The sequence below is a fragment of the Neoarius graeffei genome, chromosome 17 (assembly GCF_027579695.1).
Source record: "Neoarius graeffei isolate fNeoGra1 chromosome 17, fNeoGra1.pri, whole genome shotgun sequence".
Lineage (NCBI taxonomy): Eukaryota > Metazoa > Chordata > Actinopteri > Siluriformes > Ariidae > Neoarius > Neoarius graeffei.
In genome coordinates, this window is record NC_083585.1 from 477923 (window position 1) to 622101 (window position 144179).

General features: G+C 43.8%; 1 protein-coding gene and 8 non-coding genes across 9 annotated transcripts; 4 read left to right on the forward strand and 5 right to left on the reverse strand.

The window, feature by feature from the left end:
* The first annotated feature begins 26549 nt into the window (after positions 1-26549).
* Positions 26550-27791, forward strand: LOC132864539 (putative nuclease HARBI1). The gene has a single exon (XM_060897984.1). The coding sequence runs from the start codon at positions 26550-26552 to the stop codon at positions 27789-27791; it is 1242 nt and encodes a 413-aa protein (XP_060753967.1).
* A 15926-nt stretch (positions 27792-43717) lies between these two features.
* Positions 43718-43910, reverse strand: LOC132865121 (U2 spliceosomal RNA). The gene has a single exon (XR_009650294.1). It is a non-coding gene; the product is annotated as a U2 spliceosomal RNA (small nuclear RNA).
* Positions 43911-44098: 188 nt separating this feature from the next.
* LOC132865130 (U5 spliceosomal RNA) lies at positions 44099-44208 on the reverse strand. Its single transcript, XR_009650300.1, has one exon. It is a non-coding gene; the product is annotated as a U5 spliceosomal RNA (small nuclear RNA).
* Positions 44209-46478: 2270 nt separating this feature from the next.
* On the reverse strand, positions 46479-46566 carry trnay-gua (transfer RNA tyrosine (anticodon GUA)). Its single transcript is given in 2 exon segments — positions 46479-46514; positions 46530-46566. It is a non-coding gene; the product is annotated as a tRNA-Tyr (tRNA).
* A 650-nt stretch (positions 46567-47216) lies between these two features.
* trnai-aau (transfer RNA isoleucine (anticodon AAU)) lies at positions 47217-47290 on the forward strand. Its single transcript has one exon. It is a non-coding gene; the product is annotated as a tRNA-Ile (tRNA).
* Positions 47291-69681: 22391 nt separating this feature from the next.
* Positions 69682-69753, forward strand: trnae-uuc (transfer RNA glutamic acid (anticodon UUC)). The gene has a single exon. It is a non-coding gene; the product is annotated as a tRNA-Glu (tRNA).
* Positions 69754-90969: 21216 nt separating this feature from the next.
* On the forward strand, positions 90970-91043 carry trnai-aau (transfer RNA isoleucine (anticodon AAU)). Its single transcript has one exon. It is a non-coding gene; the product is annotated as a tRNA-Ile (tRNA).
* Positions 91044-92384: 1341 nt separating this feature from the next.
* On the reverse strand, positions 92385-92456 carry trnaq-uug (transfer RNA glutamine (anticodon UUG)). The gene has a single exon. It is a non-coding gene; the product is annotated as a tRNA-Gln (tRNA).
* Positions 92457-99538: 7082 nt separating this feature from the next.
* trnae-uuc (transfer RNA glutamic acid (anticodon UUC)) lies at positions 99539-99610 on the reverse strand. Its single transcript has one exon. It is a non-coding gene; the product is annotated as a tRNA-Glu (tRNA).
* Positions 99611-144179: the final 44569 nt, after the last annotated feature.

A 144179-nucleotide genomic window follows, 5' to 3' on the forward strand; every position in this document is an offset into this window, starting at 1 on the left:
TCGTTTCAGCCGTGCTTTTACAGTTAACATGACAAATATGATGAAAATGTGTCAAAAGCTCGAAAACATGAAAATCCATGCTTAGAAAGTTGTTACATGTCACATATGATCGTATGCACTTAAAATCAATGTTGCTTGTCAAACGTGTGCTTTATTCTCTGAAAAGGCGATAGAAACAGTTTGAAGGCGCTCCTGCGCTAGGAAAGCTGTTTTCATTCACTAGTTGACACAACGTGTGTTTTCCCACTCTGAACAAGTGCATATCACAATACTTTGTTGAAAACTCGCTTCAGACGTGCTTTTACAGTTAAAATGACAAATAGGATGAAAATGTGTTAAACGCCCGAAATCATGAAAATCCATGCTTAGAAAATTGTTACATGTCACATATGCTCGAATGCACTCATAATCAGTGTTCCTTGTCAAACGTGTGCTTTATGCTCTGAAAAGGCGTTAGAAACAGTTTGAAGGCGCTCCTGCGCTAGGAAAGCCGTTTTCATACACTCGTTGACGCAACGTGTGTTTTCCCACTCTGAACAAGTGCATATCACAATACTTTGTTGAAAACTCGCTTCAGACGTGCTTTTACAGTTAAAATGACAAATAGGATGAAAATGTGTTAAACGCCCGAAATCGTGAAAATCCATGCTTAGAAAATTGTTACATGTCACATATGCTCGAATGCACTCATAATCAGTGTTCCTTGTCAAACGTGTGCTTTATGCTCTGAAAAGGCGTTAGAAACAGTTTGAAGGCGCTCCTGCGCTAGGAAAGCTGGTTTCATACACTCGTTGACACAACGTGTTTTTTCCCACTCTGAACAAGTGCATATCACAATACTTTGTTGAAAACTCGTTTCAGCCGTGCTTTTACAGTTAAAATGACAAATAGGATGAAAATGTGTTAAAAGCCCGAAATCATGAAAATCCATGCTTAGAAAGTTGTTACATGTCACCTATGCTCGAATGCACTCATTTCGCTCAAAATCAATGTTCTTTGTCAAACGTTTGCTTTATGGTGTGAAAAGGCATTAGAAACAGGCTGAAGGCGCTCCTGCGCTAGGAAAGCTGTGTTCATGATCTTGGTGACACAAAGTGTGTTTTCCGGCTCTGAACAAGTGCATATCACAATACTATTTTGAAAACTCGTTTCAGCCGTGCTTTTACAGTTAACATGACAAATATGATGAAAATGTGTCATAAGCTCGAAAACATGAAAATCCATGCTTAGAAAGTTGTTACTTGTCACATATGCTCGAATGCACGCATTTCACTCAAAATCAGTGTTCCTTGTCAAACGTGTGCTTTATGCTCTGAAAAGGCGTTAGAAACAGTTTGAAGGCGCTCCTGCGCTAGGAAAGCCGTTTTCATACACTCGTTGACGCAACGTGTGTTTTCCCACTCTGAACAAGTGCATATCACAATACTTTGTTGAAAACTCGTTTCAGCCGTGCTTTTACAGTTAAAATGACAAATAGGATGAAAATGTGTCAAAAGCCCGAAAACATGAAAATCCACGCTTAGAAAGTTGTTACATGTCACCTATGCTCGAATGCACTCATTTCGCTCAAAATCAATGTTCCTTGTCAAACGTTTGCTTTATGCTCTGAAAAGGCGTTAGAACAGGCTGAAGGCGCTCCTGCGCTAGGAAAGCTGTGTTCATGATCTTGGTGACACAAAGTGTGTTTTCCGGCTCTGAACAAGTGCATATCACAATACTATTTTGAAAACTCGTTTCAGCCGTGCTTTTACAGTTAACATGACAAATATGATGAAAACGTGTCAAAAGCTCGAAAACATGAAAATCCATGCTTAGAAAGTTGTTACATGTCACATATGATCGTATGCACTCAAAATCAATGTTGCTTGTCAAACGTGTGCTTTATTCTCTGAATAGGCGATAGAAACAGTTTGAAGGCGCTCCTGCGCTAGGAAAGCTGTTTTCATTCACTAGTTGACACAACGTGTGTTTTCCCACTCTGAACAAGTGCATATCACAATACTTTGTTGAAAACTCGCTTCAGACGTGCTTTTACAGTTAAAATGACAAATAGGATGAAAATGTGTTAAAAGCCCGAAATCATGAAAATCCACGCTTAGAAAGTTGTTACATGTCACTTATGCTCGAATGCACGCATTTCACTCAAAATCAATGTTCCTTGTCAAACGTGTGCTTTATGCTCTGAAAAGGCGTTAGAAACAGGCTGAAGGCGCTCCTGCGCTAGGAAAGCCGTTTTCATACACTCGTTGACTCAACGTGTGTTTTCCCACTCTGAACAAGTGCATATGACAATACTTTGTTGAAAACTCGTTTCAGCCGTGCTTTTACAGTTAAAATGACAAATAGGATGAAAATGTGTTAAAAGCCCGAAATCATGAAAATCCATGCTTAGAAAGTTGTTACATGTCACATATGCTCGAATGCACTCATAATCAGTGTTCCTTGTCAAACATGTGCTTTATGCTCTGAAAAGGCGTTAGAAACAGTTTGAAGGCGCTCCTGCGCTAGGAAAGCCGTTTTCATACACTCGTTGACACAACGTGTGTTTTCCCACTCTGAACAAGTGCATATCACAATACTTTGTTGAAAACTCGTTTCAGCCGTGCTTTTACAGTTAAAATGACAAATAGGATGAAAATGTGTTAAAAGCCCGAAATCATGAAAATCCACGCTTAGAAAGTTGTTACATGTCACTTATGCTCGAATGCACGCATTTCACTCAAAATCAATGTTCCTTGTCAAACGTGTGCTTTATGCTCTGAAAAGGCGTTAGAAACAGTTTGAAGGCGCTCCTGCGCTAGGAAAGCCGTTTTCATACACTCGTTGACACAACGTGTGTTTTCCCACTCTGAACAAGTGCATATCACAATACTTTGTTGAAAACTCGCTTCAGACGTGCTTTTACAGTTAAAATGACAAATAGGATGAAAGTGTGTTAAAAGCCCGAAATCATGAAAATCCACGCTTAGAAAGTTGTTACATGTCACTTATGCTCGAATGCACGCATTTCACTCAAAATCAATGTTCCTTGTCAAACGTGTGCTTTATGCTCTGAAAAGGCGTTAGAAACAGGCTGAAGGCGCTCCTGCGCTAGGAAAGCCGTTTTCATACACTCGTTGACGCAACGTGTGTTTTCCCACTCTGAACAAGTGCATATCACAATACTTTGTTGAAAACTCGCTTCAGACGTGCTTTTACAGTTAAAATGACAAATAGGATGAAAATGTGTCAAAAGCCCGAAAACATGAAAATCCACGCTTAGAAAGTTGTTACATGTCACCTATGCTCGAATGCACTCATTTCGCTCAAAATCAGTGTTCCTTGTCAAACGTGTGCTTTATGCTCTGAAAAGGCGTTAGAAACAGTTTGAAGGCGCTCCTGCGCTAGGAAAGCCGTTTTCATACACTCGCTGACACAACGTGTGTTTTCCCAATCTGAACAAGTGCATATCACAATACTTTGTTGAAAACTCGCTTCAGACGTGCTTTTACAGTTAAAATGACAAATAGGATGAAAGTGTGTTAAAAGCCCGAAATCATGAAAATCCACGCTTAGAAAGTTGTTACATGTCACTTATGCTCGAATGCACGCATTTCACTCAAAATCAATGTTCCTTGTCAAACGTGTGCTTTATGCTCTGAAAAGGCATTAGAAACAGTTTGAAGGCGCTCCTGCGCTAGGAAAGCCGTTTTCATACACTCGTTGACGCAACGTGTGTTTTCCCACTCTGAACAAGTGCATATCACAATACTTTGTTGAAAACTCGCTTCAGACGTGCTTTTACAGTTAAAATGACAAATAGGATGAAAATGTGTCAAAAGCCCGAAAACATGAAAATCCACGCTTAGAAAGTTTTTACATGTCACCTATGCTCGAATGCACTCATTTCGCTCAAAATCAATGTTCCTTGTCAAACGTTTGCTTTATGCTCTGAAAAGGCGTTAGAACAGGCTGAAGGCGCTCCTGCGCTAGGAAAGCTGTGTTCATGATCTTGGTGACACAAAGTGTGTTTTCCGGCTCTGAACAAGTGCATATCACAATACTATTTTGAAAGCTCGTTTCAGCCGTGCTTTTACAGTTAACATGACAAATATGATGAAAATGTGTCAAAAGCTCGAAAACATGAAAATCCATGCTTAGAAAGTTGTTACATGTCAAATATGATCGTATGCACGAAAATCAGTGTTGCTTGTCAAACGTGTGCTTTATTCTCTGAAAAGGCGATAGAAACAGATTGAAGGCGCTCCTGCGCTAGGAAAGCTGTTTTCATTCACTAGTTGACACAACGTGTGTTTTCCCACTCTGAACAAGTGCATATCACAATACTTTGTTGAAAACTCGCTTCAGACGTGCTTTTACAGTTAAAATGACAAATAGGATGAAAATGTGTTAAAAGCCCGAAATCATGAAAATCCATGCTTAGAAAGTTGTTACATGTCACATATGCTCGAATGCACTCATAATCAGTGTTCCTTGTCAAACGTGTGCTTTATGCTCTGAAAAGGCGTTAGAAACAGTTTGAAGGCGCTCCTGCGCTAGGAAAGCCGTTTTCATACACTCGTTGACACAACGTGTGTTTTCCCACTCTGAACAAGTGCATATCACAATACTTTGTTGAAAACTCGTTTCAGCCGTGCTTTTACAGTTAAAATGACAAATAGGATGAAAATGTGTTAAAAGCCCGAAATCATGAAAATCCATGCTTAGAAAGTTGTTACATGTCACCTATGCTCGAATGCACTCATTTCGCTCAAAATCAATGTTCCTTGTCAAACGTTTGCTTTATGCTCTGAAAAGGCGTTAGAAACAGGCTGAAGGCGCTCCTGCGCTAGGAAAGCTGTGTTCATGATCTCGGTGACACAAAGTGTGTTTTCCGGCTCTGAACAAGTGCATATCACAATACTATTTTGAAAACTCGTTTCAGCCGTGCTTTTACAGTTAACATGACAAATATGATGAAAATGTGTCAAAAGCTCGAAAACATGAAAATCCATGCTTAGAAAGTTGTTACATGTCACATATGCTCGAATGCACGCATTTCACTCAAAATCAGTGTTCCTTGTCAAATGTGTGCTTTATGCTCTGAAAAGGCGTTAGAAACAGTTTGAAGGCGCTAGGAAAGCCGTTTTCATACACTCGTTGACGCAACGTGTGTTTTCCCACTCTGAACAACTGCATATCAGAATACTTTGTTGAAAACTCGCTTCAGACGTGCTTTTACAGTTAAAATGACAAATAGGATGAAAATGTGTTAAAAGCCCGAAATCATGAAAATCCACGCTTAGAAAGTTGTTACATGTCACATATGCTCGAATGCACGCATTTCACTCAAAATCAGTGTTCCTTGTCAAACGTGTGCTTTATGCTCTGAAAAGGCGTTAGAAACAGTTTGAAGGCGCTCCTGCGCTAGGAAAGCCGTTTTCATACACTCGTTGACGCAACGTGTGTTTTCCAACTCTGAAGAAGTGCATATCACAATACTTTGTTGAAAACTCGTTTCAGCCGTGCTTTTACAGTTAAAATGACAAATAGGATGAAAATGTGTTAAAAGCCCGAAATCATGAAAATCCATGCTTAGAAAGTTGTTACATGTCACCTATGCTCGAATGCACTCATTTCGCTCAAAATCAATGTTCCTTGTCAAACGTTTGCTTTATGCTCTGAAAAGGCGTTAGAAACAGGCTGAAGGCGCTCCTGCGCTAGGAAAGCTGTGTTCATGATCTTGGTGACACAAAGTGTGTTTTCCGGCTCTGAACAAGTGCATATCACAATACTATTTTGAAAACTCGTTTCAGCCGTGCTTTTACAGTTAACATGACAAATATGATGAAAATGTGCCAAAAGCTCGAAAACATGAAAATCCATGCTTAGAAAGTTGTTACATGTCACATATGCTCGAATGCACTCATAATCAGTGTTCCTTGTCAAACGTGTGCTTTTTGCTCTGAAAAGGCGTTAGAAACAGTTTGAAGGCGCTCCTGCGCTAGGAAAGCCGTTTTCATACACTCGTTGACGCAACGTGTGTTTTCCCACTCTGAACAAGTGCATATCACAATACTTTGTTGAAAACTCGCTTCAGACGTGCTTTTACAGTTAAAATGACAAATAGGATGAAAATGTGTCAAAAGCCCGAAAACATGAAAATCCATGCTTAGAAAGTTGTTACATGTCACCTATGCTCGAATGCACTCATTTCGCTCAAAATCAATGTTCCTTGTCAAACGTTTGCTTTATGCTCTGAAAAGGCGTTAGAAACAGGCTGAAGGCGCTCCTGCGCTAGGAAAGCTGTGTTCATGATCTTGGTGACACAAAGTGTGTTTTCCGGCTCTGAACAAGTGCATATCACAATACTATTTTCAAAGCTCGTTTCAGCCGTGCTTTTACAGTTAACATGACAACTATGATGAAAATGTGTCAAAAGCTCGAAAACATGAAAATCCATGCTTAGAAAGTTGTTACATGTCACATATGATCGTATGCACTCAAAATCAATGTTGCTTGTCAAACGTGTGCTTTATGCTCTGAAAAGGCGTTAGAAACAGTTTGAAGGTACTCCTGCGCTAGGAAAGCCGTTTTCATACACTCGTTGACACAACGTGTGTTTTCCCACTCTGAACAAGTGCATATCACAATACTTTGTTGAAAACTCGCTTCAGACGTGCTTTTACAGTTAAAATGACAAATAGGATGAAAATGTGTTAAAAGCCCGAAATCATGAAAATCCACGCTTAGAAAGTTGTTACATGCCACTTATGCTCGAATGCACGCATTTCACTCAAAATCAATGTTCCTTGTCAAACGTGTGCTTTATGCTCTGAAAAGGCGTTAGAAACAGTTTGAAGGCGCTCCTGCGCTAGGAAAGCCGTTTTCATACACTCGTTGACACAACGAGTGTTTTCCCACTCTGAACAAGTGCATATCACAATACTTTGTTGAAAACTCGCTTCAGACGTGCTTTTACAGTTAAAATGACAAATAGGATGAAAATGTGTCAAAAGCCCGAAAACATGAAAATCCACGCTTAGAAAGTTGTTACATGTCACCTATGCTCGAATGCACTCATTTCGCTCAAAATCAATGTTCCTTGTCAAACGTTTGCTTTATGCTCTGAAAAGGCGTTAGAACAGGCTGAAGGCGCTCCTGCGCTAGGAAAGCTGTGTTCATGATCCTGGTGACACAAAGTGTGTTTTCCGGCTCTGAACAAGTGCATATCACAATACTATTTTGAAAGCTCGTTTCAGCCGTGCTTTTACAGTTAACATGACAAATATGATGAAAATGTGTCAAAAGCTCGAAAACATGAAAATCCATGCTTAGAAAGTTGTTACATGTCACATATGATCGTATGCACTCAAAATCAATGTTGCTTGTCAAACGTGTGCTTTATTCTCTGAAAAGGCGATAGAAACAGTTTGAAGGCGCTCCTGCGCTAGGAAAGCTGTTTTCATTCACTAGTTGACACAACGTGTGTTTTCCCACTCTGAACAAGTGCATATCACAATACTTTGTTGAAAACTCGCTTCAGACGTGCTTTTACAGTTAAAATGACAAATAGGATGAAAATGTGTTAAACGCCCGAAATCATGAAAGTCCATGCTTAGAAAATTGTTACATGTCACATATGCTCGAATGCACTCATAATCAGTGTTCCTTGTCAAACGTGTGCGTTATGCTCTGAAAAGGCGTTAGAAAAAGTTTGAAGGCGCTCCTGCGCTAGGAAAGCCGTTTTCATACACTCGTTGACGCAACGTGTGTTTTCCCACTCTGAAGAAGTGCATATCACAATACTTTGTTGAAAACTCGTTTCAGCCGTGCTTTTACAGTTAAAATGACAAATAGGATGAAAATGTGTTAAAAGCCCGAAATCATGAAAATCCATGCTTAGAAAGTTGTTACATGTCACCTATGCTCGAATGCACTCATTTCGCTCAAAATCAGTGTTCCTTGTCAAACGTTTGCTTTATGCTCTGAAAAGGCGTTAGAAACAGGCAGAAGGCGCTCCTGCGCTAGGAAAGCTGTGTTCATGATCTTGGTGACACAAAGTGTGTTTTCCGGCTCTGAACAAGTGCATATCACAATACTTTGTTGAAAACTCGTTTCAGCCGTGCTTTTACAGTTAACATGACAAATATGATGAAAATGTGTCAAAAGCTCGAAAACATGAAAATCCATGCTTAGAAAGTTGTTACATGTCACATATGCTCGAATGCACTCATAATCAGTGTTCCTTGTCAAACGTGTGCTTTTTGCTCTGAAAAGGCGTTAGAAACAGTTTGAAGGCGCTCCTGCGCTAGGAAAGCCGTTTTCATACACTCGTTGACGCAACGTGTGTTTTCCCACTCTGAACAAGTGCATATCACAATACTTTGTTGAAAACTCGCTTCAGACGTGCTTTTACAGTTAAAATGACAATTAGGATGAAAATGTGTCAAAAGCTCGAAAACATGAAAATCCATGCTTAGAAAGTTGTTACATGTCACCTATGCTCGAATGCACTCATTTCGCTCAAAATCAATGTTCCTTGTCAAACGTTTGCTTTATGCTCTGAAAAGGCGTTAGAAACAGGCTGAAGGCGCTCCTGCGCTAGGAAAGCTGTGTTCATGATCTTGGTGACACAAAGTGTGTTTTCCGGCTCTGAACAAGTGCTTATCACAATACTATTTTCAAAGCTCGTTTCAGCCGTGCTTTTACAGTTAACATGACAAATATGATGAAAATGTGTCAAAAGCTCGAAAACATGAAAATCCATGCTTAGAAAGTTGTTACATGTCACATATGATCGTATGCACTCAAAATCAATGTTGCTTGTCAAACGTGTGCTTTATTCTCTGAAAAGGCGATAGAAACAGTTTGAAGGCGCTCCTGCGCTAGGAAAGCTGTTTTCATTCACTAGTTGACACAACGTGTGTTTTCCCACTCTGAACAAGTGCATATCACAATACTTTGTTGAAAACTCGCTTCAGACGTGCTTTTACAGTTAAAATGACAAATAGGATGAAAATGTGTTAAACACCCGAAATCATGAAAATCCATGCTTAGAAAATTGTTACATGTCACATATGCTCGAATGCACTCATAATCAGTGTTCCTTGTCAAACGTGTGCGTTATGCTCTGAAAAGGCGTTAGAAACAGTTTGAAGGCGCTCCTGCGCTAGGAAAGCTGTTTTCATACACTCGTTGACACAACGTGTGTTTTCCCACTCTGAACAAGTGCATATCACAATACTTTGTTGAAAACTCGTTTCAGCCGTGCATTTACAGTTAAAATGAGAAATAGCATGAAAATGTGTTAAAAGCCCGAAATCATGAAAATCCATGCTTAGAAAGTTGTTACATGTCACCTATGCTCGAATGCACTCATTTCGCTCAAAATCAATGTTCCTTGTCAAACGTTTGCTTTATGCTCTGAAAAGGCGTTAGAAACAGGCTGAAGGCGCTCCTGCGCTAGGAAAGCTGTGTTCATGATCTTGGTGACACAAAGTGTGTTTTCCGGCTCTGAACAAGTGCTTATCACAATACTATTTTGAAAACTCGTTTCAGCCGTGCTTTTACAGTTAACATGACAAATATGATGAAAATGTGTCAAAAGCTCGAAAACATGAAAATCCATGCTTAGAAAGTTGTTACATGTCACATATGCTCGAATGCACGCATTTCACTCAAAATCAGTGTTCCTTGTCAAACGTGTGCTTTATGCTCTGAAAAGGCGTTAGAAACAGTTTGAAGGCGCTCCTGCGCTAGGAAAGCCGTTTTCATACACTCGTTGACGCAACGTGTGTTTTCCCACTCTGAACAAGTGCATATCACAATACTTTGTTGAAAACTCGTTTCAGCCGTGCTTTTACAGTTAAAATGACAAATAGGATGAAAATGTGTTAAAAGCCCGAAATCATGAAAATCCATGCTTAGAAAGTTGTTACATGTCACCTATGCTCGAATGCACTCATTTCGCTCAAAATCAATGTTCCTTGTCAAACGTTTGCTTTATGCTCTGAAAAGGCGTTAGAAACAGGCTGAAGGCGCTCCTGCGCTAGGAAAGCCGTTTTCATACACTCGTTGACACAACGTGTGTTTTCCCACTCTGAACAAGTGCATATCACAATACTTTGTTGAAAACTCGCTTCAGCCGTGCTTTTACAGTTAAAATGACAAATAGGATGAAAATGTGTTAAAAGCCCGAAAACATGAAAATCCACGCTTAGAAAGTTGTTACATGTCACATATGCTCGAATGCACTCATAATCAGTGTTCCTTGTCAAACGTTTGCTTTATGCTCTGAAAAGGCGTTAGAAACAGGCTGAAGGCGCTCCTGCGCTAGGAAAGCTGTGTTCATGATCTTGGTGACACAAAGTGTGTTTTCCGGCTCTGAACAAGTGCATATCACAATACTTTGTTGAAAACTCGCTTCAGACGTGCTTTTACAGTTAAAATGACAAATAGGATGAAAATGTGTTAAAAGCCCGAAATCATGAAAATCCATGCTTAGAAAGTTGTTACATGTCACCTATGCTCGAATGCACGCATTTCACTCAAAATCAATGTTCCTTGTCAAACGTGTGCTTTATGCTCTGAAAAGGCATTAGAAACAGTTTGAAGGCGCTCCTGCGCTAGGAAAGCCGTTTTCATACACTCGTTGACGCAACGTGTGTTTTCCCACTCTGAACAAGTGCATATCACAATACTTTGTTGAAAACTCGCTTCAGACGTGCTTTTACAGTTAAAATGACAAATAGGATGAAAATGTGTCAAAAGCCCGAAAACATGAAAATCCACGCTTAGAAAGTTTTTACATGTCACCTATGCTCGAATGCACTCATTTCGCTCAAAATCAATGTTCCTTGTCAAACGTTTGCTTTATGCTCTGAAAAGGCGTTAGAACAGGCTGAAGGCGCTCCTGCGCTAGGAAAGCTGTGTTCATGATCTTGGTGACACAAAGTGTGTTTTCCGGCTCTGAACAAGTGCATATCACAATACTATTTTGAAAGCTCGTTTCAGCCGTGCTTTTACAGTTAACATGACAAATATGATGAAAATGTGTCAAAAGCTCGAAAACATGAAAATCCATGCTTAGAAAGTTGTTACATGTCAAATATGATCGTATGCACGAAAATCAGTGTTGCTTGTCAAACGTGTGCTTTATTCTCTGAAAAGGCGATAGAAACAGATTGAAGGCGCTCCTGCGCTAGGAAAGCTGTTTTCATTCACTAGTTGACACAACGTGTGTTTTCCCACTCTGAACAAGTGCATATCACAATACTTTGTTGAAAACTCGCTTCAGACGTGCTTTTACAGTTAAAATGACAAATAGGATGAAAATGTGTTAAAAGCCCGAAATCATGAAAATCCATGCTTAGAAAGTTGTTACATGTCACATATGCTCGAATGCACTCATAATCAGTGTTCCTTGTCAAACGTGTGCTTTATGCTCTGAAAAGGCGTTAGAAACAGTTTGAAGGCGCTCCTGCGCTAGGAAAGCCGTTTTCATACACTCGTTGACACAACGTGTGTTTTCCCACTCTGAACAAGTGCATATCACAATACTTTGTTGAAAACTCGTTTCAGCCGTGCTTTTACAGTTAAAATGACAAATAGGATGAAAATGTGTTAAAAGCCCGAAATCATGAAAATCCATGCTTAGAAAGTTGTTACATGTCACCTATGCTCGAATGCACTCATTTCGCTCAAAATCAATGTTCCTTGTCAAACGTTTGCTTTATGCTCTGAAAAGGCGTTAGAAACAGGCTGAAGGCGCTCCTGCGCTAGGAAAGCTGTGTTCATGATCTTGGTGACACAAAGTGTGTTTTCCGGCTCTGAACAAGTGCATATCACAATACTATTTTGAAAACTCGTTTCAGCCGTGCTTTTACAGTTAACATGACAAATATGATGAAAATGTGTCAAAAGCTCGAAAACATGAAAATCCATGCTTAGAAAGTTGTTACATGTCACATATGCTCGAATGCACGCATTTCACTCAAAATCAGTGTTCCTTGTCAAATGTGTGCTTTATGCTCTGAAAAGGCGTTAGAAACAGTTTGAAGGCGCTAGGAAAGCCGTTTTCATACACTCGTTGACGCAACGTGTGTTTTCCCACTCTGAACAACTGCATATCAGAATACTTTGTTGAAAACTCGCTTCAGACGTGCTTTTACAGTTAAAATGACAAATAGGATGAAAATGTGTTAAAAGCCCGAAATCATGAAAATCCACGCTTAGAAAGTTGTTACATGTCACATATGCTCGAATGCACGCATTTCACTCAAAATCAGTGTTCCTTGTCAAACGTGTGCTTTATGCTCTGAAAAGGCGTTAGAAACAGTTTGAAGGCGCTCCTGCGCTAGGAAAGCCGTTTTCATACACTCGTTGACGCAACGTGTGTTTTCCAACTCTGAAGAAGTGCATATCACAATACTTTGTTGAAAACTCGTTTCAGCCGTGCTTTTACAGTTAAAATGACAAATAGGATGAAAATGTGTTAAAAGCCCGAAATCATGAAAATCCATGCTTAGAAAGTTGTTACATGTCACCTATGCTCGAATGCACTCATTTCGCTCAAAATCAATGTTCCTTGTCAAACGTTTGCTTTATGCTCTGAAAAGGCGTTAGAAACAGGCTGAAGGCGCTCCTGCGCTAGGAAAGCTGTGTTCATGATCTTGGTGACACAAAGTGTGTTTTCCGGCTCTGAACAAGTGCATATCACAATACTATTTTGAAAACTCGTTTCAGCCGTGCTTTTACAGTTAACATGACAAATATGATGAAAATGTGCCAAAAGCTCGAAAACATGAAAATCCATGCTTAGAAAGTTGTTACATGTCACATATGCTCGAATGCACTCATAATCAGTGTTCCTTGTCAAACGTGTGCTTTTTGCTCTGAAAAGGCGTTAGAAACAGTTTGAAGGCGCTCCTGCGCTAGGAAAGCCGTTTTCATACACTCGTTGACGCAACGTGTGTTTTCCCACTCTGAACAAGTGCATATCACAATACTTTGTTGAAAACTCGCTTCAGACGTGCTTTTACAGTTAAAATGACAAATAGGATGAAAATGTGTCAAAAGCCCGAAAACATGAAAATCCATGCTTAGAAAGTTGTTACATGTCACCTATGCTCGAATGCACTCATTTCGCTCAAAATCAATGTTCCTTGTCAAACGTTTGCTTTATGCTCTGAAAAGGCGTTAGAAACAGGCTGAAGGCGCTCCTGCGCTAGGAAAGCTGTGTTCATGATCTTGGTGACACAAAGTGTGTTTTCCGGCTCTGAACAAGTGCATATCACAATACTATTTTCAAAGCTCGTTTCAGCCGTGCTTTTACAGTTAACATGACAACTATGATGAAAATGTGTCAAAAGCTCGAAAACATGAAAATCCATGCTTAGAAAGTTGTTACATGTCACATATGATCGTATGCACTCAAAATCAATGTTGCTTGTCAAACGTGTGCTTTATGCTCTGAAAAGGCGTTAGAAACAGTTTGAAGGTACTCCTGCGCTAGGAAAGCCGTTTTCATACACTCGTTGACACAACGTGTGTTTTCCCACTCTGAACAAGTGCATATCACAATACTTTGTTGAAAACTCGCTTCAGACGTGCTTTTACAGTTAAAATGACAAATAGGATGAAAATGTGTTAAAAGCCCGAAATCATGAAAATCCACGCTTAGAAAGTTGTTACATGCCACTTATGCTCGAATGCACGCATTTCACTCAAAATCAATGTTCCTTGTCAAACGTGTGCTTTATGCTCTGAAAAGGCGTTAGAAACAGTTTGAAGGCGCTCCTGCGCTAGGAAAGCCGTTTTCATACACTCGTTGACACAACGAGTGTTTTCCCACTCTGAACAAGTGCATATCACAATACTTTGTTGAAAACTCGCTTCAGACGTGCTTTTACAGTTAAAATGACAAATAGGATGAAAATGTGTCAAAAGCCCGAAAACATGAAAATCCACGCTTAGAAAGTTGTTACATGTCACCTATGCTCGAATGCACTCATTTCGCTCAAAATCAATGTTCCTTGTCAAACGTTTGCTTTATGCTCTGAAAAGGCGTTAGAACAGGCTGAAGGCGCTCCTGCGCTAGGAAAGCTGTGTTCATGATCCTGGTGACACAAAGTGTGTTTTCCGGCTCTGAACAAGTGCATATCACAATACTATTTTGAAAGCTCGTTTCAGCCGTGCTTTTACAGTTAACATGACAAATATGATGAAAATGTGTCAAAAGCTCGAAAACATGAAAATCCATGCTTAGAAAGTTGTTACATGTCACATATGATCGTATGCACTCAAAATCAATGTTGCTTGTCAAACGTGTGCTTTATTCTCTGAAAAGGCGATAGAAACAGTTTGAAGGCGCTCCTGCGCTAGGAAAGCTGTTTTCATTCACTAGTTGACACAACGTGTGTTTTCCCACTCTGAACAAGTGCATATCACAATACTTTGTTGAAAACTCGCTTCAGACGTGCTTTTACAGTTAAAATGACAAATAGGATGAAAATGTGTTAAACGCCCGAAATCATGAAAGTCCATGCTTAGAAAATTGTTACATGTCACATATGCTCGAATGCACTCATAATCAGTGTTCCTTGTCAAACGTGTGCGTTATGCTCTGAAAAGGCGTTAGAAAAAGTTTGAAGGCGCTCCTGCGCTAGGAAAGCCGTTTTCATACACTCGTTGACGCAACGTGTGTTTTCCCACTCTGAAGAAGTGCATATCACAATACTTTGTTGAAAACTCGTTTCAGCCGTGCTTTTACAGTTAAAATGACAAATAGGATGAAAATGTGTTAAAAGCCCGAAATCATGAAAATCCATGCTTAGAAAGTTGTTACATGTCACCTATGCTCGAATGCACTCATTTCGCTCAAAATCAGTGTTCCTTGTCAAACGTTTGCTTTATGCTCTGAAAAGGCGTTAGAAACAGGCAGAAGGCGCTCCTGCGCTAGGAAAGCTGTGTTCATGATCTTGGTGACACAAAGTGTGTTTTCCGGCTCTGAACAAGTGCATATCACAATACTTTGTTGAAAACTCGTTTCAGCCGTGCTTTTACAGTTAACATGACAAATATGATGAAAATGTGTCAAAAGCTCGAAAACATGAAAATCCATGCTTAGAAAGTTGTTACATGTCACATATGCTCGAATGCACTCATAATCAGTGTTCCTTGTCAAACGTGTGCTTTTTGCTCTGAAAAGGCGTTAGAAACAGTTTGAAGGCGCTCCTGCGCTAGGAAAGCCGTTTTCATACACTCGTTGACGCAACGTGTGTTTTCCCACTCTGAACAAGTGCATATCACAATACTTTGTTGAAAACTCGCTTCAGACGTGCTTTTACAGTTAAAATGACAATTAGGATGAAAATGTGTCAAAAGCTCGAAAACATGAAAATCCATGCTTAGAAAGTTGTTACATGTCACCTATGCTCGAATGCACTCATTTCGCTCAAAATCAATGTTCCTTGTCAAACGTTTGCTTTATGCTCTGAAAAGGCGTTAGAAACAGGCTGAAGGCGCTCCTGCACTAGGAAAGCTGTGTTCATGATCTTGGTGACACAAAGTGTGTTTTCCGGCTCTGAACAAGTGCTTATCACAATACTATTTTCAAAGCTCGTTTCAGCCGTGCTTTTACAGTTAACATGACAAATATGATGAAAATGTGTCAAAAGCTCGAAAACATGAAAATCCATGCTTAGAAAGTTGTTACATGTCACATATGATCGTATGCACTCAAAATCAATGTTGCTTGTCAAACGTGTGCTTTATTCTCTGAAAAGGCGATAGAAACAGTTTGAAGGCGCTCCTGCGCTAGGAAAGCTGTTTTCATTCACTAGTTGACACAACGTGTGTTTTCCCACTCTGAACAAGTGCATATCACAATACTTTGTTGAAAACTCGCTTCAGACGTGCTTTTACAGTTAAAATGACAAATAGGATGAAAATGTGTTAAACACCCGAAATCATGAAAATCCATGCTTAGAAAATTGTTACATGTCACATATGCTCGAATGCACTCATAATCAGTGTTCCTTGTCAAACGTGTGCGTTATGCTCTGAAAAGGCGTTAGAAACAGTTTGAAGGCGCTCCTGCGCTAGGAAAGCTGTTTTCATACACTCGTTGACACAACGTGTGTTTTCCCACTCTGAACAAGTGCATATCACAATACTTTGTTGAAAACTCGTTTCAGCCGTGCATTTACAGTTAAAATGAGAAATAGCATGAAAATGTGTTAAAAGCCCGAAATCATGAAAATCCATGCTTAGAAAGTTGTTACATGTCACCTATGCTCGAATGCACTCATTTCGCTCAAAATCAATGTTCCTTGTCAAACGTTTGCTTTATGCTCTGAAAAGGCGTTAGAAACAGGCTGAAGGCGCTCCTGCGCTAGGAAAGCTGTGTTCATGATCTTGGTGACACAAAGTGTGTTTTCCGGCTCTGAACAAGTGCTTATCACAATACTATTTTGAAAACTCGTTTCAGCCGTGCTTTTACAGTTAACATGACAAATATGATGAAAATGTGTCAAAAGCTCGAAAACATGAAAATCCATGCTTAGAAAGTTGTTACATGTCACATATGCTCGAATGCACGCATTTCACTCAAAATCAGTGTTCCTTGTCAAACGTGTGCTTTATGCTCTGAAAAGGCGTTAGAAACAGTTTGAAGGCGCTCCTGCGCTAGGAAAGCCGTTTTCATACACTCGTTGACGCAACGTGTGTTTTCCCACTCTGAACAAGTGCATATCACAATACTTTGTTGAAAACTCGTTTCAGCCGTGCTTTTACAGTTAAAATGACAAATAGGATGAAAATGTGTTAAAAGCCCGAAATCATGAAAATCCATGCTTAGAAAGTTGTTACATGTCACCTATGCTCGAATGCACTCATTTCGCTCAAAATCAATGTTCCTTGTCAAACGTTTGCTTTATGCTCTGAAAAGGCGTTAGAAACAGGCTGAAGGCGCTCCTGCGCTAGGAAAGCCGTTTTCATACACTCGTTGACACAACGTGTGTTTTCCCACTCTGAACAAGTGCATATCACAATACTTTGTTGAAAACTCGCTTCAGCCGTGCTTTTACAGTTAAAATGACAAATAGGATGAAAATGTGTTAAAAGCCCGAAAACATGAAAATCCACGCTTAGAAAGTTGTTACATGTCACATATGCTCGAATGCACTCATAATCAGTGTTCCTTGTCAAACGTTTGCTTTATGCTCTGAAAAGGCGTTAGAAACAGGCTGAAGGCGCTCCTGCGCTAGGAAAGCTGTGTTCATGATCTTGGTGACACAAAGTGTGTTTTCCGGCTCTGAACAAGTGCATATCACAATACTTTGTTGAAAACTCGCTTCAGACGTGCTTTTACAGTTAAAATGACAAATAGGATGAAAATGTGTTAAAAGCCCGAAATCATGAAAATCCATGCTTAGAAAGTTGTTACATGTCACATATGATCGTATGCACTCAAAATCAATGTTGCTTGTCAAACGTGTGCTTTATGCTCTGAAAAGGCGTTAGAAACAGTTTGAAGGTACTCCTGCGCTAGGAAAGCCGTTTTCATACACTCGTTGACACAACGTGTGTTTTCCCACTCTGAACAAGTGCATATCACAATACTTTGTTGAAAACTCGCTTCAGACGTGCTTTTACAGTTAAAATGACAAATAGGATGAAAATGTGTTAAAAGCCCGAAATCATGAAAATCCACGCTTAGAAAGTTGTTACATGCCACTTATGCTCGAATGCACGCATTTCACTCAAAATCAATGTTCCTTGTCAAACGTGTGCTTTATGCTCTGAAAAGGCGTTAGAAACAGTTTGAAGGCGCTCCTGCGCTAGGAAAGCCGTTTTCATACACTCGTTGACACAACGAGTGTTTTCCCACTCTGAACAAGTGCATATCACAATACTTTGTTGAAAACTCGCTTCAGACGTGCTTTTACAGTTAAAATGACAAATAGGATGAAAATGTGTCAAAAGCCCGAAAACATGAAAATCCACGCTTAGAAAGTTGTTACATGTCACCTATGCTCGAATGCACTCATTTCGCTCAAAATCAATGTTCCTTGTCAAACGTTTGCTTTATGCTCTGAAAAGGCGTTAGAACAGGCTGAAGGCGCTCCTGCGCTAGGAAAGCTGTGTTCATGATCCTGGTGACACAAAGTGTGTTTTCCGGCTCTGAACAAGTGCATATCACAATACTATTTTGAAAGCTCGTTTCAGCCGTGCTTTTACAGTTAACATGACAAATATGATGAAAATGTGTCAAAAGCTCGAAAACATGAAAATCCATGCTTAGAAAGTTGTTACATGTCACATATGATCGTATGCACTCAAAATCAATGTTGCTTGTCAAACGTGTGCTTTATTCTCTGAAAAGGCGATAGAAACAGTTTGAAGGCGCTCCTGCGCTAGGAAAGCTGTTTTCATTCACTAGTTGACACAACGTGTGTTTTCCCACTCTGAACAAGTGCATATCACAATACTTTGTTGAAAACTCGCTTCAGACGTGCTTTTACAGTTAAAATGACAAATAGGATGAAAATGTGTTAAACGCCCGAAATCATGAAAGTCCATGCTTAGAAAATTGTTACATGTCACATATGCTCGAATGCACTCATAATCAGTGTTCCTTGTCAAACGTGTGCGTTATGCTCTGAAAAGGCGTTAGAAAAAGTTTGAAGGCGCTCCTGCGCTAGGAAAGCCGTTTTCATACACTCGTTGACGCAACGTGTGTTTTCCCACTCTGAAGAAGTGCATATCACAATACTTTGTTGAAAACTCGTTTCAGCCGTGCTTTTACAGTTAAAATGACAAATAGGATGAAAATGTGTTAAAAGCCCGAAATCATGAAAATCCATGCTTAGAAAGTTGTTACATGTCACCTATGCTCGAATGCACTCATTTCGCTCAAAATCAGTGTTCCTTGTCAAACGTTTGCTTTATGCTCTGAAAAGGCGTTAGAAACAGGCAGAAGGCGCTCCTGCGCTAGGAAAGCTGTGTTCATGATCTTGGTGACACAAAGTGTGTTTTCCGGCTCTGAACAAGTGCATATCACAATACTTTGTTGAAAACTCGTTTCAGCCGTGCTTTTACAGTTAACATGACAAATATGATGAAAATGTGTCAAAAGCTCGAAAACATGAAAATCCATGCTTAGAAAGTTGTTACATGTCACATATGCTCGAATGCACTCATAATCAGTGTTCCTTGTCAAACGTGTGCTTTTTGCTCTGAAAAGGCGTTAGAAACAGTTTGAAGGCGCTCCTGCGCTAGGAAAGCCGTTTTCATACACTCGTTGACGCAACGTGTGTTTTCCCACTCTGAACAAGTGCATATCACAATACTTTGTTGAAAACTCGCTTCAGACGTGCTTTTACAGTTAAAATGACAATTAGGATGAAAATGTGTCAAAAGCTCGAAAACATGAAAATCCATGCTTAGAAAGTTGTTACATGTCACCTATGCTCGAATGCACTCATTTCGCTCAAAATCAATGTTCCTTGTCAAACGTTTGCTTTATGCTCTGAAAAGGCGTTAGAAACAGGCTGAAGGCGCTCCTGCGCTAGGAAAGCTGTGTTCATGATCTTGGTGACACAAAGTGTGTTTTCCGGCTCTGAACAAGTGCTTATCACAATACTATTTTCAAAGCTCGTTTCAGCCGTGCTTTTACAGTTAACATGACAAATATGATGAAAATGTGTCAAAAGCTCGAAAACATGAAAATCCATGCTTAGAAAGTTGTTACATGTCACATATGATCGTATGCACTCAAAATCAATGTTGCTTGTCAAACGTGTGCTTTATTCTCTGAAAAGGCGATAGAAACAGTTTGAAGGCGCTCCTGCGCTAGGAAAGCTGTTTTCATTCACTAGTTGACACAACGTGTGTTTTCCCACTCTGAACAAGTGCATATCACAATACTTTGTTGAAAACTCGCTTCAGACGTGCTTTTACAGTTAAAATGACAAATAGGATGAAAATGTGTTAAACACCCGAAATCATGAAAATCCATGCTTAGAAAATTGTTACATGTCACATATGCTCGAATGCACTCATAATCAGTGTTCCTTGTCAAACGTGTGCGTTATGCTCTGAAAAGGCGTTAGAAACAGTTTGAAGGCGCTCCTGCGCTAGGAAAGCTGTTTTCATACACTCGTTGACACAACGTGTGTTTTCCCACTCTGAACAAGTGCATATCACAATACTTTGTTGAAAACTCGTTTCAGCCGTGCATTTACAGTTAAAATGAGAAATAGCATGAAAATGTGTTAAAAGCCCGAAATCATGAAAATCCATGCTTAGAAAGTTGTTACATGTCACCTATGCTCGAATGCACTCATTTCGCTCAAAATCAATGTTCCTTGTCAAACGTTTGCTTTATGCTCTGAAAAGGCGTTAGAAACAGGCTGAAGGCGCTCCTGCGCTAGGAAAGCTGTGTTCATGATCTTGGTGACACAAAGTGTGTTTTCCGGCTCTGAACAAGTGCTTATCACAATACTATTTTGAAAACTCGTTTCAGCCGTGCTTTTACAGTTAACATGACAAATATGATGAAAATGTGTCAAAAGCTCGAAAACATGAAAATCCATGCTTAGAAAGTTGTTACATGTCACATATGCTCGAATGCACGCATTTCACTCAAAATCAGTGTTCCTTGTCAAACGTGTGCTTTATGCTCTGAAAAGGCGTTAGAAACAGTTTGAAGGCGCTCCTGCGCTAGGAAAGCCGTTTTCATACACTCGTTGACGCAACGTGTGTTTTCCCACTCTGAACAAGTGCATATCACAATACTTTGTTGAAAACTCGTTTCAGCCGTGCTTTTACAGTTAAAATGACAAATAGGATGAAAATGTGTTAAAAGCCCGAAATCATGAAAATCCATGCTTAGAAAGTTGTTACATGTCACCTATGCTCGAATGCACTCATTTCGCTCAAAATCAATGTTCCTTGTCAAACGTTTGCTTTATGCTCTGAAAAGGCGTTAGAAACAGGCTGAAGGCGCTCCTGCGCTAGGAAAGCCGTTTTCATACACTCGTTGACACAACGTGTGTTTTCCCACTCTGAACAAGTGCATATCACAATACTTTGTTGAAAACTCGCTTCAGCCGTGCTTTTACAGTTAAAATGACAAATAGGATGAAAATGTGTTAAAAGCCCGAAAACATGAAAATCCACGCTTAGAAAGTTGTTACATGTCACATATGCTCGAATGCACTCATAATCAGTGTTCCTTGTCAAACGTTTGCTTTATGCTCTGAAAAGGCGTTAGAAACAGGCTGAAGGCGCTCCTGCGCTAGGAAAGCTGTGTTCATGATCTTGGTGACACAAAGTGTGTTTTCCGGCTCTGAACAAGTGCATATCACAATACTTTGTTGAAAACTCGCTTCAGACGTGCTTTTACAGTTAAAATGACAAATAGGATGAAAATGTGTTAAAAGCCCGAAATCATGAAAATCCATGCTTAGAAAGTTGTTACATGTCACCTATGCTCGAATGCACGCATTTCACTCAAAATCAGTGTTCCTTGTCAAACGTGTGCTTTATGCTCTGAAAAGGCGTTAGAAACAGTTTGAAGGCGCTCCTGTGCTAGGAAAGCTGTTTTCATACACTCGTTGACACAACGTGTGTTTTCCCACTCTGAACAAGTGCATATCACAATACTTTGTTGAAAACTCGCGTCAGACGTGCTTTTACAGTTAAAATGACAAATAGGATGAAAATGTGTTAAAAGCCCGAAATCATGGAAATCCATGCTTAGAAAGTTGTTACATGTCACATATGCTCGAATGCACTCATAATCAGTGTTCCTTGTCAAGCGTGTGCTTTATGCTCTGAAAAGGCGTTAGAAACAGTCTGAAGGCGCTCCTGCGCTAGGAAAGCTGTGTTCATGATCTTGGTGACACAAAGTGTGTTTTCCGGCTCTGAACAAGTGCATATCACAATACTATTTTGAAAACTCGTTTCAGCCGTGCTTTTACAGTTAACATGACAAATATGATGAAAATGTGTCAAAAGCTCGAAAACATGAAAATCCATGCTTAGAAAGTTGTTACATGTCACCTATGCTCGAATGCACGCATTTCACTCAAAATCAGTGTTCCTTGTCAAACGTGTGCTTTATGCTCTGAAAAGGCGTTAGAAACAGTTTGAAGGCGCTCCTGCGCTAGGAAAGCTGTTTTCATACACTCGTTGACACAACGTGTGTTTTCTCACTCTGAACAAGTGCATATCACAATACTTTGTTGAAAACTCGCGTCAGACGTGCTTTTACAGTTAAAATGACAAATAGGATGAAAATGTGTTAAAAGCCCGAAATCATGAAAATCCATGCTTAGAAAGTTGTTACATGTCACATATGCTCGAATGCACTCATAATCAGTGTTCCTTGTCAAACGTGTGCTTTATGCTCTGAAAAGGCGTTAGAAACACTCTGAAGGCGCTCCTGCGCTAGGAAAGCTGTGTTCATGATCTTGGTGACACAAAGTGTGTTTTCCGGCTCTGAACAAGTGCATATCACAATACTATTTTGAAAACTCGTTTCAGCCGTGCTTTTACAGTTAAAATAACAAATAGGATAAAAATGTGTTAAAAGCCCTAAATCATGAAAATCCATGCTTAGAAAGTTGTTACATGTCACTTATGCTCGAATGCACGCATTTCACTCAAAATCAATGTTCCTTGTCAAACGTGTGCTTTATGCTCTGAAAAGGCGTTAGAAACAGTTTGAAGGCGCTCCTGCGCTAGGAAAGCCGTTTTCATACACTCGTTGACACAACGTGTGTTTTCCCACTCTGAACAAGTGCATATCACAATACTTTGTTGAAAACTCGCGTCAGACGTGCTTTTACAGTTAAAATGACAAATAGGATGAAAATGTGTCAAAAGCCCGAAAACATGAAAATCCACGCTTAGAAAGTTGTTACATGTCACCCATGCTCGAATGCACTCATTTCGCTCAAAATCAATGTTCCTTGTCAAACGTTTGCTTTATGCTCTGAAAAGGCGTTAGAAACAGGCTGAAGGCGCTCCTGCGCTAGGAAAGCTGTGTTCATGATCTTGGTGACACAAAGTGTGTTTTCCGGCTCTGAACAAGTGCATATCACAATACTATTTTGAAAACTCGTTTCAGCCGTGCTTTTACAGTTAACATGACAAATATGATGAAAATGTGTCAAAAGCTCGAAAACATGAAAATCCATGCTTAGAAAGTTGTTACATGTCACCTATGCTCGAATGCACGCATTTCACTCAAAATCAGTGTTCCTTGTCAAACGTGTGCTTTATGCTCTGAAAAGGCGTTAGAAACAGTTTGAAGGCGCTCCTGCGCTAGGAAAGCTGTTTTCATACACTCGTTGACACAACGTGTGTTTTCCCACTCTGAACAAGTGCATATCACAATACTTTGTTGAAAACTCGCGTCAGACGTGCTTTTACAGTTAAAATGACAAATAGGATGAAAATGTGTTAAAAGCCCGAAATCATGAAAATCCATGCTTAGAAAGTTGTTACATGTCACATATGCTCGAATGCAATCATAATCAGTGTTGTTTGTCAAGCGTGTGCTTTATGCTCTGAAAAGGCGTTAGAAACAGTCTGAAGGCGCTCCTGCGCTAGGAAAGCTGTGTTCATGATCTTGGTGACACAAAGTGTGTTTTCCGGCTCTGAACAAGTGCATATCACAATACTATTTTGAAAACTCGTTTCAGCCGTGCTTTTACAGTTAACATGACAAATATGATGAAAATGTGTCAAAAGCTCGAAAACATGAAAATCCATGCTTAGAAAGTTGTTACATGTCACCTATGCTCGAATGCACGCATTTCACTCAAAAGCAGTGTTCCTTGTCAAACGTGTGCTTTATGCTCTGAAAAGGCGTTAGAAACAGTTTGAAGGCGCTCCTGCGCTAGGAAAGCCGTTTTCATACACTCGTTGACGCAACGTGTGTTTTCCCACTCTGAACAAGTGCATATCACAATACTTTGTTGAAAACTCGCTTCAGACGTGCTTTTACAGTTAAAATGACAAATAGGATGAAAATGTGTCAAAAGCCCGAAAACATGAAAATCCACGCTTAGAAAGTTGTTACATGTCACCTATGCTTGAATGCACTCATAATCAGTGTTCCTTGTCAAACGTGTGCTTTATGCTCTGAAAAGGCGTTAGAAACAGGCTGAAGGCGCTCCTGCGCTAGGAAAGCTGGGTTCATGATCTTGGTGACACAAAGTGTGTTTTCCGGCTCTAAACAAGTGCATATCACAATACTTTGTTGAAAACTCGCTTCAGACGTGGTTTTACAGTTAAAATAACAAATAGGATGAAAATGTGTTAAAAGCCCGAAATCATGAAAATCCATGCTTAGAAAGTTGTTACATGTCACATATGCTCGAATGCACTCATAATCAGTGTTCCTTGTCAAACGTGTGCTTTATGCTCTGAAAAGGCGTTAGAAACAGTTTGAAGGCGCTCCTGCGCTAGGAAAGCTGTTTTCATACACTCGTTGACGCAACGTGTGTTTTCTCACTCTGAACAAGTGCATATCACAATACTTTGTTGAAAACTCGCTTCAGACGTGCTTTTACAGTTAAAATGACAAATAGGATGAAAATGTGTCAAAAGCCCGAAAACATGAAAATCCATGCTTAGAAAGTTGTTACATGTCACCTATGCTCGAATGCACTCATTTCGCTCAAAATCAATGTTCCTTGTCAAACGATTGCTTTATGCTCTGAAAAGGCGTTAGAAACAGGCTGAAGGCGCTCTTGCGCTAGGAAAGCTGTGTTCATGATCTTGGTGACACAAAGTGTGTTTTCCGGCTCTGAACAAGTGCATATCACAATACTATTTTGAAAACTCGTTTCAGCCGTGCTTTTACAGTTAACATGACAAATATGACGAAAATGTGTCAAAAGCTCGAAAACATGAAAATCCATGCTTAGAAAGTTGTTACATGTCACATATGATCGTATGCACTCAAAATCAATGTTGCTTGTCAAACGTGTGCTTTATGCTCTGAAAAGGCGTTAGAAACAGTTTGAAGGCGCTCCTGCGCTAGGAAAGCTGTTTTCATTCACTAGTTGACACAACGTGTGCTTTCCCACTCTGAACAAGTGCATATCACAATACTTTGTTGAAAACTCGCATCAGACGTGCTTTTACAGTTAAAATGACAAATAGGATGAAAATGTGTTAAAACCCGAAATCATGAAAATCCACGCTTAGAAAGTTGTTACATGTCACTTATGCTCGAATGCACGCATTTCACTCAAAATCAATGTTCCTTGTCAAACGTGTGCTTTATGCTCTGAAAAGGCGTTAGAAACAGGCTGAAGGCGCTCCTGCGCTAGGAAAGCCGTTTTCATACACTCGTTGACGCAACGTGTGTTTTCCCACTCTGAACAAGTGCATATCACAATACTTTGTTGAAAACTCGCTTCAGCCGTGCTTTTACAGTTAAAATGACAAATAGGATGAAAATGTGTCAAAAGCCCGAAAACATGAAAATCCACGCTTAGAAAGTTGTTACATGTCACCTATGCTCGAATGCACTCATTTCGCTCAAAATCAATGTTCCTTGTCAAACGTTTGCTTTATGCTCTGAAAAGGCGTTAGAACAGGCTGAAGGCGCTCCTGCGCTAGGAAAGCTGTGTTCATGATCTTGGTGACACAAAGTGTGTTTTCCGGCTCTGAACAAGTGCATATCACAATACTATTTTGAAAACTCGTTTCAGCCGTGCTTTTACAGTTAACTTGACAAATATGATGAAAATGTGTCAAAAGCTCGAAAACATGAAAATCCATGCTTAGAAAGTTGTTACATGTCACATATGATCGTATGCACTCAAAATCAATGTTGCTTGTCAAACGTGTGCTTTATTCTCTGAAAAGGCGATAGAAACAGTTTGAAGGCGCTCCTGCGCTAGGAAAGCTGTTTTCATTCACTAGTTGACACAACGTGTGTTTTCCCACTCTGAACAAGTGCATATCACAAGACTATGTTGAAAACTCGCTTCAGACGTGCTTTTACAGTTAAAATGACAAATAGGATGAAAATGTGTTAAAAGCCCGAAATCATGAAAATCCACTCTTAGAAAGTTGTTACATGTCACCTATGCTCGAATGCACTCATTTCGCTCAAAATCAATGTTCCTTGTCAAACGTTTGCTTTATGCTCTGAAAAGGCGTTAGAACAGGCTGAAGGCGCTCCTGCGCTAGGAAAGCTGTGTTCATGATCTTGGTGACACAAAGGCTACGTTTACACTAGACCGTATCTGTCTCGTTTTCTTTGCGGACGCACTGTCCGTTTACATTAAACCACCTGGAACCGCCTGGAAACGGGAATCCGCCAGCGTCCACGTATTCAATCTAGATCGTATCAGCTCCGGTGCTGTGTAAACATTCAAAATACGCGGATACGCTGTGCTGAGCTATAGCTGGCGTCTCATTGGACAACGTCACTGTGACATCCACCTTCCTGATTCGCTGGCGTTGGTCATCCCACGTGGGTCATGTGACGCGACTCGCGGACTTCACTTCCTGCTATTTGTTGACGGAAATACAGCATGGAAAACAAGATGGACAACGAGGCTCGCATTCTTCTTCAGAACCTGCTCTCTGTCCTACAGCTGGCAGTACAGTTTGCCCAGAAGTACTTGGCGAGGAGGCGCGAGATTCTGCAAGCCTTCTGCGATGTGAATACCCTGCAACTGCGGCAACGGAAGCCGTACATGGAGCGCCGGTTTTGGGTTAGACCGGGAAGAAGCAGCGCTTGGTGGGACAACTTCGTGGACCAAGTTGTTGTCGCCGAAGAATGGTATGAGAACTTCCGAATGTCCAGATCAGCACTGATACACCTGTCGGAGCGACTACGTCTACAGCTGGAAGGGACAACCACGAGAATGAGACGGCCCGTCGACCTTCTCACCAGGGTTGCATGCACCTTGTACTACTTGTGCGATGAGGGGCGACTTCGTAAAACTGCCAATGCTTTTGGACTTTCCCGGTCAACTGTCTCTGTCATCATTCGTCAAGTGTGTAAGGCAATATGCACCACCTTGGGTCATGAGTACATCGCCACACCAAAGACGGAACCTGAGGTACAACGGCTCATAGACAACTTCTACAGCAGTCACGGTATGCCACAATGCCTGGGGGCAATCGATTGCACGCACATCGAAGTGAAACGACCCAGTACTGATTCCACAGGGTTTGTAAACAGAAAGGGGAAACATTCTCTGAACGTACAAGCACTGTGCGACTACAACTACTGTTTTATGGACGTCTTGGTGAAATGGCCGGGCAGTGTCCACGACGCACGCATCTTCGCGAACTCTGTGTTGTGCAGTGAACTGAGAGATGGGACAATACCACCCTGCCCAAAAGAGTTGGTGGAGGGTGAGGATGCAGTTCCTGCATTCATCCTTGGTGATCCAGCTTATCCCCTGCTGCCTTTCCTAATGAAGGAATACCCCAATGGCGGAGCCACTCCTCAAGAACAGTATTATGGACTAACGCTGTGCAAGGCACGTATGGTGATAGAATGTGCGTTTGGGCGCCTGAAGGCACGGTTTGCAGCTCTGAGGAGGCCTATGGATATAAACCTGGATGACCTTTACTATGTGATATATGCTTGCTTTGTACTGCATAACTATTGTGAACTGCAGAAGGAACCTCTGCCAGAGAGTAGTGTGACTGCTGCTACGCAATATGACCTAGAGTTTCAGCCACCAGCTGCAATGGACAAAACACACGAAGCTGAAGGAAGGCGTGTGAGGCGTGTTGTCACGATGTTTTTGGATCCTTGAGTACCATTTCAAGGTTCCATTCATGATAGGCTTGGTTAGTTGTCATCGACTGCAGGGATGGTCGGAGAACTCTGCACGATTTTGATGTTTTTGTGTGTGTTCAAACTGTCATTCCATATCATATGCTCTTGTGTTCATTAGTTATGTTCATTAGTTATCACTCATCACTAGTTATCACTCATAGTTCATTAGTTGTGTTCATTAGTTATTGACATTTAATAAACTACTCTTTAACATCTCTTTGTCCTGTCAATATATTCAGCAGCCTTCAACATGTTGGTGAGTACTTACTTTGAGTGGTGTCAATGTGAATAACCATAAATGAAGTTACACTAATATAAACACCTGCACAAAATGTGTGTGCTAGGCACACGTGTTAACTTTCTAGAAGGTTGTAGTGAAGACACCATACCAAATGCTTTCAGTTATATCTGAGTAACCCCAATCATACATGTTACAATGTCATTTAGCCCAATGTCAATTCTCTGTGATATAGTTTTTAGTGCAGAGGAAGAGTGCAACACTGCTGCTTTACGTATCACCACTTTATTTTTTAGCTTGCTGACGTTTCGGTGTCAAGCCTTCATCAGAGGCTTGACGCCGAAACGTCAGCAAGCTAAAAAATAGTGGTGATACGTAAAGCAGCAGTGTTGCGCTCTTCCTCTGCACTGAAAGCTATGAAACTGTGAAAAGCTGCACCTGCAAACAAAGACTCTCGAGGTGTGCGGACCCTTGCAAATCCTCTGTGATAAATCATAACTACACAATGGGCAGCATTTGCATCTTACCATGAACAACATTAAGAATGACAAGGCAAAGCATTATATTCATACTTTTATACTCTTAAATGAAAAACAAAAAGATGATACAAGGCGGAAAAAATGCCCACACGAGTACAACACATCTTAAAAGGTGAAAAAAAAAGTAAAAAAAAATTAAACATGGGTATAAACATGCAGTAAAATGTTATAAGTGGTACATGGTTTTCACTCAATAAAATTAAGTTATATATATTAAAATTAATAAAATTTACAAAATTTACAGATGCCCATAACTGGGATATGGCATGCCGTCCTGTGTGTCACTGTAGTATGAGGCTCCATGGCGTGGTGTGCTGTAATGTAAGGAGGCATGGTGTGGTGTGCTGTGCTGTGGTGAATGAAGCCTACTGTGGCTGGAGCCACTGACCATGTGCTGCACCAGCATTTCAACTGACGTGGCCATGCGGTTCATGGCGCCGACGAACTCACGGTCAGTCTCCTCCAGCCGCTGGAACATTCGCCGCTTTAGCTCCAGTTCCTCCTGAGCAATGGCAAGTGGCGATATTTTCCTCTTCAGCCGGTCTGTGCGGTGCGACTCCATCATCGTGGCCAGTTGAGTGCGACGCCTCGCAACCGTCTGCCCACTCAGCACCTGGCTACCCACCTCATCCTCATCCTCGTCACAGTCAGCGCCACCTTCTGTCGTGGAGCTTGATGTGGAGCTTGTTGCCTCAGTAGGTCGGTCCGCACGAAGGTCTGCTGTCTCTATTCCTCCAGGAAGGGAGCATGTGCCAGCCGATCCCCCCCAAATGGCCTCACACAATTCAAAGAAGAGGAGAACCACTCGGCCGCAACCACTCCTCCGCCCAGCATCAACAGCCCGTCTGTACTTCGCGCGTATGGCCTTAAGCTTCGATGTCACTTGAGCTGAGAATACAGGACAAGACACAAAACATCAACATCTGAAATATAACAAAATGTTCTGAGTGAATAATTCTGCACAGATTGTATTACACTATAGCATTTTTTTAGGTGAGCGAAAGTGTTGGAACGTGTGTAATGGGTGTTTCATGTTGACCAGTTTTGTTGAGTTTAAGGTTGATTTTTCAAATATTAAGTAGTCTGCATGACTTACCAACCTTTTGGCCTGGGTTTAAACCCATAACGACTCTGCATCTCTTGTCAGAGGATAAAAAAAACATGACATTAAAGAAGGCCAAAAAGTAGGAAAGTCATGCAGACTATTTTAAATTTGAAAAATCAACCTTACACTCAACAACTGGTCAACATGAAACACCCATAACCCAATACTTTTGCTCACCTAAAATGCTGCAGTGTAATACAAACAGTGATTAAGTCCAAGATTGGTTAACATATCTAGATGTTAATACCAGGAAATAAAAGCTGACATTCTGAACTACTGTCTCATTATCTTCTTTTGGTCTTGAACCCAAATGTCTTCAGTGAACGACAAAAATAAGAGAATTTGCCTAGTTGTTCTTTTGGAGGGGACTGTACATTTGGGCATTTCGCTTACACATATCATCTACGGAGTTTTGGCGCGCTCAACCAGATTTATTTGAAAACGCAGTCCAAAGGGGAGATTTTGCAAATGGATTTATTTTTACCCATTTGACTACGTTAACACCTATATGGATTAAAAAATTCGTTTTGCAGAATCTTCTCTTTGGACTACTATTTAAAAATATCCACTGGAGGTCACTAGACTCTGGTAGCTTATAAACGAAATGCTCTGCCTTTTCACCGTCTCTGGTTAAACTCCTCAAGCAATCGCATATACAATAGAGTAGTGAAACGGCTCCCGAGATTTAATTTTTGATTTAATTGCTGCAATTAACTAGTTAAGGACAAAAACTAATTCGGCTCCCCAACTCGGCTCCCACCGAAGAGCCGGCTCCCGTCGTTCACTTCAAAGAGCCGGCTCTTTGAACCGGATCGTTAGCGACCGACACATCACTACAATAGAGCAGCTATATTTAATCACTACTGCATTTTTTACAACGACATTTCATATTTACTTCAATTTTAAACAAATACATATTTCAAATGTTTACCTTTTGAGATCTCCTCCTTCGCGTGAGGGAAGTCTTTCCCACTTCCGCGGGCATCCTCTGGCGAGGGGTAGTGGTCCAAAAAACGGCCCCGTATGTCCCCATATTTTGTTTGGACACTTTCCCAGTCCACACCCTGACCCGACACCGTTGTTTTATAATCCAATGTTACGTTTAGTAACAATTGGACCTCGTCGTCCGTCCATGAAATAAAGGTCTTTAGGCTTGCCATCCTTCTACTTGCAAGTGGTGAGCCTTGCGCATGCCCTAAATGCACTGGGATCATGTTACGCGCCGTCTGAAATGCACTGGGATCATGTTACATGCCGTCTAAAGTCATGTGATTAGCGTATCCGTGTATTGGCGTTTCTGTGTGCACGGCTAACTGTTTTAGTGTAAACGCGAATCGTTTTAAGAACGTTAATCTGATGATCCGCTGATTCGACGTAATGTAAACGTAGCCAAAGTGTGTTTTCCGGCTCTGAACAAGTGCATATCACAATACTATTTTGAAAGCTCGTTTCAGCCATGCTTTTACAGTTAACATGACAAATATGATGAAAATGTGTCAAAAGCTCGAAAACATGAAAATCCATGCTTAGAAAGTTGTTACATGTCACATATGATCGTATGCACTCAAAATCAATGTTGCTTGTCAAACGTGTGCTTTATTCTCTGAAAAGGCGATAGAAACAGTTTGAAGGCGCTCCTGCGCTAGGAAAGCTGTTTTCATTCACTAGTTGACACAACGTGTGTTTTCCCACTCTGAACAAGTGCATATCACAATACTTTGTTGAAAACTCGCTTCAGACGTGCTTTTACAGTTAAAATGACAAATAGGATGAAAATGTGTTAAACGCCCGAAATCATGAAAATCCATGCTTAGAAAATTGTTACATGTCACAAATGCTCGAATGCACTCATAATCAGTGTTCCTTGTCAAACGTGTGCTTTATGCTCTGAAAAGGCGTTAGAAACAGTTTGAAGGCGCTAGGAAAGCCGTTTTCATACACTCGTTGACGCAACGTGTGTTTTCCCACTCTGAACAACTGCATATCACAATACTTTGTTGAAAACTCGCTTCAGACGTGCTTTTACAGTTAAAATGACAAATAGGATGAAAATGTGTCAAAAGCCCGAAAACATGAAAATCCACGCTTAGAAAGTTGTTACATGTCACCTATGCTCGAATGCACTCATTTCGCTCAAAATCAATGTTCCTTGTCAAACGTTTGCTTTATGCTCTGAAAAGGCGTTAGAACAGGCTGAAGGCGCTCCTGCGCTAGGAAAGCTGTGTTCATGATCTTGGTGACACAAAGTGTGTTTTCCGGCTCTGAACAAGTGCATATCACAATACTATTTTGAAAACTCGTTTCAGCCGTGCTTTTACAGTTAACATGACAAATATGATGAAAATGTGTCAAAAGCTCGAAAACATGAAAATCCATGCTTAGAAAGTTGTTACATGTCACATATGATCGTATGCACTCAAAATCAATGTTGCTTGTCAAACGTGTGCTTTATTCTCTGAAAAGGCGAAAGAAACAGTTTGAAGGCGCTCCTGCGCTAGGAAAGCCGTTTTCATACACTCGTTGACGCAACGTGTGTTTTCCCACTCTGAACAAGTGCATATCACAATACTTTGTTGAAAACTCGCTTCAGACGTGCTTTTACAGTTAAAATGACAAATAGGATGAAAATGTGTCAAAAGCCCGAAAACATGAAAATCCATGCTTAGAAAGTTGTTACATGTCACCTATGCTCGAATGCACTCATTTCGCTCAAAATCAATGTTCCTTGTCAAACGTTTGCTTTATGCTCTGAAAAGGCGTTAGAAACAGGCTGAAGGCGCTCCTGCGCTAGGAAAGCTGTGTTCATGATCTTGGTGACACAAAGTGTGTTTTCCGGCTCTGAACAAGTGCATATCACAATACTATTTTCAAAGCTCGTTTCAGCCGTGCTTTTACAGTTAACATGACAACTATGATGAAAATGTGTCAAAAGCTCGAAAACATGAAAATCCATGCTTAGAAAGTTGTTACATGTCACATATGATCGTATGCACTCAAAATCAATGTTGCTTGTCAAACGTGTGCTTTATGCTCTGAAAAGGCGTTAGAAACAGTTTGAAGGTACTCCTGCGCTAGGAAAGCCGTTTTCATACACTCGTTGACACAACGTGTGTTTTCCCACTCTGAACAAGTGCATATCACAATACTTTGTTGAAAACTCGCTTCAGACGTGCTTTTACAGTTAAAATGACAAATAGGATGAAAATGTGTTAAAAGCCCGAAATCATGAAAATCCACGCTTAGAAAGTTGTTACATGCCACTTATGCTCGAATGCACGCATTTCACTCAAAATCAATGTTCCTTGTCAAACGTGTGCTTTATGCTCTGAAAAGGCGTTAGAAACAGTTTGAAGGCGCTCCTGCGCTAGGAAAGCCGTTTTCATACACTCGTTGACACAACGAGTGTTTTCCCACTCTGAACAAGTGCATATCACAATACTTTGTTGAAAACTCGCTTCAGACGTGCTTTTACAGTTAAAATGACAAATAGGATGAAAATGTGTCAAAAGCCCGAAAACATGAAAATCCACGCTTAGAAAGTTGTTACATGTCACCTATGCTCGAATGCACTCATTTCGCTCAAAATCAATGTTCCTTGTCAAACGTTTGCTTTATGCTCTGAAAAGGCGTTAGAACAGGCTGAAGGCGCTCCTGCGCTAGGAAAGCTGTGTTCATGATCCTGGTGACACAAAGTGTGTTTTCCGGCTCTGAACAAGTGCATATCACAATACTATTTTGAAAGCTCGTTTCAGCCGTGCTTTTACAGTTAACATGACAAATATGATGAAAATGTGTCAAAAGCTCGAAAACATGAAAATCCATGCTTAGAAAGTTGTTACATGTCAAATATGATCGTATGCACTCAAAATCAGTGTTGCTTGTCAAACGTGTGCTTTATTCTCTGAAAAGGCGATAGAAACAGATTGAAGGCGCTCCTGCGCTAGGAAAGCTGTTTTCATTCACTAGTTGACACAACGTGTGTTTTCCCACTCTGAACAAGTGCATATCACAATACTTTGTTGAAAACTCGCTTCAGACGTGCTTTTACAGTAAAAATGACAAATAGGATGAAAATGTGTTAAAAGCCCGAAATCATGAAAATCCATGCTTAGAAAGTTGTTACATGTCACATATGCTCGAATGCACTCATAATCAGTGTTCCTTGTCAAACGTGTGCTTTATGCTCTGAAAAGGCGTTAGAAACAGTTTGAAGGCGCTCCTGCGCTAGGAAAGCCGTTTTCATACACTCGTTGACACAACGTGTGTTTTCCCACTCTGAACAAGTGCATATCACAATACTTTGTTGAAAACTCGTTTCAGCCGTGCTTTTACAGTTAAAATGACAAATAGGATGAAAATGTGTTAAAAGCCCGAAATCATGAAAATCCATGCTTAGAACGTTGTTACATGTCACCTATGCTCGAATGCACTCATTTCGCTCAAAATCAATGTTCCTTGTCAAACGTTTGCTTTATGCTCTGAAAAGGCGTTAGAAACAGGCTGAAGGCGCTCCTGCGCTAGGAAAGCTGTGTTCATGATCTTGGTGACACAAAGTGTGTTTTCCGGCTCTGAACAAGTGCATATCACAATACTATTTTGAAAACTCGTTTCAGCCGTGCTTTTACAGTTAACATGACAAATATGATGAAAATGTGTCAAAAGCTCGAAAACATGAAAATCCATGCTTAGAAAGTTGTTACATGTCACATATGCTCGAATGCACGCATTTCACTCAAAATCACTGTTCCTTGTCAAATGTGTGCTTTATGCTCTGAAAAGGCGTTAGAAACAGTTTGAAGGCGCTAGGAAAGCCGTTTTCATACACTCGTTGACACAACGTGTGTTTTCCCACTCTGAACAAGTGCATATCACAATACTTTGTTGAAAACTCGTTTCAGCCGTGCTTTTACAGTTAAAATGACAAATAGGATGAAAATGTGTTAAAAGCCCGAAATCATGAAAATCCATGCTTAGAAAGTTGTTACATGTCACCTATGCTCGAATGCACTCATTTCGCTCAAAATCAATGTTCCTTGTCAAACGTTTGCTTTATGCTCTGAAAAGGCGTTAGAAACAGGCTGAAGGCGCTCCTGCGCTAGGAAAGCTGTGTTCATGATCTTGGTGACACAAAGTGTGTTTTCCGGCTCTGAACAAGTGCATATCACAATACTATTTTGAAAACTCGTTTCAGCCGTGCTTTTACAGTTAACATGACAAATATGATGAAAATGTGCCAAAAGCTCGAAAACATGAAAATCCATGCTTAGAAAGTTGTTACATGTCACATATGCTCGAATGCACTCATAATCAGTGTTCCTTGTCAAACGTGTGCTTTTTGCTCTGAAAAGGCGTTAGAAACAGTTTGAAGGCGCTCCTGCGCTAGGAAAGCCGTTTTCATACACTCGTTGACGCAACGTGTGTTTTCCCACTCTGAACAAGTGCATATCACAATACTTTGTTGAAAACTCGCTTCAGACGTGCTTTTACAGTTAAAATGACAAATAGGATGAAAATGTGTCAAAAGCCCGAAAACATGAAAATCCATGCTTAGAAAGTTGTTACATGTCACCTATGCTCGAATGCACTCATTTCGCTCAAAATCAATGTTCCTTGTCAAACGTTTGCTTTATGCTCTGAAAAGGCGTTAGAAACAGGCTGAAGGCGCTCCTGCGCTAGGAAAGCTGTGTTCATGATCTTGGTGACACAAAGTGTGTTTTCCGGCTCTGAACAAGTGCATATCACAATACTATTTTCAAAGCTCGTTTCAGCCGTGCTTTTACAGTTAACATGACAACTATGATGAAAATGTGTCAAAAGCTCGAAAACATGAAAATCCATGCTTAGAAAGTTGTTACATGTCACATATGATCGTATGCACTCAAAATCAATGTTGCTTGTCAAACGTGTGCTTTATGCTCTGAAAAGGCGTTAGAAACAGTTTGAAGGTACTCCTGCGCTAGGAAAGCCGTTTTCATACACTCGTTGACACAACGTGTGTTTTCCCACTCTGAACAAGTGCATATCACAATACTTTGTTGAAAACTCGCTTCAGACGTGCTTTTACAGTTAAAATGACAAATAGGATGAAAATGTGTTAAAAGCCCGAAATCATGAAAATCCACGCTTAGAAAGTTGTTACATGCCACTTATGCTCGAATGCACGCATTTCACTCAAAATCAATGTTCCTTGTCAAACGTGTGCTTTATGCTCTGAAAAGGCGTTAGAAACAGTTTGAAGGCGCTCCTGCGCTAGGAAAGCCGTTTTCATACACTCGTTGACACAACGAGTGTTTTCCCACTCTGAACAAGTGCATATCACAATACTTTGTTGAAAACTCGCTTCAGACGTGCTTTTACAGTTAAAATGACAAATAGGATGAAAATGTGTCAAAAGCCCGAAAACATGAAAATCCACGCTTAGAAAGTTGTTACATGTCACCTATGCTCGAATGCACTCATTTCGCTCAAAATCAATGTTCCTTGTCAAACGTTTGCTTTATGCTCTGAAAAGGCGTTAGAACAGGCTGAAGGCGCTCCTGCGCTAGGAAAGCTGTGTTCATGATCCTGGTGACACAAAGTGTGTTTTCCGGCTCTGAACAAGTGCATATCACAATACTATTTTGAAAGCTCGTTTCAGCCGTGCTTTTACAGTTAACATGACAAATATGATGAAAATGTGTCAAAAGCTCGAAAACATGAAAATCCATGCTTAGAAAGTTGTTACATGTCACATATGATCGTATGCACTCAAAATCAATGTTGCTTGTCAAACGTGTGCTTTATTCTCTGAAAAGGCGATAGAAACAGTTTGAAGGCGCTCCTGCGCTAGGAAAGCTGTTTTCATTCACTAGTTGACACAACGTGTGTTTTCCCACTCTGAACAAGTGCATATCACAATACTTTGTTGAAAACTCGCTTCAGACGTGCTTTTACAGTTAAAATGACAAATAGGATGAAAATGTGTTAAACGCCCGAAATCATGAAAATCCATGCTTAGAAAATTGTTACATGTCACATATGCTCGAATGCACTCATAATCAGTGTTCCTTGTCAAACGTGTGCGTTATGCTCTGAAAAGGCGTTAGAAAAAGTTTGAAGGCGCTCCTGCGCTAGGAAAGCCGTTTTCATACACTCGTTGACGCAACGTGTGTTTTCCCACTCTGAAGAAGTGCATATCACAATACTTTGTTGAAAACTCGTTTCAGCCGTGCTTTTACAGTTAAAATGACAAATAGGATGAAAATGTGTTAAAAGCCCGAAATCATGAAAATCCATGCTTAGAAAGTTGTTACATGTCACCTATGCTCGAATGCACTCATTTCGCTCAAAATCAATGTTCCTTGTCAAACGTTTGCTTTATGCTCTGAAAAGGCGTTAGAAACAGGCTGAAGGCGCTCCTGCGCTAGGAAAGCTGTGTTCATGATCTTGGTGACACAAAGTGTGTTTTCCGGCTCTGAACAAGTGCATATCACAATACTATTTTGAAAACTCGTTTCAGCCGTGCTTTTACAGTTAACATGACAAATATGATGAAAATGTGTCAAAAGCTCGAAAACATGAAAATCCATGCTTAGAAAGTTGTTACATGTCACATATGCTCGAATGCACTCATAATCAGTGTTCCTTGTCAAACGTGTGCTTTTTGCTCTGAAAAGGCGTTAGAAACAGTTTGAAGGCGCTCCTGCGCTAGGAAAGCCGTTTTCATACACTCGTTGACGCAACGTGTGTTTTCCCACTCTGAACAAGTGCATATCACAATACTTTGTTGAAAACTCGCTTCAGACGTGCTTTTACAGTTAAAATGACAAATAGGATGAAAATGTGTCAAAAGCCCGAAAACATGAAAATCCATGCTTAGAAAGTTGTTACATGTCACCTATGCTCGAATGCACTCATTTCGCTCAAAATCAATGTTCCTTGTCAAACTTTATGCTCTGAAAAGGCGTTAGAAACAGGCTGAAGGCGCTCCTGCGCTAGGAAAGCTGTGTTCATGATCTTGGTGACACAAAGTGTGTTTTCCGGCTCTGAACAAGTGCTTATCACAATACTATTTTCAAAGCTCGTTTCAGCCGTGCTTTTACAGTTAACATGACAAATATGATGAAAATGTGTCAAAAGCTCGAAAACATGAAAATCCATGCTTAGAAAGTTGTTACATGTCACATATGATCGTATGCACTCAAAATCAATGTTGCTTGTCAAACGTGTGCTTTATTCTCTGAAAAGGCGATAGAAACAGTTTGAAGGCGCTCCTGCGCTAGGAAAGCTGTTTTCATTCACTAGTTGACACAACGTGTGTTTTCCCACTCTGAACAAGTGCATATCACAATACTTTGTTGAAAACTCGCTTCAGACGTGCTTTTACAGTTAAAATGACAAATAGGATGAAAATGTGTTAAACACCCGAAATCATGAAAATCCATGCTTAGAAAATTGTTACATGTCACATATGCTCGAATGCACTCATAATCAGTGTTCCTTGTCAAGCGTGTGCGTTATGCTCTGAAAAGGCGTTAGAAACAGTTTGAAGGCGCTCCTGCGCTAGGAAAGCTGTTTTCATACACTCGTTGACACAACGTGTGTTTTCCCACTCTGAACAAGTGCATATCACAATACTTTGTTGAAAACTCGTTTCAGCCGTGCATTTACAGTTAAAATGAGAAATAGCATGAAAATGTGTTAAAAGCCCGAAATCATGAAAATCCATGCTTAGAAAGTTGTTACAAGTCACCTATGCTCGAATGCACTCATTTCGCTCAAAATCAATGTTCCTTGTCAAACGTTTGCTTTATGCTCTGAAAAGGCGTTAGAAACAGGCTGAAGTCGCTCCTGCGCTAGGAAAGCTGTGTTCATGATCTTGGTGACACAAAGTGTGTTTTCCGGCTCTGAACAAGTGCATATCACAATACTATTTTGAAAACTCGTTTCAGCCGTGCTTTTACAGTTAACATGACAAATATGATGAAAATGTGTCAAAAGCTCGAAAACATGAAAATCCATGCTTAGAAAGTTGTTACATGTCACATATGCTCGAATGCACGCATTTCACTCAAAATCAGTGTTCCTTGTCAAACGTGTGCTTTATGCTCTGAAAAGGCGTTAGAAACAGTTTGAAGGCGCTCCTGCGCTAGGAAAGCCGTTTTCATACACTCGTTGACGCAACGTGTGTTTTCCCACTCTGAACAAGTGCATATCACAATACTTTGTTGAAAACTCGTTTCAGCCGTGCTTTTACAGTTAAAATGACAAATAGGATGAAAATGTGTTAAAAGCCCGAAATCATGAAAATCCATGCTTAGAAAGTTGTTACATGTCACCTATGCTCGAATGCACTCATTTCGCTCAAAATCAATGTTCCTTGTCAAACGTTTGCTTTATGCTCTGAAAAGGCGTTAGAAACAGGCTGAAGGCGCTCCTGCGCTAGGAAAGCCGTTTTCATACACTCGTTGACACAACGTGTGTTTTCCCACTCTGAACAAGTGCATATCACAATACTTTGTTGAAAACTCGCTTCAGACGTGCTTTTACAGTTAAAATGACAAATAGGATGAAAATGTGTTAAAAGCCCGAAAACATGAAAATCCACGCTTAGAAAGTTGTTACATGTCACATATGCTCGAATGCACTCATAATCAGTGTTCCTTGTCAAACGTTTGCTTTATGCTCTGAAAAGGCGTTAGAAACAGGCTGAAGGCGCTCCTGCGCTAGGAAAGCTGTGTTCATGATCTTGGTGACACAAAGTGTGTTTTCCGGCTCTGAACAAGTAAGTGCATATCACAATACTTTGTTGAAAACTCACTTCAGACGTGCTTTTACAGTTAAAATGACAAATAGGATGAAAATGTGTTAAAAGCCCGAAATCATGAAAATCCATGCTTAGAAAGTTGTTACATGTCACCTATGCTCGAATGCACGCATTTCACTCAAAATCAGTGTTCCTTGTCAAACGTGTGCTTTATGCTCTGAAAAGGCGTTAGAAACAGTTTGAAGGCGCTCCTGTGCTAGGAAAGCTGTTTTCATACACTCGTTGACACAACGTGTGTTTTCCCACTCTGAACAAGTGCATATCACAATACTTTGTTGAAAACTCGCGTCAGACGTGCTTTTACAGTTAAAATGACAAATAGGATGAAAATGTGTTAAAAGCCCGAAATCATGGAAATCCATGCTTAGAAAGTTGTTACATGTCACATATGCTCGAATGCACTCATAATCAGTGTTCCTTGTCAAGCGTGTGCTTTATGCTCTGAAAAGGCGTTAGAAACAGTCTGAAGGCGCTCCTGCGCTAGGAAAGCTGTGTTCATGATCTTGGTGACACAAAGTGTGTTTTCCGGCTCTGAACAAGTGCATATCACAATACTATTTTGAAAACTCGTTTCAGCCGTGCTTTTACAGTTAACATGACAAATATGATGAAAATGTGTCAAAAGCTCGAAAACATGAAAATCCATGCTTAGAAAGTTGTTACATGTCACCTATGCTCGAATGCACGCATTTCACTCAAAATCAGTGTTCCTTGTCAAACGTGTGCTTTATGCTCTGAAAAGGCGTTAGAAACAGTTTGAAGGCGCTCCTGCGCTAGGAAAGCTGTTTTCATACACTCGTTGACACAACGTGTGTTTTCCCACTCTGAACAAGTGCATATCACAATACTTTGTTGAAAACTCGCGTCAGACGTGCTTTTACAGTTAAAATGACAAATAGGATGAAAATGTGTTAAAAGCCCGAAATCATGAAAATCCATGCTTAGAAAGTTGTTACATGTCACATATGCTCGAATGCACTCATAATCAGTGTTCCTTGTCAAACGTGTGCTTTATGCTCTGAAAAGGCGTTAGAAACAGTCTGAAGGCGCTCCTGCGCTAGGAAAGCTGTGTTCATGATCTTGGTGACACAAAGTGTGTTTTCCGGCTCTGAACAAGTGCATATCACAATACTATTTTGAAAACTCGTTTCAGCCGTGCTTTTACAGTTAACATGACAAATATGATGAAAATGTGTCAAAAGCTCGAAAATGTCGGGGAGGGGTAGTCCCAGGGAGCAAGTCGATGGCACAGTCGTAGGCCCGGTGTGGAGGATGAACGGCGGCCCTGCTCTTGCTGAAGACCTCCTTGAGATCCCAGTACTCTGTGGGAACTTGAGATAACTCGGTGAGATCAGGGGGCTCGGCAGGAGACACAAGAGAGCTAGAGAGCAGACAAGAGGCATGGCATGCAGGGCCCCATTCCACAACCTGGCTTGTTACCCAGTCTATGCGAGGGTTGTGGCGAGTAAGCCAAGGAAGGCCTAGAATAACTGGGAACTCAGGTGAAGGAATCAGGTGCAGGGATATTTCTTCCTTGTGACCTTGAGACTGGAGGAAGACTGGAGAAGTAACTTGAGTGACTCTTCCATCACCTAACGCTTGGCCATCGAGGGCAGACACAGACAGAGGGACTTCAAGAGGTGCAGTAGGTATATTGATGCTTTGGGCGAAGTGAATATCCATAAAGTTCCCAGCCGCCCCTGAGTCTATCAAAGCTTGACAAGAGTGGACAGACTCACCCCAGGAGATGGAGACCGGGATGTAGATTCCTTGGCCAGGGAGTCCGGGAGAGAGGGTAGGCCCCGTCACAACCCTCCCTCGGCTGGACGGGGCGGTCCTTTTCCCAAGAGTTCGGGACATGATGCTCGGAAGTGACCAGGCTTGCCACAGTAGATGCAGCACTTGTCCCTCCTTCTGCGCTCCCTCTCAGATGCGGAGAGGCGAGTACGACCCACTTGCATGGGTTCTGGACAGTCACTGAAGGAGGTAGACGGTCTCCAGGTAGAGGTAGGGAGGCTGGGGGGGCTCAAGGCTTGGTGGCGTTCTCTCATCCTGTTGTCCAGACGAATAGCATGTGAGATGAGGGTTTCGAGGTCACTTGGGCATCCAATAGAGGCCAGACCGTCCTTGATGGGGTCAGACAGACCATGGTGGAAGGCTGACACCAGGGCAGTCTCGTTCCATCCACTTACTGCTGCGAGTGTTCGGAACGAGATGGCGTAATCTGCGACGCTTCCTCCTTGCCGGATGGACATGAGCTTTCGGGCTGCGTCGGTACTGATGTCTGCCTGATCGAAGACCCGAAGCATCTCTTCAGAAAACAGCTGGAAATCAAAGCACTCAGGTCCCTGTCTTTGCCAGATAGCAGTAGCCCAGGCTCGCGCCTTACCAGCTAATAAGGTGATCACAAAGGCAATCTTGGTCCGTAGTGTAGGTGGTAGGCTGAAGCTCAAAGGTGAGTTGACACTGGGTAAGGAACTCTCGGCACTCACTGTGCTTGCCGTCATACCTCTGTGGTGCAGGAAGGCTGGGTTCGCGAGGTGAAGAAGGCAGCATGGCAGGAGGCACTGGAGCAGGAGTGGGAGCTGGATCAGGAGATGCAGGCAGAGATGTCAGCTGTGCCAGGGTTTTCCCAATTTTCTGAAGCAGTTCCTCGTGGCGAGCAAGGGCCTCACGTTGGCTGGTGAGCGTACATCCATGAGCGTCCATGGTCGCTCCGAAGCGTGTCAAAGCTGCCATAATTCCCTGAAGGTTGGCCAGGTAGACAGTTGAAGCAGCCTCTGCTGAGTCGGTCATGACGGAGTCTTTCTGTTAGGGTTTTGCTGGGATTCGAACCTGGTTCGTTGGTGTGATGATCCAGCAAACCCCCACTAGGCCACCAGGGGAATGACTCAAATGCAGAGGCGTGAGGCGGAAGTAGAAAAAGTAACAAAAGGTTTATTTATACTATGTACACTTGGATTGTAAAATCTTTATTTTGCCTGCCCTAACTTTTTCCCTATTTTCTGGTTTTCTCCATGTTCAACAACACAGGTGTAGAATTGGGTGTGGGCGGTATGGGACAGAAATGTTAACGAGTTGAACGTATTTTTGTAGGCTTTGCTCGTATTTTTGTGGATTTTGCCCTGGATTGTATACAATCCAGGGCAAAACAAAAAAAAAACAAAAACAGAGTATAATTCAAAAAGAAAAAGGCAAAAATGCAAAAGCTCAGAAGATCCACAAAACACAGTACAAAGGAAACTGGAGATAAACATAACAGCACAAAGACTCCGTGACAAGAGGACTGAACTCAGGGGTATAAATACACAAACTAATTAAGGACACAGGTGAAGATAATTAGGACTAACAGGCAATTAACAAAAACACAAAACACAGGAACAGTGGCGGCCTCTAGAGGCCAAAATAAACAAGACACGAAAAGGAAATAACAGCGGCCTCTAGAGGCCAAAACAGTCCAAGTCCTAACAACCGCTTAAAAGATTACTGATGTCACTGTTTGCGCTGCTTAATGACATCACGTGACATCCACCCACTTTTGCTAACTCCACCCAATGTGTCCACCCACTTCCAGCCAGCACGGTTCAGCGCGGTTGTAGTCGAAATGCAACTCCAATAGCCTCACTCAGCTCGACTCAGCACGGTACGGCTCAGCCCGACTCAGCCGCGTTTGTAGTGGAAAAGCGGCATTAGATGAGCTTTTCATCCATGAGAGGATAAATACCTGATACTCCCTACCAGTCAGACAGAACTGAAGAAGCCTTTCGGATGAGAGGTGAAACGTCTTCAAGAATCTTCAAGCAAGTCCAGTTGCTCTCGTTTACCACCCATCGCCTTGTAGAGTGTATGTGGGGATGCTTCCATGCAAAAAGATCAATAGTTCTAACACTTGATAACCAAAAATGTTCAGCTCTGCCAGAGCAAAGCCTACAAAAATACGTTCAACTCGTTAACATTTCTGTCCCATACCGCCCACACCCAATTCTACACCTGTGTTGTTGAACATGGAGAAAACCAGAAAATAGGGAAAAAGTTAGGGCAGGCAAAATAAAGATTTTTTTCTTTCTTTTTTTAAAATAAGGTAACCATTCCTAAATCTACTATAATACCATATGAGAGTATTGAGTAAAAGAAACAAATTCTTATTTTTATTCTCTAAAAAAAAACCCATTTATCAGCTTTGTTTAAAGAGTGTGTCAAGTAAGAAAAAAAAAACTTTTTCTAGAACAAAGATAGAAGTACTACAACATCAGGTTGGTATATGGAACTGAAAGAGCAAATTCCTACCCCAGCTCCTTGTTCTAAAAAAATCAGCTTAATATTACGCTCTCGTTTAGAGAACAAATCAGATATTAAATTGAGTACAATAAATACCACACTCGATTCTAAACAAAATGCGGAGAAATGATAACTTACTGCAGCTAATGGCTTTAAATATACCACTTCCACATATTAAAATCCAGAAAAGTAAACATACCTAGACTCCGCCCCCAACAGCTGGATCCTTTTGAAGAGAAACATCGCCTTTTGGGGCGTGTAGGAGATACTTCTCTGCAAAAAAATCAACTGTTCTAACATTTGTTGACTAAAAATGTTCAGCTCTGCTAGAGCAAAGCCTACAAAAATATATTGAACTCATTAACATTTCTCTCCAGCAATCTTTAGTAAAAGGCGAAATTTATACGTCAATGAAGAGAAACCTGAGCTGCACTTAACACTGGATCAGGTTAGTGACACTGTATTGGAGGTGCAGAAAGCTGGTATAGGGTAAGGTGGCCTGGGCCAATCTCTTACACCTTTACAGCTTTATTAGCCATTGCACACAGGCAGAGAAATATCTGACGAATGAGCTTTTTTGAAAGAAAGATCGATAGATCGATCGATAGATCGATCGATAGATAGATATCTAAGCAAGCGGGGTGGGGGGGTGTTGAATTTTGAAAAGGAACAGTTGAGTGCTGTGTGATCTGTCCAATATCACGGATGTAGGCCTATAAATTAAATATGAAAACATCAGCTGGAGTTTAATTATTGACAGGAACGCGGTTGACCCCAGCAGTAAATGCGTTCCATACCACATTTTTTATTGATAAATGAGGGCTATAGCAACATCCTCGTTAGTATAGTGGACAGTATCTCCGCCTGTCACGTGGAAGACCGGGGTTCGATTCCCTGACGGGGAGACTTTAAAAATGTATTAACTTGTGCAGCAGGGGGATGGAGTGGTTCATGCTGTCGCTTCACAGCAAGAAGGTTCTGGGTTTGCGGCTGATGGGGGCCTTTCTGTGTGGAGTTTGCGTGTTCTGTCTGTGTCAGCTCTGGTTAACCCCACAGCTCAAAGACATGGGGTGGTGATAGGCTGAAGTGCCCTTGAGCATGTCGTGTATATATGAATGATGACATTTTGTGTCAATTAAATCTTATTAATAGTAACAGATCTAGATAAATCCAGTGACTATAGACCAAACTTTAATATGCCTAAAGTCAATTATTATGACTATTATAAATTGCCAATGGTAGACCCTCTGATGATGTTCTAATAATATTCTATTTCTAAGTCTAGTAAAAGTCAGACGAAAAAAGGTTTTCTGTGTTTTTAGCTTTTAGGTAAATATCAGAAAATTAAGTTAGCTAATTTAATGGATGCCCGCTAACCTATCTTTGCGCATGGAGCGTTAGCAAACCTCCCTCGTGATAGTGAGAACTGGCAGCCTGGATTTTTCCATTGGCTCACGCGCTCAACCCCCAATCCAATGTTGCTTTGGTTGGCCAAAGTTATGAGGTTGCTGTGGGGTACTAAGACTAGACTAAATAACAAAATTAAATGATTCAGACATCCCTAGTCTCCCAGACACTCTGGGAGTCTCCCCAGGAGCAAGGCAGGAGAAACTTGATCTAAGTCTTATTTGGAAAGTTGTAAATTAAATTGTAATGACTGGCTATTGCTGACAAGGCCGGATTAACTATATGGGCCTGCGGCACAGTGCCCAGGGGCACCAACCACTCACAGCCAGTGGGGGGGGCACCACATGACAGAAACTTTAAAAATATTTTTCGTGAATGTTTATACACTTAAAATGGTTATACACTTGACATTGTTAAATAGTCATATATAATTCATTATGAACACTAATTTCATAAGAACAACAACAATAACTAGACCGGACAATTCCCCGGGGGAAATTGTGAGAGGATGCAGTGCGTGAAGCAACTTGGTCACTCATGTAAGCTAGCTGTGAATGTGTGACTTGCTATGAGGCTACAAAATTGAGTGATGTGTTAAAAGTAGTAAACTGTTATGCAACTTAGCAAGAGTTACCTGCCTTGGTGAATGAATATCACTAAATTCCCATTTGTTTGCTCCTTGTAGTATCAGCACAATAAGCTGGCATCAAAAGGAGCAACCTGCCAGAAAAACTGCAATAACATTGGGCGAGATGTCAAGGTCAGTCAAACTTGTAAAAACGACAGAATCCTATCCCAGAGAATAATTTGTGAAGATGTAAGTTAAAATTTGCCTTATTTTTGCAGATGCCCCAAAGGTACTGTGCCCAGCCAAAAGTACTGCACTCAGCCTTGAGAAGCACCAGAGGGACATCCACTGGAGGGCCTCGGAGGAACTGCACCCGGCCACAAGAAGCTTGTAAGGTACCGGACACAGACTTGACGACAGGTTCACAAAGGTACCTCCCCAAGCCACTCGAGGACCACAGAGGTACTTTGCCCAGACAGTACATGGCGCCTCAAAGGTATTACACCCAGCCACGGGTGGTCCTCAGAGGTCCTGTGGGCATTCCCGTTTGCCTCTGGTCACTCCCTGGTGGTCTAGTGGCTGGGATTCGGTGCTCTCGCCGCAGCGGCCTGGGTTTGATTCCCGGTCAGGGAAAAGTCTTGGCTTGTGGTGTGTGTGGTTTTTTTTTTTAAACCCCCATCACCATTACTAAAATAGCATCAGACTCCCTATCAGGGCAAATGCTTCCTTCGAGCCGGATTCAAACCAGCAACCTAAGGACGGCCATCACAAGCAACTACAGTCCTCCACTCTTCCAACTGAGCTATCGAAGGGTACCCTGAAGTGCTTTTCTGCTGAGTGAGCCATCAAGCAACATCTCCAACAGCGCTTGCTTTTAATATACTGCATATATATTGTTTTGTGCCAAAACTCGTTTTGCACAAGCTGGCTTAACCTACCAAATTATGTGCACCCGCAATACGCAACGCAATGAAATCATTTAGAAAATCTATTATAAATAGTGATTTCTCTTCAGTCTTTTAAGGCTGATGAAAAGCTCAGTTTCAAAAGAACAGAAACAAATGAATGGATCTTGTTTGTTTCGGGCATTTTGGCAAATGTGAACGCAAACTCCAGAGAAGTTGTGTTGACGATGACTGTGATACTCCGTACACAAAACTCCAGAAAACTTCTTCAGAGCACATGGTGGCTTTTGGACCACCATGTTGAAGAAGGGAAGTAGGTGTGCATCTTTCTTTCACATTGTTAAAGCTATCCATGCTGACTTTGCTCAGTAGATAGAATACGTTTTTCAGACTGGATGTTGGGATTTTCATCCCCCTGTGTAAATACTGTATGTGAGTGGGTCGAACTGTGGGCTTCAAAACAATAATCAAGAGAAAAGACATCTGTTCAAGGCAAAGTCACTGCCTCGTCACTATTTAGTGAAGCACCTCAGCAGCCATGATATTTTTTTGCCTTCGGCCAGTTAGCTCAGTTGGTTAGAGTGTGGTGCTAATAACACCAAGGTCACAGGTTCAATCCCTGTACTGGCCAGTTCTTTCCTTTACAGGTCCTGTTGTCAGGACAGGGGAAGCCTTTTTCTGTTGAGGGAAATGTTCTGCAAAACAAGAGCTTCTCTGGTTGTTTTGCAAAATGTCAATCGATTCCTTGTATCTGGATGTGCCATTGAAATACAGTAACTCAACTGATTGCAGAACGCAGGAAATTCAAATACACGCATGAGATTGCCTCAAAGAGAAGCACTAATGAATCTCGTAAAAATCAGTGCTCCTTTTTCAATTCATCTAATTGTGCTTCATTTTGAAAGTAACTTTAATTTCATAAACTCTAAAAGGTATCTTTAGTTGCTTGAATCACTCAAAACCACTCCAAAACATAGCAATTACCGAAGGATCCAGGAAGGTAGTAGCCATTGTTAGGGTATGATAGACAGATAGATGGTCTTTTTCTTTGTATTTTCTCTTCTCTTATTCACCACTAAATAATACAGTCATTAGCTGACTGCTTTTCCAGAAAGTCCATAGTGAGAATTCACCAGTTGACCACTATTTCATTCTGAGGGGACTGACTCAGGTGTTTTTCATTTAAAGTGCACATGATCTGATCAGAACTTGAGCTCGTTCACAGCCCAACCCACACAATCCAATGTGGCAACAGAGGGTACAATGGATGGTCCATCACGCCATGTGAGCAAACCAAGTGAGTTAAACATTGATGGGCAGTTATCACTCTGATTTGGTTCTAGGGGCACAGCCAATTATGCTTTCCATCCATCCATCCATTATCTGTAACCACTTATCTTGTACAGGGTCGCAAGCAAGGTGGGGCCTATTTCAGCTGACTATGGGGGAGATGCAGGGCACAACCAGGACAAGTCACCAGATCATCACAGGGCTAACACATAAAGGCAAACAACCATTCACACCTACAGTCAATTTTGACCCACCAATTAACCTAACCTGCATGTCTTCAGGGGAAAACAGAGCACCCAGAGGAAACCCACACAGGCACAGGAAGAACATGCATACTCTACACAGAAAGGCCCCCATCAGCCACTGGGCTCAAACCCAGAACATGCTGGCTGTGAGGCGACAGTGTTAACCACTACACGACTGTGCCACCGCCAACTGTTCTAATGCTCCCCAAGCCACCATGTTGCACCCAAATCCAGACCTATAGTGCCCAATATCATTGAAGCTGTGATGGTACTGGAATAAACCTCAGATCCAAAATTGCAGAAGTGGACCATACCTATCTTGAAGAGAACTTGTTCCATGGTGATGGAAACAAAGGGTTTGGGATATGCAAGCTTGCTCAAAAACAGCCTTCAGGTGAAATATATTATTTAAAGAGGTGCAAAGAGCAGCTTCAGAGGTTCCACTGAGAGTTGAACTCAGATCACTGGATTCAGAGTGCTAACCATTACACCATGGAACCAAGACACAGGTGCAAGATTGTTTTTACCATCAAATTACTGCCATATAACTGACCTCGCTCTGGCAAAAAATTTAGCACCCACTTGGTCAAAGGTGCACACAAACCACCAATCCCCGGGAATGAATCAGGGACCTTCAGTCTTACGCTCTCCCTACTGAGCTATTTCAGCATGCCCTACAGGGTTTAACTCATGGCTTCTTCCATGCAGTCGGATACAGCCTTTGGCCCTTGTGAAATGTATGCAGCAAGCAGAAATTTGTTTTTGACATTCCATTATATTACATTATAGACATTAAGCAGATGCACAACATCAACTCATCAGACTTGGATGTAGACCGCCAGATTCAAGCTGCCACCAAAGCCTTCGGTGCTTTACAAAAGCAGCTATGGTCTCACCATGACATCAAGAGAACCAGCAAGTTGAAAGTATACAATGCCACAGTCTTATCACCTCTGCTTTACGCCAACGAATGTATGAGGCTCTACGGTAAACACTTCAAGTATCTGACCAGGCTACAACTGCGACACCTGCATCAAATCCTCAAAATAAGATGGCAGGACAAGGTCCCCAATGTAGAAGTCCTCAGGCGAGCCAAAACAGTAAGCATGGAAACCCTTATCACAGCCTCCCAACTTTGTTGGTCTGGACACGTCTACTACCCGAAGCCATTTTCTACGGAGAACTGAGCCTAGGAAAGAGGCTGACAGAAACAAGGAGGACAGAAACTGAGGTACAAAGACGTTTGGAAGAGGAACATGGAGAATGCCGTCATTATCGATCAGACGTGAGAAAGGGATGCCTCGGTTAGAGCAACATAGCGAAGCAAAGTTAAAAGCTCAGTGTTTGAAATTGAAGACAAGCATCAAAGGGAGTATAGGAGAGCTCATGAAACTAGACATTCCATAGCACCTCAACCGGGCCATTCATGCCACCGCTGCGGACGACTCTGTCGCTCTGGTGCGGGCCTCGCGGCCCATCTGTGTTTCTGTGCATCCTACTGAAGCAGGCATCATCGCTGGCAATGGACAGCCAACAAAGGGTTGTGGACAACTGGCACCATTGGTGGTGCCCCTTTGGCTATTCTGTTATAAGAGCAGGGCTGCCTGAGATTGATGACCCAGGACTAAGCGTGCAATGGTTGACAGAAATGATTTCGAGTAATCCTGACAAGTCCATTGTGCACTTGTGCAATGAGCTAAGACTGTTGCATGATGCAAACACTGGTGAGGCATTCCCAAACCCAGTTGTATGGGTGAATGGTTTCAAACGGGACATGGATTGTCGCTGATGAGGCATTCATGAAACTTTTGTTGAAAAGTCCAACATGAGAAGACTGATGGCAAACGACAGGGGGGGATGAAGTGCTAGGAACCTGTCTCTATCGCTGTAACGGTCCCTATATGTGGTGCAAATTGACATGGGACAGAAGAAGAAAAGAAACTGGAAACACCTGGATTTGTCTGGACTAAAATGGGCGACACATTTTTACTACTGATGTGCTTCCTCTTGTTTAGCAAGCCAGCCATGCTTCTGCTGCATCCTTGTGTGTACTCTCAATTAATGGGATCTTGGTGTTAGAAGAAATCTGCTTTCCCCTCTCTGCTAAGCACATGCAATCGCGAATTTCAAAAGCCCCTGGACAAAGCCTTTCTCTCATCAAATTTGACACACAAACACTGGCTTAAGAGTCCAGTGCCTCATCGATGAGGCCAGTGCGGCATAGGCCTTAACCTCAAATGACCAGCATCAATAGCACTAACACTCATGTGAAGGGGAAACAAAAGCCATCTTGGCCATCTTTCTATTTGGGGCATGAAGCCCCTATTAGCCCCCATTCTATTAGATATCTGCGTGAACGCAGGTTCATGTCACCTTTGCATTCTTCACAAAATCTGTATGGCTTTACTGATTTTACTGCTTTCAACAAGGGCTGTAACTTCATTGTCTTGGTATGTGATTCAAGTTAGGGAGTAGGACCTGTGATTCCCAGGAGAGACGCTACACTGTGTCCACTATCATAACTAGCAAGAAAATCTTGTGTTTATTTCTCCATGATTTATGACTATTACAATGATTCCATTCACTATATTCTACTGGAAAGAAGGCATCCAAAAAAAAAAAAAAAAAAACAGGTTCATGGGTGACTTATTATTTACAGGCCCCCGGGGCCATATTCTGAGTTTCTTTCTGAATTTGCAGATTTTATCCCAGATCTGGTTATTTACTTAGACAAAACTTTAGTTGTCGGAGATTTTAATATTCACTTCGATAACCCAGAAGACCCTTTGAAAACAGCGTTTGTGTCCATTTTAGATTCAGTAGGGATTAATCAGAATGTCATAGGACCGATCCATAATGGTCGTCACACCCTCGATCTAATACTAACATTCGGGTTAAATGTAGAAAATATAGTCATACTTCCACAGTCTGAAATGATCTCAGATCGTTATCTCATCTCATTCAAAATATGTCTGAGTAATAATAATGCACCTCACCACGCTACTGTATTAAATGTACATTCACGTCAACTACTGCACAGAGCTTTATAAATGATCTCCCAGAGTTATCAACTTTGATTGGGTCACTGTCAGCCCCTGCAGAACTTGATCAGGGAACTGAATGCTTAGAGTCAACGTTCTGCCATACTTGACCTCATTATCCGCCATAAGATAATGTAGCTCCTCTTAAAAGGAAAATGTTCAGAGACAAAAAATTAGCACCCTGGTATAATGAAGACACTCACACTTTAAAACAGACCACTTGAAAATTGGAACGTAAATGGCGTCAAACAAAATTGGTAGCTTTCAAATTAGCATGGAAGGAGCGCTTCCTGAAGTATAGAAAAGCTCTTAGTGCTGCTAGATCAACTTATCTCTCCTAGAAGATAACAAAAATAATCCTAGATTCCTGTTTAATACTGTAGCAAAATTAACCAGGAATAAGTCCACTATAGACATGTGCATACCTGTAGTATGTAGTAGCAACGGCTTCATGAATTTCTTTCATGACAAAATTGAGAATATCCGACAAAAAACTCAAACTACTAATTCAAGGTCAGACAATGTGAGAGACCCTGCAGTTAACTGATAGAACTGTATCAGATCAGCAATTATAATGTTTTACTCCCCTTAGAGAAATTGAATTACTTCCATTAATCTCCACATCAAAAGCCTCAACTTGTGTACCCAGAGGCGCCGCTAGAAATCTTGGGCCCTATGAAAGATTACAATTTAGGGCCCCCCCGGTAAAATTTTCAAGCTCAAGCAACTGAATTTGAAGTCTGTTTTTGGCTGGCACTTCTACTTTACTATGCGTGTGATCAGCTACCTAGCAAGTTTAGGTGATACAATTATTTGGTATATGAACATTTTAAATGCAGAATTGTCAGAATTAGACTGAATAGACTGTTGCCTCGTCTCGTCTCGTCTCGTCTTCTTCCGCTTATCCAGGACCGGGTCGCGGAGGCAGCAGTCTAAGCATAGAAGCCCAAACTTCCCTTTCCCCAGACACCTCGGCCAGCTCCTCGGGAAGAACACCGAGGCGTTCCCAGGCCAGCCGAGAGACATAGTCCCTCCAGCGTGTCCTGGGTCTTCCCCGGGGCCTCCTCCCGGGGGGACATGCCTGGAACACCTCCCCAGGGAGGCGTCCAGGAGGCATCCGAAAAAGATGCCCGAGCCACCTCAGCTGGTTCCTCTCGATGTGGAGGAGCAGCGGCTCTACTCCGAGCTCCTCCCGAGTGACTGTGCTTCTCACCCTATCTCTAAGGGAGCGCCCAGTCACCCTGCGAAGGAAACTCATTTCAGCCGCTTGTATCCGCGATCTTGTTCTTTCTGTCATTACCCAAAGCTCATGACCATAGGTGAGAGTTGGAACGTAGATCGACCGGTAAATTGAGAGCTTCGCCTTTTGGCTCAGCTCCTTCTTCACCACGACGGACCGGTAAAGCGACCGCATCACTGCGGAGGCTGCACCGATCCGCCTGTCGATCTCACGCTCCATCCTTCCCTCACTCGTGAACAAGATCCCGAGATACTTAAACTCCTCCACTTGAGGCAGGACTTCTCCACCAACCTGGAGAGGGCAAGCCACCCTTTTCAGGTCGAGAACCATGGCCTCGGACTTGGAGGTGCTGATTCTCATCCCAGCCGCTTCACACTTGACTGCAAACCGCCCCAGTGCATGCTGAAGGTCCTGGTTTGAAGAAGCCAACAGGACAACATCATCCGCAAAAAGCAGAGATGAAATCCTGTGGTTCCCAAACAGGATTCCTTCCGGCCCCTGGCTGCGCCTAGAAATTCTGTCCATAAAAATTATGAACAGAACCGGTGACAAAGGGCAGCCCTGACGGAGTCCAACATGCACTGGGAACAGGTCTGACTTACTGCCGGCAATGCGAACCAGACTCCTGCTCCGTTCGTACAGGGACCGGACAGCCCTTAGCAAAGAGCCCCGAACCCCATACTCCCGAAGCACCCCCCACAGAATACCACGGGGGACACGGTCGAATGCCTTCTCCAGATCCACAAAGCACATGTGGACTGGTTGGGCAAACTCCCATGAACCCTCGAGCACCCTATGAAGGGTATAGAGCTGGTCCAGTGTTCCGCGACCAGGACGAAAACCGCATTGTTCCTCCTGGATCCGAGGTTCGACTATTGGTCGAATTCTCCTCTCCAGTACCCTGGAGTAAACTTTCCCTGGGAGGCTGAGAAGTGTGATTCCCCTATAATTGGAGCACACTCTCCGGTCCCCTTTCTTAAAAAGAGGGACCACCACCCCAGTCTGCCACTCCAGAGGCACTGTCCCCGACCGCCACGCGATGTTGCAGAGGTGTGTCAACCAAGACAGCCCCACAACATCCAGAGACTTGAGATACTCAGGGCGGATCTCATCCACCCCCGGTGCCTTGCCACCGAGGAGCTTGCAAACCACCTCAGTGACTTCGGCTTGGGTAATGGACGAGTCCACCTCTGAGTCATCAGCCTCAGTCTCCTCAGTGGAAGACATGACGGTGGGATTGAGGAGATCCTCAAAGTATTCCTTCCACCGCCCGACAATGTCCCCAGTCGAGGTCAACAGCTCCCCACCCGCACTGTAAACAGTGTTGGCAGAGTACTGCTTCCCCCTCCTGAGGCGCCGGACGGTTTGCCAGAATTTCTTCGAGGCCGACCGATAGTCCTTCTCCATGGCCTCCCCGAACTCCTCCCAGTTCCGAGTTTTTGCCTCCGCAACTGCCCGAGCTGCAGCACGCCTGGCCTGCCGATACCCGTCGGCTGCCTCAGGAGTCCCGGAGGTCAACATGGCCCGATAGGACTCCTTCTTCAGCTTGACGGCATCCCTTACTTCCGGTGTCCACCACCGGGTTCGGGGATTGCCGCCACGACAGGCACCGGAGACCTTGCGGCCACAGCTCCGAACAGCTGCGTCCACAATGGAGGTAGAGAACATGGTCCACTCAGACTCAATGTCCCCCGCCTCCCTCGGAAGCTGGGAAAAGCTCTCCCGGAGGTGGGAGTTAAAGACCTCCCCAACAGAGTGCTTGGCCAGACATTCCCAGCAGACCCTCACCATACGTTTGGGCCTGCCAGGTCTGTCCAGCTTCCTCCTCCGCCAGCGGATCCAACTCACCACCAGGTGGTGATCAGTTGACAACTCAGCCCCTCTCTTCACCCGAGTGTCCAAGACATAGGGTCGGAGATCAGATGACACGACTACAAAGTCGATCATCGACCTCCGACCTAAGGTGTCCTGGTGCCACGTGCACTTATCAATCAATCAATCAAGTTTATTTGTACAGCGCTTTTAACAATAAACATTGTCGCAAAGCAGCTTTACAGAATTTGAACGACTTAAAACATGAGCTAATTTTATCCCTAATCTATCCCCAATGAGCAAGCCTGTGGCGACGGTGGCAAGGAAAAACTCCCTCAGACGACATGAGGAAGAAACCTCGAGAGGAACCAGACTCAAAAGGGAACCCATCCTCATTAGGGCAACAACAGACAGCCTGACTATAATATTAACAGTTTTAACAGGTATAACCCTCAACTGTCCTCATGGGGCCGTCCTTCACAGGAGTGGGGCGATAAAACTCCGACCAGACACAGGGCGCCAGGATGGATCAAGCAGGTCCGAGGGGCAGAAGAGGCCAGCATCTCAATCCCAGGATCAACATGTAACTCAGAGGGACAGATTGGGGGGGGGGGAAGAGAGAGAGAGAAAGAAAACATGTTGTTAGGTATGCCCTAAAAATGACAAGTATTAAATCTGTGTGGTAGGCTCGCAGAGACAAGAGTCTTTACATCAGGCATGACACACAATGGCATGTTAATATGGTAAAAGAATATATCATGACCTGCTCTGGCTGGATGCTAGATTGGGTGATGGGAGCACACTCCTCAGCAATGATGAGATGCAGATGGGACCCTTAGGCCTGGCCAAGACAATTCAGTTACATTTCACCGGGTCTGGGACATGCGACAGAATGTCTGACGGCCGATTCCCTGCAGGCTACGATAGCCAGTCGAGGTCCCCACCGTCTCCACCAAAAGATTTCCTGTTGACTCCATGTAACTCAGAGGGACAGATTTGGAGTGTGTGGGGGGGGGGGGAGAAAGAAAACACAGGTGGTTAGGTATGCCCAATGTCACCTGAATAAGTAGGAACAGTATACATATTGCACCAAGTACAAGCAGGGACTCCGGCAACTAACTATGACAGCATAACTAAAAGGAGAGAGCCAGAAGGTAACACAGGCATGAGGGAGCCCCGGGACATAAAGCAGCCAGCCACTGCACCGTCAACAAACTCGAGTGAGCAAGCGAGTGGGGACTGACAGCATCCATACATCCCAGTTTACCAAAACACTCTATGTCTGAGGACCCTCCAGACCTACTCCTTTACCTCATAAACACCATTAACAAAAGGCTTGACTAAACAGATATGTTTTCAGCCTAGACTTAAATGCTGAGACTGTGTCTGATTCCCGAACATTACTTGGAAGGCTGTTCCATAACAGTGGGGCTTTGTAAGAAAAGGCTCTGCCCCCCGATGTAGCCTTCACTATACGAGGTACCAGCAGATAGCCTGCACCTTTTGATCTAAGTAGGCGTGGCGGGTCATAGAGGAGCAGAAGTTCACTCAGGTACTGTGGTGCGAGACCATTTAGTGCTTTAAAGGTCAATAGTAGTATTTTATAATCAATACGAAATTTGATTGGGAGCCAATGCAGTGTGGATAAGACAGGCGTGATGTGGTCATATTTTCTAGTTCTAGTAAGGACTCTTGCTGCGGCATTTTGAACTAACTGGAGCTTGTTTATGCACTTATTGGAACATCCAGACAGTAAGGCATTACAATAATCCAACCTGGAGGTAACGAAAGCATGGACTAGTTTTTCTGCATCATGCAATGACATTAAATTTCTTATCTTTGCAATATTTCTGAGATGAAAGAAAGCTATCCGGGTGATGTTATCAATGTGAGTTTCGAATGAAAGACTGGGGTCAATAATCACTCCGAGGTCTTTTACTGCTGCACGTGAAGAAACAGAAAGGCCATCCAGAGTTACTGTGTAATCAGAAAACTTACTTCTAGCTGTATGTGGTCCTAGCACAAGTACTTCAGTCTTGTCAGAGTTAAGCAGAAGGAAATTTATAAGCATCCAGTGTCTAATGTCCTTAACACATTCCTCAATTTTATTAAGCTGGTGTGTCTCATCAGGTTTTGCAGAGACATACAACTGTGTGTCATCAGCATAACAGTGGAAACTAATACAATGTTTATGAATAATATCGCCCAGAGGTAACATATATAGAGAAAAAAGCAGTGGACCCAAGACAGAACCTTGTGGAACACCAAACTTTACCTCGGTACGTCTAGAAATATCACCATTTATATCAACATACTGATAACGATCAGTTAGATAAGACCTGAGCCAGGAGAGGGCCATTCCCTTAACTCCCACAACATTTTCTAGTCTATCCAGAAGAATGGAATGATCAATGGTATCAAATGCTGCACTAAGGTCAAGCAACACAAGTAGCGAGACACAGCCCTGATCAGACGCCAACAGTAGGTCGTTTACTACTTTAACCAGTGCTGTCTCTGTGCTATGATGAGGTCTAAATCCTGACTGATACATTTCATGGATGTTATTCCTATGTAAATATGAGCATAACTGCTGTGCCACAGCTTTTTCAAGGATCTTGGAGATAAAGGGGAGGTTTGATATTGGCCGATAATTGGACAGCTGACAGGGATCAAGGTCAGGTTTTTTAATCAGGGGTTTGATAACTGCTAGTTTAAAGGATTTGGGTACATAGCCAATCATAAGAGAAGAATTTATTATTTTTAGAAGCGGTTCAATTACTCCAGGCATTATCTGTTTGAATAGATGTGTCGGTAAGGGATCTAGTACGCAAGTTGAGGCTTTTGATGTAGAGATTAATGAAAGTAATTCAGTTTCTTTTAGGGGAGTAAAACATTCTAACTGATGATCTGATACAGTTATATTGTTAACTACAAGGTCACTTTCATTGTCTAACCTTAAATTAGTAGTTTGAATTTTTTGTCGGATATTCTCAATTTTGTCATTAAAAAAATTCATGAAGTCGTTGCTACTACATACTGCAGGTGTGCATGTGTTGATAGTGGACTTATTCCTGGTTAATTTTGCTACAGTATTAAATAGGAATCTAGGATTATTTTTGTTATCTTCTATTAGGGAGGAGAGATATGTTGATCTCGCAGCACTAAGAGCTTTTCTATACTTCAGGAAGCTCTCCTTCCACGCCAATTTGAACACTACCAATTTTGTTTGACGCCATTTACGTTCCAATTTTTGAGTGGTCTGTTTTAATGTGCGAGTGTCATCATTATACCAGGGTGCTAATTTTTTGTCTCTGACCATTTTCCTTTTTAGAGGAGCTACATTATCTAAAGTATGGCGGAATGTTGACTCTAAGCATTCAGTTGCCTGATCGAGTTCTGCAGGGGCTGACAGTGACCCAATCAAAGTTGACAGCTCTGGGAGATCATTTATAAAGCTCTGTGCAGTAGTTGACGTGAAAGTACGTTTAATACAGTAGCGTGGTGAGGTGCATATATTATTACTCAGACATATTTTGAATGAGATCAGACAATGATCTGAGATAACTTCAGACTGTGGAAGTATGACTATATTGTCTACGTTTAATCTGAATGTTAGTATTAGATCAAGGGTGTGACCACCATTATGGGTCGGTCCTATGACATTCTGCACTTATGGACACCCCTATGCTCGAACATGGTGTTCGTTATGGACAAACTGTGACTAGCACAGAAGTCCAATAACAAAACATCACTCGGGTTCAGATCGGGGAGGCCGTTCCTCCCAACCACGCCCCTCCAGGTGTCACTGTCATCGCCCACGTGAGCATTGAAGTCCCCCAGTAGCACAATGGAGTCCCCTGTCTGAGCACCCCTCAGTACCTCTCCCAGGGACTCCAAGAAGGCCGGATACTCTATACTGCTATTTGGCCCGTAGGCACAAACAACAGCAAGAGCCCTCTCCCCAATCCGAAGGCGCAGAGAGGCGACCCTCTCGTTCACTGGGGTAAACTCCAACACATGGCGGCTGAGCTGGGGAGCTATAAGGAAGCCCACACCAGCCCGCCGCCGCTCACCACAGGTGACTCCAGAGAAGTGGAAAGTCCAGCCCCTCTCGAGGAGCTGGGTTCCAGAGCCCAAGCTGTGCGTGGAGGTGAGCCCGACTATCTCTAGCCGGTACCTCTCAACCTCCCGCACAAGCTCAGGCTCCTTCCCCCCCAGCGAAGTGACATTCCATGTCCCAACAGCCAGCCGCTGTGTCCGGGGATCAGGTCGTCGAGGCCCCTGCCTTCGACTGCCACCCAATCCACACTGCACCAAACCCCTACTGCTACCTCTGTGGGTGGTGAACCCACAGGAGGTCGGGCCCACGTCACCTCTTCGGGCTGAGCCCGGCCGGGCCCCATGGGCAAAGGCCCGGCCACCAAGCGCTCGCATACGAGCCCCAACCCCGGGCCTGGCTCCAGGGTGGGGCCCCGGCTGCGTCCTACCGGGCGACGTCACGGTCCTGGATTTTTTCTCCATAGGGCTTTTTTGGTGAACTGCTCTTGGTCTGGCCTGTCACCTAGGACCTGTCTGCCTTGGGAAACCCTAACAGGGGCATAATGCCCCCGACAACATAGCTCCTAGGATCATTCAAGCACACAAACCCCTCCACCACAATAAGGTGGCAGTTCTAGGAGGGGTAGACTGTTGCCTTAAAATGAAAATTCCATGATATATATGGAAGATATATATATATATTTTTTTTCTTTTATGAGCAACTATTATTAGGCCACTCAGTAGCCTATGGAGTTCATTCAATCCAAATGTTTGTGTTGAGAGAAATTGCATGCATCACTGTATCAGTATGGATTTATAACATTCTGTATGCACATTATGGATACTCCAGAGCCCTCCAGCAAACATCATCAATAATCAGGATTACAAAATGTATTCCTTTGTTTCCTCCATTTATTGACTTATTGTATGTGATCAAATCTATGCCTTGATGAATAACTACACTAGTTTTTTGTTACAATCACATAGTGCACTGCAAGAAATCCACTAAGTGTTTTTGGTTTCTTTTAGGCATCACACATTTATTAGAAAACACAGCAAATGTTCAAATATTCAAGTTAAATACCTAGCAACAGTATCAATAAATCCACACATGAACAATAGCAATGATATCTATGACCACAGCTAATGCACAAAATATTAAAGTTAAATACTTAATATCAACAAATCCACACATGAACAATGGCAAAACACCTAGACTTAATTATACAATAAAGATACCTATGAAAAAAGGTGATTTTTTTTCACACACAGTGTGATATCCAGACTTCATAATTTATCACACCTGCTCCTGCTTAGCAACTTCTAGAATGTTCATCTCTGTTGCGCACATAGAGAAACTGACAGCTGCTCTAAACTGCGCTAATCCCGCTTCCAGAATCAGACTGTACCATTAGTAAAAAGGGTGGAGGGGTGAAATGACAATATCATAAATAATTCAAGAAAAATGTTATAGCAAATCATAACCATGTATAATTTGCATATTTTAACAGATGAAATGAAATATTTTATTTCAAAAACTTACACAAGGCAATACTATTAAAATAATATTAATATCCCTCAGGGGTGGCACGGTGGTGTAGTGGTTAGCGCTGTTGCCTCACAGCAAGAAGGTCCTGGGTTCGAGCCCCGGGGCTGGCGAGGGCCTTTCTGTGCGGAGTTTGCATGTTCTCCCCGTGTCCGCGTGGGTTTCTTCTGGGTGCTCCTGTTTCCCCCACAGTCCAAAGACATGCAGGTTAGGTTAACTGGTGACTCTAAATTGACCGTGAGTGTGAATGGTTGTCTGTGTCTATGTGTCAGCCCTGTGATGACCTGGCGACTTGTCCAGGGTGTACCCTGCCTTTCGCCCATAGTCAGCTGGGATAGGCTCCAGCTTGCCTGCAACCCTGTAGAAGGATAAAGTGGCTAGAGATAATGAGATGAGAATGAGATAATATCCCTCACAGGGCCCCCCTGTCAGTGCCAGGCCCTTAGAATCATCCGAACTTTCCCCCCCTAGTGGCGCCACTGTGTGTACCAGATCCCTTGCCTACATGTCTATTCAAAAAGATAATACCCAAAGTAATTGCACCACTTCTAAAAATAATAAATTCTTCTCTTAGGATTGGCTATGTACCCAAATCCTTTAAACTAGCAGTTATTGATTAAAAAACCTGACCTTGATCCCTGTCAGCTGTCCAATATCAAAACTCCCCTTTATCTCCAAGATCCTTGAAAAAGCTGTGGCACAGCAGTTTGCTCATATTTACATAGGAATAACATCCATGAAATGTATCAGTTAGGATTTAGACCTCATCATAGCACAGAGACAGCACTGGTTAAAGTAGTAAATGACCTACTGTTGGTGTCTGATCAGGGCTGCTTGTGTTGCTTGACCTTCATGCAGCATTTGATACCGCTGATCATTCCATTCTTCTGGATAGACTAGAAAATGTTGTGGGAGTTAAGGGAATGGCCCTCTCCTGGCTCAGCTCTAATTTAACTGATCGCTATCAGTATGTTGATGTAAATGGTGCTTTTTCTAGACATACTGAGGTAAAGCTACAAGGTTCTGTCTTGGGTCCACTGCTTTTTTCTTTATATATGTTACCTCTGGGTGATATTATTCGTAAACACTGTATTATTTTCCACTGTTGTGCTGATGATACACAGTTGTGTGGTTCTGCAAAACCTGATGAGAGACACCAGCTTAATAGAACTGAGTAATGTGTGAAGGACAGACACTGGATGCTTATTAACTTCCTTCTGCTTAACTCTGACAAGACTGAAGCACTTGTACTCGGACCACATGCAGCTAGAAGTAAGCTTTCTGATTACACAGTAACTCTGGATGGCCTTTCTGTTTCTTCACGTGCAGCAGTAAAAGACCTCGGAGTGATTATTGACCCCAGTCTTTCATTTGAAAATCACATTGATAACATTACCTGGATAGCTTTCTTTCATCTCAGAAATATTGGTAAGAAAAGAAATTTAATGTCACTCCATGACGCAGAAAAAAACTAGTTCATGCTTTTGTTACCTCCAGGTTTTATTATTGTAATGCCTTACTGTCTGGATGTTCCTATAAGTGCATGAACAAGCTCCAGTTAGTTCCAAATGCAGCAGCAAGAGTCCTTACTAGAACTAGAAAATATGACCACATCACACCTATCTTATCCACACTGCATTGGCTCCCAATCAAATTTCGTATCAATTATAAAATACTACTATTGACCTTTAAAGCACTGAATAGTCTCGCGCCACAGTACGTGAGTGAACTTCTGCTCCTCTATGACCCACCATGCCTACTTAGATCAAAGGGTGCAGGCTATCTGCTGGTTCCTCGTATAGTGAAGGTTGCATCAAGGGGCAGAGCCTTTTCTTACAAAGCCCCACAGTTATGGAACAGCCTTCCAAGTAGTGTTTGGGAATCAGACACAGTCTCAGCATTTAAGTCTCGGCTGAAAACATATCTGTTTAGTCAAGCCTTTTGTTAATTGTGTTTATGAGGTAAAAGTGTAGATCTGGAGGGTCCTCAGACATAGAGTCTTTGGTAAACTGGGATGTATGGATGCTGTCAGTCCCCCACTCGCTTGCTCACTTGAGTCTGTTGACGATGTAGTGGCTGGCTGTTTTATGTCCCGGGGCTCCCTCATGCCTGTGTTACCTTCTGGCTCTCCCCTTTTAGTTATGCTGTCATAGTTAGTTTTTGCCGGAGTCCCTGCTTGTACTGTGCAATATGTATACAGGTACTGTTCCTACTTATTCAGGTGATATTGGGCATACCTAACAGCTTGCGTTTTCTCTCGCTTCCCCCCCCCCCCCCCCCCGATCTTTCCATCTGAGTTACATGTCGGTCCTGGGATCAAGATGCCGAACTCTTCTGCTCCTTGGACCTGCCTGATCCATCCTAGTGCCCTGTGTCTGGTTGGAGTCTCATCGCATCGTTCCTGTGGAGGACGGCCCCATGTGGACAGTTGAAAGTCACACTTGGAGGATGTTCTGGACACTTACAGTAATGCTTTTATGGCTGAGGACTACAGTTGACTTGCTAACTTTAGGACTACAGTTGCCATGAACAGTTTTGCACTCAAGTTTCCATCAATGAAGAGTTTATAACATCAACGAAACTGACTTCATGTTAAAACTGTTAATGTTATAGTCATGTTGTCTGTTGTTGCCCAAATATGGATGGGTTCCCTTTTGAGTCTGGTTCCTCTTGAGGTTTCTTCCTCATGTCATCTGAGGGAGTTTTTCCTTGCCACTGTCGCCACAGGCTTGCTCATTTGGGATAGATTAGGGATAAAATTAGTTCATGTTTTAAGTCGTTAAATTCTATGAAGCTGCTTTGCGACAATGTTTATTGTTAAAAGCGCTATACAAATAAACTTGACTTGACTTGAAAGTCCCTGCATTTGACTGTGCAAAACTCCCAACACCATTCTGTTAACATATATAGGTGCAAATATCAAGAAATAAAAGCTGAAATTCTGACCTATCACATATAGAAGGCAAGCCAAGAAGCCTTTATTTGTCACATGTAATTCTTAAGCACACAGTGGAATTTAAACTCTGCGTTTAATGCATCTGGAGCAGTGAACACACACCCACACACACAAGTGAGCAATGAGCACACACACATAACCAGAGCAGTGGGCAGCTATGCTACAGCACCCAGGGAGCAGTTGTGGGTTAGGTGCCCTTGCTCAAGGACACTTCAGCCTAACCTCAGGCCATGGCTACCCCATAATAACCTAAGCGCATGTCTTTGAACTGTGGGGGAAACCAGAGCACCCAGACGAAACCCGCACAGGGAGAACATGCAAACTCCACACTGAAAGGCCCCCCTCGGCCAATGGGTTCAAACCCAGAACCTTCTTGCTGCGACATGATAGTGCTAACCACTACACCACCGTGCCACCCACTTTTCACATCAAATGCAAATGTCGTCAGTGTATGGCAAAAAAAACCAAACAAACAGAATTGTCCTTGCTGTTGCAGTACTTTCGGGCTTGCAGCTGGAAATACTGTCAGAGCTGTTGCTCTCAAAAAATTAATCACTACATTCTGAGCAGCTTTCAGAGTGGTGTGGAGGTGAAATGTGGAGAAAACATATTGTAACAGTTCTAACGTAGGGTGGAGCACAGAGGACGGCAGGACAGAGATCAGGTTCGTACACAGGGGTTTTTATTGCCACCCTTTTTTTGCTGACCGATCTAATGGCCCGACGAGATCCATCCCAATCCTTTTGAACGGGGTCTCGATTAATGGTAGAGGGCGCAAAGGCGCTTTTGGGACAGCCGCTGGATTTACTAACTGGCATTCGCGACACACCGTACACCACCTACGGACGTCGCTGCGAATCCCCGGCCAATAGAATTGGGCCATTATTCGGGCTAGTGTCTTATCTTGCCCTAAGTGTCCAGCCATGGGATTAAAGTGAGCCGCCTGGAATACCAATTCACAGCGGCTCTTTGGAATTAAAAGTTGCGTGACTCGCTCTTTAGTTTGAGTGCCCTGTGTCACTCGGTATAACCTATCCTTCATAATCGCGAAGTAGGGGAAGGACGGGGTGGCGTTCGGCTGGAGCGTTTGACCATCGATTACTCTCACTTGGTCAAACACATGTCGCAGAGTCTTGTCTCGTGACTGCTCTAATGGGAAATCCACAAGGGATTCCCCAATAGAAAGAGGAGGAGCCGGCGGCGCCTCACTCTGACGTGGAGATGACATGGACAGCTCTGTGACAGCTGCTCCTGCCAGAGCGACACCGGGACCTCCCCCTGTCAAATGGCAGGACCCACTCTCTACTAAGCATCTCATTAAATCCTGAAATCCTGGCCAATCCGTCCCCAAAATTACAGAGTGGGTAAGGCGAGGATTAACCGCCACCTTCACTATAAATTTTTCCCCTCGGAAAAAAATGTGGACCGACACCAAAGGGTAGCTGTGAACGTCCCTGTGCACACACAACACCTTCACCCCCTGTGCTCCCCCCAATGCCTTGTTTTGAACCAGGCTTTGGTGAATTGAGGTCTGGTTACAACCAGAATCCACCGACGCCTGATATGTATCCCCTTGGATACTCACCGGTATGCGATACGCTCCGGCCCGATCGAGGGCGGCCTCTGGCGCGTCGGGGATCCGAACCACCGCACCCACTTCCATCGCTGTGCACTGCTGTTGAAGGTGGCCCGGCTCCCCGCAGCGCCAGCAGACCGGCCCGGGCTTTCCCTCTGCACCGGTGTTCTGGGGCTCACTCACCTGAGGTGGGGGAGAGACGGACACAGAAGGGAGAAACGGGAGGGCACCGCGAGTGAGGCGGGCCGGCTGGGGAGGCGCCAGCCCCCGCCTCTGCGGTGGGGGAATGGGGCGAGGACGGGACACAGGAGGAGGGGGAGAGAGAGAGAAGAGGAGAGAAGAGAAGATGCCGTCTGCTGTCCTGCTGCCAGGACAGCTGCTAAATGGTCCTCCACCAGCTCGACTGCCCGATCCAGCAACGCCGGGCGGTGCCACTGGACCCACTCAGCAGTTCCTGCTGGCAAGCGAGCGATGAACTGTTCCAGCACCACCTGGTCAATGATTCCCTCGGCGTCGCGGTTGTCGGCCATCAACCACCGCCAGCAGGCGTCCCAGAGCTGCTGGCCAAACGCGAACGGCCGGCCGACTTCCTCCAAGCGCAACGCGCGGAAGCGCTGGCGCTGCTGTTCTGGGGTGTGCCCCACGCGCTGGAGGAGGGCCAGCAGAGGGCCACATAGGCCAGCCAGCGGTCGGCGGGGAGCTGTAGCGCGGCCAGCTGTGCCTCTCCCATTAGCAGGGGGAGGAGGCGTGCCGCGCGCTTCTCCATCGGCCACCCCGAGGCTTCGGCGACTTCTTCAAAGAGTGTGATGAACGCCTCGGGTTCGTCCTGCGGGCACACCTTGGTGATGGTGAGGGGAGACGGGCCCGCGGTAGGAGCGCTGGTGGACCCCGCCGATGCGAGGAGGTGCCGGAACGCCTCTCGATCTTCTTGTTGGGCCAGCACCAGGGCCTCGAAGCGTCGCTCTTGCTCCTTCCGGGGGGTGACGAGCGCCTGGTGCTGGTTTTGCTGGGCCGTGGCGAGGGCGTAGACCAGGTCGGTGAACGGGGAGGACTCCATGGGGCTGCTCAGCTGGTGCTCCACTTTCCCGAGTTTCGGCACCACTGTAACAGTTCTAATGTAGGGTGGAGCACAGAGGACGGCAGGACAGAGAACAGGTTCATACACAGGGGCTTTTATTGCCACGCTTTTCAGCGAACAATAGCTTAATCAAACAGACACACACAACCGGCGTCTGGTTCGGGGATGAGATCCTCTGCTCTCGCTCTCCCTCCTTAAATAGGGCGAGGTCACTGGGAAGACACAGACAAACAGGTTAATTGCCGTCAGGTGTAGTGATTCTGCCACTTACCTTCCCTGACTCCTCCCTCCTGTCACAGACCGGCGCTTGACCACGCCCCCGCTGCCACACATATCAAATGTTGAAACTGAGAAATTTTATTGTTGTTTGAAAAAGATATGCTAATTTTGAATTTGATGCCAGGAACACATTTCAAAAAGTTGGAACAGGGGCACTGTGCTGCATCACAGTTACCACTGTGCTGCATCACTTCTTGTTTTAACAAAACTCTGCAAATGTTTGGGAACTGAGGAGAACAAATGCTGTAGTTTTGAAAGAGAAATGCTGTCCCATTCTTGCCTGATTATAGGATTTCAGTTGCTCAAGCGGGGCGGCACGGTGGTGTAGTGGTTAGTTCTGTCGCCTCACAGCAAGAAGGTCTGGGTTTGAGCCCCATGGCCGGCACGGGCCTTTCTGTGTGGAGTTTGCATGTTCTCCCCGTGTCTGCATGGGTTTCCTCCAGGTGCTCTGGTTTCCCCCACAGTCTGAAGACATGCAGGTTAGGTTAACTGGTGACTCTAAATTGACTGTAGGTGTGAATGTGAGTGTGAATGGTTGTCTGTGTCTATGTGTCAGCCCTGTGATGACCTGGCAACTTGTCCAGGGTGTACCCTGCCTTTCGCCTGTAGTCAGCTGGGATAGGCTCCAGCTTGCCTGCGACCCTGTAGAACAGGATAAAGCGGCTAGAGATATAATGAGATGAGTTGCTCAAGCATTTGGAGTCTCATTTATCGTATTTTGCATTTCATAATGCACCAACTATTTCCAATGGTAACATTTTCCAAGTGACCTGATGGACAAAATTCTGGTAACATTTTCAAAGTGAGCTGATGGACAAAATTCTTCATGTTCTAAAAGAAAATACATATCCTATGGTTCAATATAGCTCATCTTAGAGCCTGCACAGCTCAGTAGATAGGACCAAGGTTCAACATTCTTTGAGTTACATTTAGCATTTTCTGAACCTAAAGCGTCCTTCAAAAAGGCCACCGAAACCTGTTTTCTGAAAGCTATCTCTGACAAAGCTCAGCTCACAGTCTGACCATGGGCTGTGACCAGCAACCAAAATCAAATCAGGTTGCAAGATCTTGAAAGCATTTAGCTGCAAATTTGTGCTTAATAAGTAAAACTGCCTTGGGATGAGCAGAGAAAATGCAATCATGACAAAATATTTAACGATTTCATGAGCAGATGACCATTTGCAGATGGATCTTTGACTTTCTGACAGGCAGACCACAGGTGGTGATAATCGGTAGCCACACGTCCTCCTCGCTTATCCTGAACACAGGTGCGCCACTGGGCTGTGTGCTCAGTCTCCTCATGTACTCCTTGTTCGCGCACGACCGCACTGCTAAATACAGAGCCAACATTGTCATCAAGATTGCTGACGACACAACCATCTTGGGCCTCCTTATGGACAACGATGAGACGACATGCAGAGAGGAAGTGAAGGCGTTAGCCAGCTGGTGCCAGAACAACAACCTCTCTATCAACGTCAGGAAAACTAAGGAGCTGATAGTGAACTACAGGAGACAGCAAGGGAGGACACACTAGGCCATCTACATCAACGAGGATGAGGTCGAAAGGGTCAGCAGCTTCAAGTTCCACACTGTGGTCAGAAAAGCTCGCCAGCGGCTGTGCTTCCTGAGGAGGTTGAAGAAGTTTAGCATGAAGGTAAACATCATTTCAAACTACTACAGGTCCACAATCGACATATCACAAGACTCTGTTTATATCACAAGACTCCATTTACATATCACCAACATATCTCAAGACTCTGTTTACATATCACCAAAGCATTTACAAATTTACTGTTTCCACATTTACCCACACATATCAAAACTCTGTTTACATGGTCAGTACTTCATTGGTCTTCAACAAAGTGCAATTACTGGTAGCCACACGTGTCAATTTTTCCGATGTGCAATACAGGTGCTTGTGCTACACCCCCTCCCCACACTACCACCCTGAGACAATGCATGCATACATCTCAGTTATTTCTATTTTCACTTGAATTTAACTTCCGTTGGTTTTTTTTTTATCTTTAGGACTTTGAATCTTTTTTTAACTGATATTCTGTTAAACTCCTGTTGGGCCCCAGTGCTGAGAGACTTGTTTCTGGTTCTTATCTGGTCCACTGCATTTCATTGCAAGTTGGCCATGTGTTAACATAAAATGAGCAATGAAAATGAACTGCACTAAACTAAAAAGCTGACTGTTCTCACAACACCAGGCCAAAAGTGGGCCAGGATGGCCCAATCCATGTCTAGCCACTGAGTTTGTGGCAACACGATCAGGCACTCTGGCCTTGGGAGGTGGAGTGCTGTGATAGTATAGTGGTTAGTACTCTGCGTTATGACTTCAGCAACCCTGGTTTGAAGCTGGGTCATGGCATTGTGCTTTCCATCTCACTATTGAACAGTGACTAAATGGAAATTCGTACGTAGTTTGGATCTCACTTATCATGGCTCTGCTTGGGTCAGTGGTGCAAGGGATAACAGGGCTGACTACAAATTAGAAGATTCTCTGTTAGATGCTTGGCTGACCACAAAATGCTTCAACCAGCAGCTGGTTTTCTGGTAAGGGAACACAGATAACTCAGAGTCTAGAGAGCTGTAATCAGAGAAGCGATTGGATTCTGTTCTGGCATCTCTGTAACCCTGGTCGGAATCTGGGTTATATCATAGATTTTTCAGTTTCACTGAGTCACTCTTCATCTCTGAGTTTGTCCATGGATTGCAACTGTTAGCATGGCTTGTGAGGGATAGCAAAATGAGAAAGGATCACCACTGCTTGAAACCTTACGTCGGCTTGGGGCACGATGGTTGGTGCGTGTGACCTCGGATCAGACGCTTCTCACATTGCTGCTTGGTTCTCTCTTACCCCATACAGCACTTTGTACAAGACTTGTTCACACTGACAAAGGTGGAAGCTTCTGCTCAGAGTCTGACCATGGGCTGTGACCAGCAACCCTTTGAGAGAGGGAAAATTTTCTTACAGATAACATCTCCACTCAGTTCTGCATCACTCTTACAGTGGTGCTTGGAACTTTGTGAACCCTTTAGAATTTTCTATATTTCTGCATAAATATGACCTAAAACATCATCAGATTTTCACACAAGTCCTAAAAGTAGATAAAGAGAACCCAGTTTAACAAATTAGACAAAAGTATTATACTTGGTTATTTATTTATTGAGGAAAATGATCCAATATTAGATATCTGCCAATGGCAAAAGTATGTCAACCTTTGCTTTCAGTATCTGGTGTGACCCCCTTGTGCAGCAATAACTGCAACTAAACATTTCCGGTAACTGTTGATCGGTCCTGCACACCGGCTTGGAGGAATTTTAGCCCATTCCTCCATACAGAACAGCTTCAACTCTGGGAAGCTGGTGGGTTTCCTCACATGAACTGCTCGCTTCAGGTCCTTCCACAATATTTCCATTGGATTAAGGTCAGGACTTTGACTTGGCCATTCCAAAACATTAACTTTATTCTTTAACCATTCTGTGGTAGAACGATTTGTGTGCTTAGGGTCTTACTGCCTGACCCACCTTCTCTTGAGATTCAGTTCATGGACAGATGTCCTGACATTTTCTTTTAGAAATCGCTGGCATAATTCAGAATTCATTGTTCCTTCAATGATGGCAAGCCGTGCTGGCCCAGATGCAGCAAAACAGGCCCAAACCATGATACTACCACCAACATTTTTCACAGATGGGATTATTTTATTAGGCTGGAATGCAGTGTTTTCCTTTCTCCAAACATAATGCTTCTCATTTAAACCAAAAAGTTCTATTTTGGTCTCATCCGTCTACAGAATATTTTTCCAGTAGCCAACAGCTACTGGAAAAACAGCCAACAGCTACTTTTCTGGAAAATGCCTGAGTTCTCACCAATGGCCTAAGCACTTCAAAGGTGACCTTTACATATCAAGGCTGTCCCATATGGTCTAGTGGTCAGGATCCCTGGTTTTCACCCAGGTGGCCTGCGTTCGACTCCCGGTATGGGAATGTTTCTTTGTTGTGTCACTTGAGTTGCAAGTCACATGACCTTGAGTGAAATCTTCATTCTATAGGCTCTTGCTTTCATGAGTCCTTTTGGTGTCATGATGGGACAAGATGTCTCAGGACAGTGCAGAAGATTCCAGGATTCACACTTGGCTTACTCAGCTTAGCTCTCTCTTACCCCATCTAAGATCCTGGGCCCGGCGTTTTGTTAACTCTAAGAAAGGCTGTACTCTGAATCTGACCACAGCTGGCGGTGTTCAGTGTTACAGCTATTTTTTAACACTGTGGGCTCAAACCTGTACAGAGGGAAAGGGTAAAGGTCTGGGTTTTCACTACACCAGGCCAAATGGGTGCCAGTGCATCCAGCTGTTCTTCCAACATCTGATGTAGGGGTGGCTACCATGCCCATAACCATAGTAACCCTTTCACAGTACAGTTTGCGATTCCATCCAGATTGAGGACCTGACCAAAGATAATCATGTCAAGGCTGCATCACCCACATCTCGACCCCATGCAAGTATCACAGAGACTATCAGGGAGACAGTCACCACAGAGACAGTCATGGAAACACTGACAAAGACCTCACCAAAGTCTCGCTCTTCTGATTTTATTGTACCATCTCCGTCTCCCCCCTGCATGGATTTCCCTAATAGTATGCAGAGACTGCTGCCAATGGCTACACTCTCTTTTTCCAGCCCAAATCTGTCGCGACAAGCAGTGTATCCAGCTCATCAAAAATCAACCAACAGACTGAACTGTGTTTGCCCAGGACTTTCAGCTGGCTACCAATCTTTTTCACCATCTAAAAGATACATGACATCTCCAATCTTTTCACCCTCAAACCAAATGGAACATACAGAGAGTCTTGTATGATGTGCTGTGGGTCCCTGCATTGGGTGTAGTTTTGAAAACAAGCTGGGACCCAGTATGCCTATGCCATTCTCTATTCCTGTGTTGATAAGAAATAGAAAACATAGAGCATATTTAACCCAGGGGGTAAACCAGTCTAGTCTCCTTCCTGTTTCAAAACAACATCAGAGTGCCCAAGCGGATATTACTTCTAGACTTTCTGTAAAGCTAGCTCTTAGTTAAATACAATCTTGATTTTTTGCTTCTAAATGAAACTTGGCTGGATCAAGCAAATAGTGCTACCACCCTTATTAAAGCAGCTCCCCCAAATTTTAATTTTATGAATGTTACCCGACAGGGGAAAGGTGGAGGGATCGCAAATATATTCAAAGTTTCTTTGCAGTGTAAACAATCCTCACTTGGTGATTTTACATCCTTTGAACACTTATGTGCACTTGTTACATGCTCTCCTAACATATTGTTATTCACTATTTACAGGCCTCCGAGACATTCAGCCAAAGTTTTTCTGGAAGACTTTGGTGAACTGTTCAAATCAAATCAAATCAAGTTTATTTGTACAGCGCTTTTAACAATAAACATTGTCGCAAAGCAGCTTTACAGAATTTGAACGACTTAAAACATGAGCTAATTTTATCCCTAATCTATTGTCAGTTTATCCCTAAACTGTTGTCAGTCATTTGCTTAGAATTTGACTGTCTTATTATATCTGGGGATTTTAACTTGCATGTAGATAATCCTGAAAACACTTATGCCAGAGAACTACTTGCACTTATTGACAACTTCAACCTAGTACAACATGTACAGGGGCCGACCCACTCTCGTGGTCATACCCTTGACCTCGTCATCACAAAGGGTCTTACTGTTTCTACTACTGTTGTTGACCTGGCCTTATCTGATCATTTTTGTGTTTTCTCTGATGTTTCTATGTCTCCTCACATTCAGAACAGCTCAACAACTATGGGTAGGAGAGTCATAAACGACAACACGTGTTCTCTTTGAGCAAGCTCTCTCTCGGATCTCAACCAAAATGTCAGACCCTGTAGATGATTTACTGGAAAATTTTCATTTAAATATGACCCAAATTATGGATGATATTGCTCCATTCAAAATCAAAAGAGTCAATGACAAGCAGAAAGCACCATGGAAGCAATACCCAGCTGTTAAATTGCTAAAGAGAGAATGTAGAAAGACTGAAAGAAAATGGCGCAAATCTAAACTTCACATCCATTATCAAATCCATAAAGAGATGCTTTGTAAATATAATTATGAAATTCATAAAGCAAGACAGTCTTTCTTCTCCAACATCAGCAACAGGAATATGAACAATGCCCGTGTGCTAATTGTGGTGGGGGATTAATTAGCTTCTTTACTGTTGAAAATATCAACAGTAAAGAAGCTAATTAATCCCCCACCACAATTAGCACCTGAAATTCTCTCAGTTAATGCAATGAGTTTGCATCCTTCTTCAAAGGTAAAATTGATAAAATACGGCAGAATATTGCTCATAATATATCGCAAATAATAATAATAATAATATATAGCAAATAATTGAAAAACTGCAATCACCAGTGACACAGACAGATAACTTCAACACAATGTCAGAATTTTGTTTAATTGATTATGAGACTCTTGAAAAAGCTGTACAAAATCTCAGTTCCTCAACATCTGAATTGGACATTCTGCCCACCAACTTTTTTAAGTCTGTTCTTCATCTTATAATTACAGATGTGCTTCAAATCATAAATACATCCCTAGAGACTGGCATTTTTCCTGTGTCCCTGAAAAAAGCCGTTGTAAAGCCCCTACTTAAAAAGAATAATCTGGATGCTTCAGTATTAAACAACTACAGGCCAATATCAAATTTACCATTCATCGGGAAAATCCTTGAAAAAATTGTCTTCAATCAATTAACTGCCTTCTTGATATCAAACAGCTGTTTTGATAACTTTCAGTCAGGATTTTGTGCCAATCATAGCACTGAAACAGCGCTGATTAAAGTTATAAATGACATACGTCTTAATACTGATGCAGGCAAAACATCAGTCCTGGTGTTACTGGACCTCAGTGCAGCTTTTGATACTGTTGATCACAACATACTGCTATATCAACTTGAACACTGGGTTGGGTTGACTGGTAAAGTTATAAATTGGTTAAAATCATACTTAAAAGATAGAAGCTTCTTTGTTACCATGGGAAATTGTACCTCAACATCAATGTCCTTGACCTGTGGTGTCCCCCAGGAGTCAATTCTTGGACCATTACTATTCAACCTTTATATGCTCCCACTTGGGCAAATTATCAAGAACAACTCAATTTTGTATCACTGCTATGCAGATGACACTCAAATTTATTTTGCTCTATCACTTAATGATTATACCCCCCCTTGAATGTCTCTACCAGTGTATCGACCAAATCAATAACTGGATGTCACAAAATTTTCTTCAGCTAAACACAGATAAAACAGAAGTAATTCTATTTGGGAAAAAAGATGAAAGACTCAGGATTACCACTATTCTTGACACAAAGGGGATTAAAACAAAAGAACAAAGGGGATAGAACCGATTGCAACAACTATCGTGGGATTTCGCTTCTCAACATAGTTGGGAAGGTCTTCGCTCATGTGGTTCTTGTCACACTACAGGTACTAGCCGACCGTGTGGACCCAGAGGCACAGTGTGGGTTCAGAGCGGGGTGCCCCACTATTGACATGGTATTCTCAGTGAGACAGTTACAGGAAAAGTGTCGGGAGCAGCGGAAACCCCTCTACCTTGCTTTTGTCGACCTCACAAAGGCTTTCGCTCTCATAAGCCGAAGCGGACTGTTCAGGCTACTTGAGAAGATAGGTTGCCCACCAAAGCTGCTCAGCATAATCAAGTCCTTCCACAGCAACATGAAAAGCACTGCCAGCTTTGAGGGTAGTACCTCCAAGCCTTTCCCGATTCTCAGTGGAGTTAAACAGGGCTGTGTACTTGCCCCAATGCTGTTCGGGATCTTTTTCTCACTGCTCTTGATATATGCCTTCCAGTCCTCCAACGATGGGGTCTACATCCACACCCGCCATGATGGCAAACTTTACAACCTGGCCCACTTATGCGCCAAAACAAAGATAACACGCATGCTCCTTAGGGAGCTACTATTTGCCGACGACACAGTCCTTGCGAGTCATACACCTGATGGACTCCAACGCCCGATAGACAGGTTCTCAAAGCCTGTAAAGAGTTTGCCTTAACAATCAGCATAAAGAAGACTGAGGTGATGGCCCAAGATGTTCCAAGCCCTCCGGTAATATCGATCAATGGCTCTTTGCTTGCTGTGACTGATCAATTCGCATACCTGGGATCCACTGTCACAAACAACTTGTATCTGGATGCTGAAATAAACACAAGAATTGGCAAAGCAGCCTCCATTATGAGCAAACTCAACAAAAGAGTTTGGGGAAACAAAAACCTGACAATAAACACCAAGCTAAAGGTGTACCAGGCCTGTATGCTAAGTACTCTCCTCTATGGCAGTGAAACATGGACAACATATGCCAAACAAGAGGCAAAGCTCAATGCCTTTCACATGCAGTGTCTTCACAGGATCCTAGGAATTAAATGGCAGGACAAGGTAACAAAAACTAATGGTCTCGAGAGGTCCAGTTCCAGGACCTTATTTGCAATGATCAGTGAACGCTGCCTGAGATGGCTTGGACATGTTCGCCGTATGGGGAAAGGACATGTTCCGAAAGATCTCCTATCAAGTTTCAAATCAAATCAAATCAAGTTTATTTGTACAGCGCTTTTAACAATAAACATTGTCGCAAAGCAGCTTTACAGAATTTGAATGACTTAAAACATGAGCTAATTTTATCCCTAATCTATCCCCAATGAGCAAGCCTGTGGCGATGGTGGCAAGGAAAAACTCCCTCAGACGACATGAGGAAGAAACCTCGAGAGGAACCAGACTCAAAAGGGAACCCATCCTCATTTGGGCAACAACAGACAGCCTGACTATAATATTAACAGTTTTAACAGGTATAACCCTCCACTGTCCTCATGGGGCCGTCCTTCACAGGAGTGGGGCGATAAAACTCCGACCAGACACAGGGCACCAGGATGGATCAAGCAGGTCCGAGGGGCAGAAGAGGCCAGCATCTCAATCCCAGGATCAACATGTAACTCAGAGGGACAGATGGGGGGGAAGAGAGAGAGAGAAAGAAAACACGTTGTTAGGTATGCCCTAAAAATGACAAGTATTAAATCTGTGTGGTAGGCTCGCAGAGACGAGAGTCTTTACATCAGGCATAACACACAATGGCATGTTAATATGGTAAAAAATATATCATGACCTGCTCTGGCTGGATGCTTGATTGGGTGATGGGAGCACACTCCTCAGCAATGATGAGATGCAGATGGGACCCTTAGGCCTGGCCAAGACAATTCAGTTACATTTCACTGGGTCTAGGACATGCGACAGAATGTCTGACGGCCGATTCCCTGCAGGCTACGATAGCCAGTCGAGGTCCCCACCGTCTCCACCAAAAGATTTCCTGTTGACTCCATGTAACTCAGAGGGACAGATTTGGGGTGGGGGGAGAGAAAGAAAACACAGGTGGTTAGGTATGCCCAATGTCACCTGAATAAGTAGGAACAGTATACATATTGCACCGAGTACAAGCAGGGACTCCGGCAACTAACTATGACAGCATAACTAAAAGGAGAGAGCCAGAAGGTAACACAGGCATGAGGGAGCCCTGGGACATAAAGCAGCCAGCCACTACACCGTCAACAAACTCGAGTGAGCAAGCGAGTGGGGACTGACAGCATCCATACATCCCAGTTTACCAAAACACTCTATGTCTGACGACCCTCCAGATCTACTCCTTTACCTCATAAACACCATTAACAAAAGGCTTGACTAAACAGATATGTTTTCAGCCTAGACTTAAATGCTGAGACTGTGCCTGATTCCCGAACATTACTTGGAAGGCTGTTCCATAACAGTGGGGCTTTGTAAGAAAAGGCTCTGCCCCCTGATGTAGCCTTCACTATACCAGCAGATAGCCTGCACCTTTTGATCTAAGTAGGCGTGGCGGGTCATAGAGGAGCAGAAGTTCACTCAGGTACTGTGGTGCGAGACCATTTAGTGCTTTAAAGGTCAATAGTAGTATTTTATAATCAATACGAAATTTGATTGGGAGCCAATGCAGTGTGGATAAGACAGGCGTGATGTGGTCATATTTTCTAGTTCTAGTAAGGACTCTTGCTGCGGCATTTTGAACTAACTGGAGCTTGTTTATGCACTTATTGGAACATCCAGACAGTAAGGCATTACAATAATCCAACCTGGAGGTAACGAAAGCATGGACTAGTTTTTATGCATCATGCAATGACATTAAATTTCTTATCTTTGCAATATTTCTGAGATGAAAGAAAGCTATCCGGGTGATGTTATCAATGTGAGTTTCGAATGAAAGACTGGGGTCAATAATCACTCCGAGGTCTTTTACTGCTGCACGTGAAGAAACAGAAAGGCCATCCAGAGTTACTGTGTAATCAGAAAACTTACTTCTAGCTGTATGTGGTCCTAGCACAAGTACTTCAGTCTTGTCAGAGTTAAGCAGAAGGAAATTTATAAGCATCCAGTGTCTAATGTCCTTAACACATTCCTCAATTTTATTAAGCTGGTGTCTCTCATCAGGTTTTGCAGAGACATACAACTGTGTGTCATCAGCATAACAGTGGAAACTAATACAATGTTTACGAATAATATCACCCAGAGGTAACATATATAGAGAAAAAAGCAGTGGACCCAAGACAGAACCTTGTGGAACACCAAACTTTACCTCGGTACGTCTAGAAATATCACCATTTATATCAACATACTGATAACGATCAGTTAGATAAGACCTGAGCCAGGAGAGGGCCATTCCCTTAACTCCCACAACATTTTCTAGTCTATCCAGAAGAATGGAATGATCAATGGTATCAAATGCTGCACTAAGGTCAAGCAACACAAGTAGCGAGACACAGCCCTGATCAGACGCCAACAGTAGGTCGTTTACTACTTTAACCAGTGCTGTCTCTGTGCTATGATGAGGTCTAAATCCTAACTGATACATTTCATGGATGTTATTCCTATGTAAATATGAGCATAACTGCTGTGCCACAGCTTTTTCAAGGATCTTGGAGATAAAGGGGAGGTTTGATATTGGCCGATAATTGGACAGCTGACAGGGATCAAGGTCAGGTTTTTTAATCAGGGGTTTGATAACTGCTAGTTTAAAGGATTTGGGTACATAGCCAATCATAAGAGAAGAATTTATTATTTTTAGAAGCGGTTCAATTACTCCAGGCATTATCTGTTTGAATAGATGTGTCGGTAAGGGATCTAGTACGCAAGTTGAGGCTTTTGATGTAGAGATTAATGAAAGTAATTCAGTTTCTTTTAGGGGAGTAAAACATTCTAACTGATGATCTGATACAGTTATATTGTTAACTACAAGGTCACTTTCATTGTCTAACCTTAAATTAGTAGTTTGAATTTTTTGTCGGATATTCTCAATTTTGTCATTAAAAAAATTCATGAAGTCGTTGCTACTACATACTGCAGGTGTGCATGTGTTGATAGTGGACTTATTCCTGGTTAATTTTGCTACAGTATTAAATAGGAATCTAGGATTATTTTTGTTATCTTCTATTAGGGAGGAGAAATATGTTGATCTCACAGCACTAAGAGCTTTTCTATACTTCAGGAAGCTCTCCTTCCAAGCTAATTTGAACACTACTAATTTTGTTTGACGCCATTTACGTTCCAATTTTCGAGTGGTCTGTTTTAATGTGCGAGTGTCATCATTATACCAGGGTGCTAATTTTTTGTCTCTGACCATTTTCCTTTTTAGAGGAGCTACATTATCTAAAGTATGGCAGAATGTTGACTCTAAGCATTCAGTTGCCTGATCAAGTTCTGCAGGGGCTGACAGTGACCCAATCAAAGTTGACAGCTCCGGGAGATCATTTATAAAGCTCTGTGCAGTAGTTGACGTGAAAGTACGTTTAATACAGTAGCATGGTGAGGTGCATATATTATTACTCAGACATATTTTGAATGAGATGAGACAATGATCTGAGATAACTTCAGACTGTGGAAGTATGACTATATTGTCTACGTTTAATCTGAATGTTAGTATTAGATCAAGGGTGTGACCACCATTATGGGTCGGTCCTATGACATTCTGCTTAATCCCGACTGAATCTAAGATGGACACAAACGCTGTTTTTAAAGGGTCTTCTGGGTTATCGAAGTGAATATTAAAATCTCTGACAACTAAAGCTTTGTCTAAGGAAATAACCAAATCTGAGATAAAATCTGCAAATTCAGAAAGAAACTCAGAATATGGCCCCGGGGGACTGTAAATAATAAGCAATGGAATTAACTGGGTAGACTTATTTTTCGAGGCTACATACATTATATGAGTATGAAGAACTTCAAATGTATTAAATTTATAACCAGGTTTGTGTGTTACACCTAGATAATCGTTATAAATAACTGCGACGCCTCCTCCTCTGCCAGTTAGACGAGGCTGGTGTATATAACTGTATCCAGGAGGACTTGCTTCATTTAATGCTATATATTCATTTGGCTTAATCCATGTTTCTGTTAAACACAGTACATTAAACTCCTGATCAGTAATGAGGTCATTAACCATTAGCGCTTTAGATGTAAGAGATCTAATATTTAATAGCCCCACCTTTAGATCAAAGGTGCTGGCAGCAGCTGTACAGTCAGTATGATCTAATTTTATATTGATTAGGTTACTGGAACAAACTCTCTGAAAATTTCTACCTTTTTGTTGAGTTCGGGGAACAGACACAGTCTCGATGTAGTGGGCCCTGAGTGACGACTCTGTGCAGCTAGCAGACAGTCGGTTTAGCTTGTTTGTCTGCTCCCTGGCCTTGGCTCTGGATTGTCAGAAATTAACTAGGCCTGTTCTGAGACTATGACCTATGCTGCAGGAAATGAGAGCAGCACCTTCCCGAGTGGGATGGATACCGTCCCGCCCTAACAGGCCAGCAGTGCCCTCAAAATTAGCCCAATTATCTATAAAGCCCACACTGTTTTCAGAGCACCACCTGGACAGCCAGCAGTTCAGCGACCATAACCTGCTGTAAGCTACATCGCCACGCCGCATTGGGATGGGGCCAGAGCATACTACAGCATCGGACATCGCCTTCGCTAATTTAAACACCTCTACAAAGTTACTCTTAGTAACCTCAGACTGACGAAGGCATATATCATTAGCTCCTGCATGGATAACTATCTTTGAGAACCTGTGCTTGCCTAGGACCCTAAGATTACCTGCTATGTCTGGCGCCCTGGCTCCCGGTATACACCTGACTAAAGCTGCTGGTGCCCCTAAAGGCTGAGCTAATTTCACGTGCCGTATGATAGAGTCCCCTATAACCAGAGCTCTTTCAGGTTTCTCAGTGGGTGCATCACTAAGGAGAGCAAACCTGTTCGACACGTGACGCGGAGAGGAGTGGTGCTCCCGTGGGCGAGCCTCAGCGGTAGCTTTGGCTCTACGCTTATTCCGCCGAGCCGTCACCCATTCGCCCCGCTGTAAGGGCTCTAATGCCGGAGTTGGGGGATTGCTAACTCCACCTAGGGCGTCCAGACTTTCCCTAACAGAAACTACACTGTTCTCACGCTCACTAACCTGCTCTAAAGCCTGGACACGCGCTTCTAGCACTGTAATCTTCTCCGTCAGAGAGCTAACTAATCTGCACTTATCACAAGTAAAGCTAATAGAGCTATCGCTAGTGACGGAGGAAGAATGACTAAACATCCTGCACTCAGCACACTGAACAGGCTGAAGGTGTGCCATGATGAAAAGATTCACGTACCTTAAATGAAGATCTGTTGATATTAAAGCAGATCAGATGGCCTCCGCTTGTGGACTTTACACAGGAGGAGAGAAAAAGAAAGCTTCCGGTCTCGCCGTTCTTCCGAAAAAAGAAAGAGAAAAAACTGGGAAAAAAAACGGAAAAAGGAAAGCAAAAGTGAAAAGTACAAAAATGAAAGCGACAGTATAATAAAAATGAAGAGGATACTGGAAATTTATTTATAGAAAAAAAGTTAAAAAAGGATTAGTAATTAACGCCGGCACTCGCGGGAAAAAGGACTCGGCGCGAACAACTCAGGAAACAGGAAGCGTGTAAACCAGGCTCCTATATGGCCAGCTTGAATGCGGTTCACGTCCAACTGGTCGCCCGCACCTGAGGTACAGAGATGTGTGCAAGAGAGATGTTAATTCGGCTAACATTGATGTAAACTCATGGGAGGAAACAGCGATTGACCGGTCAGCATGGAGACAAATTGTCAAAGCAGGGGTGAAGGAAGCTGAAGCTACCAGATCCCAACTCAGAGACCAGCGGCAACAGAAGGCACCTTCTGCCAACACCACCACATTCAGTTGTGCAGGATGTGGCAGAGACTGCCACTCTAGAATTGGCTTGTTCAGCCACCAAAGAAGATGCCAACCATGACCGAAACCCATCGTCTCTTTACGACGGACGGAGGCCAATGATATATATATATATATATATATATATATATATATATATATATATATATATATATATATCAAGCTATGTTGATTCAGAGTGCCACAGGGTCATTTTCTCACACACCAATCTGCATATTCCTAAAGGAATGTACTGTCTTGTACAGTGCCTTGCAAAAGTATTCATACCCCTTGAACTTTTTCACATTTTTCCACCTTACAACCACAAACTTAAAAGTTTTTTATTGAGATTTTATGTGAGAGACCAACACAGAGTAGCACATAATTGTGAAGTGAAACAAAAATGATAAATGGTCTTCAAAATTTTAAACAAATAAAAATCTGAAAAATGTGATGTGCATTAGTATTCAGCCCCCCTGCGTCAATACTTTGTAGAGCCACCTTTTGCTGCAATTACAGTTGCAAGTCTTTTGTGGTATGTCTCTACCAGCTTTGCACATCTAGACACTGAAATTTTTGCCTATTCTTCTTTGCAAAATAGCTCAAGCTCAGCCAGATTGGATGGAGAGCATTTGTGAACAGCAATTTTCAAGTCTTGCCACAGATGCTCAATGGGATTTAGGTCTGGACTTTGACTGGGCCATTCTAACACGTGAATATTCTTTGATCTAAACCATTCCATTGTAGCTCTGGCTGTATGTTTAGGGTCATTGTCTTGCTGGAAGGTGAATCTCCTTCCTAGTCTCAAGTCTTTTGCAGCCTCCAACAGGTTTTCTTCCAGGATTGCCCTGTATTTAGCTCCATCCATCTTCCCATCAACTCTGACCAGCTTCCCTGTCCCTGCTGAAGAAAACCATCCCCATAGCATGATGCTGCCACCACCATGTTTCACAGTGGGGATGGTGGGTGCAGGGTGATGAGCAGTGTTAGTTTTCCACCACACACACAGCGCTTTGCATTTAGGCCAACAAATTCAACTTTGGTCTCATCTGACCAAAGCACCTTCTTCCACATGTTTGCTGTGTCCCCTACATGGCTTCTTATGCCTGTCTTTCAACAATGGCTTTCTTCTTGCCACTCTTCCAAAAAGGCCAGATTTGTGGAGTGTATGACTTATAGTTGTCCTGTGCACAGATTCTCCCACCTGAGCTGTGGATTTCTGCAGCTCCTCCAGAGTGATCATGGGCCTCTTGGCTGCTTCTCTGACCCTTGCTCGCTCTGTCAGTTTAGGTGGATGGCCATGTCTTGGTAGGTTTGCAGTTGTGCCATACTTTTTCCATTTTTGAATGATGGATTGAACAGTGCTTCTTGAGATGTTCAGAGCTTGGGATATTTTTTTTATAACCTAACCCTGCTTTAAACTTCTCCAGAACTTTATCCCTGACCTGTCTGGTGAGTTCTTTGGTCTTCATGATGCTGTTTGTTCTTCAGTGTTCTCTAACAAACCACTGAGGCCTTCACAGAACAAGTGTATTTATGCTGAGAGTAAATTACACACAAAGTCAAAAAGTCCCATATACGTTTTTCATACGTATGTTGGGGAATGCCTGTTAGAGAGCACACTCTGTCTAGGCCATCAGCATGGTGGCCAGTTCCTTTCCACCTTTAACTTCCCCAGCATTTCCACCAGGTCCCCATTCACTGCTGGGTGGATAGGAGGCAAGCCCCAGATCACCATCTGAGGCAAAGCTCGAACCAGGGACCCTTCGCTTGGCAGTCAAGCACTCTAACCACTTGGCCACCTTGCCTTGTAAATTACACACAGTAGGACTCTATTAACTAATTAGATGACTTCTGAAGGCAGTTGATTGCACTGGATTGTATTTAGAGGTATCAGAGTATAGGGGGCTGAATACTAATGCACACCAGATTTTTCGGATTTTTATTTGTTTAAAATTTTGAAGACCATTTATCATTTTTATTTCACTTCACAATTATGTGCTACTCTGTGTTGGTCTATCACATAAAATCTCAATAAAAAACTTTTAAGTTCGTGGTTGTAAGGTGGAAAAATGTGAAAAAGTTCAAGGGGTATGAATACTTTTGCAAGGCACTGTAAATGCTCAAATGTCAAACAAATGCTCAAAATGAGCAAAATGTTCAGCAAATCACATCACAAATGAAAGACAGGACATGTATGACCATTACCTTAACAGAATCTGAACGTGGTCGTTGGTTGGACTCTTGAATTTTTGGTGTTGCATTTATGTCAATTCATCGCTCAAAGCACTATATCAATACAATTAAACAAAAGTGAATTTTTGAAAGAGTTGTTCACTTGTTGCCCAATCTGGGTTTTCCTTGTCGAATAAGGAAGCTGGTTCACCTTTAAGAAATTCGAACACTTTCATGAAGAAGCTAACCTGAATGCTAACAGAAATAAAATGAGATTCTTATGCAAACTCTTCCATACTGATTTACAACTTTCTTTTATTTTAATTGTTTTTAATCCAAGTTCTTACCTGAAATAAAATGCTCGCTGCAAACGTGGGTATTCACAAACTTTTCTGGAGTTTTCAGGCTTAGATCCTCTTGTCGCATTCTTTCTAACCACTCATTTCTTCATTGTTCTTGAAGCATTTGCTTCTCTTTCACATTTTTCTTGATAGCAGGCATATGATAAACCTTTTTATCTATTTCTCGATTTGAACGATTTGAACAACCAAAAAAAATGAAAAAATGAACCATATTGAAGACAGACCAGGCCTTGCTTGCACAAAAGACTGTGTTTGTTTGTCACCCAGGTGAACTTATCACGTGATGCATCAGGTTGTGCACAAAGGGTCTATAGGAAATCATAATAAGACATGCTTTGTTTGGATAATAATAAAGGAGAGGGAAAAACAATTCTGGTACAATGAAAGTAATGTCTTGCACAATTTGGTCAGATCATGAGAGTATTTGGCACAGGCCAGTATAGACCCTTTTCAGTTACGTGACCTTCGTAAACGCGACTGCCATTTTGGACATGTAGTGGACTTCGGCTCGAATCAGTTTGAATGTGAGGAAGGCGACAAACGAAAAACATAAAAGAAAAAGGAGCGAGATGCAGAAAACACCTTCACTATCCAGCGACGTAGGGCCTTTACAGGGTGAGCAGAGGGAGAGGTATTTGCAAAAATTGAGGTTAGCAGGCTTAGAGAAAGACGTTTACCTGCTTCCACCAGGATTGTTCACTGACATATGGAAGTACACGAAGCCCTCGTCTTTACCTGACTTCGGCCCACATGATCTGTATATCTATGTCGTTAAAAACCCATCGCCATACACACACGCCAACGTCCGAGGTTCCGGATCGCGCTCCGGCTTGCTCCAGGAGTGCTCCATCCGAGGTTCCGGAGCGCGCTCCGGCTTGCTCGAGGAGTGCTCTGGCCGAGGTTCCGGAGCGCACTCCGGCTTGCTCCCCCTCAAATTAAGCAGTGCGCGCTGGCTTGCTCCCCCTCAAATTAAGCAGCGCGCTCTGGCTTGCTCCCCCTCAAATTAAGCAGCGCACTCTGGCTTGCTCCCCCTCAAATTAAGCAGCGTGCTCTGGCTTGCTCCCCCTCAAATTAAGCAGCGCGCTTCGGCTTGCTCCCGGAGTGCTCCGGCCGAGGTTCCGGAGCGCGCTCCGGCTTGCTCCCCCTCAAATTAAGCAGCGCGCTCCGGCTTGCTCCCCCTCAAATTAAGCAGCGCGCTCTGGCTTGCTCCCCCTCAAATTAAGCAGCGCGCTCTGGCTTGCTCCCCTCAAATTAAGCAGCACGCTCTGGCTTGCTCCCCCTCAAATTAAGCAGCGCACTTCGGCTTGCTCCCGGAGTGCTCCGGCCGAGGTTCCGGAGCGCGCTCCGGCTTGCTCCCCCTCAAATTAAGCAGCGCGCTCCGGCTTGCTCCCCCTCAAATTAAGCAGCGCGCTCTGGCTTGCTCCCCCTCAAATTAAGCAGCGCGCTCCGGCTTGCTCCCCCTCAAATTAAGCAGCGCGCTCTGGCTTGCTCCCCCTCAAATTAAGCAGCGCTATCCGGCTTGCTCCGGAGCAAGCCGGAGCGCGCTGCTTAATTTGAGGGGGAGCAAGCCGGAGCGCGCTCCGGAACCTCGGCCGGAGCACTCCGGGAGCAAGCCGGAGCACACTGCTTAATTTGAGGGGGAGCAAGCCGGAGCGCGCTCCGGAACCTCGGCCGGAGCACTCCGGGAGCAAGCCAAAGTGCGCTGCTTAATTTGAGGGGGAGCAAGCCGGAGCGCGCTCCGGAACCTCGGCCGGAGCACTCCGGGAGCAAGCCGGAGCACACTGCTTAATTTGAGGGGGAGCAAGCCGGAGCGCGCTCCGGAACCTCGGCCGGAGCACTCCGGGAGCAAGCCAAAGTGCGCTGCTTAATTTGAGGGGGAGCAAGCCGGAGCGCGCTCTGGAACCTCGGCCGGAGCACTCCGGGAGCAAGCCGAAGTGCGCTGCTTAATTTGAGGGGGAGCAAGCCGGAGCACGCTCCGGAACCTCGGCCGGAGCACTCCGGGAGCAAGCCGGAGCGCGCTGCTTAATTTGAGGGGGAGCAAGCCAGAGCGCACTCCGGAACCTCGGACGTTGGCTCCGGCAGCTATTTACACTGGATCCAGTGTAAATAGCTGCCGGATCATAATTACAGTAAACTAGTAAATACAGTAAAGGAAAAACTTGAGACTGAAAGGTTTTAACAGTCATCCAAATGACTGAACGTAAACATTGCTACAGTAACATATCAGCTACTATGTTGTTGACATTAGCTAGTCAACAATAGCTACTACAGAAGAACAAAGAGGTTACAATGGGTTATTTTAACCTATTTGGTTACACACTCGCTGCCACAGAATGTTAACAGCAATGTAATGCCTTTTCTGGCTAATTTTATTCGTCTTACCTCCAACAAAGTGTTCACTACACAAGCGTTGGTATGCTGAGGGCTGCCAATCTGTTAATGGCCGCTATCCATCTTCTCTGCGGGATCCGATAAAATGATAAACCTTGCCTTGTTTGTTGATGGTTACTACATCCAGGTGCACAACAATATAGTGGCATGATGGAAGTCTTGCTGAAAGTAAACACTTTCTTTGCTGCCGTTCCTCAATGTTGGCTGTGGTAAACTACTGGTAGTGTCCAAAATGGCGGACGCGTTTGTCATGACGTCACGTGAAAAGGGTCCATAGCTGTATATCCAATATAGCTGTAAACACTTACAGATTGAACACGTTTAATTTAATAGTGTCCAACGATAATTTATCATTAAAGATTAGCTATGATTAACAATGAATAAACAAGGGTTAGGCTAATGACTAATTAAGGACAACAAGGAGCCAATAAAAAAACAACAAGTCGTTGATTTGGTAAGTTTAACCCAGCATTGCACTCAATATAACCAAAATATTGGGTTGAAATAAGAATCCAACCATTACGTCAATTTAAATTAATGGCCTTGTTAAAGTAACCCAACCTGCCAGGTGAAATGCATAACTCTTTTCACTGAGTTAAAATGACCCAGCGTTGTTAAAATGTCACTTACTTCTTTAAGTTACCAGCAGCAGCACAGAAAGGAATGCAATAACAAATATCAGACCTTACTTTATCAGCTCTCTCAAATGCAAAATTTAATACAGAATCTATAAAGTTCTAAATTAGCTGCATTTTCACCAACACTAACCTCATTCTTACACTCCAAGTTTCATTTACAGGGAACTCTTATTCATTTCACCAGTTGGGCAAAATAAACCAACATGCAAAACATCAAACCCATCTATCAAAATAAAGCCAGCGCTCTAATGAACACACTCAGCACTGTCTACTCCCAGGCCTTTTCTCTTCTATAAACACAATGCTCACAATAAATGGTGTGTTAAAGCCTATTGTTTTTCAAATCTGTGTTACAGTAAATGTATATACATGTACACTCTGTTTTGACCAAAATACCATAGGTAAACCAAAACTGTACCTCTACACTTACAGCTGAGCATTGCAAAAGATGTTTAGCATTTGCTTTTCTCACCAAACCTAGGAGAAATTAAATAGTGCTGATGTTCAGAATTATTGAGGTACGGTAATATGTACAAATGAAGGAGTAAGATTATGTATATGATAAAGTGCATGAGTATTGCACATAGAGGAATATTGTACTAGTATGTTATTGCACTAGTGTTGATATAATAATATACAGCACAGAATATACAGAACCGGTCAAATGCCATGGGCTGTATTGCACAGTAGTATAGCAGCAGTGAGTGAGTGGAGGTGTGCTGTTCAGACCTGTGGATTAGTTGGCAGAGGCAGTGAGTGCTGTGAGTTCAGTAGTGTGATAGCTATGGGGTAAAAACTATTCCTCAGCCGGGTTGTGCGGGCGTACAGAGTTCTGTAGCACTTTCCAGGGGGTAAAGAGTCCGTGTCCAGGATGGGTTGGGTCCTTGATAATGTTTTTGGCTCTGCGAGTGCACCGGGAGTGATGGATTTCTTCCAGTGATGGAAGTGGAGTGCCTGTGATCCACTGAGCTGTTTTTATGATGCGCTGCAGGGTCTTCTTATCTTCCAAGATGCAGCCTGAGTGGTGCAGTGCGTGATCAGTGACTCTATTGTGCACCTGTAGAAGTTCATCAGCAGCTGTTGAGGCAGTTTTGCTTTCCTCAGAGTCCTCAGGAAATGGAGCCTCTGAAGACCTTTTTTAGCCAGTGCTGAAGTGTTTGGGGTCCATGATGGGAGTCAGGAGCCATACAGAACAACACACTGTGCTGTCTAAAAGACCCATTATTATTTAATTTAGTAATCAATCTTCAGCATTTCTCTGAGCAGGGACAAACTGTCAGTAAAGACACAATATAAAATCTCCTGCACCGAACATCAGTTGACACCACCAGCTAACAACTTGAAGGCAGGGTTCAACTTGCACTGAAAAGAACCTCAGTGCATTTCAGGTCCAATGCATTAATCCCTGACTGATTGCCAAAATGGAGCAAAGTCAAGGCTGAAAGGGTCATTCCTTGTCTTGGTTTTTTTATTTTTTATTTTTTCGGAACTGTCCATGATCTATACAAGGTGGCGACCTTTGTCCTCGTTAGTATTGTGGCCAGTATCTCTACCTGTCAGGCAGAAGACCAGGGTTTGATTCCCTGATGGGGAGGGTATATTAGCTGTGAGTGTAAGAAGACAAAAGGGTTTTCTGCCTTCATGGATGGTTTCAAAGCAACTTGCGCTGCCCTCTATTATATTTTCTCTTCTCCCGACACACCTCATTCTATTCTTCTGCTAATTACCAGCAGTTCTGGGGGAAGTGCATGCGTTTGATGAGGAAACAATATCAAATCTACTGCACCGAACATATTCTGGGACCACATTTGTGAATCAGGGATTTCCACAAATCAGACAGCATTCTCATTTTCAAAGTTCTGTAACGTAAATGAAATAGATGACACCCTTGGTGAAATTAATTGGCAAACACTATAAAAGAGTCAGTTGACACCACCAGCTTACACCATGAAGGCAGGCTTCAACTTGCACTGAAAAGAACCCCAGTGCATTTCAGGTCCAATGCATTAATCCCTGAGTGGTTGCCAAAATGGAGCAAAGTCAAGGCTGAAAGTGTCATCCCTTGTCTTGGGGCTTTTTTATTACTATTATTTTTATTCGTGGTGAATAAGAGAAGAGAAGATACAAAGAAGAAGAGCATCTGTCTTTGATTTTGTCACAAATGATACCCTAAAAATGTCTACGACTAGATGGGCTAGTGTGTCCTCCCTTGCTGTCTCCTGTAGTCCACTATCATCTCCTTAGTTTTACTGACGTTGAGAGAGAGGTTGTTGTCCTGGCACCAGCTGGCCTTCACTTCCTCTCTGCATGCTATCTCATCGTTGTCTGTAAGAAGGCCCAAGATGGTTGTGCCATCAGCAAACTTGTTGATGATGTTGGTGCTGTATTTAGCAGTACAGTCATGGGCGAACAAGGAGTACATGAGGGGACTGAGCACACAGCCCAGTGGCGCACCTGTGTTCAGGATCAGTGAGGAGGAAGTGTGGCTACCGATTATCACCACCTGTCCGATTATCTGCCTGTCAGAAAGTCAAAGATCCATCTGCAAATGGTCATCTGCTGATGAAATCATGAAATATTTCGTCATGATTGCATTTTCTCTGCTTATACCAAGGCAGTTTGTACTTATTAAGTGCAACTTTGCACCTGTTTGCATCCTTCTTCAAAGGTAAAATTGATAAAATACGGCAGAATATTGCTCATAATATATCTCAGTTGCAAATAACTGAAAAACTGCAATCACCAGTGACACAGACAGATAATTTCAACACAATGTCAGAATTTTGTTTGATTGATTATGAGACTCTTGAAAAAACTGTACAAAATCTCAGTTCCTCAACATCTGAATTGGACATTCTGCCCACCAACTTTTTTAAGTCTGTTCTTCACCTTATAATTACAGATGCGCTTCAGATCATAAATACATCCCTAGAGACTGGCATTTTTCCTGCATCCCTGAAAAAAGCTGTTGTAAAGCCCCTACTTAAAAAGAATAATCTAGATGCTTCAGTATTGAACAACTACAGGCCAATATCAAATCTACCATTCATCTGGAAAATCCTTGAAAAAATTGTCTTCAATTAATTAACTGCCTTCTTGATATCAAACAGCTGTTTTGATAACTTTCAGTCAGGATTTCATGCCAATCATAGCACTGAAACAGCGCTGATTAAAGTTATAAATGACATACGTCTGATGCAGGCAAAACATCGGTCCTGGTGTTACTGGACCTCAGTGCAACTTTTGATACTGTTGATCACAACATACTGCTATATTGACTTGAACACTGGGTTGGGTTGACTGGTAAAGTTATTAATTGGTTAAAATCATACTTAAAAGATAGAAGCTTCTTTGTTACCATGGGAAATTGTACCTCAACATCAATGTCCTTGACCTGTGGTGTCCCCCAGGGGTCCATCCTTGGACCATTACTATTCAACCTTTATATGCTCCCACTTGGACAAATTATCAAGAACAACTTAATTTTGTATCACTGCTATGCAGATGACACTCAAATTTATTTTGCTCTATCACTTAATGATTATGCCCCCCTTGAATGTCTCTACCAGTGTATCGATCAAATCAACAACTGGATGTCACAACATTTTCTCCAGCTGAACACAGATAAAACAGAAATAATTCTATTTGGGAAAAAAGATGAAAGACTCAGGATTACCACTGTTCTTGACACAAAGGGGATTAAAATAAAAGATATGGTTAAAAATCTTGGTGTTTTCATTGACAGCGAGCTAAACTTTGACAGTCACATGAAAGCAATCACTAAATCATCATTTTATCACCTAAAAAACATTTCCAAACTAAGAGGACTTATATCAAAAAATAATCTGGAAAAACTTATACATGCCTTCATCTCTAGTAGGGTTGATTACTGTAATGGCCTTTTCACAGGCCTGCCAAAAAAGACCATCAAACGACTTCAGCTGGTTCAAAATGCAGCGGCTAGGGTTCTCACACGAACAAAAAGAACAGAGCACATTAATCCAATTCTAAGGTCCCTTCACTGGCTTCCAGTAAGCTACAGAATTGACTTTAAAGCATTGCTGCTGGTGTACAAATCTCTAAATGGTACAGGGCCCAATTCCCTCTCTGATATGTTGCAGCGGCCTAACCCAATCAGATCTACCAGATCGCAGCAGCAAAAATTACTGGTAAAACCTGTTGTTAAAGTGTGGTGAAGCAGCTTTTAGCTACTATGCAGTACAGCTATGGAACCAACTCCCAGAGGACATTAAAAATGCTCCTGCTGTTGGCAGCTTCAAATCTAGATTAAAGACCAAGCTGTTTTCAGATGCTTTCTGCTAATTGATAAATATCATCATCTTTACATATTTTAAACTTTACTTAACTTTCACAGTCTTTGCATGTCTTAAACTTTACTTAAATTTTATTCCATTTTATTCTGCTGTTTTTACTGAACTTTCTCTCTTCTTCCTCCTTTATTTTATGCAATTTTATTTTCTATTGTTTACTGTTTTGCTTTTACCTCTGTAAAGCACATTGAACTGCCACTGTGTATGAAATGCGCTATATAAATAAACTTGCCTTGCCTTGCCTAAATCCTTTCAAGATCTTGCAACCTGACTTGATTTTGGTTGCTGGTCACAGCCCATGGTCAGACTGTGAGCAGAAGCTTTTTTTGAAGAAGCTCATTTGGGTGATAACAGATAGTGTGATTATAATTTTTTTACATCGAGTCTGTTTTGTTGATATTATAAACTGTTCATTGATGGAAACTTGAGTGCAAAACTGTTCATGACAACTGCAGTCCGAAAATTAGCCAGTCAACTGTAGTCCTCAGCCATAAAGCATCCCTGTACCAGCCATTTCCATCCTTTATTGGATGTGTTGTTTTCAGGACAGGAAGAAGCCTTTCCCTCGGTGATCTTCAAGGCTCCAGTCTTTTAAAACTACCTAATTTCCTGACATGGGATCCTTGGCCTGCTTCTCCTTCTTTTGACGCATGTTTCAGGAAGCAGATGTTGCTTTATTGTTCAGTGTGAGCAATTGGGTCGAGGTTGGTGAGAAGTGGTTCTTCAGAGCACATGGTGGCTTTTGGACCACCATGTTGAAGAAGGGAAGTAGGTGTGCATCCTTCTTTCATATTGTTAAAGCTATCCATGCTGACTTTGCTCAGTAGATAGAATACGTTTTTCAGACTGGATGTTGGGATTTTCATCCCCCTGTGTAAATATGTGAGTGGGTCGAACTGAGGGCTTCAAAACAATAATCAAGAGAAAAGACATCTGGTCAAGGGAAAGTCACTGCCTCGTCACTATTTAGTGAAGCACCTCAGCAGCCATGACATTTTTTTTTCTTTGGCCAGTTAGCTCAGTTGGTTAGAGTGTGGTGCTAATAACACCAAGGTCACAGGTTCAATCCCTGTACTGGCCAGTTCTCTCCTTTACAGGTCCTGTTGTTGTCAGGACAGGGGAAGCCTTTTTCTGTTGAGGGAAATGTTCTGCAAAACAAGAGCTTCTTTGGTTGTTTTGCAAAATGTCAATCGATTCCTTGTATCTGGATGTGCCATTGAAATACAGTAACTCAACTGATTGCAGGACGCAGGAAATTCAAATACACCCATGAGATTGCCTCAAAGAGAAGCACTAATGAATCTCGTAAAAATCAGTGCTCCTTTTTCAATTCATCTAATTGTGCTTCATTTTGAAAGTAACTTTAATTTCATAAACTCTAAAAGGTATCTTTAGTTGCTTGAATCACTCAAAACCACTCCAAAACATAGCAATTACTGAAGGATCCAGGAAGGTAGTAGCCATTGTTAGGGTATGATAGACAGATAGATGGTCTTTTTCTTCGTATTTTCTCTTCTCTTATTCACCACTAAATAATACAGTCATTAGCTGACTGCTTTTCCAGAAAGTCCATAGTGAGAATTCACCAGTTGACCACTATTTCATTCTGAGGGGACTGACTCAGGTGTTTTTCATTTAAAGTGCACATGATCTGATCAGAACTTGAGCTCGTTCACAGCCCAACCCATACAATCCAATGTGGCAACAGAGGGTACAATGGATGGTCCATCATGCCATGTGAGCAGACCAAGTGAGTTAAACATTGATGGGCAGTTATCACTCTGATTTGGTTCTAGGGGCACAGCCAATGATGCTTTCCATCCATCCATCCATTATCTGTAACCACTTATCTTGTACAGGGTCACAAGCAAGGTGGGGCCTATTCCAGCTGACTATGGGTGAGATGCAGGGCACACCCTGGACAAGTCACCAGATCATCACAGGGCTAACACATAAAGACAAACAACCATTCACACCTACAGTCAATTTAGACCCACCAATTAACCTAACCTGCATGTCTTCAGGGGAAAACAGAGCACCCAGAGGAAACCCACACAGGCACAGGAAGAACATGCATACTCCACACAGAAAGGCCCCCATCAGCCACTGGGCTCAAACCCAGAACATGCTGGCTGTGAGGTGACAGTGTTAACCACTACACGACTGTGCCACCGCCAACTGTTCTAATGCTCCCTGAGCCACGATGTTGCACCCAAATCCAGACCTATAGTGCCAATATCATTGAAGCTGTGATGGTACTGGAATAAACCTCAGATCCAAAATTGCAGAAGTGGACCATACCTATCTTGAAGAGAACTTGTTCCATGTTGATGGAAACAAAGGGTTTGGGATATTCAAGCTTGCTCAAAAGCAGCCTTCAGGTGAAATATATTATTTAAAGAGGTGCAAAGAGCAGCTTCAGAGGTTCCACAGAGAGTTGAACTCAGATCACTGGATTCAAAGTCCAGAGTGCTAACCTTTACACCATGGAACCAAGACACAGCTGTAAGATTGTTTTTACCATCAAATTACTGCCATATAACTGACCTCACTCTGGCAAAAAATTTAGCACCCACTTGGTCAAAGGTGTACACAAACCACCAATCCTGATACCCGGGAATGAATCAGGGACCATCAGTCTTACGCTCTCCCTACTGAGCTATTTCAGCATGCTCAACAGGGTTTAACTCATGGCTTCTTCCATGCAGTCGGATACAGCCTTTGGCCCTTGTGAAATGTATGCAGCAAGCAGAAATTTGTTTTTGAGATCACATTCCATTATATTACATTATAGGCATTAAGCAGATGCACAACATCAACTCATCAGACTTGGATGTAGACCGCCAGATTCAAGCTGCCACCAAAGCCTTCGGTGCTTTACAAAAGCAACTATGGTCTCGCCATGACATCAAGAGAACCAGCAAGTTGAAAGTATACAACGCCGCAGTCTTATCACCTCTGCTTTACACCAACAAATGTATGAGGCTCTACGGTAAACACTTCAAGTATCTGACCAGGCTACAACTGCGACACCTGCATCAAATCCTCAAAATAAGATGGCAGGACAAGGTCCCCGATGTAGAAGTCCTCAGGCGAGCCAAAACAGTAAGCATGGAAACCCTTATCACAGCCTCCCAACTTCGTTGGTCTGGACACGTCTGGTGCACGCTTGACACGCGACTACCCGAAGCCGTTTTCTACGGAGAACTGAGCCTAGGAAAGAGGCTGACAGAAACAAGGAGGACAGAAACTGAGGTACAGAGATGTTTGGAAGAGGAACATGAAGAATGCCGTCATTATCGATCAGACGTGAGAAAGGGATGCCTCGGTTAAAGCAACATAGCGAAGCAAAGTTAAAAGCACAGTGTTTGAAATTGAAGACAAGCATCAAAGGGAGTATAGGAGAGCTCACGAAACTAGACATTCCATAGCACCTCAACCGGGCCATTCATGCCACCACTGCGGACGACTCTGTCGCTCTGGTGCGGGCCTCGCGGCCCATCTGCGTTTCCATGCATCCTACTGAAGCAGGCATCATCACGAGCAATGGACAGCCAACAAAGCATTGCGGACAACTGGCACCATTGGTGGGGCCCCTTTGGCTATTCTGTTATAAGAGCAGGGCTGCCTGGGATTGATGACCCAGGACTAAGCGTGCAATGGTTGACAGAAATGATTTCGAGTAATCCTGACAAGTCCATTGTGCACTTGTGCAATGAGCTAAGACTGTTGCATGATGCAAACACCGGTGAGGCATTCCCAAACCCAGTTGTACAGGTGAATGGTTTCGAACGGGACATGGATCGTCGCCGATGAGGCATTCGTGAAACTTATGTTGAAAAGTCCAACATGAGAAGACTGATGGCAAACGACGGGGGAGGGGGGGATGAAGTGCTAGGAACCTGTCTCTGTCGCTGTAACGGTCCCTATACGTGGTGCAAATTGACATGGGACAGAAGAAGAAAAGAAACTGGAAACACCTGGATTTGTCTGGACTGAAATGGGCGACACATTTTTACTACTGATGTGCTTTCTCTTGTTTAGCAAGCCAGCCATGCTTCTGCTGCATCCTTGTGTGTACTCTCAATTAATGGGATCTTGGAAATTTTGGTGTTAGAAGAAATCTGCTTTCCCCTCTCTGCTAAACACATGCAATCGCGAATTTCAAAAGCCTCTGGACAAAGCCTTTCTCTCATCAAATTTGACACACAAACACTGGCTTAAGAGTCCAGTGCCTCATCGATGAGGCCAGTGCGGCATAGGCCTTAACCTCAAATGACCAGCATCACTAACACTCATGTGAAGGGGAAACAAAAGCCATCTTGGCCATCTTTCTATTTGGGGCATGAAGCCCCTATTAGCCCCCGTTCTATTAGATATCTGCGTGAATGCAGGTTCATGTCACCTTTGCATTCTTCACAAAATCTGTATGGCTTTAGTGATTTTACTGCTTTCAACAAGGGCTGTAACTTCATTGTCTTGGTATGTGATTCAAGTTAGGGAGTAGGACCTGTGATTCCCAGGAGAGACGCTACACTGTGTCCACTATCATAACTAGCAAGAAAATCTTGTGTTTATTTCTCCATGATTTATGACTATTACAATGATTCCATTCACTATATTCTACTGGAAAGAAGGCATCCAAAAAAAAAAAAAAACAGGTTCATGGGTGACTTATTATTTACAGGCCCCCGGGGCCATATTCTGAGTTTCTTTCTGAATTTGCAGATTTTATCTCAGATCTGGTTATTTACTTAGACAAAACTTTAGTTGTCGGAGATTTTAATATTCACTTTGATAACCCAGAAGACCCTTTGAAAACAATGTTTGTGTCCATTTTAGATTCAGTAGGGATTAATCAGAATGTCATAGGACCGACCCATAATGGTCGTCACACCCTCGAATTAATACTAACATTCGGGTTAAATATAGTCATACTTCCACAGTCTGAAGTTATCTCAGATCATTATCTCATCTCATTCAAAATATGTCTGAGTAATAATAATGCACCTCACCACGCTACTGTATTAAATGTACATTCATGTCAACTACTGCACAGAGCATTATAAATGATCTCCCAGAGTTATCAACTTTGATTGGGTCACTTTCGGCCCCTGCAGAACTTCATCAGGGAAGTGAATGCTTAGATTCAACATTCTGCCATACTTGACCTCATTATCCGCCATAAGCTAATGTAGCTCTTCTTAAAAGGAAAATGTTCAGAGACAAAAAATTAGCACCCTGGTGTAATGAAGACACTCACAGTTTAAAACAGACCACTTGAAAATTGGAACGTAAATGGCGTCAAACAAATTTGGTAGATTTCAAATTAGCAGGGAAGGAGAGCTTCCTGAAGTATAGAAAAGTGCTGCGAGATCAACTTATCTCCCCTCCCAAATAGAAGATAACAAAAATAATACTGGGTGGTATAGTGGTTAGCGCTGTCGCCTCACAGCAAGAAGGTCCTGGGTTCGAGCCCCGGGGCCGGCGAGGGCCTTTCTGTGTGGAGTTTGCATGTTCTTCCCGTGTCCACGTGGGTTTCCTCCGGGTGCTCCAGTTTCCCCCACAGTCCAAAGACATGCAGGTTAGGTTAACTGGTGACTCTAAATTGACCATAGATGTGAATGGTTGTCTGTGTCTACCCTGTGATGACTTGGCGACTTGTCCAGGGTGTACCCCGTAGTCAGCTGGGATAGGCTCCAGCTTGCCTGCGACCCTGTAGAAGGATAAAGCGGCTAGAGATAATGAATGAATGAAAAATAATCCTAGATTCCTGTTTAATACTGTAGCAAAATTAACCAGGAATAAGTCCACTATAGACACGTGCATACCTGAGTATGTAGTAGCAACGACTTCATGAATTTCTTAAATGACAAAATTGAGAATACCCAACAAAAGACTCAAACTACTAATTTAAGGTCAGACTATGTAAGTGACCCTGTAGTTAACTGATAGAACTGTATCAGATCAGCAATTAGAATGTTTTACTCCCCTTAGAGAAATTGATTTACTTTCATTAATCTCTGCATCAAACGCCTCAACTTGTGTACTAGATCCCTTGCCTACACGTCTATTCAAAAAGATAATACCCGAAGTAATTGAACCACTTCTAAAAATAATAAATTATTCTCTTAGGATTGGCTATGTACCCAAATCCTTTAAACTACCAGTTAGTGATTAAAAAACCTGACCTTGATCCATGTCAGTTGTCCAATATCAAACCTCCCCTTTATCTCCAAGATCCTTGAAAAGGCTGTGGCACAGCAGTTATGCTCATATTTACATAGGAATAACATCCATGAAATGTATCAGTTAGGATTTAGACCTCATCATAGCACAGAGACAGCACTGGTTAAAGTAGTAAATAACCTACTGTTGGCATCTGATCAGGGCTGTGTCTCGCTGCTTGTGTTTCTTGACCTTCGTGCAGCATTTGATACCGCTGATCATTCCATTCTTCTGGATAGACTAGAAAATGTTGTGGGAGTTAAGGGAACAGCCCTCTCCTGGCTCAGCTCTTATTTAACTGATCACGATCAGTATGTTGATGTAAACTGTAAATAAACAGGCTTCAACTTGCACTGAAATGAACCCCAGTGCATTTCAGGTCCAATGCATTAATCCTGAGCGGTTGCCAAAATGGAGCAAAGTCAAGGCTGAAAGTGTCATTCCTTGTCTTGGGGCTTTTTTATTACTATTATTTTTATTCGTGGTGAATACGAGAAGAGAAGATACAAAAAAGAAGACCATCTGTTTGTGATTTTGTCACAAATGATACCCTAAAAATGTCTACAACTAGATGGGCTAGTGTGTCCTCCCTTGCTGTCTCCTGTAGTCCACTATCATTTCCTTAGTTTTCCTGACGTTGAGAGAGAGGTTGTTGTCCTGGCACCAGCTGGCTAACGCCTTCACTTCCTCTCTGCATGCTGTCTCATCGTTGTCCGTAAGGAGGCCCAAGATGGTTGTGCCATCAGCAAACTTGTTGATGTTGTTGGTGCTGTGTTTAGCAGTACAGTTGTGGGTGAACAAGGAGTACATTAGGGGACTGAGCACACAGCCCAGTGGCACCCCTGTGTTCCGGATCAGTGAGGAGGAAGTCTGGCAACCGATTATCACCACCTGTCCGATTATCTGCCTGTCAGAAAGTCAAAGCTCCATCTGCAAATGATCATCTGCTGATGAAATCATGAAATATTTCGTCATGATTGCATTTTCTCTGCTCATACCAAGGCAGTTTGTACTTATTAAGTGCAACTTTGCACCTGTTTGCATCCTTCTTCAAAGATAAAATTGATAAAATATAGCAGAATATTGCTCATAATATATCAATTTCAACACAATGCCAGAATTTTGTTTGATTGATTATGAGACTCTTGAAAAAACTGTACAAAATCTCAGTTCCTCAACATCTGAATTGGACATTCTGCCCACCAACTTTTTTAAGTCTGTTCTTCACCTTATAATTACAGATGTGCTTCAGATCATAAATATATCCCTAGAGACTGGCATTTTTCCTGTGTCCCTGAAAAAAGCCATTGTAAAGCCCTTACTTAAAAAGAATAATCTAGATGCTTCAGTATTGAACAACTACAGGCCAATATCAAATCTACCATTCATCGGGAAAATCCTTGAAAAAATTGTCTTCAATCAATTAACTGCCTTCTTGATATCAAACAGCTGTTTTGATCACTTTCAGTCAGGATTTCATGCTAATCATAGCACTGAAACAGTGCTGATTAAAGTTATAAATGACATACGTCTTAATACTGATGCAGGCAAAACACCAACCATTCTCTCTCTCTCTCTCTATATATATATATATATATATATATATATATATATATATATATATATAGAGAGAGAGAGAGAGAGAGAGAGTAGTTTATTCCAAAGATACCACTTATATAGCTGACATGAACTAGCGAACTAATACTGATCGTATATAGCAACAATAGCAGCCAAGGAATAGTTCAATATAACTGGTGATACAAGATATACAAATAAGAATCAGTAGTGTATATGATGATAACTACACCAGGCCAGTGGTGATCAGAAGTAATAAGCTATATCCAAGTTTGCAGTGTAGGGGTGAGTTAATATTAAAAATGTGATAGGGAAACCATGTGTTGGTGGGTGTGAGAGTGTGTGTGTGTGTGTGTGTGTGTGTGTAATGTGAATAGAATGCAGCCGTGCCCAAAAGGTGGATGGTCAGCACAGAAAGGGCGTGCGAAATTGAGCAAAGGAATCTGTAGTTCGAACTAGTCTTGGCTTGGCCTTAAACCCAAATTCTACTCAAATCCCAATGTTGAGGAGTGAAGTACAATGGAGGGAGTTAAAAAGAGAGAGAGAGAATGCATGCACAAAATAACTAAATACAGATCATAAATAAAGGAACTCAAACAACACGTGGTCTAAGACTGACTTTCATGTGAATCAAAATGTGTACATTTAAATCATAAATGAATTCAAATAAAGAACACTATTAACTAACTGCAAGTAAAAACTAACACATTTTGCCCAGATGCTAGCCTCACTTGGGTGATCGCTCTTGTTAGCGATTGAAGTGTGCTTTCTCCGAAGATAGCGTGGGATGCAGATCCAGGATGAAGACGGTTTTGTTCCTTACAGCTCATCAGCTGAAGATCCTCGGTGTCCCATTGGCTGTCCGATAATCTAGAAGGAATCTTGTTTATAATTTGTCGACGTTGAAAAAGGGAAAAGGAATCTGGTCACCTTTTCTCTTTGAAACACTGCGTGGGCTGCAGTATCTAACCAGTTCAATTATTATTACAACTCTGCGAAGGTCAAATACATTGAACTTTGGCTAAAGTCTGGTATCAATAGCTGGTTCCTCATTCTCTGTCCTTCTGTAGCGCCAATGCACGGCTTCTCTTTCATGTGTGTAATCCACTGCCAGAGAGGAAATCCATCGCCAGAGACACAGAATTTCGGTGCTGCCACTGGTTTAAAGCAGTCGTGACGTCACTGTATTTGGTATCTGGTATCGTCTCTGTCCAATACTGTTACAGGGATTCAGAAGAATGGGCAGAGATAGAACATGGCGTCGAGTACAGAGATTGGTGTGTTCAAACTGTACTGTGAAAGGGTTACTATGGTTATGGGCATGGTAGCCGTGTTCAAACTGTACTGTGAAAGGGTTACTATGGTTATGGGCATGGTAGCCACCCCTACATCAGATGTTGGAAGAACAGCTGGATGCATTGGCACCCATTTGGCCTGGTGTAGGGAAAACCCGCACCTTTACCCTTAGCCTCTGTACAGGTTTGAGCCCACGGTGTTAAAAAAATAGCTGTAACGCTGAACACCGGCTGCTCTGGTCAGATTCAGAGTACAGCCTTTGTTAGAGTTAACAAAAAGCAAGGCCCAGGATCTTAGATGGGGTACGAGAGAGCAAAGCTGAGTAAGCCAAGTGTGAATCCTGGAATCTTCTGCATTGTCCTGAGACTTCTTGTCCCATCATGACACCAAAAGGACTCATGAAAGCAAGAGCCTATAGAATGAAGATTTCACTCAAGGTCATGTGACTTGCAACTCAAGTGACACAACAAAGATACATTCCCATACCAGGAGTTGAACCCAGGCCACCTGGGTGAAAACCAGGGATCCTGACCACTAGACCATATGGGACAGCCTTGATGTGTTAAGGCCACCTTTGAAGTGCTTAGGCCATTGGTGAGAACTCAGGCATTTTCCAGAAAAGTAGCTCATCTCATTATCTCTAGCCGCTTTATCCTGTTCTACAGGGTCGCAGGCAAGCTGGAGCCTATCCCAGCTGACTACAGGCGAAAGGCGGGGTACACACTGGACAAGTCGCCAGGTCATCACAGGGCTGACATATAGACACAGACAACCATTCACACTCACGGTCAATTTAGAGTCACCAGTTAACCTAACCTGCATGTCTTTGGACTGTGGGGGAAACCGGAGCACCCGGAGCACCCGGAGAAAACCCACGCGGACACGGGGAGAACATGCAAACTCCGCACAGAAAGGCCCTCGCCGGCCCCGGGGCTCGAACCCAGGACCTTCTTGCTGGGAGACGACAGCGCTAACCACTACACCACCGTGCTGCCAGAAAAGTAGCTGTTATTTTTTATTTTATTTAGTCAGGCTGGAAATGATTATAAAACCATCTCTAAATAGTTTGGACTCCATCAATCCACAGTCAGACAGACTGTGTACAAATGGAAGAAATTCAAGACCATTGTTACTCTCCCCAGGAGTGGTCAAACAACAAAGATCATTCCAAGAGCAAGGTGTGTAATAGTCGGCGAGGTCACAAAGGACCCCAGGGTAACTCCTAAGCAACTGAAGGCCTCTCTCACATTGGCTAATGTTCATGAGTCCACCATCAGGAGAACACTGAACAACAATGGTGTGCATAGCAGGGTTGCAAGGAGAACGCCACTGATCTCCAAAAAGAACATTGCTGCTCATCTGCAGTTTGCTAAAGATAACATGGACAAGCACAGAAGGCTATTGGAAAAATGTTCTGTGGACGGATGAGACCAAAATAGAACTTTTTGGTTTAAATGAGAAGCGTTATGTTTGGAGAAAGGAAAACACTGCATTCCAGCCTAATAACCTTATTCCATCTGTGGAACATGGTGGTGGTAGTATCATGGTTTGGGCCTGTTTTGCTGCATCTGGGCCAGCACGGCTTGCCATCATTGAGGGAACAATGAATTCTGAATTATGCCAGTGATTTCTAAAAGAAAATGTCAGGACATCTGTCCATGAACTGAATCTCAAGAGAAGGTGGGTCATGCAGCAAGACAATGACCCTAAGCACACAAGTAGTTCTACCAAACAATGGTTAAAGAATAAAGTTAAGGTTTTGGAATGGCCAAATCAAAGTCCTGACCTTAATCCAATAGAAATGTTGTGGAAGGACCTGAAGCGAGCAGTTCATGATAGGAAACCTACCAACATCCCAGAATTGAAGCTGTTCTGTATGGAGGAATGGGCTAAAATTCCTCCAAGCCGGTGTGCAGGACTGATCAACAGTTCCCAGAAACGTTTAGCTGCAGTTATTGCTGCACAAGGGGGTCACACCAGATACTGAAAGCAAAGATTGACATACTTTTGCCACTGACAGATATCTAATATTGGATCATTTTCCTCAATAAATAAATGGCCAAGTATCATATTTTTGTCTCATTTCTTTAACTGGGTTCTCTTTATCTACTTTTAGTACTTGTGTGAACATCTGATGATGTTTTAGGTCATATTTATGCAGAAATATAGAAAATTCTAAAGGGTTCACAAAGTTCCAAGCACCACTGTAAGAGTGATGCAGAACTGAGTGGAGATGTTATCTGTAAGAAAATTTTCCCTCTCTCAAAGGGTTACTGGTCACAGCCCATGGTCAGACTCTGAGCAGAAGCTTCGTCAGTGTGAACAACGAGTCTTGTACAAAGTGCTGTATGGGGTAAGAGAGAACCAAGCAGCAATGCGAGAAGCGTCTGATCTGAGGTCACATGCACCAACCATCGTGCCCCAAGCCGACATAAGGTTTCAAGCAGTGGTGATCCTTTCTCATTTTGCTATCCCTCACAAGCCATGCAACTGTTATGCAATCCATGGACAAACTCAGAGATGAAGAGTGACTCAGTGAAACTGAAAATTCAATGATATAACCCAGATTCCGACCAGGGTTACAGAGATGCCAGAACAGAATCCAATCACTTCTCTGATTACAGCTCTCCAGACTGTGAGTTATCTGTGTTCCCCTAGCAGAAAATCAGCTGCTGGTTGAAGCATTTTGTGGTCAGCCAAGCATCTAACAGAGAATCTTCTAATTTGTAGCCAGCCCTGTTATCCATTGCACCACTGACCCAAGCAGAGCCATGATAAGTGAGATCCAAACTACGTACGAATTTCCATTTAGTCACTGTTCAATAGTGAGATGGAAAACACAATGCCATGACCCAGCTTCAAACCAGGGCTGCTACAGTCATAACGCAGAGTGCTAACCACTATACTATCACAGCACTCCACCACCCACAGGCAGAGTATCTGATCACGTTGCCACAAACTCAGTGGCTAGACATGGATTGGGCCATCCCAGCCCACTTTTGGCCTGGGCCATCCCAGCCCACTTTTGGCCTGGTGTTGTGAGAACAGTCAGCTTTTTAGTTCAGTGCAGTTCATTTTCATTGCTCATTTTATGTTAACACATGGCCAACTTGCAATGAAATGCAGTGGACCAGATAAGAACCAGAAACAAGTCTCTCAGCACTGGAGCCCGACAGGAGTTTAACAGAATATCAGTTAAAAAAAAGATTCAAAGTCCTAAAGATAAAAAAATACAACGGAAGTTAAATTCAAGTGAAAATAGAAATAACTAAGATGTATGCATGCATTGTCTCAGGGTGGTAGTGTGGGGAGGGGGTGTAGCACAAGCACCTGTATTGCACATCACAAAAATTGACACGTGTGGCTACCAGTAATTGCACTTTGTTGAAGACCAATGAAGTACTGACCATGTAAACAGAGTTTTGATATGTGTTGGTAAATGTGGAAACAGTAAATATGTAAATGCTTTGGTGATATCTCAAGACTCTGTTTACATATGTTGGTGATATGTAAACGGAGTCTTGTGATATAAACAGAGTCTTGTGATATGTCGATTGTGGACCTGTAGTAGTTTGAAATGTTTGCCTTCATGCCAAACTTCTTCAGCCTCCTCAGGAAGCACAGCCGCTGGCGAGCTTTCCTGACCACAGTGTGGAACTTGAAGCTGCTGACCCTTTCGACCTCATCTTCATTGATGTAGATGGCCTAGTGTGTCCTCCCTTGCTGTCTCCTGTAGTCCACTATCATCTCCTTAGTTTTCCTGACGTTGAGAGAGAGGTTGTTGTTCTGGCACCAACTGGCTAATGCCTTCATTTCCTCTCTGCATGCTGTCTCATCGTTGTCTGTAAGGAGGCCCGAGATGGTTGTGTCGTCAGCAATCTTGATGATGATGTTGGCGCTGTATTTAGCAGTGCAGTCGTGGGTGAACAAGGAGTACATGAGGGGACTGAGCACACAGCCCAGTGGAGCACCTGTGTTCAGGATAAGCGAGGAGGAAGTGTGGCTACCAATTATCACCACTTGGGGTCTGCCTGTCAGAAAGTCAAAGATCTATCTGCAAATGGTCATCTGCTCATGCGCAGAAGCCGAACAGCCCCATGGAGTCCTCCCTGTTCGCCGATCTGGTCCACGTCCTTGCCACGGCCCAGCAAAGCCAGCACCAGCCGCTAGTCACCGTCCGAAAGGAGCAGGAACAGTGGTTTGAGGCCCTAGTGCTGGCCCAGCAAGAAGATCGTCAGGCGTTCTGGCACCTCCTCGCGTCGGCAGGGTCCACCAACGCTCCCCCCGTGGGCCCGTCCCCCTTCACCCTAACAAAGATGGGCCCACAGGATAACCCCGAGGCATTCATAGCGCTCTTCTAGCAAGTCGTGGAGACCTCGGGGTGGCCGATGGAGCAGCGTGCAGTGTGCCTCCTCCCCCTGCTAACGGAAGAGGCTCTGCTGGCTGCGCTACAGCTCCCCGCCGACTGCCAGCTGGCCTTCGCGGACCTTTGCCAGGCCGTCCTCCAGCATGTGGGGCGCACCCCTGAGCAGCATCATCATCGCTTCCTCGCTTTGTGCTTGGAGGAAGTCGGCCAGCCAGCCGTTCGCGTTTGTCCAGCAACTCTGGGACGCCTGCTGACGGTGGTTGAGGGCCAACAACCGCGACGCCGAGGGGATCATCGACCAGGTGGTACTGGAACAATTCGTCGCATGCTTGCCAGCAGGAACCGCGGAGTGGGTCCAGTGCCACCACCCGGCATCGCTGGATCAGGCAATCGAGCTGGCGGAGGACCATTTGGCGGCTGTCCCAGCGGCAGGACAGCAGACAGCCTCTTCTCTCCTCTCCTCTTCTCTCTCTCCCTCTCCTCCTGTGTCTCGTCCTTGCCCCATTCCCCCACCACAGAGGCGGGGGCCGGCGCCATCCGTGCCGGCCTGCTGCACCCGTGGTGCCCTCCCGTTTCTCCATTCTGTGTCTGTCTCTCCCCCCCTCAGGTGAGTGAGCCCCAGAACACCAGTGCGGAGAGGAAGCCCGTGCCGGTTTGCTGGTGCTGCGGGGAGCCAGGCCACCTCCAACAACAGTGCATGGTAATGGAGGTGGGTGCGGTGGTTCGGATCCCCGACGTGCCAGGAGCCACCCTCGATTGGGCCGGAGCGTATCGCATACCGGTGAGTATTCAAGGGGATACATATCAGGCGTTGGTGGATTCTGGTTGTAATCAGACCTCAATTCACCAAAGCCTGGTGCAAGACGAGACATTGGGGGGAGCACAGGGGGTGAAGGTGTTGTGTGTGCACAGGGATGTTCACAGCTACCCTTTGGTGTCGGTCCACATTTTTTTCCTAGGAGAAAAATTTATAGTAAAGGCGGCGGTTAATCCTCGTCTCACCCACTTGATAATTTTGGGGACTGATTGGCTGGGATTCGGGGAGTTGATGAGCCATTAAGTGGAGAGTGGGTCCTGCCATACTTCAGTAGGGGGAGGTCCAGGTGTCGCCTTGGTGGGAGCAGCTGTCACAGAGCTCTCTACGTCATCTCCGCGTCAGAGTGAGGAGCCACAGGCTCCTCCTCCCTCTCTTGGGGAATCCCTGGCGGATTTCCCGTTAGAACAGTCATGAGACGAGACTCTGCGGCATGCGTTTGACCAAGTGAGAGTAATCGATGGTCAAACGCTCCCGCCGAACACCACCCCGTCCTTCTCCTATTTTTCTATTATGAAGGATAGATTATACCGAGTGACACAGGACACTCAGACGAAAGAGCAAATCACACAGCTTTTGGTTCCAAAAAGCTGCTGGGAATTGGTATTCCAGACGGCTCACTTTAATCCCATGGCTGGACACTTAGGGCAGGATAAGACACTAGCCCGAATAATGGCCCAATTATATTGGCCGGGGATTCGCAGCGATGTCCACAGGTGGTATACGGCGTACTGCAAATGCCAGTTAGTAAATCCAGCGGCCATTCCAAAAGCGCCTTTGCTCCCTCTACCATTAATCGAGACCCCGTTCGAAAGAATTGGGATGGATCTCGTCGGGCCATTAGATCGGTCAACACGAGGGTACCGCTTTATATTAGTTCTGGTGGACTATGCAACGCGATACCCGGAAGCAGTGCCTCTCCGCAATATCTCAGCATGCAGTATTGCGGAGGCGCTGTTCTGCATCATCAATAAAGTGGTGGTAAAAGTTCACCATTCCCAGGAACTCCTGCAGGGACCGCACCGTGATGGGCCGTGGGAAGTTTGAGATCGCGGCAACCTTAGACAGGAGTGGCACGGCCCCGTCCTTGGTGATGCGATGACCCAGTAAGTTAATGGTGGTCAAACCAAACTGCCACTTAGCTGGGTTGATGATAAGTCCATGCTGACTGAGACACTCAAAAAGGATCTGCAGGTGGGCCAGGTGCTCAGTTTTGGAAGTGCTGGCCAAAAGGATGTCATCCAGGTAAACAAACAGAAAAGGCAGATCACGCAGTATGGAGTCCATGAGGCGCTGGAAGGTCTGGGCGGCATTTTTAAGGCCGAAAGGCATCCTCAAGAACTCGAACAGTCCAAAAAGGGTGATCACTGCTGTTTTGGGCACGTCAAGCGGATGGACAGGAACCTGGTGTTATCCACGGATGAGGTCCACCTTAGAAAAAATAACCTTGCCTGCCAGGCATGTTGAAAAATCCTGGATGTGAGGCACTGGATAGCGGTCTGGCGTTCTAGCGTCATTAAGTCTGCGGTAATCACCACGGGGCGCCACCCGCTGGCAGGCTTGGGAACCATGTGGAGGGGCGAAGCGCATGGGCTGTTGGAGCAGCGGATGATGCCAAGGTGTTCCATGCTGTCAAACTCAGCCCTGGGCATAGACAGGTGGGCCAGTGGTGGCGATGTGGTGCTCCACCCCATGCTTGGCAGTAGATGACAAAAATGTGGGCTGCGTGAGTGCTAGAAACTCTGCGAGCAGGTGATGAAACTCGTCAGCCTATGAGAGCACACTAGACAGTCTGATGGAGTCTACACCACTGAGAGTGCAGTTGTATGAAGAGAACGTGGTGGCATCAATCAAGCAATGGTTTTGACATCCACCAGCAGCCTGTAAGCGCATAGAAAATCTGCACCCAGGATGGGGACAGCCACTTTGGCTGTGATAAAGTTCCAGTTAAACCGCTGACCGCTGAAACACAGCTCCACGTGACGCATGCTGTAAGTGTGTACAGTTGGGCAAAAAAGTATTTAGTCAGTCACCAATTGTGCACGTTCTCCCACTTAAAAAGATGAGAGAGGCCTGTAATTTTCATCATAGGTATACCTCAACTATGAGAGACAAAATGAGAAAAAAAATCCAGAAAATTGCATTGTCTGATTTTTAAAGAATTTATTTGCAAATTATGGTGGAAAATAAGTATTTGGTAAATAACAAAAGTTCATCTCAATACTTTGTTATATACCCTTTGTTGGCAATGACAGAGGTCAAACGTTTTCTGTAAGTCTTCACAAGGTTTTCACACACTGTTGCTGGTATTTTGGCCCATTCCGCCATGCAGATCTCCTCTAGAGCAGTGATGTTTTGGGGCTGGCGCTGAGCAACACGGACTTTCAACTCCCTCCAAAGATTTTCTATGGGGTTGAGATCTGGAGACTGGCTAGGCTACTCCAGGACCTTGAAATGCTTTTTACAAAGCCACTCCCTTGTTGCCCGGGCGGTGTGTTTGGGATCATTGTCATGCTGAAAGACCCAGCCACGTTTCATCTTCAATGCCCTTGCTGAAGGAAGGGGGTTTTCACTCAAAATCTCACGATACATGGCCACATTCATTCTTTCCTTTACACGGATCAGTCGTCCTGGTCCCTTTGCAGAAAAACAGCCCCAAAGCATGATGTTTCCACCCCCGTGCTTCACAGTAGGTATGGTGTTCTTTGGATGCAACTCAGCATTCTTTCTCCTCCAAACATGACAAGTTGAGTTTTTACCAAAAAGTTCTATTTTGGTTTCATCTGACCATATGACATTCTCCCAATCCTCTTCTGGATCATCCAAATGCTCTCTAGCAAACTTCAGATGGGCCTGGCTTAAGCAGGGGGACACGTCTGGCACTGCAGGATTTGAGTCCCTGGCGGCGTAGTGTGTTACTGATGGTAGCCTTTGTTACTTTCGTCCCAGCTCTCTGCAGGTCATTCACTAGCCCCCCCCCCCCCCGTGTGGTTCTGGAATTTTTGCTCACCGTTCTTGTGATCATTTTGACCCCACAGGGTGAGATCTTGTGTGGAGACCCAGATCGAGGGAGATTATCAGTGGTCTTGTATGTCTTCCATTTTCTAATAATTGCTCCCACAGTTGATTTCTTCACACCAAGCTGCTTACCTATTGCAGATTCAGTCTTCCCAGCCTGGTGCAGGTCTACAATTTTGTTTCTGGTGTCCTTTGACAGCTCTTTGGTCTTGGCCATAGTGGAGTTTGGAGTGTGACTGTTTGAGGTTGTGGACAGGTGTCTTTTATACTGATAATGAGTTCAAACAGGTGCCATTAATACAGGTAACGAGTGGAGGACAGATGAGCCTCTTAAAGAAGAAGTTACAGGTCTGTGAGAGCCAGAAATCTTGCTTGTTTGTAGGTGACCAAATACTTATTTTACCGAGGAATTTACCAATTAATTCATTAAAAATCCTACAATGTGATTTCCTGGATTCTTTCCCCCCATTCTGTCTCTCATAGTTGAAGTGTACCTATGATGAAAATTACAGGCCTCTCTCATCTTTTTAAGTGGGAGAACTTGCATAATTGGTGGCTGACTAAATACTTTTTTGCCCCACTGTATGGGGCTGCCGTTAGCGGCCTCCGGGGGGGGGGGGGGGGGGGGGCAAATCCATTCGCTAGGATGTCCAGCGTCGATGCAGGTAGAATGCTCTTCTGCGCGCCAGTGTCACACAGGAAACGGCGCCCAGAGGTGGTGTCCTGGATGAACAGCAGCCTGCCAGTGCGGCTGACGCTCAAGGCCACTACTGAGCATCGGCCTTGGCGTTTCCCGCCCCCCTGAAACTGCAAGGTGCTCGGCATTGCTTGGCCCTGGAGCCAAATTTCGCATGGTAAAAACATAGGCTGGAGTCAGAATGTGGGCGGTGCAAAACTGTAGCTGCTGCAGTAAGTGCTGGGTCACCAGGGTATGGGGCAGCGGCATGACAGGCATGGGACGGGTCAGTTGCAACGGCATAAGCAGGGATGAGTGCAGAAGCAGTCATACAGGGGTGTTGAACAGCCAGAAAAAACTTGTCAGCCTCTTCTGCCAGTGCACGGCAGTGAGTGATGGAAGTGTTGGCTAAAGCAGCCCGTACCTGAGGAGGGAGTTGACGCAAGAAAAGCTGGACAAAGAGGAACCCAGGCCTGTGCTCCCCAAGCAGATCCAACATTCTGTCCATAAGTTCAGAGGGTTTGCTATTGCCCAAGCCTTGCAGAGAAAATGGCCGGCTAGCCCTCTCAGCATCAGAAAGTTAAAAAGTCTTTAACAGGTGAGCCTTGAGTGTAGCATACTTATCCACAGCATGGGGGTTTCAGCACCACTGTAACGGTTCTAACGAAGGGCGGAGCACAGAGGACGGCAGGACAGAGATCCGGTTTGTAAACAGGGGTTTTTATTGCCACACTTTTCAGTGAACAACTAGAAACTAACACAGACACACACACACACAACTGGTGTCTGGTTTGGGGATGAGCTCCTCTGCTCTCGCTCTCCCTCCTTAAGTAGGGTGCGATCACTGGGAAGACAAACAAGCACAGGTTAATTGACATCAGGTGTAGTGATTCTGCCACTTACCTTCCCTGACTCCACCCTCCTGTCACAGACCGGCGCTTGACCACACCCCCACTGACACACACATATAGAAGGCAAGCCAAGAAGCCTTTATTTGTCACATGTAATTCTTAAGCACACAGTGGAATTTAAACTCTGTGTTTAATGCATGTGGAGCAGCGAACACACACACGCACACACAAGTGATCGATGAGCACACACACATAACCAGAGCAGTTGGCAGCTATGCTACAGCACCCAGGGAGCAGTTGTGGGTTAGGTGTCCTTGCTCAAGGACACTTCAGCCTAACCTCAGGCCATGGCTACCCCATAATAACCTAACCGCATGTCTTTGAACTGTGGGGGAAACCAGAGCACCCAGAGGAAACCCGCACAGGCACAGGGAGACCATGCAAACTCCACACTGAAAGGCCCCCCTCAGCCAATGGGTTCAAACCCAGAACCTTCTTGCCGCGACATGATAGTGCTAACCACTGTGACACCCACTTTTGACATCAAACGCAAAAGTCTACTCAGTTAACAAAAGGTCCTTGGTTTTTGACTGGTGAGGTGACCTTGCAACACAGGGCTCAGAACATCCCTACAATGGTAGAGGGAAAAGAGAAGGAGCAGTATCACATCAAGAAAGCACTTCAGAACTGCGGGTATCCCAACTGGTCTTTCTTCAAGGGCAGAAAAAGGAACATAATGGACAAGGAACAGGAACAAATGCAAGAACATTGTCATTCCCTACATTTCTGGTCTATCTGAGAAACTCAGGAGGATCTTCTACAAACACAACATTCCGGTACATTTCAGACCCAGTAACACCCTGAAGCAGAAACTGGTCCACCCTAAGGACAGAATACCCAGACACAAACAGGACAACGTAGTGTATGCAATTCAGTGCAGTGAGGAATATATTGGAGAAACTAAACAACTGCTCCACAGGCGTATGGCTCAACACAAGAGAGCCAGTTCCTCAGGCCAGGACTCTGCTGTCTACCTTCATCTTAACAACAAAGGACACTCATTTCAGGATTGCAACATACGCATTTTAGCCAGAGAGGATCGTTGGTATGAGCGAGGAGTTAAAGAAGCCATTTTTGTCAACCTGGAACGCCCATCACCGAACAGAGGTGGGGGTCTAAGACATCATTTATCAGCCACCTACAATGCAGTCCTTGGCACACTTCCCAGACAACTGAATGCACACCAAAACCCAGCTGTTTTCAGTGACTCACAAGAGGACAGAGAGAATCAGCATTCCATTGATCACCTTAAAGGGTAATCCATTGATCACCCTAACGACTCTTGAGGCTGTTCACATCCAGCCCCCAGTGACCCACACCAACAGGATGACTCAACGACACCTTAGATGAGCTTTTCATCCATGAGAGAATAAATACCTGATACTCCCTACTAGTCAGACAGAACTGAAGAAGCCTTTCGGATGAGAGGTGAAACGTCTTCAAGAATCTTCAAGCAAGTCCAGTTGCTCTCTTTTACCACCCACAGTTACTATGACCTGGATGACTGAGAAGCTTCACAGACATATTTTCCATGCACTTTGGGATGAAAACCCTTCGACTGGTGCGGGAGTATGAGAGGACTTCCAGAAAACTGGCAGACTACAGGAACCACCTGCGTTTCAACCTGAGATGCCGACAATCTAACATTATCCCCACTAGCCTATGCCTGCATTCAACGGTCAAAGGACACAGAGCTGAAATAATCCTCCAGAAAGCCCAGAAGCAGCTTTTCAATGAGAGAGTGAGACAAGTACATTTCACCATCGATGCTCTCCAGAACAAGACTGAACTGATGTTTGAAGAGTTGACAGTACTTCTTCCCAGTGAAGTTTTGGAACCAGTCTCTGATTTCGCGGAGAAGGCACAGATTTCACAACATACCAAAGGCAAGGAATGACAGATGCGCAAATTTCAAACATTGCTGTCTAAAACCACCTCCTCCAGTAAAACAGAAGTGCTGACTTGGAGGAAGAAATCTGACCAGGCTACACAACCGGACATAGAAGAGAAATGGGTGAAGAACTTATCCGACCGGGTACTCACCCAACCAGAGAAAGATGTTTTATCCAAGGGACTTAACTTTGCAGTTTCACCAGAGCGGATACCAGTGGTAGATCTCATCACAGCCATAGAGTCAGCCATCAGAAACAACAATCTGACCAACACAGAGGCAGAACAACTTAGACTGAAGATATCAGCTGCTCTGTCCAGTGCAAAAGCACCCCCCTCCAACCTCACCAGCCAAGAAAGGAGGGCTCTTACATTGCTTCAAAGAAACCGGGACATCACCATCCTTCCTGCTGACAAAGGGAGATGCACAGTGGTGCTAAACACAGTGGACTACCACTCAAAGATGACCAGTCTCCTCAGCGACACAACCACCTATGAAACCTTAAGGCAGGACCCCACCAGTTGTTACAAAAAGAAAGTTGTTAGCTGCCTACAACAACTAGAAAAGGACCAAGCCATCAACCGATCTCTGTACTACAGATTGTACCCTGGGGAAGCCGTTCCTCTCATATGCGGACTCCCTAAGATTCACAAGGAAGGAGCTCCACTCAGACCTATCATCAGCAGTATAAACTCTGTCACCTATAACATTGCCAAACACCTAGCCACTATCCTGGCTCCTCTTGTTGGGAATACGCTACATCACATCAAAAACTCCCAAGATTTTGCTACTAAAGTTGCAGACCTCAAACTAGACTTCGATGAAACCATGGTTTCTTACGATGTCACTTCTCTTTTCACCTGCATTCCCACCACAGAAGCAGTTGAATCTGTTAGACAATGACTCCTTCAAGACAACACCTTACTGGATAGAACGAACCTCACCACGGACGAGATTTGCGCTCTGCTTGACCTCTGCCTGACTACCAGTTATTTCCAGTTTAATGAAAGTTTCTACAGACAGAAGCATGGATGCGCCATGGGCTCACCGGTGTCCCCTATTGTGGCCAATCTTTACATGGAGGAAGTGGAACATAAAGCTTTGACCACTTTTTCAGGAGTTGCTCCCAGCCACTGGTTCAGATATGTGGATGACACCCGGGTTAAAATCAAAACCCATAAAGTGGAAGCCTTCTCTAAGCACATCAATGCAGTGGATATCAACATCAATTTCACTTGGGAGGACATCAGTGGGAATAATCTAGCCTTCTTGGATTGTGATGTACACATTAGACAAGACAGAAGCCTTAAGGCCAATTTATGCTGACAACCCAGTCCTCGTAGATAGCATCGCAGACAGTGTCTGCATAGCCCCCCCACCTTTGCAGATGCTCTGCGCGCACCTCCCAAAAATTGTGACCACCACAGAAGCCTCGCAGACAGCGTCGCAGACAAGAGGGCTCTGATTGGTCCACTCTGCATCCACTGTACACGCACTTCCGCTTCCCTACTTTCCCGGTTTGGTTTGTTTTCACGACTGGCATTTTTAAAAACACGAGCGAAGATGGAGCAGCACGAAGAGTGGTTGATTGAGGAAGTACGTACATCTATACGACTCCAGTTCTACTCATTATAAAAAAAAAGTTCTAGTCATTATAAGTAACCGGAGGATAAACACTCCACTAACCACACCCACCAACTACTCCTAGTGACTTCGCGCCCCCTTGCGTTGTGCCAGTGAATAACATCGCGCATGCCTATACTCCCCGCTCAACGATAAATTACAACTGTCTGCGAAAAGCTATCTGCGAAAGCCTTGTCGCAAGAGCATGCAGAGGCCTTTAGCATCGAGGTCTACCAGAAACCCACACACACAGACCAGTACCTACTCTTCGACTCTCACCACAATTGGGGGTCATTAGGACCTTGCAACACAGGGCTCAGAACATCCCTACAATGGTAGAGGGAAAAGAGAAGGAGCAGTATCACATCAAGAAAGCACTTCAGAACTGTGGGTATCCCAACTGGTCTTTCTTCAAGAGCAGAAAAAGGAACATAATGGACAAGGAGGATAACAGGAACAAATGCAAGAACATTGTCATTCCCTACATTTCTGGTCTATCTGAGAAACTCAGGAGGATCTTCTACAAACACAACATTCCGGTACATTTCAGACCCAGTAACACCCTGAAGCAGAAACTGGTCCACCCTAATGACAGAATAACCAGACACAAACAGGGCAACGTAATGTATGCAATTCAGTGCAGTGAGGAATGCACGGACTCGTATATTGGAGAAACTAAACAACCGCTCCACAGGCGTATGGCTCAACACAGGAGAGCCAGTTCCTCAGGCCAGGACTCTGCTGTCTACCTTCATCTTAACAACAAATGACACTCATTTCAGGCCAAGTTTACATTAGACCGTATCTGTCTCGTTTTCTTCGCGGATGCACTGTCCGTTCACATTAAAACGCCGGGAAACGCCGGGAAACGGGAATCCGCCAGAGCCCACGTATTCAATCCAGTTCGTGTCTGGTCCGGTGCTGTGTAAACATTGAGAATACGCGGATATGCTGTGCTGAGCTCTAGCTGACGTCGTCATTGGACAATGTCACTGTGACATCCACCTTCCTGATTCGCTGGCGTTGGGATCTCACACACAGCGGCTCAGTTCCGAATCACTACTCGTGCACTTCACTCACGCGCTCTGTGAGCTACGCAGGGCCGGAGTGCGCACCCTCCAGAGGGCACTCACTGTTCAGGGCGGAGTGATTTGGAGCACAGGAGGAAGCGCTGAGCCGCACTGAGGTTTATTTACACATTTCAACCTCCTTCAGGCGCTTAAACTCAGTGAGAACATGAACATCACAGCCAGGTGTGTTTATTTGCTGGAGAAGGTGTTCGCTTGCCATCCTTCCACTTGCAAGTGGTGAGTGACTTGCGCATGCCCGATATGCACTGGGATCATGTGATGTGCCGTCTAATTAGTCATGTGATTAGCGTATCTGTGTATTGGCGTTGCTGTGTGTACGCGAATCATTTTAAAAATGTTAATCTGATGATCCGTTGATTCAAAATAATGTAAACAGGGCCTCAGGATTGCAACGTACGCATTTTAGCCAGAGAGGATCGTTGGTATGAGCGAGGAGTTAAAGAAGCCATTTTTGTCAACCTGGAATGGCCATCACCGAACAGAGGTGGGGGTCTAAGACATCATTTATCAGCCACCTACAATGCAGTCCTTGGCACACTTCCCAGACAACTGAATGCACACCAAAACCCAGCTGTTTTCAGTGACTCACAAGAGGACAGAGAGAATCAGCATTCCATTGATCACCTTAACGGGCAATCCACTGATCACCCTAACGACTCTCGAGGCCATTCACATCCAGCCCCCAGTGACCCACACCAACAGGATGACTCACTCACTACGTTTACATGCACATAGAGAGAATCGAATTTCTGCCGTTGCTCGACTGAAATTGAAGTTCAAAATGCCATGTATACACCTTAATTCGGCTGAAATTGAACCGAACTTGATTTCTCGGAATCGAGCTACACGACCTAGTTTATGCGATTTCTGCCGAGCTATTTTGCGCATGTATACCCTATCGAGCTAGTTGTCGAGCTACTTCCGGAAGTGACGAGTGACGAGACCACAAGCGGGAAACACAACAGCCTCGGTCGGCATGACAACGAATCATGACAATGGCATGAATCTTTTCTTTTTGTGGCATTGTTTGCACTGTTAAAATTTAGCTCACTTACTGTATCACCAAATACATCTGTACAGCTGTTGCATAGCTGTGAATTGTGTACATAAACAAGTCATTGTATTTGTGTGTGTATAGATGTCCAACATCTGAAGAATGTTAATAAAAACAAAACAACTGAACTTTTTGTGTGTTTATTAAGACATAAGTTAAATTGTAAGCAAAAAAAATATTTTTTTGTAAGCAAAAAATGGACTTTAGAAAAATATTATTGTGCAAAATAAGTTTTCTTACAAAACCGTGGTCTACGCCGGACAGTTTGTAGCCATAGTCTGTTAGAGCAAGCCTAACAGCTTGAACACGGAACTGCTAGTGTTGCCAGATTGGGGGTTTTAAGTGCATTTTAGCGGATTTGAACATGTTTTGGGCTGGAAAACGTCAGCAGTATCTGGCAACACTATAGCTCTTCTTCATGACGACAACCGGAAGTGTACCAACACGATGGGGCATGTAGCGCCACGTGTGGCTCGGGTGCACAATGCACCTTGCACAATAGCCCGATTTCACTTGTGCATGTAGGATTGGATTTCTCTGGCACCCCTGCTGGGACCCTTTGCTCGATTACCAACAGCAGCTCGATTTGGACGTGCATGTAAACGTAGTCAATGACACCTTAGATGAGCTTTTCATCCATGAGAGGATAAATACCTGATACTCCCTACTAGTCAGACAGAACTGAAGAAGCCTTTCGGATGAGAGGTGAAATGTCTTCAAGAATCTTCAAGCAAGTCCAGTTGCTCTCTTTTACCACCCACAGTTACTATGACCTGGATGACTGAGAATCTTCACAGACATCCAGGCTGGACAAACTGATCAGGCACACCGTCTCTGTGGTCGGCATGAAGCTGGACTCTCTGGTGACGGTGGCAGAGAAGAGGACTATGGACAAACTATTGAACATCATGGACGATACCAGTCACCCTCTGCACACCATCATCAGCAACCAGAGGAGCCTGTTCAGTGACAGAATGCTCCTTCCCAAGTGCAGGACAAACAGACTTAAAAACTCGTTTGTCCCTCACGCCATCAGACTGTACAACTCCTCTCTGGGGGGGAGGGGTAAAAGGAGGACAGAGGATGGGAAGGAGCAGTAGCCTAGCCTAACAATAAGCAATACTAGACAATGTGCAATATAATGTGCATATATTTTTCTTTTTATATTTGTATGTGTAAATACTTAATTTAATTTATCCAGAAGTTTTTTTCTCTATTTTCTATTCTCTCTTTATCCTGTAATGATGCTGCTGGAATCTTAATTTCCCTGAGGGAACCCTCCCAAAGGGATCAATAAAGTTCTATCTAATCTAATCTAATCTAATCTAATCTAATCTCCACTCAGTCCTGCATGCTTTTGGTCATATCACTCCTGCAGCCCCTTAGAAATGGAACAGTGTAAAGTTGTTTTAAACTCGAATAAAAATCAAACCTGTGCATGGATGTGAACTTTGCCATGGAGAAATCAGCTGAGTGGAGCAAGATATATCATGTCTTATTAGGGATGAGAAGATTCTAAGTTTGGCTGGCATGGATCTCCTTTATCCCATGCAATGTTCTGGATTATACATTTACTAACCACGACAAAGTTCTAACTGCGAGCCACACAACTAAACAAAATAAAAATTGACAGTTACTTTTCCGGAAAACTCCTGGGTTCTCCTGGGTGTAAAGATAGCCTTTAAACTTTAATGTTGTCCCTTATGGTCTAGTGGTCAGGATTCCTGGTTTTCACTCAGGTGGGATGGGTTCAACTTCTGGTATGAGAATGTGTCTTTGTTGTGCCACCCTAGTTGCAAGTCATGTGACCTTGAGTGAAATCATCATTTCATAGGCTCTCACTTTTATCAGTCCTTTTTTTGCCAGGTGTCATGATGGGACAAGAAGTCTGATGACAGAGCAGAAGATTCCAGGATTGACTTCTGGCTTACCCAGCTTAGCTCTCTCTTACCCCATCTAAGGTTTTGGGCCCACTTGTTTGTTAACTCCAACAAAGCACAAAGACTGTAATCTGAATCTGACCACAGCAGCTGCTGTTCAGCGTTAAAGCTATTCTTAACACCATGGCCTCAAACCTGTGGGTGCAATCAGTAAATTATTGAAATTAAGTGATCAATCTCGTTAAATCAGTCTCATTAAATTTTGAAGGTTAATAATTAAAATGAATCAATCCCATTGAATCGTTTACTTTGACTCATTTGAATTGAATCATACCATAGGATCACTCATTTGAAGTGAATCATTCAGTGAATCATATAGTGAATCGTTCGATGAGTCATTTAGTGAATCATTTAGTGAATCATACCATTAATCCTGGTGCTTAATAATAAATTACCAAACAACTAAATTATGGTATATTTCCAAATTATTACAATCACTTACCACATTACATAACTTTTATATGCACCCTTTTGAATTCGAGGGAGATTGGGGACTTCATATCGTTCACACAAATAAACACAGTTTGTTTAATAAATGAATTTATTATAACAAAGATAAAAATAATAAATCAATATATACAAGCAGTGAGGTGTGTATATACATGTGTGGTGTGTGTGTGTATGGCCTAGCTTGTTGCTAGCTAAAACAAAAGAATGTTATCTAAATAGAACAAAGGACTAGCTCTGTTGCTAACATGTGCTTGTGTGTGTGTAGGACTTGACCATGTGTTTAGCCTCATGTAGCTAACTACACGTGGTGGAGGCCTAGATTAGCCTTGTGTTGCTAGTGTGTGTGTTTGTGAAAGGCCCTATGGCCTAGCTAAAGTGTGTTTGTTAGGCCTGGTGAGGCCTACTAAGCACGTGTTGCTAAAGACAAAGGGAAGCTATCTAAAGTGTATCAGGCCTGGTCAGGCCTGTTGAGCACGTGGTTTCTCAGTAACAAAAAGATTCCACACTCATAACGTTACCAAACTCACTGAAACCTTGATAAGGTCAACATGTATGATAAGGAAATTAGTGTTAGTCAGAATAAGAGAAAGAGAAGCATGCGCAGCCTATTAAAACAAATTGAGAGAACACAGAACCAAAATAAATCAACACGCTGCGTGTCTAACAGTGTAACAGATAAACCTGGTGTGGCAGTTCGTGTAAATGGGTGGAGCACAGAAGGACGGCAGGACAGAACTGAGCATACAGAAACTCTCTTTATTCAGCTTTTCAGCTGTAGATACACACACACACACAGACACATGCACACACATTAGCTGTCTGGTTATGGAGAGACTCCCTCTGCTCTCACTCTCTCTCCTTAAGAAGGGCGCGGTCACTGGGAAGACACACAAACATCAATTAACAACAGGTGAAATGATTCTGCCACTTAACTTCCCCGACTCCGCCCTCCTGTCACAGACCGATGCTAGACCACGCCCCCGCTGCCACATACCCCCACCGCCCGACTCAGGCCGGGCAGCCATCCGGCCCGCAGCCGACTCCCCCCCCCCCCTTGACGGGAGAGGAAGTCCGCCACGACCATCTGCGCCCCCGGCCTGTGGATCACCTTGAAGTTAAAGGGTTGGAGTGCCAGATACCAACAGGTGATCCGCGCATTGGCATCCTTCATGCGGTGGAGCCACTGGAGGGGCGCGTGGTCCGAACAGAGGGTGAAAGGGCGTCCCAGCAGGTAGTACCGGAGGGCGAGGACCGCCCACTTGATTGCCAGGCACTCCTTTTCGATGGTGCTGTAGCGCCCCTCACGCACCGACAGCTTGCGGCTAATGTACAAGACAGGGCGATCCTCCCCCTCCACCTGCTGGGACAAAACGGCCCCCAGCCCTCTGTCCGACGCATCCGTCTGCAACATAAAAGGGAGAGAAAAGTCAGGGGAGTGTAAAAGTGGCCCCCCACACAGTGCAGCCTTAACCTTAGAAAAAGCCCGCTGGCATTGCTCCGTCCACTGGACCGGATCTGGTGCCCCCTTTTTAGTCAGATCAGTCAGCAGGCTGGTGACGTCCGAATAATTAGGTATAAACCTACGATAATAGCCAGCCAGCCCCAGGAACTGTCTCACCCCCTTTTTGGTCTTGGGCCTCGGGCAGGCCGCAATTGCTGCAGTCTTGTTAATTTGGGGACGCACCTGCCCGTTGCCCAAGTGGAAGCCCAGATACCGTACTTCCACCCGCCCAATCGCACACTTCTTCGGGTTGGCCGTGAGACCCGCCCGCCTCAGCGACCTAAGGACGGCCCTCAGGTGTTGTAGGTGCCACGGCCAGTCATTACTATAAATAATGATATCATCCAAGTACGCGGCTGCATAGGTGGCGTGGGGGCGGAGGACCCTGTCCATCAGCCGCTGAAACGTAGCAGGTGCCCCAAACAGCCCAAAAGGAAGTGTGACGAATTGGTGTAAGCCGAACGGTGTGGAAAAGGCCGTTTTTTCACGGGATAATGGAGTCAAGGGGATCTGCCAATAACCCTTTGTTAAATCCAGTGTCGAGTAAAAACGAGCCGTGCCTAGCCGATCGAGCAACTCATCAATACGAGGCATTGGGTACGCATCGAATTTAGACACCGCGTTGACTTTTCTATAGTCCACACAGAACCGGACCGACCCGTCGGCCTTGGGTACCAAGACCACCGGGCTGCTCCAGTCACTGTGGGACTCCTCGATGATGCCCATTTCGAGCATGGCCTCGAGTTCTTCCCGAACCACCTTTTTCTTGTGTTCGGGTAACCTGTAAGGGCGGCTACGCACTACCACCCCCGGGGGCGTCTCAATGTGGTGCTCTATGAGGTTAGTGCGGCCGGGCAGGGGTGAGAACACGTCCGAAAACTCGGTCTGCAACTGGGCAACCTCCGCGAGTTGGGTCGGGGAGAGGTGGTCTCCACAGGGGACCGGAGAAGGACGTGATGCTAATATTCCTTTTTGAACCTCCGGCCCCAGCTCCGCCTTCTCTGGAACCACCGACACCAACGCCACGGGGACCTCCTCGTTCCAGAGTTTGAGTAGGTTGAGGTGGTAAATCTGTAGCGCCCCACCCCTGTCCGTTCGTTTCACCTCATAGTCGACGTCCCCGACACGCCGTGTGACCTCAAAGGGCCCTTGCCACTTGGCGACTAATTTAGAGCTCGATGTGGGCAACAGTACGAGTACTTTCTCTCCCGGTGCAAACTCTCTAAGGCGCGTACCCTTGTCGTACAGGCGGGTTTGCCGTTCTTGGGCCTGCCGCAAATTCTCCTGGGTTAGTTGTGTGAGTGTGTGGAGTTTTGCGCGCAGGTCAATAACGTATTGAATTTCATTTTTGCTTGGTGAAAGTCCCTCCTCCCAATTTTCTCGCAGCACATCTAAAATGCTGTGTGGCTTACGCCCATATAATAATTCAAACGGGGAGAACCCCGTGGAGGCTTGGGGAACTTCTCGCACTGCAAAGAGCAAGGGTTCGAGCCATTTATCCCAGTTACGCGCGTCCTCGCTTACAAATTTCTTAATTATGTTTTTAAGGGTGCGATTAAACCGTTCCACTAAGCCGTCCGTTTGTGGGTGATAAACGCTGGTGCGGATCGGCTTAATACCTAATAACCCATACAGTTCCTTCAGTGTTCGTGACATAAACGAGGTGCCTTGATCAGTCAGAATCTCTTTCGGGATTCCAACTCGGGAGATGACGCGGAAGAGTGCCTCCGCAATACTGCGTGCTGAGATATTGCGAAGAGGCACTGCTTCCGGGTATCGCGTTGCATAGTCCACCAGAACTAATATAAAGCGGTACCCTCGTGTTGACCGATCTAATGGCCCGACGAGATCCATGCCAATTCTTTCGAACGGGGTCTCGATTAACGGTAGAGGGCGCAAAGGCGCTTTTGGAATGGCCGCTGGGTTTACTAACTGGCATTCGCGGCATGCCGTACACCACCTACGGACATCGCCGCGAATCCCCGGCCAATAGAATCGGGCCATTATTCGGGCTAGTGTTTTATCCTGCCCCAAGTGTCCAGCCATGGGATTAAAGTGAGCCGCCTGGAATACCAATTCCCGGCGGCTCTTCGGAATTAACAGCTGCGTGACTCGCTCTTTAGTTTGAGTGTCCTGCGTCACTCGGTATAATCTATCCTTCATAATCGCGAAGTAGGGGAAGGACGGGGTGGCGTTCGGCTGGAGCGTTTGACCATCGATTACTCTCACTTGGTCAAAAGCATGCCGCAGAGTCTCGTCTCGCGATTGCTCTAACGGGAAATCCGCGAGGGATTCCCCAATAGAGAGAGGAGGAGCTGGCGGCTCCTCACTCTGGCGCGGAGATGACGTAGACGGCTCTGTGACAGCTGCTCCCGCCAAAGCGACACTGGGACCTCCCCCTGTCAAATGGCAGGACCCACTCTTGACCAAGTGCGTCATTAAACCCCGAAATCCCGGCCAATCAGTCCCCAAAATTAAAGAGTGGGTAAGGCGAGGATTAACCGCCGCCTTCACTATAAATTTTTCCCCTCTGAAAATAATGTGGACCGACACCAAAGGGACACCGACACCAAAATAATGTGGACCGACACCAAATGTGAACATCCCCGTGCACACATAACACCTTCACCAATTGTGCTCCCCCCAATGCCTCATCTTGCACCAGGTTTTGGTGGATTGAGGTCTGATTACAGCCCGAATCCACCAACGCCTGATATGTATCCCCTTGGATACTCACCGGTATGCGATATGCTCCGGCCCGATCGAGGGCGGCTCCTGGCGCGTTGGGGATCCGAACCACCGCGCCCACCTCCATTATCGAGCACTGCTGTTGGAGGTGGCCCGGTTCCCCGCAGCGCCAGCAAACCGGCCCAGGCTTCCTCTCTGCACTAGTGCTCTGGGGCTCACTCACCTGAGGGGGGGGAGAGACAGACACAGAAGGGAGACACGGAAGGGCACCGCGGGTGCGGCGGGCCGGCTGAGGTGGCACCGGCCCCCGTCTCCGCGGTGGGGGAATGGGGCGAGGAGAAGACACAGGAGGAAGAGAGAGAGAGGAGAGAAGAGAAGAGGTCGTCTGCTGTCCTGCCGTCGGGACAGCCGCCAGATGATCCTCCGCCAGCTCGATTGCCTGATCCAGCGACGCCGGGCGGTGGCACTGGACCCACTCTGCGGTTCCCGCTGGTAGACGCACGACGAACTGTTCCAGTACCACCTGGTCGATGAGTCCCTCGGCGTCGCAGCTGTCGGCCCTCAACCACTGCCAGCAGGCGTCCCGGAGTTGCTGGCCAAACGCGAACGGCCGGCCGACTTCCTCCAAGCGCAGAGCGCGGAAACGCTGATGATGTTGCTCTGGGGTGCGTCCCACCCGCTGGAGGACGGCCCGGCGAAGGTCCGCGTAGGCCAGCCGGCGGTCGGCGGGGAGCTGTAGCGCGGCCAGCTGCGCCTCTCCCGTTAGCAGGGGGAGGAGGCGCGCCGCGCGCTGTTCCACCGGCCACCCCGAGGTCTCTGCTACCTGCTCAAAGAGCGTGAAGAATGCCTCTGGGTCGTCCTGCGGGCCCATCTTCGTGAGGGTGAGGGGGGAAGGGCCCGCGGCGGTGGAGTTGGTGGACCCCGCCGACGCGAGGAGGTGCCGGAACGCCCGACGATCTTCCTGTTGCGCCAGCACCAGGGCCTCGAACCGTTGTTCTTGCTCCTTTCGGAGGGCGAGCAGCCCCTGGTGCTGGCTCTGTTGGGCCGTGGCGAAGGCGTGGATCAGGTCGGCGAAGGTGGAGGACTCCATGGGGCTGTTGTCTTCTGTGCTCATCCCGGGTCTCGGCACCACTGTGGCAGTTCGTGTAAATGGGTGGAGCACAGAAGGACGGCAGGACAGAACTGAGCATACAGAAACTCTCTTTATTCAGCTTTTCAGCTGTAGATACACACACACACACAGACACATGCACACACATTAGCTGTCTGGTTATGGAGAGACTCCCTCTGCTCTCACTCTCTCTCCTTAAGAAGGGCGCGGTCACTGGGAAGACACACAAACATCAATTAACAACAGGTGAAATGATTCTGCCACTTAACTTCCCCGACTCCGCCCTCCTGTCACAGACCGATGCTAGACCACGCCCCCGCTGCCACACCTGGGTTTAAATTCACACTATTTCAAATAAAAGCAAATTCCTAAGACTATCCTAATTATGCCCAAATGCCAAAATCTTACTTAATCCTGCCTTTAGCAAGATATGAAGAACTATTCGCCGGTGTAGTTTCGGGCCTCGCCGTGGGAGCACGTGAGCCGCTCGTGATGGAGGCGTAGAAAACTTCCGGGTCCAGCGGAGCACTTGGGTGGTTCCCGTGGAAAGCAGAGGATTCTTGGTCCGAACCTCAGCGTTCGTGAGGAAAAGTCTCTGATCAGAATAAGATGCACAGCGCTTTTGAGTTAAAAAGGATTCAATCGCTTCTTAACTTTTAACTGCCTGGGCTGCAGTCATGACGTCACTTCTAATGCAAGTAAACCGGTTGTAACTCAGGTTGAGTTTAAAGATCGCGTGACTCTAGAGTTTACCTTTGCCAAGGGTAAGAAAGAAAAATCGCGCTGAGTGATGGATCTTGCAAGAAAGAAGACGTCTTTTTGGGTGGAGGGCATCCCTTTGGTGCGTCTAGCTCCCTTGAAAACCGGACGCGAGAGACAACATGGCGGAGCTTCCGCTTGGATTTATGCGTGCATGGCAGACTGACGTAGGTGATCCCGCCCACGCGTGACGTAGGTCACGCGGAAGCTGCCTGGGAATTGTAGTTCTGACACAAGATGGCGGCATGATACCTACAGTCCCCCTTTTGGTCTCAGGGTTATGATGGAGTCGTAGCACTGAGAGCACTGTATCACATCATCGCCGTGTCCATAGTCCTTGAGGTAGACTTGTTCTGCACAGTTCATGGTATCCTGTGAAGACTGTGTAAACTTGTGAGTTCCAGTAAGACAGTTGGAGACAGGCATTTTGGGCATACAATCACTATGGGCATTTTGGGCATATAATCACTATCTAACTAGATCAAACCACATCAAAAATTAAACATTGAACATGAAACATGTAGTGTTCAATTTCTTATGCATAAAAAAACAAGAAAAGAAAAGAGAAGAAATGAAGGAAGGAAAGAAGTATTAGTGTTTGGGTTGGCAAACCTAATTTCTGGGAAGGTGTAATAGCAGTGGGTGGTCTGGCCAGAGAGTGTGCGCTACTGCGGCTAAAGCTGTCAGGGACACAGACCATCTTATCTAGCTTGGCATGTATTATGTATGGGTTGCCTGGGCGGACCCAGTGGATGTCTTTAGTGAAGGTGCACATCTCTAAGTTTTGTGGATTCACAAAAAAAATGAGGATAGCACTGCCAAGACTATATGCCAGGTGTATTTGCGATGAATACACACTAGTAATAATAGCGGATTTTAGTATTTATCTACCATGTTATACCGAAGGGTTATTACTTCATTGGGTTGGTGAAGTCTGACCGGGAATGTTAGTGTATGCTTATGGTTGAGTGATGCGTACAAGCTAGGTGGACATGATGGGCCTAGCTGTCGTCCACCCCCTTTTTGGAGTGAGGACTGTTCAAAAGGTTTGATTCGATTATCATGGAAATCGATATGAAGGCGTTTGATTAGGCCTAGATGTCCTAATGTGATACGCGACGGGGAACGGTTTTCCCATGATTGAAAGGTCTCGACCAGGGTGGTAGGAACTTCTCTGAGATTCGGGCGTAGTAGGTTTTGTGTCGTCCTACTCTCGAATCGAGATTCTTTTGGGCACCTGTAAAGGTTGACTGTAGGTGGCGTCGTAGGTCAGCGACATGTTGATGTGCGGTGTATGCAATCGCGACGCTCATGGCCTCTGGTTTGTATAGGAGATGCGGGGGAAGAACCGACTCTCGCCCAGCCATCATCCCAAAGGGTGTGACTTCAGTGGCGCAATGAGGGGTGGACCGAATGGCCCTTAGCACCAAGGGAAGTTTCACGTCCCAAATTTTACCATGGTTTGTGATATACTCTCGCAGCATGCTCACAATGGTTTGAATGGCTCGTTCAGCCTGACCAGAGAATTGAGGGTGGTACGCGATATGGAATTTCGCCTCAACGCCTAACATGTTCCACAGCGCAGCCATTACACCAGCAGTGAAATGGGTGTCTGAGTCGATGGATAGAGGGAGATTTTTGCCACTAGGGGGAGTCGCGATGTCGGGTGTTTCGACATCGAACTCGGTGTGCAAAGACATGAACTGAGGTTCATACGAAATTTGATCTCGCGTGGCGCTCGGTTGATCGGTGTTCGCACTAATCTCGTCGCAACGGTTTTGTGCATATTTTGTGGGATCCAACGACTGTGGGGTTTTGTTTTGTGTGAAGTTGACCAAGTTTATGTCGCAGGGCTTGGTTGGGATTGGGTCGCCTTGTGAGAGCCGTGTGTCTGAGAGATGGTGGTGAAGACTTTAGCGCACATGAGAGGTGCGTTTTTGTGTTTGCCTTCGCCACCGGGGGGGCCCTACATCCTGACCCTCACCTGCTGTTTCAGAGGGACCTCCTCCCCCTTTCACGAGATATACCTGTGGTTCCTGGCCTAGTCATGCCAGCGAATGGTCTTTTGTCATTTTTCTTGGGCTCTTTTGTTTTATCTGTTGAGGGGTCTGATGTGTCCTGTAACAGTTCTTTAATCTCAGCCAACTGGGCTTTTAAAGAGTCCAGCTCTGAGGGGAACTCACCAGGTTGGTCTGAGTCACTGTGTTGGTCGTCTCTACCCTTGCGTTTAGAGCTACGGTTGGAACGCTTCTGCCTTTTCTGGTCAGAGCGGGGATGACGGTTTTGCTGCCAACCGTTTTGTTCCCTACGACCCTTTTCATGTGATGGGCGATTGCCATAGTCACTGTGGACTCGCCCTCGGTCCCTCCTGGCCTTACCTTGTCGATTTTTCCACTCACCCTTGTGATGGCTCAGCAAGGATCGGGCTGGACCGGAATTTTTCCAGGTGGATCCCCCTTTTGGAGCTTCGCCTCCTTCTAAGGTTAGCGGGGGCCCATTTGCATCCTGGAGCCTAAGGACTCTGGGTTCATCATCATTTCCGTTTGCGGTTTTGACGATGGTCTCCCAGGTCATTTGGGCTAGTCGCCTAATTTCCCTCATCGAATAGCGACCTTGTCGACACGTCAGTGTGACATGGGTCCGCACGCTTGGGTGGAGGTTATGCAAGAAGAGAGATATGAAACCTCTATCTTCTTCCAACCCTGGTGCGCTACTACCTTGGAAATAGGCAGTACGTAGCCGTCTGTAATATTCACGAGGCGCCTCAGACCGTTTTTGTTTGATTTGTAATGCACACAATATCGCGGAGGTTTCGTCCGTGTATGGCGCATATTCTTCCCTCATGTAATTGCGAAGTTTTGAATAACTATCGCGAATGTTTGGGGGTAGTGTCTCTAAAAAGGCACGAACGCTACTACTGGAGGTCTTCCAGATTAGTCTAAGTTTTTCACGTGTTGTGGCATTCGGCAGGTCCATCAGGCATCAGTCAATTCCTCGTAAATAATCATTTACATTTGTTCTTTTATTATCGGGATCGAATCGCTCGATATCCTAGGCAAGTAGGTCAATTTGCCGTAAGCGAAGGGTTTGGTGCACATCCTTGTGCGACCTTCTTGGCTCTTCTGAGCACTCACTATCTAAGCTACTCTGGTGTTGTTCCTGTTTCGCACTAGATGCGTAGGCCTAACCCTAACCCTAGGTGTGCTATGGGCCTGGGCTCGGGATGAGCGCAGGGCGGCTCCATCCTGGCTAGACGACGACGACGGAGTCGTGTAGCGAGTTGATGGAGTTTGGCGGGATGTCTGGTTCTCGACCAGATCATTTACGGTGTCCGGTTCGGACGCCTCTTCCCGCTCTGAGCTTTGGCGCATTGTTGGGGGTCTTTCATGCCCCTCGCGCTGCTCTTGGGGGGGTCTGCTCCTGGGCAGCCCTCTTAGCAACCATTTCGGCTTTCTCTAGCCGTTCGGTGCAATCAAGGGAGGTCTTCAAGAGCTCACGCTCCCTATGTAAATCATTATTATCGGCTGTCAGCTTAGCGTTGCTGGTAGTCAGCCTTTCAACCTCTCCGCGGAGGCGCCTGATTTCTGAATCAGCATTTTGGAAGTATGATAGGAATAGCTTACCAAGTGCCGCTTGGACACTAAAAGTTGTTCTTTTTGGATCTCTCATATGTTTGTTTGAGTTATCTAAGTTGTTTTGGCATTCACACTCACTCGTGTACTTAATGTTTGCCTTTTCGGAGGCAGAGCAGTGAATGAGGTCTGCGATGACCTCAAGGAGAGACACGTCTTGAGCGTTGTCTTCCATTTTTGAGACATGAGGGGATGCCATTTTACTTAGGCTGGATACTAGATAATTAATCAAGTTAATTATTAATTTAATCATTATTAATTAACTATGTAATTAATTAATAAGGTTTATTTGGAAATGCTCTCTTATCCTAAGTTAAATAGGTTATGAGTATTTGTGATATGGTTATCACACTACTGTTAACCGTTTTAACACACCTGGGATATACCTTAGCAGTTGAATAAAACTGATAGTTTATTTGTTGTTGAACAATATTCCAAAGTCAACAAACCATTCTTCCTCACACAGGGCACCAATTTAACTGTGGGTGCAATCAGTAAATTATTGAAATTAAGTGATCAATCTCATTAAATCAGTCTCATTAAATGTTGAAGGTTAATAATTAAAATGAATCAATCCCATTGAATCGTTTACTTTGACTCATTTGAATTGAATCATACCATAGGGTCACTCATTTGAAGTGAATCATTCAGTGAATCATATAGTGAATCGTTCAATGAATCATTTAGTGAATCATTTAGTGAATCATACCATTAATCCTGGTGCTTAATAATAAATTACCAAACAACTAAATTATGGTATATTTCCAAATTATTACAATCACTTACCACATTACATAACTTTTATATGCACCCCTTTGAATTCGAGGGAGATTGGGGACTTCATATCGTTCACACAAATAAACACAGTTTGTTTAATAAATGAATTTATTATAACAAAGATAAAAATAATAAATCAATATATACAAGCAGTGAGGTGTGTATATACATGCGTGGGGTGTGTGTGTATGGCCTAGCTTGTTGCTAGCTAAAACAAAAAAAGTTATCTAAATAGAACAAAGGACTAGCTCTGTTGCTAACGTGTGCTTGTGTGTGTGTGTGTAGGACTTGACCATGTGTTTAGCCTCGTGTAGCTAACTACACGTGGTGGAGGCCTAGATTAGCCTTGTGTTGCTAGTGTGTGTGTTTGTGAAAGGCCCTATGGCCTAGCTAAAGCGTGTTTGTTAGGCCTACTAAGCACATGTTGCTAAAGACAAAGGGAAGCTATCTAAAGTGTATCAGGCCTGGTCAGGCCTGTTGAGCACGTGGTTTCTCAGTAACAAAAAGATTCCACACTCATAACGTTACCAAACTCACTGAAACCTTGATAAGGTCAACATGTATGATAAGGAAATTAGTGTTAGTCAGAATAAGAGAAAGAGAAGCATGCGCAGCCTATTAAAACAAATTGAGAGAACACAGAACCAAAATAAATCAACACGCTGCGTGTCTAACAGTGTAACAGATAAACCTGGGTTTAAATTCACACTATTTCAAATAAAAGCAAATTCCTAAGACTATCCTAATTATGCCCAAATGCCAAAATCTTACTTAATCCTGCCTTTAGCAAAATATGAAGAACTATTTGCCGGTGTAGTTTCGGGCCTCGCCGTGGGAGCACGTGAGCCGCTCGTGATGGAGGCGTAGAAAACTTTCGGGTCCAGCGGAGCACTTGGGTGGTTCCCGTGGAAAGCAGAGGATTCTTGGTCCGAACCTCAGCGTTCGTGAGGAAAAGTCTCTGATCAGAATAAGATGCACAGCGCTTTTGAGTTAAAAAGGATTCAATCGCTTCTTAACTTTTAACTGCCTGGGCTGCAGTCGTGACGTCACTTCTAATGCAAGTAAACCGGTTGTAACTCAGGTTGAGTTTAAAGATCGCGCGACTCTAGAGTTTACCTTTGCCAAGGGTAAGAAAGAAAAATCGCGCTGAGTGATGGATCTTGCAAGAAAGAAGATGTCTTTTTGGGTGGAGGGCATCCCTTTGGTGCGTCTAGCTCCCTTGAAAACCGGACGCGAGAGACAACATGGCAGAGCTTCCGCTTGGATTTATGCATGCATGGCAGTAGGTGATCCGCGTGGAAGCTGCCTGGGAATTGTAGTTCTGACACAAGATGGTGGCATGATACCTACAAACCTGTACAGGAGGAAAGGGTAAGCGTCCATGTTTTCACTACACCAGGCCAAATGTGTGCAAGTGCATCCAGCTGTTCTACCTGATTTCCTGGCAAAGTATAAGAAAAAAAAATTATCAGGCTATGTCAGTTCAGAGTGCCTCAGGGTCATTTTCTCACACACCAATCTGCATATTCCTAAAGGAACCTCCTGTCTTTTAAATGCTCAAATGTCAAACAAATGCTCAAAATGAGCAAAATGTCCAGCAAATTACATCGCAAATGAAAGACAGGACACGTATGACCATTTCCTTCACAGAATCTGAACATGGTCATTGATGGAACTCCTGAATTGTTGGTGTTGCATTTATTTCAATTCATTGCCCAAAGCACTATATCAATACAATTCAACAAAAGTGAAGATTTGAAAGTTGCATTGAAGCTTGTTGACTGCGAACTGAGAAGCAGTCTCCCTGCCTTTTATTTCTGTCTGTATTTGTGAGTGCGATTACCCAAGTGAAATTGAACCAAATATGCAGTGTATTTGGGTTGTGGCATATTTTTCTGAATTAAAAAGGAAGTATAGTACAGATATGTGTAAGGTCATCTTTATAAATCACATTAATATATAATATTATTTTTGTGATCTATCCCATCAAAATCAAATCAGGTCGCAAGACCTTGAAAGAATTTAGGTGCAAATTTGCATTTAATAAGTACAAATTGTCTTGTTATGAGCAGACAAAATGCAATCATGACAAAATATTTCATGATTTCAGTCTCCACTTTACACTCCCACACTGAGGTGAGAACTGTCATATGATCCTGAAAATGTCCCTTAATATCTTGGGAAGGGGTATCCAGCCAGGTTGTGCTTTTGCATTGAGCTTGTGCTCATCCTTGTAAAAACTTGAGTTCAAATTTCAGAGCGATGCCAATTTTGTGTCATGATGATATGGTATGGACCCTCTCCCCTCATGATGCAGTGGTGGTGTGTTTGATGCCAAATCAAAAATTTGAGTGTTTAAATTACATCATAGTCACATAACATGTTGCTGGGCTTTTTGCACAGTTTTATGCAGAAACTTTCAGATGGACTCCAATCTCTATGATGAGCATCCAGTTTTTCAAGCTCATGCTGCAAGATAAGATTGCTCTGCTAACAACTCTTTCACCAAATTATCATTCATAACAACATAATGTAATATGTTTCCAAAATTTGCCCATTGCTCTGGTTGAAAAAAATGCCTCAGCATATTGCTTGAGATGCTTTTAGAACACAGGTTTCAGTGGGCTTCTTGAATAATACCCTAGTTTCAGAATGGTTGAGCCACAGAATTTTCTGTTTAAGTACTGTGATTCAAATCCATGTCAAATCACCAAGAAGTAATTCAAATGAATGTAACAGAATCAGGAAGTGGTTTAAATTAGTGTCATTAATCTGGAAGTTATTCAATTTGAAATAATAAAATGACTATTAATTCAAATTGATGTTATAGCAGCAATCATAAATTCAAATATATATTACAAACCCAGGAAGTAATTCAAATAAATATCTTAGGATCACAATTAATCCAAATTAATCTGAATGGAACAAAAAGTAATTCAAATTAATGTATAGAATCAGAAAAGAGTCAAACAGTGGTGAGGCACTGCAGTCAGTTCCGTAATCAGGTGGGTATCTACTTCATTGGATGTTTCAGCGCAACCCACTACATCCTCCAGAGGTGTGCCGACTGAGTTAGTTTACTCAGCCCGGAACTGCTAGCTCTCCCATTGCTGTTCTCTCTTAACCCACAACCAGTGAGAGACTGACTCAGTCTGTCTACTGATGTCAGATATGGCTTTCCTGTGGGTTGATCCTGTGATGCCCAGGATGCTGAGTGCTTTCCACAAGGATTGACCAACAAATCCTCTGCACCCTACTTCTACTGGCAGGTTCCACATCTTCTATCCTTTCTGCTGGCACTCTTCTAGTATAGTGACTGGTATTTAGCCCGCTTCCTCTCGTGTGCCTCTTCAATGTGTTCTTACCATGGTACAGTCAGTTCAAGCACCATAAGCTGCTTTGTTGACCTTGAAAACAGCAGCGCATCTGGTCTTAGCCTTGTTGTGGAGATATCCAAAGGAAACTTCAGTTGTTCTTTCAGATCAGTTTAGGAGTGTGATTGGACACCAGCTATCTAAATTTTCTTTATCTTTATTTTGTTTCAGGATCAGAGTGATGCTTGAGTCATAGTTGTTGGAAGAGCTTCACTGTCAGTGCTTTCTGAGAAGACGTTCACTAAAAAGGGAGACAGTTGTTCATCAAACCTTTTATAAAACTCTGAGGTTAAACCATCACATCCTGGACTTTTTTTTTTAAGATGATGAATTACTTTTATCATCTCATCAAGGGAGATGCTACAGTCATAGGTATCCCTATCTTCTGAGGAAATAATTTTACACTGGCTGATTGAATCTATAAATGAGTTGGTAGCTGCTTCAGAATATTTAGACATGTATAAGTTGTTATAAAAACTGTGGCAAATGTAAGCTATATCCTTAGGATCATCAAATATTTGTTTATCCCTTTTAAGTTTATCAATTGTGGCGAGCACAGCCCTATTTCTTTCCAGTCTAAAAAAAAATAGGCTGAGTTTTGTTCACCCTCCTCTAACCACTTGGTTCTAGATCGAATACATACTCCTTCACCTCTTTCCTGATATAAATCATCTAGTTTATGATTACTTTTTAATATGTTATGTATTCACATCTCTCCCTATCAGTTAGGTCCTCCCTTTGAGAAAGAGAAGCGAGCTGCACAATAACATCATCTTCAAATGCTCTTTTTTGCTTGGCTAAATTCACACTAAACCTTCTGAAAAACATCCCCAATTCATATTTTAGAAGTTTCCACTTCCTCCCAGAAGATTTCTGGGGTTTTGCATTAGTCCAATGAATTTTGATTAAATCTTTGACATGCTCTTTGACTTGTGTTAAGTTCAGGAGAGAACTATTCAATTTCCAAAATAAGGCTTTCGGACTTGCTGAGTGACCTCCAGACAATGATATTGATAAATGGATCGCTCTGTGATCAATCAGAGGCCATCTATCTAAGGTATTGTTTAATGTTATGTTAAAATCCCCCCCCAAGATTAAAGAGGCATTAGGATATTTGGTAAACCAGTCAGAAATTTTCTCTTCTAAAGTATCAAAGAGGGTGGCATTCTCCATAAAAGAGTGGTATCCATAGATAATAATGTTTTTTTTTTGTAATTCAACTTTTTATTGTTCAAACCTTAAACACAAAAAGGTCCACACAGTACATCACAATGTCCTATTATACATAGTTTCCCTATACGCCACCTTGACATCTCCAACAGAAAATATGTTTAAGAAAATAACAGTAACAATACATGGGAATACAACAGCTGTCATTAGATGCATATTATATCCTTTTCATGTGTACCCAGAAATTGTCCCAAATCATTTGTTTATTATCATTCAGCCTTTCCAGCATACTCTCATAAGAAGCTGCTTCAATTACTCCATTGACCCAGTCTTTTAAATCTAAAAGTTCTAACACACTTCCAATTACGTAGAATAATTATTGCCGCCGTAATACAGCAGAGTTTTACAACAGTGAATGCATGTTTTGTTATACTTGGTACCACTGACTTGTCTCCAAGTAAGCAAAGTCTGGGTCCAGCAGGCAATGGGAAACCCAACCATTCTTCTAATATTCCTAGGATTTTGCACCAAAATGGGTGAACATAAGAACACTCCCAAAGCATATGGAGATATGTACCATCCTTTTCCTTGCACTTCCAGCATAAGCCATTTTCAGCAATACCCATCCTATGAAGTCTAGAAGCTGTGTGGTAGTACCTATGTACTACTTTATAGTGAATAAATTTTCCTCTTGCTTCCCTGATGTTTTTACCCACATTTGAAAGAATCTTCAACCATTCACCTTCATCAAAGTTAATCCCCAAGTCCCTCTGCCATATTAATTGCAAACTACTACAATTATCTGCAGTTACATTAGTCATTAAGTTATAACACACAGAGGCAGTATGGGCTATATGTGGTAGCTGTAGGTAAGTAAGCACAGGGTTCTCATTGAAATTAAATTTGTCTCCAACACAATGCCTGATTTGCAAGTATTTCCAAAAATTTCCTTTCCCTTCAATATTGTATTTTCCCACCAAGTCGGAGTATGACATAAATTGTCCGTCCATATATACATTTTTCACTGTTGTTATACCTTTAAGAAGCCACTGTTTCCAAAACACCATTTTCTTTCCAATGCGAATATCTGGGTTATTCCACAATGATGCATAGGATTGTCTGTAGTGTGACATTTTGATTAGTTTATGGATTTTACACCAAACATATCATGAGTGTTCAATCACTGGGTTTGGCTCCTGTATTGGTCCAGAGCATTGTGAGAGAATGTCCAAGGGATTACATGGAGAGGCCAGTCTCTGTTCAAATCTGACCCACTCCAGGTCTGAGTCACTCTTTCTCCAGTGTTTCACAAGCTGTGCCATTTCAAAAGAATGGTCATACATTTTCACATCTGGTAGTCCAAGTCCTCCTTTATCTTTCAGGGCACACATTTTACTCATTTTAATGCGGGGTCTTTTTCCTTCCCACAAAAAGTCCTTAACAATATTGTCATATCTCCTGAAAATGATGTCTGGAATGTTCAAGGGCAACATCATAGATATGTAATTGAACTGAGGAGCTACAACCATTTTGATCACATTCACCTTTCCCCATAGAGTTAGTTTAAGGTGCTTCCATTTTTTTACATTATGTTGTACTTTTGTCAGCAAGGGATCATAGTTTAGTGCCATAATCCCCTCCAAATTCTGAGTCAAACGCACACCAAGATACTTCATACCTGTAGGAACCCATTTGAAACCAAAACCAGTCACCATGTGAGAATAACATGTCTTTGTTATTGGCATAGCCTCTGATTTTCCCCAGTTTATTTTGTAGCCAGACACAATTGAGTATGATTCTATTACCTCCATCAGTAGTGGTAAGGAAGTGGATGGGTCACTCATTAATAACAAAATGTCATCTGCATACAGCATTAGTTTCTGTTCCTTCTCTTTGTCTACCCCTTTCAACCGTACAATATTTGGGTCCTTCCTAATCTTAATAGCCAAAGGTTCCAGTACCATCGTAAAAAGCAAAGGGGATAGTGGACACCCCTGGCGGGTGCCCCTAGATACTGCAAAAAATGGAGACATCATACCATTGGTCATTACTGCTGCTCTCGGGTTCTGATATAGCAAACTAACCCATGCTCTGAAAACATTGCCTAAGCCAAAATTTGTCATAGTTTTAAACAAAAAATTCCACTGTACCAAGTCAAAAGCTTTCTGCGCATTTAGTGAGAGAGCCACGCCTGGCGTACTCTCTGAGTAGTTTAGCCACATAAGATGCATTAATCTCCTCGTATTGTCAGCTGATGATCTTCCCTTTATAAAAACCTACCTGATCTTTATGAATTATCTCAGGTAAGACCTTTTCCAAATGTTGGAAATGGCAATATTTTGCTGTCCACATTTATAAGACTAATGCCGCTTTTCCACTACAAACGCGGCTGAGTCGGGCTGAGCTGTGCCGTGCTGAGTTGGGCTGAGTCGAGCTGAGCGGGGCTGTTGGAGTTGCATTTCAACTACAACTGCGCTGAACCGTGCTGGCTGGAAGTGGGTGGACACATTGGGTGGAGTTAGCGAAAGTGGGTGGACGTCATGTGATGTCGTTAAGCAGCGCAAACAGTGACATCAGTGAGCTTTTAAGCGGTAGTCTCACGACCCGAATAGTAAACAATAAACATGGAGTCGTTAGTGTTGCTGGTCTTGGTGCTGTGGCTTGTTGTCACCGACAACGCCAACAGATACTGGCAAGAGCGTATAGATGAGGCGAGGCGCATAAGGCTTCAGAAATTCTCGTAATTCGTAATTATTCTTCTTCCGGGTTTGCGGTGTTTACAGATCCCAGCGTGCTCGCGGGGCGTGTGTGGGCATGTGAGGACACTCCTCCTCACCAATCAGTGCACAGGGGAGTGTCTGCTCACGCCCCCAGCCTCACTCGGCTTGCTTTGGCTCGCTTCAGCCCCACTCCAAAACGGTGCGAGTTTTAGGGGCTAAGCAGGGCTGAAGCGAGCCGAGTCGTGCTGTTCTTTGGTAGTCGAAACGCGAGCCATGTCAGGCTGAAGTGAGCTGAAGCGAGCTGAAGCGAGCTGAAAAAGGGTAGTGGAAAAGGGCCATAACTGGTCTAAAGTTTGCAGGGTCAGTTGTGTCCCTATCTTTCTTAGGTAGCAGTGTTATAATTGCTTCCATAAATGAGTCAGGCAAACAACTGACTTGAAATGCTTCAGCAAGAACATCAGTTAATATCGGGGCCAGTGTATCCACAAATTTCTTGTAGTATTCAATAGGAAGTCCGTCTGAACCTGGAGATTTCCCAAGTTTCATAGAAGATATTGCATTCCTCACTTCTTCCTCAGTAATGGGTTGGTCCAATGATGTTGCTTGTAACACATCTAATTTGGGGAGATCTATGTTTGCAAAAAACTGGTTTAATTTTTCTTCATCTGTATTATGAGGGGCTGTATATAGCTGTTCATAGAATGTTTGGAAGATGTTATTTATTTCCTTTGTGGTTGAGACCATGTCATCCCCCTTCTTAATTGCTGGGATTATATTAGCTGCATTCTGTTGTTTTAGCTGCCTAGACAAAAGTTTACCTGTTTTTTCACCTCCTTCATAAAATCTTGTCCGTAACCTGAACAGTGCATGTTCAGCTCTTCTATTATATAAGTCATATAATTGGTATTTATATTTACAAATCTCCTGATATAGCTCATCCGAATATTGCCGAATATTCTTTTCCAAAGTACATATTTTCGTTTCTAAGTCACTGAGAATTTCAATTCGTTCCTTTTTCATTTTAGCTGCGTGTGCAATTAATTTTCCTCGGATGTAAACCTTAGATGTGTCCCAGACTGAGGCTAATCTCTCCGTGCTTCCTACGTTTAAGTCAAAAAAGGAGATCAGATCCTCAGCCAGCATTGTGCTAAATGTTTCGTCCTGTAATAATGAAGTATTTAATCTCCAACTTCCTTGTCTACCTATGTCTGGGTTCAAAATGATATCCATCTCAACCGTAGCATGATCTGACAGTAAAATTGGTCCAATTTTACAATTTATGACCTTATGAATAATACCTTGTGACAGTAAGAAAAAGTCTATCCTTGAATGGGATTTGTGGGAATGTGAAAAGAACGTGTATTCCCTTTCCTTTGGATTTACTAATCTCCATATGTCATTTAAACCCAGATCCTCTACCAGCATATGAATAGCAGCCCTATCCTTTGGCATGGATGGTCCCTGATATTTACACTTGTCCAAAACACCATCCATGACCTGGTTAAAGTCCCCTGCTAGGATTATTTGCCCATCTTTACTCCCCAAAATTGCATTTAAGTTATGGATAAAATTTTGCATCTGCAGTATTTGGTGTGTAGACATTGCAGAGAATTACTTTGACACCATTAATAAGTGCTTCTATACATATCATTCTCCCCTCGTTGTCCTTAGTTTCTGATATTACATTAAAAGTTAAGGTGTTTATTAATTAGAATGATTACCCCATTCTGCTTACTAGAGAAAAAGGAATGAAAAACATGTCCCACCCATTCTTGTTTGAATTTTAACACTTCTGTATCCCTTACATGACTTTCTTGTATAAAGGCTATATTTGCCTGTTTTTGTTTTAGATAAGATAGCACCTTTCTCCATTTAATAGGACTTCCACAGCCGTTAATATTCCATGTTACACATCTAATATGACTACCTGTTAACATAAAACATAATGGAGATACATGTCAATGGCGTAGTACAGGACATTCATTTAAATTCAGCAAAAAATAGTTGGACCTTTCAAGCAAAACAAAACATTTCTGTAACCTAAAATGAAAAAATAAATAGCAACGTGTAACATTTTCAGTACCCCCCTCAGCAAACACAAGAAAGTAAAATAACAAAAAAGAACGAATAAAGACCTGTGGTCTCCGCTCTACAAACCCAGATTCCGGTCCGTGGCGTGCCGAGTAGCCCCTAGGGCTATTCCTGAACAGCAGCACAATTTGCCAGTACTCCCACCCACCAACACCCAGGGGCGCCGCTAGGGGGGGGAAAGTTAGGACGATTCTAAGGGCCTGGCACTGACAGGGGGGCCCTGTGAGGGATATTAATATTATTTTAATAGTATTGCCTTGTGTAAGTTTTTGAAATAAAATATTTCATTTCATCTGTTAAAATATGCAAATTATACATGGTTATGATTTGCTATAACATTTTTCTTGAATTATTTATGATATTGTCATTTCACCCCTCCACCCTTTTTACAGTCTGATTCTGGGAGCGGGATTAGTGCAGTTTAGAGCAGTTGTCAGTTTCTCTCTGCGCGCAGCAGGGGTGAACATTCTAGATAGTTGCTAAGCAGGAGCAGGTGTGATAAATTATGAAGTCCGGATACCACACTGTGTGTGAAAAAAAAAATCACCTTTTTTCATAGGTATCTTTATTGTATAATTAAGTCTAGATGTTTTGCCATTGTTCATGTGTGGATTTGTTGATATTGTTAAGTATTTAACTTTAATATTTTGCACATTAGCTGTGGTCATAGATATCATTGCTATTGTTCATGTGTGGATTATTGATACTGTTGCTAGGTATTTAACTTGAATATTTGAACATTTGCTGTGTTTTCTAATAAATGTGTGATGCCTAAAAGAAACCAAAAACACTTAGTGGATTTCTTGCAGTGCACTATGTAATTGTATCAAAAAACTAGTGTAGTTATTCATCAAGGCATACATTTGATCACATACAATAAGTCAATAAATGGAGGAAACAAAGGAATACATTTTGTAATCCTGATTATTGATGATGTTTGCTGGAGGGCTCTGGAGTATCCATAATGTCCATACAGAATGTTATAAATCCATACTGATACAGTGATGCATGCAATTTCTCTCAACACAAACATTTGGATTGAATGAACTCCATAGGCTACTGAGTGGCCTAATAATAGTTGCTCATAAAAGAAAATATATATCTTCCATATATATCATGGAATTTTCATTTTAAGGCAACAATCTATTCAGTCTAATTCTGACAGTTCTGCATTTAAAATGTTCATATACCAAATAATTGTATCACCTAAACTTGCTAGGTAGCTGATCACACGCGTAGTAAAGTAAAAGTGCCAGCCAAAAACAGACTTCAAATTCAGTTGCTTGAGCTTGAAAATTTTACCAGGGGGCCCCTAAATTGTAATCTTTCATAGGGCCCAAGATTTCTAGCGGGGCCCCTGCCCACACCGTCTGTTCCTCATCCAAGCTTATTTACAATAGGAAAATGAATACCCACATCATTATTCAGTTGACCCACCACAGCGCTCTCGAATGAACTTCTCAGCTTCTGTGCTGGAAGTAAAGCTTTGATCTTTTCCTTTCCACGTAAAACTAAGTGATGCTGGAAATGTTCACACCGAGTTGTCACAACATCTTCCTTGACGCATTGAATTCTCTCCGCTTCTTGGCCAAGTCCCTCGACATGTCCAGAAAGAGAGACACCCTGCACTCCCTCCATTCGATAGGCCCTTTCTCTTTGGCTGCCTGCAGAACTTTTTCCCTCGCGGATGTATGTAGAAACTTGACCAACACGGTTCTTGGTGGTTTATTATCCTCGGTGGTTTCTGGTGGTTTTTTAGCCTCGTGCTTGCCAACACAATAAATCCCTTCAATCTCAAACTCTCCATCCAAATCAATTCCCAGCCCCTCAAATATAAGCTGTTGGACACAGTTGACAAGTCCATCTGTTTCTAAATCCTCCATTGGACCAATCAATCTCACATTCTTGCGGCGATTCATATTTTCCAGTTCTTCAATTCTATTATACAGTGCATCCAGATATTCATCTGCTTTCTGGCTGCCTTCAGTTAGCCTTGATGTAACATCCTCAACCGTTGATATACAGCCCTCTGCTTCATCCAATCTTACAGTACTTGAAGTGAGCTTACAGAGTTCTTTAAATCCGTGACCGTTTCTTTAATCGATGATACATCTGTGGCGACCGTTTGTAGTGTGGTGGCAATTTTACCCATCTCGGATAACAGGTTGTCCATTTTGGAGGGTTCAGGCGTCGGCAAGGTCTGTCTAGTAGCCATGCGGGTCGTGGATGTTCCTTTAAAATATTTCGATGTAGATGACGACATCTGCAACTTTTCTTGTAGTGTTGGAAGCGCTATGTATAGTTTTAAAACGTGGTAACAACTTTGCTTAGGTTAAGGAGTAAATTTGTATGGATATTGTAATTATATTGGTGGGTCTAGGGACCAACGAAACTATGCCGTCATCTTCCTCGGCTGCCCCACGTGACTCCCATAGATAATAATGTTAATATTATTTATGGCTATTATCATAATAAAGTGACCTGAGGAATCTATATTGGTCTCAATAATATTCCCATTAAAGTTATATTTAAAAATTCCTACTCCAGCTGAATGCTCAGATCTGTGACCTAACCATATATCGTTTCCCTACTGTGACCTCCAAAAGCTTAAATCACTGGGTGTTGAGTGACATTCTTGAAACAACTAAAAATCTGCCTTGTACTTCTTTGCAAACAAAAATAATGCCTTACATTTCATATTATCTTTAAGACCCCTAGCACTGATAGACAACAAAGACAAAGACATGAAATAATAATATGAAAAAATTCTGAAAACTAGAGAATTTCAACTTTTTCTCACAACACTTGATGCAAATGAACTCTACAACAGATCAATGAACCTATAGCCCGAGCAATAAGGGCAAGTAGGTCAATACATATACGCTAACTTATCTTCAATAAGTATAAATTCAACCATGAGGAAGAAATCCAAACACTATTTAACCTTCTCAGAAAAAAAGGAGAAGATCATATAATTTGAATATAAAAGTAACACATTGATAGAGTTTTCAAACAAAGAAGTTTTTTTCTCCTTCTTTCATTTTAAGTGATACCAAATCATGACAGGAATGCACCACCACCTGGTGACTAACGGTATAGCATGCAAACCAAAGATTCAAAGATTTAAATGAGAAAGATTGATATTGCTAAATAAACCATATTCCATGCTTTTTATTAGTTGAACCCCATAGAAGGAAGTACTACACAAGAATGGCAGCAAATGGAAAAATTGTTTTCATTCACTTATTATTTACTGTTACCATTTTTTTTTTACCAACAATGTATGCAGAGGGTGTGTCAGCCCTATGATGACCTGGTGACTTGTCCAGGGTGTACCCCACCTTTCACCCGTAGTCAGCTGGGATAGGCTTCAGCTTGCCTGCAACCCTGTAGAACAGGATAAAGCAGCTAGAGATAATGAAATGAGATGAGATGATCCTTTCAATACCTATCTCAAACTTTTTCTACATCTATGTGTCATACGTGGAATCTTTGAATAAATTATGCCGTTATCATTTTTCTTTCAAGGGCAACCACATGTTGGCCAAAGCTGGTTTGGGTCCATTACTGCGGAATGCAAACACCATTTATTTACAATCCTTTTAAATTAAGCAACATTTAGTGACATTTAAAAAATATTTAAATAAAGCTTAGATTTGTAAGGGAAAAAGGAGAATTATGGATTTGAAAGACCGACAGTAAAACACATGATAGTCTGTCCTGTCATGATATCCAGCTTCATTTAGTTGGACAAACATGGATTTCTTTCATGTTGGCTCTAAAAAATTTAAAAACATGCTCACCAACAATCCTGTTTGATACATTTAGAGTGATCACAAACCCTCTTTTTCATGGAGTTTCATTTTTGTGAAGCATTATTGCAGTGTTAAAACACCTACTTTCATTTCATTCCTATTTTCATTGATGTAGTCGAGAACACAACGTAAGTAGCAGCTAAACAGTAAACAGCTTGTGTCCTATCTAGTTACAGTTAACTTTGGTTAAAGTCCAGTAACAATAGCTGGTTCTTCATTCTCTGTCCTTCTGTAGCACCAATGCACAGCTTCTCTCTTTCATGTGTGGAATTCACCGCCAGAGAGACAGAATTTCAGTGCTGCCGCTGGTTTAAAGCAGTCGTGATGTCACTGTATTTGGTATCTGGTCTTGTCTCTGTCCAATACCGTTACAGGGAGTCAGAAGAATGGGCGGAGATAAAACATGGAGTCAAGTACAGAGATTGTGTTCAAACTGTACTGTGAAAGTTACGGGCACGGCAGCTGCCCCTACATCAGATGTTGGAAGAACAGCTGGATGCACTGGCACCCATTTGGCCTGGTGTAGTGAAAACCCAGATGCCTACCCTTTCCCTCTGTACAGGTTTGAGCCCATGGTGTTAAAAAATAGCTGTCACACTGAACACCGGCTGCTGTGGTCAGATTCAGAGTACAGCCTTTGTGCTTTGTTGGAGTTAACAAACAGCCGGGCCCAGGACCTTAGATGGGGTAAGAGAGAGCTAAGCTGAGTAAGCCAGGAGTGAATCCTGGAATCTTCTGCACTGTCTTCAGACTTCTTGTCCCATCATGACACCAAAAGGACTCATGAAAGCAAGAGCCTATAGAATGAAGATTTCACTCAAGGTCATGTGACTTGCAACTAGAGTGACACAACAAAGACACATTCCCATACCAGGAGTCAAACTCAAGTCACCTGGGTGAAAACCAGGAATAATAATAATAATAATAATATAATAATAATAATAATAATAATATGTTTATTTAAACCTTTTGCAGTAAAATAACTGGTTTAGGTCAGAAACAATATATACCAGACAATGCAATATGAATAAACAGTCATATATACACAATGTATAAAACGTCAAGCAATATAGGATAAATCTTGCACAAATTTGTGGGTAACAAAGTTCTTAAATCTATTAGTTACTACAGTTTGTACAGACCCCTCCTAGAACTGCCACCTTATTGTGGTGGAGGGGTTTGTGTGCTTGAATGATCCTAGGAGCTATGTTGTCGGGGGCATTATGCCCCTGTTAGGGTTTCCCAAGGCAGACAGGTCCTAGGTGACAGGCCAGACCAAGAGCAGTTCACCAAAAAACCCCTATGGAGAAAAAATCCAGGACCGTGACGTCGCCCGGTAGGACGCAGCCGGGGCCCCACCCTGGAGCCAGGCCCGGGGTTGGGGCTCGTATGCGAGCGCTTGGTGGCCGGGCCTTTGCCCATGGGGCCCGGCCGGGCTCAGCCCGAAGAGGTGACGTGGGCCCGACCTCCTGTGGGTTCACCACCCACAGAGGTAGCAGTAGGGGTTTGGTGCAGTGTGGATTGGGTGGCAGTCGAAGGCAGGGGCCTCGACGACCTGATCCCCGGACACAGCGGCTGGCTGTTGGGACATGGAATGTCACTTCGCTGGGGGGGAAGGAGCCTGAGCTTGTGCGGGAGGTTGAGAGGTACCGGCTAGAGATAGTCGGGCTCACCTCCACGCACAGCTTGGGCTCTGGAACCCAGCTCCTCGAGAGGGGCTGGACTTTCCACTTCTCTGGAGTCGCCCGTGGTGAGCGGCGGCGGGCTGGTGTGGGCTTTCTTATAGCTCCCCAGCTCAGCCGCCATGTGTTGGAGTTTACCCCAGTGAACGAGAGGGTCGCCTCTCTGCGCCTTCGGATTGGGGAGAGGGCTCTTGCTGTTGTTTGTGCCTACGGCCCAAATAGCAGTATAGAGTATCCGGCCTTCTTGGAGTCCCTGGGAGAGGTACTGAGGGGTGCTCAGACTGGGGACTCCATTGTGCTACTGGGGGACTTCAATGCTCACGTGGGCGATGACAGTGACACCTGGAGGGGCGTGGTTGGGAGGAACGGCCTCCCCGATCTGAACCCGAGTGGTGTTTTGTTATTGGACTTCTGTGCTAGTCACAGTTTGTCCATAACGAACACCATGTTCGAGCATAGGGGTGTCCATAAGTGCACGTGGCACCAGGACACCTTAGGTCGGAGGTCGATGATCGACTTTGTAGTCGTGTCATCTGATCTCCGACCCTATGTCTTGGACACTCGGGTGAAGAGAGGGGCTGAGTTGTCAACTGATCACCACCTGGTGGTGAGTTGGATCCGCTGGCGGAGGAGGAAGCTGGACAGACCTGCCAGGCCCAAACGTATGGTGAGGGTCTGCTGGGAACATCTGGCCGAGCACTCTGTTGGGGAGGTCTTTAACTCCCACCTCCGGGAGAGCTTTTCCCAGCTTCCGAGGGAGGCGGGGGACATGGAGTCTGAGTGGACCATGTTCTCTACCTCCATTGTGGACGCAGCTGTTCGGAGCTGTGGCCGCAAGGTCTCCGGTGCCTGTCGTGGCGGCAATCCCCGAACCCGGTGGTGGACACCGGAAGTAAGGGATGCCGTCAAGCTGAAGAAGGAGTCCTATCGGGCCATGTTGACCTCCGGGACTCCTGAGGCAGCCGACGGGTATCGGCAGGCCAGGCGTGCTGCAGCTCGGGCAGTTGCGGAGGCAAAAACTCGGAACTGGGAGGAGTTCGGGGAGGCCATGGAGAAGGACTATCGGTCGGCCTCGAAGAAATTCTGGCAAACCGTCCGGCGCCTCAGGAGGGGGAAGCAGTACGCTGCCAACACTGTTTACAGTGCGGGTGGGGAGCTGTTGACCTCGACTGGGGACATTGTCGGGCGGTGGAAGGAATACTTTGAGGATCTCCTCAATCCCACCGTCAAGTCTTCCACTGAGGAGACTGAGGCTGATGACTCAGAGGTGGACTCGTCCATTACCCAAGCCCAAGTCACTGAGGTGGTTTGCAAGCTCCTCGGTGGCAAGGCACCGGGGGTGGATGAGATCCGCCCTGAGTATCTCAAGTCTCTGGATGTTGTGGGGCTGTCTTGGTTGACACACCTCTGCAACATTGCGTGGCGGTCGGGGACAGTGCCTCTGGAGTGGCAGACTGGGGTGGTGGTCCCTCTTTTTAAGAAAGGGGACCGGAGAGTGTGCTCCAATTATAGGGGAATCACACTTCTCAGCCTCCCAGGGAAGGTTTACTCCAGGGTACTGGAGAGGAGAATTCGACCAATAGTCGAACCTCGGATCCAGGAGGAACAATGCGGTTTTCGTCCTGGTCGCGGAACACTGGACCAGCTCTATACCCTTCATAGGGTGCTCGAGGGTTCATGGGAGTTTGCCCAACCAGTCCACATGTGCTTTGTGGATCTGGAGAAGGCATTCGACCGTGTCCCCAGTGGTATTCTGTGGGGGGTGCTTCGGGAGTATGGGGTTCGGGGCTCTTTGCTAAGGGCTGTCCGGTCCCTGTACGAACGGAGCAGGAGTCTGGTTCGCATTGCCGGCAGTAAGTCAGACCTGTTCCCAGTGCATGTTGGACTCCGGCAGGGCTGCCCTTTGTCACCGGTTCTGTTCATAATTTTTATGGACAGAATTTCTAGGCGCAGCCAGGGGCCAG

Excerpts from the sequence above, each read along its gene's own strand:
- LOC132864539 (XM_060897984.1), top strand. The coding sequence starts at position 26,550 with ATGGAAAACAAGATGGACAACGAGGCTCGCATTCTTCTTCAGAACCTG.